At 41.2% G+C, this 120071-nt stretch overlaps 1 protein-coding gene across 2 annotated transcripts; it reads right to left on the reverse strand.

Annotated features, from left to right (window-relative positions):
- Nucleotides 1-39047: 39047 nt before the first annotated feature.
- kctd16b (potassium channel tetramerization domain containing 16b) lies at nt 39048-118687 on the reverse strand. 2 transcript variants are annotated; one of them, XM_073479972.1, is made up of 5 exons: nt 117850-118675; nt 113481-113506; nt 109422-109443; nt 42569-42583; nt 39048-39454 (listed from the first exon to the last, which is right to left on the reverse strand). In XM_073479972.1, the coding sequence occupies exons 1-5, from the start codon at nt 118673-118675 to the stop codon at nt 39048-39050; spliced, it is 1296 nt and encodes a 431-aa protein (XP_073336073.1). The 2 variants fall into 2 exon arrangements, with proteins under 2 accessions (XP_073336073.1, XP_073336072.1); XM_073479971.1 differs by lacking the exons at nt 42569-42583; nt 109422-109443; nt 113481-113506 and having other exon boundaries at nt 39048-39511; nt 117850-118687.
- Nucleotides 118688-120071: the final 1384 nt, after the last annotated feature.

Consider the following 120071-nt stretch of genomic DNA (forward strand, 5'->3'; position numbering starts at 1 on the left):
CACCTGTGGAACATCAGTCAAGCTTTATCTTGTCTTGCACAACAACTCTTGTGAAAAGTTAAAGAAAGTGTGAATATCAAACTGAAACTTTTATTTATTTTTTTTAAACTTTGGCTTGTTTTGTTACTGATAACAGTTTACATGGATTACTTTTGATGCCAAAGGTTTAAGGAGCTGTGATGCTGCTTGTGTCTTTGCACAATCATTCTTGATGGAAATTACTGGCAGAAGAAAATAATCCAAGAGACTTCCCGACCTCCACATCGTCTTATTTAGATAATGAGAAGTATGTGAGAATGTAAGAATATCTGTAACCTCATCACATGGAGATACTATCTTTATCCCACTCGAATGCTCACTCAATCTCTTTCACAGTTTCTTTCACTTCGAGCCAGAAAGGGGTAATACTGCATGAACTGTTCTGCTGTGGCGTTTACAGTAAAAGGCTGTGAAAGTGTTGTCAGTGACCTTGTCATCTCCAGTCTAGCTCTCCCACTGAAGACTGCTGAAACCTCCCTCCATCTGTTTCCCAGGTCTGAATATAGGCTTGTTGCTTCAGCTGACTGACATTTGGACTTTCTCTCTCCGTCTCAGTTTTCTTCTCGCTGCATTGCCGTTTTATAGGATTCTCCATCATCCCACACAATCAGAAAGATAATCTAGATAAGATTCCTATGAGGACATAAAAAAAAAATCCCATCCCATTTCTCTAACCTTGGCTGTTATGATAAAGAAATCACAAAATTCACTCTGGACTGGCACCGATGGGTCATCTGACAGACCTGTGACTTTAGAAAAAAAGTGGATTAAATTGTAGAATATAATCATCACGGTGGTTTGGGACTTGCTTACCTTTGGACCAAACTGCTGAAATTTTGCTTGAAGGAAAGTTCCCTGTCTAAATGTCACAGAATATATGGGACCTACATTTAGCATATGTGGGAATTTACTGAGAGAAATGACTTTTACATGTCAGTTTCACAGACAGGAGGCTGTGTGCAGACTGTTGTTTTTGACAAGTATTCACGTGTATTTGACGTAACAATGATAGATTAAGCTGCAATATGAAACACAGGGGGCATTTGTCTTAGTGACACTGTCAAGAGTACCATTTCATTCTACTGTAAACACGGCATAGAATAACATATATTGTATGGGACAAAGACAATATAAGCTTGTTGTATACAGTGCAATATCATGGGCAATATATGCATCAAACTATGCTGTCCAAGAAATATAAAACAATCTGAATTTGCAAATCAGAAAAAGAATGTAAAAAAAAAAAAGGAAAAGAAAGGTAACCTTGACCAAAATGAAATAAAACATCCAATAATAATTGATGATGCTTCATCCAGCAGACCATTGTTCATGTCCAGTGTGAAAGCAAAAGTCAACGGCGACTTATTTTAACTTACTAAAGTAGTGAGGTTACATCACGTACGCAACGTAATTTAACTTAGGTACATAACATCGGTTTGTAACGGAATATACATAAGAAACGTAGATATTTAAATCCAAACCACAATGTTTTCCTAAACCTAACCAACTATAATGAAAGTGTATCCAGTCTGTCGTTGGTACGCTACCATGGCCATGTTTTAGGATAGAGACATATGTCGTTTAGAGTCACTGTCAATGGCCTATTCATCCATTTAGGTATGATGACGTGGAGATTTACCATCCTTTGAAAGAAATGTTCTGTCCAATCAACCATGGTCACCAGATACATCAGATAGATACCAGATACATACGTCAAACACCAGAGAATAACATGAGCGTGTGTAGTAAGCATATTCTATTTAAGTCAGGTGATCCAAAATCATCGAAAACCACCACCCAGTCGTCAGGATATAATGTTAGCAGTTAATGTTTTTCAAACCACAGGTACATCCGACGTTAACATTTGTACCAAACATGGCATATCATGTTCACATTATTTGCTTATTAGCCGCCTTTCACATCAGGTGGTGGAGGGGATGATGGTGGCTGCCCAGTGGCCAACCGCAGTTCAACTTACACCACTGGATGTTTTTAAGGACACCTGGGGTTACTTCCAGCCGTTTTTGAGGCGACCAAAACAGGTATTTTAATCCAAACCAGGGTTTTTCCTTAAGGCTAACCAAGCCTGTTTTCTTAAAAAAATCTCAGCTTTAGAGACCTAAACACAGAGGAAAAAGGTTAGTTTTGTAAAATATCCATATACATGTAGACAAGGCCTAGATCTGAATAAAAACCTTTTGTCCACTACACACACATCCACACACAGTCTAAATTTGTATAGCAATCATAAAAGCACAGCACAGTCATATTGACCCAGATGAGATTTTACGGATGTAGTTTGCTCTTTATTATAGGTTATGGATCAATGACCAATCTAGCTAGAAAATTACAGGTCTCTCCTTCTTGCAGCTGAGCTCTGAGCCCAGCATTGTGTTGTTCTCATCTGAATCCTGGAGAGATTAAATGACGGCCGATATCTTTTTCCTTCTCGCACACATGTTGTTCTGCCTATTTTTTGCCACCAAGACATTTTCTGCATTACGCTCTCCTTAATTGCACCACCGAATGTGTAATTACTTCTACATACATGCACATATTGTACACATCTGAGAAAGTGCATGATCATTTTCCTTCCTCTTATAAATTCACTGTCACAGAGAAAGTAAGGTGAAATCTTACAACCATTTCATCATATCAAGAGTAGCTGTAACTAAAATTCTGTCTTACATAAAAACACATCAGGTCAGAGGTCAAGGCCATTAACTTCACACCGGATTTAAGATTTTTTAAGGTGGCAGACATTTCATGTGAAAGAAGAGAACTGGGAAAGAAGGAAATAGTGGTGGGAAGGAGGAAGAAGAGAGGGTGACGTGACTGCGTGAATGAATGGAGGACGGAGAGAGAATGAGGAGACCAGGGAAGAGGCAGATGGCAGGACTTGGAAAAAAAAGAGTAAAAAACAGAAAGAGCGGGGGCTAAGAAGGAGGGATGGAGGCACAGAACAGAAGCGACAGAAAGAGACGAGGGATGATGGATTGAAGGAGTGAGATAGAGAAGGAGGGAGGTGTCCAATTGAATGTTAGTATGGATTTCTCTGTGTTAACAGAATACCTTGTCATGTCTTGCCTGTCTGAAGGCTAAAATCTATCAGGGATCTATAATCCATCATCAGCTGCAGAAATGGCGATCAATACCAACTCAGCTGTTGGCTCAGGACTAATTAAAACAGGTTGTGGGGTAAATCAAGTGATTCTGAGCGAAATTCACATTGAGTCTGAAAAACAATGCCAAAAAAATGTGAACGAGTCTCTTTTTGCGCCTCAAGGTTGAATTTTTACAACCACAACTGTTTTTTTTACCAAATGACATCAAAATGCAAAGCTGTTTTTCTAGTGTTCAACAGCGCGGAGTGAGTCACCATATTAAGTCAGTCAGTTGAGAGCGGTATTTCACTGTAAATTAAGCAAAACAGAGCTCCCGTGTTTCCATTGTTAGAGTTTCCCCTTTATTTTCACCTTTTATAGGTAGTGTATTTGTTACAACACCATTATCATTATTGAAACAACTGTAAATCTCTATGTACCTCTTTAGTCTGGAACATATTTCAGCTAACTTAGATGCACCTGACCAACCTAACATACCTCCAAGTACAACAGCCTATCGCCAATTTACGGCTTCCAATACAGCTCGCCCGCAGTTAATCCTCTGTATTATGCTTAAAGGTGCAATAAGTGATTCTGGAGGAAGATAGTTTGTTTTTACGGCCCGTTACTTGTGAAAGCAGCTTATTACAAAGACGATTGATTGTTGTAAGGTAGCGACCGTTTAAACTATTACGGCAGCAAAGGAGGAAGTCGGGTCAAGTAATTTAAAGAGCAAACAAGTCTGAGGAGGAGGTCGGGGTGGATGGTTGGGTAAACAATATATATGTGTGTGTGTGTGTGTGTGTGTGTGTGTGTGTGTGTGTGTGTGTGTGTGTGTGTGTATGTTTAAATCTCATGTATTTAACTTTTAACGGTATCTTTTTGGTGTGACAAGTTACAGGAGGAAAAAGACTTGCAGATAGAGTGTTCTTCATGCAGGTGTGTCAGAGAGGATTCTGGCACACTATTGTTGTATTCAGTATTATTGAATCAGTACATATGTCCCTGTAGACCTCCATCCACTGACAAACTTACAAAAATAACCGGAAAGTTGAATCATTAGTCAGCAAAAAACTGAACAATATATCCTTTTTAGGAGTTATTGCAGCCCAGTGTCCAGAGGAATTACGTTAATATTGCATGATTCTGCTGCTCATGATTTATGTCCAATGCCAACAGCAATGGAGGAAGTGCTGTGCCCTGTATATAGACGTGCAGATCAGGGTGGTGGATGGGTATGTATTCTGTCAGGCTGAGATGGCATCCACAAGACCAGAAGTCATTGTTGTTTTAGAAGCCACATCAACAATCTTTCCCTAACTTTTACCATTATTTATTTACAAAATGTCCCCTACCTTATCCTTCTTGCCATGCACATATATTATATAATACATTATGTTCAGTCAAGTCAATTTTATATTTATAGCCCAAAATCAAACCTTAGGCACTCGATTTGAGTAAGACACCCAGTCCCAAAACCATGTTAACATTGTTGTAGGGTTGTGTATTGGACTGGATTACACTGTATAGAAGTATACAACACCTTAAACTGGTAAGTCAGTGTTTTATGCTCGATTTATAAAAAAAACAAAACAGCAACGTCCTTTCCCATCACTGCACAGTATGAAGTTGAACACAGTCTTAGAAGTAGAGTTTCATTGACTTAAATAATAAATCATGCATTTACATTCATAATGAATGCCAATCACATCCATTAACATTCTGTTTGATCAGAGAAAGTCATCGGTTCCAAAATGGTTGATATTTCATATTCCGAACACCACCTGGGCTCCACTGTGAGCCAAGGTGTGAGATGCAGAGGTGTCTGTGTCCAGAGTGCTATAACCAGCCTGGCCAGCTTCTAAAAGCAGCTAATTAGTGCTAAGATGAATGCCCAGCGGGGCAGGAGCCAAGGTTAGGCCCCATCTGGTGCTGTTTCATACAGATAACAACTGCAGTGGGCTTTCAGTCTCAACTAAAGATAGCTGTGACCTATGCGTATGTGCCTAAGATGTGCCAAGTCTTTTTTTCCATCACACACAACAAAATTGCTTTGTATGGTGATGTATTGATTACATGAGGGAATGCTGTGAAGTGGCCTTTGTAACAAGGTCACTTAAGGTCAGCGTGGCTCCTAGGGTAATTGGTTTGGCTCCCATAGCTACGCACAAAGGAACGCAGCAACATGCATTAAAGCAGTTTCAAGAATGAGTTCATGGCTTTGAGAGAAAGGTTGAATGTATTTGGGTTTTTTTGCATGTTCTATATTTAAGATCTGATCGAGACACGTAGAGTAAGCTAACCCAATGCGGAGAGGAATGTTTAAAATAATCCTCGAGAGACATTTACACAGTGTACCACTTTGCTCCTGAATGTAAATTCTCTGCTCCTCATGTTTTACACGGACCCTCCACTTTGAGCATTACAAGGATTCAAAAGAAGTCTCCTTTTATCAGAAAATTACAGCGATGCTCTACAAATTCTTGTCAGGCCATGGAGGGGTAAAACAAGCCAGGCTGGCCATTTGACAGGCAGCTGGAATAAAGGAGCGCACAAACCACTGAGACAGCATCCAAGTGACCATGACAAATACGCAATCTGTAAAACAAGAACAGCGGAGGTTTATACGGTGGGTGTCTGAACAGGGAGGGTGAAACACATTTGTGTTTCTGCCAGCAGAGACTTGAGTTCTCACACAGCCAGATGGCTGGTGCTGGTGCTGTCTTGATTCGTCTATCCGGGGCAGCTAAAATAGATAATTACACACCTTGGTGCCAGAAACTGGCTGGTACACATCAGTTGAAGTGGGTGAGTGTGATCCCCTCACATCAGTACAAAACTAAATGAGATTTCTAGCTGAATGTTGTCAGGAACACTTAGCAAATTGTTTTCAAGTAAACACTTGAACAATACGTGTGTTGCCAATTCCCAAATATCCATGACTATAATGGGGTTTGTTATAATCAATGATACATATACTTGATAAGTCAGTGTTTTCAAAGTATTTCACAAATATCAAAGGACATCAAAATACAGAAAAACGGCACGGTCGCCAGGACAAAATGTTGGTAAGTAACAAACCACTGACATGTTCATATTTGAACATGTCATAGCCTACGTACCATGTTGACATTTCTACAGAATGTGTCATATCATGTCCAAATTATGTTATTATATCATGACCCGACTTTCATATCAGTAGGAGTAGGCGATGGTGGTGGGATTACAGGCGAGAAAGCTGCCAAGCCAGTGACCACTGTTCAAGACTGCATGTCAACATTTGTAAGCATGAAACCAATGGATATTTTTATGAAAACCTTGGAAAAGCTGTGACGGGAGTTGGGATGTCTCTAGCCTTTTTCATGGCAACCAAAGCTAGTATTTTAAGCCAAAACATGATCTTTTCCGTCCCCTAACCAAGTGTTTTTCATGCCCAAACCCAACCAGAGCATAAACATGGTGTTGCCAGAAGATAAAATTGAGAACAGAACCTAAAGAAATGTAAAGTATAAACATACCATTGGCATTGAACATGTTTACCACTCGCCATATGAAGTACTGTATGTGCAATAATCATTCTCGCCACCAACTGATGTGACAAATATTTCAAGGTTAAAATCCACAATATCTCAACAACCAAACACACAAACTCTGTTATTTCTCAATATGCACACCTACAACACCTTCAATAGGGGGGAAAACATTTACATTGCATCGCCTCAGGCTGAAGAAAAAAGGATTGAGCTGTCAAACAGCACATTACCGCACTGCAGGAATAATCTTCAAATGAAAAACATGTCTATTAGAGGAAAACACTGGTCCCACCTGTTTTTTTTCTCCCTCCAACGAGAGGCTTAAGTTTTTTTTTCTTTTCATATTAAGCACATTCACTTGAGCTCCATTTTTTTTCTGCAGCATTGTTTATGCCTAGGCACTGCAGAAATCAGGCTGCAGGTCAGAGAGGTGTTTCTCCAAGTCTCCCTAGGTAGGAAACAATGGAGCCTAATAAATGGCTGTCCAGCTATGCGCACCATCTTTGTTATGACTCTGTGCATCGCAGGGTCTTTTAAAGACGGGAGCACATCGAGCCAAAATGAGCCGCAGGTCAGAAGGTGCCCGGCATCCTCTCCCAGCGGGTGACAATTCAGAGCTTAATAAATGACTTGTTAACCAGCGGAGGCATCTTATGAAACGGAACAGAGCGAGGAAAAACCCGGGGAGTTCACAACACTGGCGTGCAAAGGTCAGAAGGTCTGTGGCTAATTTTCCTACTGTGGATATCTAATAAATAAGCAACTACTGAGAAAATAAGCAGAAATAGCTGAGAGGACAAAATCTAACATAGGCCTGCTGTATTTATGTGTTTTGCAATGAGGTAGTGTACCAGGTGCTGAACAGTAGAGTAGGAAAATGGAAAGAAGCTAATGTTAATTAAGATTTAAGATTTATCAAGGATGAAAAAAGTGTTGCTTTTACATCTCGTCCCAACTTAACATCAGTACCACGAGGGAGCGCTACACCAGGATAAGACAAAAAAGAGAACACATCAGCCTTCACCTCAACAGCACGACATGTTAAAGTTTAATTCCCGATCTGCTGCTCCGTCTCCGTTATGAGTGCATCTCAGAGGTGGAGTCACCAGAAGGGGACAAAAGCCTTCCAGGTAGTCCTAACCCAGACATCTGTCTTGCCAGGTGTGGCTCATAATGCCTCTTAATTCGTGCCTCAGAGGAAAAAACAGAGCTACTTGATAAGGCCTTCGAGTTGAAATGCTTCTTACATCTCAGTGGGTTTTGATCTATGAGTACAGATGTGTTTTTATCCATTTCAGAAAACACTGTGATCATGCAATTAATTAATGCCTGAGTAAATGTATCTAAGTATAATATATTACTGCAGATGTCTGACCACAGGCTGTGCAGTAAGAGGCTGTAATTTGGTTAAATATATTCCAAAGACACAAACGGACGATATTATTATTTGTATAGAGAATCTGAATTGGAGTTTCAGATAAGTTAACACTTAACGTTTCTTTATGTTTCAACTTCCGTTTGTTCAGTTTTCTATTTCTCACTTGTCACAATACTGTGATTATGCTCTGTTTAGGTCTAGGCACAAAACACTGCTCAGTTCGGGTTAGGAAAATATAAAAGTTTGGCCTTCAACAAAAACAGCTGGATCGCCCACTTGGCAGCCTTGAAGCTTATAACAACAAACAATAAAAACTAATTTTCAGCTCTCCTGCTACTTTCTTTTATCACTATTGTCTGACATTTCATAGACTAAACGATTCTACTCAAAAATAACAAATAATGAAAATAATCATTGGCTGAGGCCCTAAATAATACATACATTTCTTGCTCTCTACAATTGTAATATTTTGACATCCGTTTTTTTTTCATTCTTTGATTCTTATTTAGTCTTTTTTTAAATAATAAAAACTGATACATATTTTATTTTGTATATACCAGCTCTTGATAGATGGTTATCATGTTGTTCTCATTACAGCTGACAGGAGTCCACAGCCTGCTGTTATTTGATTTTATCTCCCTCAAGGTAAAATTTGTTTTGTGCTGGAATGAAGTGAGAACCATGCTGTGGACCTGCTCCCCTTCTCCCAAACTTATTGGTGACATTTCTAATTCATGTACCTCGCTGCACTCTCCCCCAGGACATCTCACTTTCTCTCTTTTATTGATATTTATGGTGTGATGCTGTCTGGGTGCGGGGACTGTGACAGCTCACTCTCCAAAGCAGCACTTGGATTGTTTGCTGCTGTGCGCAAAGCAATAATGTATTTGTCACCCACTGCCAAACGCCATACACTCCACCGTTCATCTTTTTGTGTTCCATTTTCTGTACAACAAAGCAAAAATATGTCCTACTTTCCCCGGCAGGTGCGGGAAAATATGAGGATCTGAAATCAGAAATCTTTGGTAAAAGTGTGAGCCATTATTACAGAAACAACTGACTCGAGGTTTTCATTCATGAATAACCAGGCAGTGTATTTAAAATGGTCTGCAATGATGTTGCAAAAGTAGACATACCAAACAAATGTCACATCACAGGCAAGACAGATATTATAGTTTTAATATTACATGAGATAGATTGAAAAATGGGACAATGTACAGTACATGCCCACAAGTGCTCAAGGACACTGCTGTTGTTGATGTTGTAATTTAACCATGAAGATTCTCATTTAAAGGATAAATCTGGTTAATACAACTTCTTATTTTCATAGTTTTGGCTGTCATTCCCATTGGTACTGTAATAATAATAATAATACTAATATAAAATAATAATGTTATTAATTAGTCAGATCTTTGAACAGGGCGAAAAACACATTCAGTTAGACAATCAGACTGTTTTTAATCCCAACCCGATGTTACGTGAGAAGAAAATGATTGCAAACAGTGAAAATGAGGTATAAAGTGAACTGGAAACTGTGTTAAGATATGGCACAAATTGGCTAAAAGGGCATTTATACAGTACATACCGATGCTGTCCTTGCTGTATATATCTTACCTCTTACCTCTGTAGATACCTCACTGTCTATTCTATACATATACTGTATGTAAATTACCCAGCGCAAGAAGATGCAGCGGCCGGTTGCTCCTTCAAATTATGGTACATTTTTGTTTTGTAACTATGATTTCTTCGGTTTTGTTGCTGAAACACGTACTGCTTATGGCAGAAATACTGTCATCATCATTGGAAAAGTAAGCATTTTGGATTAAGAGCAGCGGAGTTAGAGACCATCACAGCCCTCGAAAGTCTTTCGACCATTTATCACTTTTGGTTTTTACTTCTTCAAATATAGTGATTTGACCTTTCGCTTGTCTTGCTTTCATGGACTTTGTTGATGCCACTTTATAACCAGATGATTACATGTTATCATAACAGAACAAAATGATGGCCGAAGAAAATGAGATCTAGTGAAATAATTTGATTTGACTTAATATTCAGGCAGGTTTAGGCTAGTTATAACTGGTGAGAGGACTCCATCATGCATGCACATGGCCGCTTTAAGTGCATGTGTGCACTGTCTTTCACAGCCTTTCTGTAATTCAGATGGTTGGAAGCTCTATCTGAAATAAATCTATGAAATCTTGGATAGATTAAGTAGAAGGCTATTTATAGAAAGCTGTGTAAGAGGGGGGCTATTCTGTGTGGCATGGTGCATTAGTCTCTAACAATAGTTGAAAGGAGTAGATGTGCCGGAGCAGAAAGATTGGAACTTCCTCCGTGATGGCTCGAAATGGACTCAGAGCCGTGACAATGATGTCACCCCTATGACCCGAGCGTTCAGATGGACATCATAGGGTTTGGCCTTGTTAGAATATTTCTCCTGTAAAAATGAAGCGCTGTCAACAGAAATGCCCATCCCATCCATTTCTGTCTCTTTAGGGTACAGACCTAATCAGTGAATACATTAAATGTGATTGGCTGGATTTTGCACAGATGCATCTAACCTCCAGTACATCTCATTCCTGTAATGACTGAGCCAATTTAATTGGATGGATGAAAGCGAGAGCTCTGCCACAGTATCCTGATAGTTAGAGTTATTATGTCTGATTTGTCACCCAGTGGCAGCGAGAAAGCATCACACATTCGAGGCGCTTGAAGGTTGCTTTGCGAAAATAAAAAGCGTCCTTCCGTTTTCACCCTGCCAGCTTCCTCTGTGTAATTACCGAATGGAAAAAATGTAATTGGTGAATCTGGGAACTGAATTGCGGAAGTCCATCCTCATCTATTTTCAACTATATCTCCTCCAAATTATGTTTGTATATTACTGAATTGTTTTCATAATTACATTGTGGTGGCAACATAATCGTTGCCTGGATTGTGTTCAGAGACATAAATATAATGTACTGCGCTGGAGTCACATGGAGGTAGTCAGGGTGGATGTTGGGCCAGGGTCCAGGGATTGTGTACAGCCTCTAGTCTGTGGTTAAGTTTATGCAACAAAAGCATGCGCTCATTAACCTTAAATGAGTGCCTAAACATGACCATAATTAAAGCTGCACGCTGCTTTTTGCAGGCCCTCACACCCCCACGCCCGTCATGGCGTGCGACAGACGTGGCCTCGTTACTGGACAGGGATCGTCGACACGTGTACACACAGCGCAAAGCACTTCAGTGCCACTTCATGTGTCATTTCAAGTGGAAACCACACCATTAAAATGTCATGTCAATGTAATGATAATTGTCACATAAGGCTGACTTCATGTTAAATGCCAAATAGTGCATTGCCACAGAAAATCTCAAAGTCTTCGCCATATACCATCATACAGGTCTTAAAGCATTTATGAGCAAATTTAAGGTAAATTTGGTCAATCAGCTGGATGGAGTACATCCAAATATAGAGACTGTCATTTCCTGTGGCCAGTTGCTGGCACTATGTCTATGGCTTAACAAAATGTTTTCAGGCTGAGACTCTACTTTTATGGGGTCACTGGCAGATTCAACCGTGTACTTTCAGGTTACACCAACATCCTGGTTAGTGGCAGAACATTGAAATGTTCCCACGGCCTCACCTTTTAATTGAAAACTACATTTTTTAACAACTTTATTTTTGAAAGGTCTTTAGATTGTCCTCACAAAATGTGTAGTAAATTGGGTTAAATCTTTAGGAGGTACAACAGCTGTAAATGGGAAAGACTGGGCACTAAATTCAAAATGGCCGACTTCCTGTTGGGTTTAAGTGATGGCACCGGGAGGCTTTTCTTGTGGACCGAGGTATGATACACACGTGCCAAATTTCATACACCTATATGATTGCCTATTGTGGCAGAAAACAAATGAAATACTGTATATCATCAGTGAACATTTCACTATTACATTCAGTAGACCAACTAGCTATGTTAATTGATTTCATTCTCTGTAATAGAAAACCTATTTTGGTATACATCACACCTCCGTCAAAACTTACATGCTCAAACAAATTGGTTGTTTTTTAACATATTTTCTATGAGGCAGCGCCGCTGTTTTAAAAGCAAAACACACGGCTATTTCATGTCAGAAGAACTGAAGTTTATTCTGAAATCACCAAAAGACAAAGCACTTTGTTTTTTTTTCCATTCCTGCCAAACAGTGTGAAACTTAAACAACAAAAACAATCTCAATTTTCAAACATAAACTCTCAAAGCACCAAATCAAACTTTTTTCCATTTTCAGTTACAGGCAGATTGAGTCTGGATGGTCCTGCAATTTCATGGGGCATTTTATAGTCAGATTACTGCATGGAAATGCCTTTTTGCTGTTCCGCTATTTCTTTGTCACCCTGCCTGGTAATACCATCCTGGTGCTAAAAGGATTTGACTGCCATCTCCAAGTAATCCTTCCGCAGCACTCTGTCCTTGATCTGCTGTCCATATCAGAAAACACATCAGGGTCAACCTTTGGAAATATTCCAGACTGTTTGTTTTAAGAGGGCCGCAGCTTTATGCATTCTGCAGATACCAGTAGCATACGTCCTCCAGCTGCAGTTCATACAAGCTCATTTTTATTCATATAATTACATGTTTTTCATTATTTATTTTTTAATTTCTCTATTTATCTGTACCCATTTCTGTCCCTGCTATGGCAACACCTGTATTTTCCCTTTGGGATCAATAAAGGCTTATCTTATCTTATTATGAAGGCCTGGAGCACTGAAAGACTTTCCATTCCATTCAACTGGGTTAATATTGACTTTCAATGAAATAAAAATCAGCACCGAATCAAAAGCAGTTCCCATTTCACATCTGTTATTGCTTCTGAGCAGATGCAAATTTTTGAGACGCACTGCAGACATACTGGCAGGATTCAGTGATGTCTGGATGCATGAATGGATGGCAAGGCTCCGGCTGCCTTTGAGGATTTGGGTTGGGTTTACAGGACACCAATAGTGCAGTTGCAGTGGTCAAACATTTCATTTCATTACAAAATTACAGGTTATTTTCAGGATTCAGGACATTTTATGAAAATCATACTTCCATTTGTTACATATTCGTAGACAGGAGAGCAAAACAAAAAAATAAACTTCATTCTCAATATAATTTAGCCACAGAATAAAGTCTTCATACTGGAGTCAGCCATGGCCGGAGGTGTTATGTTTTCAGTTAGTCCATCCATTTCATACTTGAAAGCAATTTCTTACTCCAATTTTTGTCAACATTGGCAAAAAGCATTTGGCCTCAAGGATGAAATGATTAGAATTTGGTGGTCAAAAGTCAGGGTCAATATTTGGCCACGGCGAGTCAAACCGAGCAGAGCCAGATGTAATGGGAAAAACGCCATATGACCTTACGGACACATTTCTGGCCATAACTCAAGTATTCATGCAGTGGTTGGATGCTGAATTGGTTACACTAATCTTGTGTGCCGACCTTCAAACTGTGGCGATTGTACAGTATATTCTGTGCTGCCAGGCTGTGAAGCGTCCACCTTTTAGAATTTGTAGCTATTTACATAATATCAAAAAAATGTAATATGATTATTTATATCAGCTTTTACTTTCAAATTCCATTATCTCTTTTTCACGACTTGTTTCCTTCCAAAAAACAACACATGTATTGTCTAAATCAGAAAACAACTCTGCAAAGTCCTTCCTTCCTACTCATGTAATACAACTCCTATAACAGAGTTAGATTCATCATTTTCTAGTTTTACCTCCATATATTTCCCTAAATCATTCAGGGAGCCAGTCGATTCATTTAATTCCAAAACTTTTGCAGATAACAGTATGAGTTCGTAAGTTATCAATATGCAACAAAAGACATATATTAAGATTGTGCTCTACAGTGTTTAACCTCTAGTATTCCTTTTCTTCAGTCCTTCCCTCAGGTTTTGTTCTTACATCTTAGAATTTCTTACTCTGGTGATCCCAGTAGGGTTTGTAAGCGTTTCTAAAACCTTTATGGTTATTAAATTTCCTCTTAAAACATTTAGTCAGGTCTGTATTGACATAGCCTCGCAATCTATCATACAAATCAGCCGAATCCCTTTGGCTATTTTTAAAATACCCTGATCGCCCAATAAAGTTGAGAAATATGGTGTTATAATGGCTAGAGGTCGTTTGCAGTGTGATTTTTCTAATATACGGTAAATGGGAATCCTCTTCAACAAGATAAGGTCTTCTCAGTAGAGAATGGTCAGGTAATCTACATCTATCACCCAGTAAAGAGAGGCCCTCTCCCCCCTAGTTTCTCAATTAACTCATTTGTGGTGAAAACACAGAACCTATCACAATTATTTAAGGCTTCACTTGGAACAATAAAATATTCTACTCCTGCTTTTCATTTAAACCGAACTGAAGTTATCCTTGCCTAAAGGTATTCTACCATTAAGCACACTACATTTTGCATCTCTCAAAAACTCACATAATATTTCCCCATTGTTTACACTGCTGTCTAAATTAATGCCATTATATATTATACTATATTATCCACAGTCGTCAAGACAATAAATACAACTATTGAAGTCCCCACATAAATAAACAGCATCTACATCAGACCGACTAAAAATCTGAGCCGTTAAAAGCCCAGATAAAGGAATGAGAACAAGTTGATCTTGTTAATAGAAAGAACAGTTCAACCAAGCATAGTTATTATTTAATGTGGGGGGCAAGATACTTACCTGAGGTACCAAAGGAGTACGAGGTGGATCTATTTGTTTTGGAGTCGAGGGATTTCAGTCATAATCCCTTGGATGATTAGCTCAGAATATTACACCACTTGGCATTTTTGTACTTCACGCAACAACAGAAGAAATGGAGAATTAGGTTTTGAGGGAGAAGGTGTTTGAGGGACTGACATACCAACACGTGTACAAGACAGTCCAAGAAGATGTAATGAAAACACAGGAAAAAGCCATAAAGGCAGGCTGGGAAAAGAAAGGGAGGGCAACTTTGAAGTGGACATGTTGTCCTAAAAAAACATAAAAGAACAGCAATGAAAAGGAGGGAACTAGAGAGTGGTTTGCTGGGTCTACTCCAAATCATAGTTATTAAGGGGAAAATTGTTAGTCTGGCTAATAATAAGATAGAAACCAGTAGCCATTATTGGCCTAATTACACCATTTACTGAGCCAGAGGGGAGGATTCTAGCCAAGCTAAGAAAAGTTAGCAACCCCCTGGCACATATAACCATTCTTCACACTCCTCGAACTCAAAAACACTGCCAGCCTTCCTCCTGCCTTCGACTCCTCTGGCCCTCCACCAGCCACCTCACCCGGAATGAGTCAACCCTTCCATAGTAATGGTACATCCCATTAAGTTGTGTGACATCAAGAATTACAATGCGGCACAGTCTTTTTAAATGACTTAAAAGTTCTGAATTTCCAGTTAATTTCTCATTGTTACATGGAAAAAGGGGAGATTCTTTGGTCAAAATTGGGGCTGTATAAACCGTTAACAGTGCACTTTAACCAATGCAATTTATGCAACTGTATTTGCGACTCTGAGAATCTTTTGCAATAAAAGTCATGTATCCAAATGAAGGACGGGGTCTGTTTGTAGACCTATTTGGAGCCACTTTGAATCAACTGAAACACTGTAGGGATTCAAATAGGAAAGCATATCCAGGATTTATTCTCATGTGTCTCATTAGGTAAGTATGTTAAAGGGTTTCCAATGCACAAGTAACAAACATATGTTTGCTAATTAATCAGTGCTAGTTAAGTAAACGTATGTGTGTCACTTGCATGTATATTTTAATGGTTTAAGGCTTTGATGCAGGAAAAGGAGGCAGATGTTGCTGTATGGAAGGCATCAATTCCATACAAACAGAAATGTCCAATGATTCAGGTAAGCTTCCATTAATTGTCTTTCAACCTCTCCGAAACTCAACTCACTGTAAAATTAGAATATCTTTCAAAAGACTACAGAACTGTGCCACATCTGTTGGGAAAGGGACACTTCAGAGGGACCTGTGGATCATTGGGTAGGAAGCCTTTAAAGTTCTTTGCATAGAGAGTGCACCCTTTGTTTAAAAAAAAACATCTAATTTCTTTTTCATGGATGAGGGTTGTCTGTTTCCCGCCTGCTCATCCCCAGATTAACTGGTCATCCTCTTTGTTTTTGTCTCCACCTGACACTGTGGAGTCCTCCTGCTCTCTGGGTACCATCATCACCCAAGACCTCAAGTAGGATCAGTAGCCTCACCAAAAGATGAACTTCCTGTTGCGGCTGAAGAAGTTTAACCTGCCAAAGTCGATGATGATCCATTTCTAGGCCACCATCATTGAGTCCATCCTCACCTCCTTCATCACCATCTGGTATGCTGCTGAGACTGCCAGGGACAAGAGCAGACTGCAGCATCTCATCCGCCGTGTGGAGAAGGTGAGCGCCTGCAACCTGCTGTCATATTCCAACTATGATTCATATTCCAAAAGAACTGGGCAGGTTCTGTTGATATTTGTGCATGGATCATGTGTTGCCTGCAATTTTGTAAATAGTATGCTTTTTTCCCCTTGAGGGTGTTATATATTGTACAGATTGTGCCGCTATCTGGCCTGTCCTGAATAACATTATCGTCACTGATTGATGTCTCTGTGTTCTTGGCTTGGTTGTACAGTAAACAGTGGATGGACATCCATTCTGTGCATTTTTGGTCAGAATTTAGCTTTTTTTTTTGTGCATCTGATTGGAGATTCGTTTCCAAAACAACATGAATGCAACGTACCAGCAAAAGGCAACCTTCGTCGTATGCTTGCAGTTTGGTTGGGTTTAGGCAAGAACATTACTTGGTTAAGTTTAGGGCCCTTGTGCTCTGAGAGAAAAAAACGCTGCATGCTCATTTTGATTGGCAGCTGCTAACGCTAGGGTAACAGAGGACTACAAAAGCTTATAGAGCGTAGGGTGATAAAAGCACAACACTCCCCGGTAACATTCAGGGTACAATCTGCTCCCACAAATGGACTTTTCTGTCTCTTATGAGAGATTCTGGCTGATAACGCAACCTGGATTACTGGCAACAGGAGATAAGACCTGAGCAATCAGATATTACTGTATGATTGGCTGCCTGAAAAAAGCATCGGACATGGGCCCTTAGGCTGTAAAACTACCTGGTTAGGTTTAGGAAAACACAGTTAACTTTTGGTTTCACACTGAACAGCAGTCTCCTGGGCGAAAGTTGTGTGCTTGTCTGGCCCAGACCTCCTACATATGCAGACTTTCTTCTCTTTATACTGCTTCACCTCCCTTCCTCCTTTGCTGCTGTAATAATTACTACAACCACCAGAGGTACCCAACTAACAGAAAAAAAACATTACTATGTGTCCTAATAACCTGCTGTCACATTCAGCAGTGGGTTTTCTAATCAGTACGGGCTGTATCATCAATTACAATCACTTGCTTGTCGTCATTACAATGTGGTTGTGTGCAATACACATTGTGTTACAGTTAAACATGGAAAAATGTGGCATCTGTTTCTGGAAAAAAATAAAGACGTTTCTATCAGCTTTTGGGAGTCTTTCCTTTTCTCCTCTCCAGCGAAGGCCACAACAGAACTGAAGGCCAAGGTTCACAAGGTTCACCGGGGGAGTGCAAGAACTTCTGGATTCCCAAGTAGGAAACTTGGCCAGCAAAGATTTCATGTACTTCCGAGCAGCATTGTCGTGGCCTTTGACTTCTCTTGGCACGACTATTTGGACAGTATCTTGCCCATTATTCTGTAGCTCAGAGGCAGTTGTAGCTCAGGAGCGGGTAGAGCGGGTCATCCAGTAACGGGAGGGTCGCTGGTTTGAATCCCCAGCTCCCCCGACTGCATGTCGAAGTATGCTTGAGCAAGATACTGAACCCCAAATTGCTCCAAATGAGCAGGTTGGCTGGCATGGCAGCCTCTGCCATCAGTGTATGAATGTGAATGTGACAAGTGTTGTAAAGCGCTTTGAGCGGTCAGTAGACTGAAAAAAGCACCATAGAAATGCAAGCCCATTTAACATGGTCTGACTTAGCTTTGTTATTGTCAGTGCTTCAGTTCTGCTCTTAGATAATCTGATTCATAAATGGTGCAAGAACAAATTACTCATTTTAAGTGACCTGATTTTATGTACCCTATTGTAAAGTGTAAAGTGGTGGCTTGTTGAAATGTCATAATACATGCATGACTGACAAGTGCAATAAAGAGCTGACAGCTAAATGACAGGCTGACATGCAACAAGCTGCTGTTCACAGATGGAAAGACTATTTTGTACTTTTACATGATTGAAGTGGCAGCTATATTATGTGTGCTGAATAGTACAAAAGTGCCAAAGTGTAGCTCTTGAACGCTAGATAGTAAAAAAAAAAAAAAAAAAGGTTATTTCATGTTTATTCACCATGAAAGAACAATAACTATTTCAAGATCAATTTAATGGGTCTGCCTTGTTCCTAAAAGTCTTAATGCTTAGATTTAAATCACTATGTAGTAAAGCATGCACTCATGCTGTCAAAACAATTTGTAAGAATATGTACTGACATTAATGTTGGATGTCACACCGCTGTATTACAAGTCAGGGAACCAATTTGACTAATGAGCTCTACGCTTGAAGAAGTAACTCATTTCTCTGCTTGCACCTGTCTGCCCTGAGCTGCTGACCCTGGTTTGATGCTTGGGGAGTCGAACGTCTCTTAATCTCAACAGCACTCACCTTGCCAGCCTAACAAAGGCCCCACATGCTCTCCACAGAGCCGCAGTCGGATTTCAGGTTTCATACACGATAATATCTGGACTGCCGTGTTGGCAGGCTCCAGTATGTTCCACCATTAAAATCGCTGGTGGCCTCCCTGGCAGCTGTTAACAGGTGTCCACATAAAGAACAGGCTGTTTCCAGATCTCTCTACTCAGACTCTGTCTACTGCGTCTTTGTTGCTGTAACATGTTGGCTTTCAGGCTTCCCACTTTGTAATCATTGGCCTGACTTGAATTTAATGTTGCTGTCACTCTGCCCAGGAAGGGGGCTATTTTAGAGTTTTGAGGCTTTTTTGTGTTTTATACAACTGGAAGCTGTACAATGTGACTGTGCAAGCCCACTAAAGGATTTGGCAATGCAAATAATGAATCAGGTAATTGCTATTGGCAATTACTATGGGAATTTTTAAACACTGGGACCTACTCCAGTCGATAGGTCTAGTGGATTTTTGGGGCTGATGCCGATGACTATATCGGGGATTGAAACAAATCTGATATTGATACATTGGCCAATATTTATATATTCACAGAATATATACATAAAACAAACATTACAATCCCTCAAATGTGGTTATCAAACACCAAAAGAAATGTTGGAGGCAGGATATTTTACAGTTTAATAATAAATCTTATTGTTCAAATTGACACTGGAGCAATGAAACACTGCGAATTTAGTAATTATAAATTACCCCAAGCATCTTTTTCAGCATTATGGTCTGAAAAAAAAAAAAGATTTTCATATTGGCCGTTATTAGCTGATAATATCTGGCAACTGATATGTATTAGTTGAGCTCTAGAAATGCATATCTGCTCTGCTAGCAACGTGGCCTACCTAAATTAAGATCGGCTGCAGTATATTACGGTTGTTTGGTCAGTCTGCTGGTCTATCCAACTCTCTGATGTAGAATCAGTTGTCTTGACAACTACTGACTAGGGTGAGATAGGATTTAGCTCACAATTATTTATCTTATGCTTCCATGAAAATGATTTCTCATGACTTGGTGATCATCTGACCGTCAAACATTAAAGTCAAAGTACTGCTACATGGTCAGACTTTTGCAAGGAATATGAAAATTTAATGTGCAGTTTGTTTTGAAAAATATACAGCACCTCCATGTTCCCATGCTTTAGTTGAGGGTCTAAAAATAGAAGAAATGCCAGTTTTTCATTTCATGCAACACTTTCATGTTTTGGAATTAATGAGCCTCTAGTAGCAGCTTTTGTTGGCATGTTTTTATCTTTACATTTGCTACTGTTCATATGATGTGTCTAAAATATCCTGTTTTCTTCTCCGTTTTCTTCTCTGTTTTATCTGAAATATGTTGTTGTTCAGAAGTGCTTTGCAGCGCTTTGCTGTAACTGAAAATAGTATTCTAGCGCAACCAGATCCTTCTCTCTATTCAGTGTTAATGTATGTCATCTTGTTGTTTTGTGTTTTTTTTCCCTGGAGCCCCTCCATGAATTTAATGTAGTTCCTTTGGTGAAACCTCAAGTAAATAACATAAGAAATCATATCACATTTTTGAAAAGTAGAACCTGAAAATCTTCCAGCAGTTGGGAAATTGAACTTGACTATAAAGATTACGTAGTTTCAATCTCATTGACAGAAAAGGAGTCAGTATTTTCATTTTGAAAACTAAAATGGCACTCAGTAGAGCACATGCTGTACCTCCGCTAAGGCCATTTTCATTTAGATCCCTGCATTATTTTCTGATTACCAAAACTGTTGAAAAACGCTGTATCTCGCAATGTTAAAGAAAGTGGATCCATCTCCATGTCCGAATCCTCACCAAGACTTAGTAGGGTCTATTCTGGGCCGAGATCCATCCTCCATCCAAGTTTCGTGAAAATCTGTTCAGTAGTTTTTGTGTAATCCTGCTGACAAACCAACATACCAGACTTTCACAATGTGCTAATGATGTCTTCAGATGACAAAATTCGGGAGGATATGATAAAAGCTGCCATATGGTTTAAAACAGGGATGCCCAAACTTTTTCCAAAGCCCCAAACTGAAACATAATGGTGGGCCAAAAGCAAGTATCTGTTGTAATGTATTATATTCTAAAAAATACTATGACTTTAATAGTACTACCTGGACCAACTTCCTGCACAAAGAGTCACTTTGCACGCAATGTTCAAATTATGAAAAATAATTAGCAATTAGGTATCCAACATATTTAAAGAGCATTTTCACCTCACAAAAATAAAACAGCATTAACATTATTATGATTCATGTAACTTTTGGCAGCACTGGTTTAGAATAACCAAGCTTTCCCCCAAATCCTACAAAATATAAATTCATGTTGTTTCCCAAAAACTTAGAAAACTCCGCTCAGCCATGGGCTCAATAATTCTGAGCTGGTAACATACTGTATTTCTAGGTGTGATGATGACTAAGGTCATCAGAATGTGCACCTGGTTTGGGTATCATGTAAAATAAACATGACATTTCTCAAAACTGTGTAAAATATGCCTTTTTCCTCCTATTTCTCTTCTTTGGAACAACCTGACTCCATGGACTGCTGCTGATTTAACAGACAAGACTGAACAGGATCATGTAAACCATGTACGCTATTAGGCCGTTAACTAAAGCAAAACAGCTGATTCTGACACTCTTGTGTTGTGCGACTAATTAAAGTAACTATATTGATTGTTGTGTTTAAGTCTTTTCATCACATTTTTCATTATTTTTTTTTGTTGGGCTCCACCACCAGCCCTCGACGGTCACTCAAGGGCATCAGCTAAGCCTGGTTTAAGTTTTGGATTTAATTATGTTTTTTTGTTGTGTGTGCTGTAACTGATACAAAGATGACTCCCTTAAGAGCAGTAGTGAGAAGAAGTGAAATTAAAGGAAACATGCAACACAGACTGAAGGTAACACTCATTACAGGTAGACCTTCAAATGTACAGATCTAACATGATTTATTATGCGGGACAAGACTAAACCTATCTGTGTGATTCCGTATTTGTTTTCTAGCTATGCCATGCATAGCACAATTAATTACAGTGCTTGTATTAATGAGCATCCTCTATTAATCCGACAGAGCGTTACATAAATAGTCACAGCCTTGTAGCGTAGCTAACAGGGCCTGATCACAATGTGTATAGCGAGTACTAAATTTATCATACAACAATGCACAGACACAGTAATGGTTACACGCACGCAGACACAAGTTTGCACAGACCTTGCTGACTTATGAGATTTAAAGGTGATTTTGCACCAAGTCGATGAAGCATGTTAGATTGTATTCTCACAGGGCACTTTAATTAACACGTTAAATATTACAAAGTGGTGCAATATTAATGCTTCACACATACTGTCACACCCCCACCCCCACCCTTTATCTCGTATGTGTAAATGCATGTACATAAAATATGTTTGCCTTTTTTTTTTATTGTTTGAGCAATGGTCCTGGAAAACGTGTCCAAAGTTCCAAAAGCACTGCAGGAATGGTGGCTGTTTTTTGTTTTTTTGTTTTTGTTTTGGCTCCTGTAAAACTTGACGCTCTGTCTTGGGACGGAAAAAGTCGATGCTTTGGAGAACATTCTGTGGAATAACAGTGCGGTTCCAGCATCCAAGGCCTTCAAACAGAACCAACGACGCGTTTCCCTGATTGAGCTACCATGAGCTGATTGGCTTTGCTGATCTGGCATCAGCAGCAAAGATACACAAGCTGTTGACAGCAGACACAGCCAAATATTATGAGTCAACATATCTAAAAATAATACCAGGTCAACAATGAGATAAGAATAGATTGTAGTTTTGAGCAGGACTGGAGAATTGACAGTATACTTTCCCACAGTGGCTTATTTTTCTCAGCTTCACCCTCAGGTTAAGGTAATAAACTCCCATTTTAAACCATGAATTTTAACTTCCTGGTTTATAACCTCAACATTCAAGAGAGCATTCAAAAAATAAAATAAAACCTGAATGCCAATATTATACAGCTGATGAAATTCCTTCACCAGCAACACAGGCGTAGCGTATCTTTCAGTATGTGTGGAGTTTACCATAAGCTCGGAGCAGTGGCGGACTCAGGATGTTTGAGGGGCAGGGGCGAAACAAATAAAAAAAGGCAGCAGCTGTATACATGGGGCATCAGCACACAGGAAGTCGTGATAGAATTACACCTTAGAGGGCACTTCACCACATTTTGTCCACTGGAAGGGCACCCTAGAGGAGAATTTGTCATGTTTTATCTAACATAGGGGCTTCCAGGAGGGCACTTTTGCTAACCCGAGGCCACCAGTGGCTCAGAGATTTGTTCATTTGAACACTGACACCAAAATAATTTCACAAAAGTGCCTTCGTCTTCGAATCACCAAAGAATCAAACTCACCAGGGTATCCAGGAGTCCCCCCCTCTTGACTGGTTGATTGATTTCCAAAACAAATCTAATTTTAGTCAAATTGAGTTTGATTGATTCAGTCAAACTCAATTCAAAGTCAAGACAGTGAGGAGAGGAAGATGAAGAGAGCACCCTTAGAAAACCTCCATCTTTTTCTCATCACACAAAAGACAAAAATTAATCTTTCACTCGCACAACACCACCACTGCAGATGCATTTAACACATCTCACCCTTTAATTTGCACATCAGTCATAACAACGGCAGGCTAATGGACTGGGGTTGTGACTCCTCTAGCAGGAAATGGCACCACCTTCATTTGCAACAGCACTGTACGAGCAGACACTGAAGTGATAAATGATCCTAATGGCTTGAAAATCCATTGTGAGGAACATTAGAAGTATTGGAAATTCACAGGTAAATCATTTAAATCGATGCAAATGATCAACAGAATGATGCCAGTGTTGATCTAATCGCTAAATTAACACATAAATTAAGGATTTTTTAAATATATTTTTTAAAAAGTTGCTCATCTTTCTACATCTGATTGATACATTATGCAGGATGAAGTGGGCCACTGGAATAACTAGACGTTTTCAGTGTTTAGTTATAATGAATAATAAACTGACTGATCAAATTTGCATTTTAAAGATGCGTTAAAAAAATCAAAGAAAGAAAACATCCTTCTGCGAAATGATTTCATTCTGCTTTTCAATTATTATTAACATATTATAACTAAACAAAGTAACTAAAGTGGAATACCAAAATCAATTTGAAAAGGCTTTAAATGTTTTTCATGCATTTCTTGGCTGTGCATCCTGCATTTATGTGTCTGTTCTTGATGCTTTTAAATGTCCTTTAAAGTTTTACTGTTCTTTTGATTTTCAGTTTAATGCTTTTCGCCCTTTTTTCTTCATTTTATTAATATGTTAATGCATTATGTAAAGTACTTTGAATTTGCCTTTGTGGACAAAACGTGCTGTACAATTAAACTCTCCTTACTACTTACAGTTTCCATTTCTGCTGCTTTAATGTATAGTCAGCTCTCTGTAATTTAAGATGTGTGAGCAGTGTGTCAAAAAAAAAAAGAAATCTCCAACCTCCAGAGCAGAAATGGAGGCTCTATTTGGCAAACTGTCCCGTGTTGCTGTTATCTGTCCATTCTGTTCACTTCTGTTTCCTCTTTGTGTTCCCATGTGTTCCTCTGAGATACTGGATGTCCTTATTCAAGTGGTAAAGGAGGAGAGGAAACTAGCAGATAAAAACCAACCAAAAAAAAAAATGCTCTCTGAAATTATCACTGGTTTTAGCTATAAATGTAGGACTACATTTTAAAGCCTGTTGTGAATCACAACCACACATATGACTCATGAATATTTACAAAATAAATTGTTCTCCGGTTGTTTTTGTTTATCATATGTCTCAAATCATTAACAATGTCAACAATGTTAGGGCAATATGGAATACCAGTGATAATGAGACATAGCCTTAATTAAGTTATATGCAGCAGGAGACATAAAAGGCCGATTAAAGGTTCCCTGTGGAGTTTTCTGGTAGTAAACACTACACAGACTGTCTAACCAAACTGCATCACGTGATCATAAAGGCCTAGCAATGATATTGAACACATTTCCTTCCTCATTAAACATTTGCAAGGATGATTTAGAAACCTGGTTTGTTTAGATCCATAATGTTCTTCCCTGCCTTTTGCTGGTGCAGTGCTACTGCCATCAACTAGGAACAGTGTGAAACCAATGGACGTCATATGTACTACGCATTTGCATTTGCATTTGCACAGCAGGACTGTGCCATCGCCAGCCTGCTTGTGTGGGTATATAAGTGCCATTTTGCGCATGCAAAGCAAGAGATACAAATAAAACATGGACTCTCTAATCTAAACATTGCTATCACAATTAGTCATCCCTTTTTGCAGAAAAACATAAAGTCAGGGTGATTGAAAATAAAAAAAATGTTATTATTAAAAGAAAGAAAATTGGTCTTTCTTCCTTTGTTCCCATAGCCTCTGAGGGAGTGTTGTTATTTGTGTGTTACTGACAGCAGAGCTGGCAGGCTGAGCATCGGCAGGGGCATGGAAAGCAAACTTGTGCTTACAAGTCATGGGAAGAGGGTTTTTTGTTCAACCCAATCACCAGAATAAATGTTGGCAATGTACGTTTTGTTTGTGCAAACCACGGACATCTTTATGTAGCAACTTTAAATTTCTTCTGGTTAAATTTTCAGTTGTATGTTGTGGAAACACTGTGCTAGTGCTCTGGTTGGGTTTAGGCACTAAAACCACTTGGGTTAGGAAAAGATCACGCTTTGGTCACCACAAACACTGTTGGAGATGTCGTGAGGTCTCCTTAAAAACACTTGGTTTTGAAAAAGCCAAACACACGGCTGCAGATTTCCCAAATGCTCATCAAATTTGATTCTGTCTTGATTGCCACAAACAAGGCTGGAAATGACCCTGAGGTTTCCTTAAAAATAACCTGTGGTTCCACACTTACAAATGTTGAAACACAATCTCAAACTGCGGTCAGTTTGCAGTCACCTAACACCACCACCATCCCCTCCACCTCCTGATCTGAAAGTCAGGTCATAAACCTGTACAGTAGATATGACACATATTGTAAAGGTAAATATGGTACACTGGCGTATGAAACGTACAACTGTGAATGTATCGGTGCTTTGCAGAAATGCTAACTGCCAACATTTCATTCTGTCGACTGGGCTGGCTTTGTTAGAATTGGTACTGTCGGGTCCTGACTGCACTAGCAATTCAATAAAACCAAAATTAATAGTTGTAATGTGTATCAGCTGATTAGCTAGAAAGTTAGTCTGTAAGCCGACATTAGCGCTTTTCTCTGAAAGGTGTGACTCAGAAACTCAAGGAACAGCACAAGACATATGTCTATGTATCTGGGACAGGGAGACGCATTAGCTGGTAAGTTAACTTGGGGTGTTACTGTTTAAATCTCTGTGGCACTTCAACCGGACTGCCCGAATACATTTTGGCAGTGTAGGTTTCTGCAGATATGATGAGTCTTAACATATCTTTATGTTGCAACTTTAGGTTCAAGTTTATCTTGTGACAGTCATGTGCTTGGTTAGGTATAGGGGTTATGTCTTGGCTTAAAACATCCGTTCAAAAGCAGTGTCACGCTTACAAATGTTGAAACACCATGATCTCTCAGAACTATTCAGTAGTTTCACCCTAACAAATATTGAAACAATGGTTTCAACTGCAGTCACTAGTTTCCCAGCCGTGTCGCATGCAGATGTGATATACAGGGCAGATAGGCCTATGTGTGTTGTTGCAGAAAAATGACATGCAGTTTAAATTTCGTTGGACCATAACCTTATGAAGAGACACTTAAAAGATACAGACTAAATAAGTGAACAGCATGTCATGTCTGCCATTCTGTATATTTACAAGCCTGCTGTATCCATTGTGTGACTCTCATTGCACAGGACCTCAAGCAGTGTTTGTCTTGCTTCGGTTCACAGAGAGAAAGAGATAACGCATTAAATGTCCTTTTACTAATCTTGTCAATGCGATTGTGGCTCCAGGACACAGCTGAAGCTGGATCAGCCAATTGTGCACAAAGGCTTGCACCATTGTTTGCTCCACAATGCCTGGCAGTGTGCATCATTCAGCTGTGTGTCTGCGAAAATCATCCCAGCTAGTGGCAACAATGGCGATACACCCGGCTGATCTGATTGCCGTGCAGGAGCGCTCCCTTTCATCTGTAATGCTGGAAAACAGATCATGTAGCTTGAGCTCTTATCTTGGAGATGGATGTTGACAGCCAACACAGGCTCCTTGCACTTCTTCCTGTTTTTTTTCCCTCTCCCAGCTCTTAATCATTTATTTCCTCTGCTGCACCTCACTCACATCGCCGTTGTTACTTTCCGCCTGTCTCTATACCTCTTTCTGCTTTATGCTCCTTCTCTGCCTATAAATTGCCTTGTATTATCCATGATTTCTGTTCCTTATCTTTTATTTCTTCCATTTACCTCTCCTGCCTTATCACCGTTCCCTCCATCTACCTGGATCACCTCCCATCTATCTTTTCTACCCTTTAACCTCTCCCTCCCCATCCCTCCCTCTCTGTCCATTCCTTCTGCCTCTTTTTCCTCCCTTTTCACACCTTCTATCCTAATTTAATACCTCTCCCTCTTTCAACACTCTTCATCACCTCTCCCTCACACTTCCATCCACACCTCTCATCCACCCATTTCTTGTTTTATCAGTCTCTTCATCGCTTGCTCTGGCCAGCTCTGAGAGCCACATGAAGCCCCCATCGCCTGATCTTGAGAAGATAGCTGATCCCACTGATGCTATTTTAAGCCTGCCATGCATACTCTCCCTCCTCTTCTCTTCCATGAAAGAGCTGGCAGCCACTGAGAGGGACATGAAACATGCATTCTTCCCTCACAACCAGACTTTCTCTTCCTGATTGTGACTTTGAAATCAGTATAATTAACTGTATTGTCAGGGGACGAGCCGGTCTGACAGAAATAGCAGATTCCTCTCCATATGCCGTTGCTAAATAGATGATTTAATTGTGTTGGGTTTTGTCAGAGGACTTGGAGAAGGTAGAAGACAAGTATTTTGAGCCGAATGTGGATTTTTTGTTTTGTTTTTAACAGCGTGTGTCTGCATCGCTAGGAAGAAAAATGTGTGAATCATGATTCCTGCTCCATTTCCATCTCCCATATCTGATTAGGCTCTGGCTCTGTCCCAGTGAGCACCCTGAGAACTGAACCTAGACTTTAATAGACATCATCTGCATGATCAGTCAAAGCGCCTGAAGTGGAAAAGGTTCATTTATGAAGACTGGGACAGCAGAGTTTGAAATAATTATCCGGGGCAGAGGCCTTTCTGTGGCTAGGAGAGTGCATGAGTCATATGTCATAGTGCTGGGACTGTCTCTCAATTTAAATATATAATAAGTCACATTGCATCATTAAAATGTCTAAAGTTTACTAAACCCTTGTTATATATTTTGCTGTGTTGTGTACTTTAACTTGCATTGCATTGTCTGACGTTTCTGTCAATGTTAACTGTGCATTTCATTTGGGTGCCTGTCGCTATAACTTCCAAGGAAATATAAGACGATATTGCAGAGAGTGGGAAGGAAGTTGGAGAACATGACCAAATGTAACATGAATAAAACTTAAATACATTATCTTGTACAGTACAGTTACTACTAGAATAGGTTTACAGGCTTTAATGCTCAAAAAACACATCAGTTTTCTCATACTGTTGCGTGGTGCAGCACCGTATTCCCCCTCTGTCTAAAACACTGTTTTAGCTACTGTCTCTTTAAGGCCTCCCTCCCAAAACTCCCAGTCTGCTCTGATTGGTTAGCTCACACAAGCATGAGCCAGCACCACTAATCATTTCTCCAGTCACGTCTGTCTGTACATTTCAGATTTTTGAGCTTTATACCTCTGACTGCAACTGCAGTCATACAGGCCGGCATTTTGACCATGTAAGGTAACTTATTCATTTCTCGGGGTTGGTTTCTTGTGCCTGGAACTTTTTTTCATTGTCTTCTTTCAATAATACATTTTTTTATATATGAGGGGCCTATCTGGAGAGAGACAAAAAGAGATAGAGAGAGAGAGAGAGAGAGAGAGAAGTCAGAACTTTACACCAGAGATGATAAAAACTTGAAAAAAACAACAATCGGAAGATGGAAAGCGGAAGAACAAGAAAAAGATCCACTGTTGAAGAGACTTTGGCAGCACTCCAGGAACTGAGTGACGGAGAGTCTAATGGCAGAGAAGTTTCTTTCCACTGATGTGGATTGGAGTGAGGAGGAGAGTTGAATAACACTCCCAAATCATCCGCTGATCATCCTCTGATCATCCTCTGATCCTGGAAAGATTGATGGTTTCTTCCTTCTTCCTCCTTATAAATTGAGAAACACAAATACATGTCAACTATAAATTGGCATTTATTGGCAATTGGCTACCTATTCTGCTCTACACTCTGTGACATTTTGTTTGTTTCACATAATTTTGAGTAACTTTATCATACAAATACATTTTTGATGTGCTTGAGAACATGAATAATGAAATCGCATATGACAGTCTGACAGACCATGCAGTCGCCTTAAGTGGGTACTAGGATGCTAGTAGTCCTAGTAATAATGTATCCTCTTCTTGCCAGCTCTTTCAATATGTATTTTTTATGATTTCTGACCAATTGTAAGAAGGCTGTGAATTTTTGCAGCGCTGCAGACTTATACAACAAAAAGGGCTCTAAACGTCCTAAAGCACTTTTGATGTCAGAGTGGGAAAACACTGTCTGGGCCCCTATTTCTCTTTTCCATGCTACATATGTTTTTAATATTAATAATATTCACCGTGTTCTGAGTACATAGAGTGTTCATGTTGGAAAATGTATAATAATAAATCTAAGATGTCCATCATTGATTCTGCCTTTAAATTTGAGTGTCTGATAAAAGCACGAGTCAAATACGGTTTCTTTAAGCTTCCTATCTCCATTGCCAAAACGAAACCATTCCCTTTGTTCAGCGAGTTAGAAAAAGTTATTCATGTCTTCATCTCTTCCCAGCTTAATTACTGCAACTCCCTTTACACTGGTATCAGCCAGTCATCTCCGTCCCGCCTGTAATTGGTCCAAAATGCAGCTGCCAGGCTCCTGACTAGTTCCAGGAAAAAGGGACCATATTACTCCAATGCTTGCCACCCTCCATTGGCTTCCTGTATGATCCATTTCAAGGTTGTACCATTTATTTATAGAGCCCTAAATGGACCAGCCCCATCCTATATCACAGACCTCTTAAGGCCTTACATTACATCCAGACTCTTTAGATCGTCCGACTTGGGCCTTTTTTTTACCATCCTGCGCTCTAACCTTAAACTCAGAGGTGATAAATAAAGGAACCACTCACAGCTGAAAACAATTAAACCTGAGTGTGGACAGAGGTATTTAGCCATTCGGTACCATCTGTTTGCTCTCTCATCTTATGTTCCCAGTTTATACACCGGCAGTCCTGTATCAGTGTTGCAGTTTGATTGAATTTTCTGGTGGTTAGAAAGAAACAGCTTGTGTTTTTTGTGTACTCTACTCACTTGTCATTTCCAACCTTGCACTCGTTCACCTGCCCAGCAGACAGCATTGTCAAGCTTTCTCCTTCCTGCAGATCGTCTGATTCAATCACTTGCCTGCACAGCTGCTTCTCATTTCCTCATTAGCCTCTCAGTAACTATAGTGGGAAGTTTACCCTTGCTGTTGTCAGATTGTCCCACTTGCTTTAGCACTTTGGCTGTTAGTTTCTGTCTGATTACCTGTTCTTCCCTTACCTTCTGTCTTTTATGTTTTGCTTGCCAGCCTTTTGTTTGTTTGGTCCTTCTTACTGTCTGGCTGCTTGTTGTTTGCTTGACCTTTTAGCGAAGGCTTTTATTTGTGCCCGCTTCATCTCGTCTGTCTGATGTTGCAAGTTCTGTCACAACCTGTGACAAAAGAAAAACACCAAGCTTAATCAATGATAGACACTTTATGTATGAAGAACACATTATACTGGGCTATATGTGGGATCTCCATTTACAGCTGAGTCTGAAATCACTTCTTGTTTACTTATTCAGTACTCTTTAGCAGTTTTGAATCATTGTCATTTTGCGTCATCACTTCGTTGTGTAGAGTCATGTTTAAAATGGGGAGCACCGCATTATAAGATAGTGAACATTAAGTATAGCACATGCCGTGGACAGTACTTTTTTGTGGTGCATATTTTACACTCAAAATTTGATAATTCAAATAAAATGTATTGAGAGTAAATATAGTGATATAGTAACGTATTTAAATAAAGTACTATAGTACCAGACTGTATGTGGACAAATCTAAATAGGATGTGGTTGGGTCATGGCCCAAAACACACCCCTCCATCTTGCACCTGTATAATAAGAAAATTTCAATTTGCCCATAAATTCAACAATTACCATGTTATTATAAATGTCAATACTGATGCTACTTAATTTACATTAAAAGGAACACCCTAAAGTGAATGTAAACCATCCCAAAATCAAAATGTTGTCTTTACTTTGTTGTTATGATCTACAAACTAGTTGTTAGTTGAAAGTATCAGCATTTAAGTAATTTTACCTCCAAACTGCACTAAGCTGAAGTACTTAATTCATTTACTGTAAACTTGTTGTGTTGAGGAACATGAAGATTAAACCGCAGTTCACAGTTTATATGTTCATGTTCCTCTGATCACAATCTCTCAGTCCTGATTTGTTGAGCTCAATTAGCCATTAGCCTGCTGATATCTAACAGCTAAGTTACTCTGCTCCTGCCGATTTCAACACGGATTGGTTGTTCGCAATTTACACTAGCAATAGGGCCTACCAAGTAAAAAATAGTCGATAGTAAGCTTACTGCGTCCATTTGGATTCTAACGTTCTGGCTACATTGAACATATAACGTATGAGGACCATTCGTGGAGCTGATGTGCAGTGGATTATATTCTTTTCACTAGCTACACCTGGAGCACAGGTATGGCGTAGGGTTGTGTGGAGCACAACAAAATAGTGAGCTTCAGTTTTTGGGATTACGTCTTCAGTCGTCGACCCAGTACAGTGCTGTGAAACAACAACTAAACCAGTTTAAGTTACGAAGCAACCACCAGCTGTTAAATACCGATGGGGTGATCAAGACCCCAAAGTGGAAGCCAAACAGTATTTCCTGTTTACGGGTAGTTTAACGAAGTATTTGACACTGTATGACCCATTTCTGTACACAAAGCCTGTAACGCATCATATTTTTCTTAGTTAAATATAATGCCAGCGGTAAAACTATAGTAACAGTGCTGTGTTGAAGTCAGCGGTTAGTTAAGATTGTGTATTTTACTAAAGCCCTTTCGTCCAGGGACAACAGGATGCCTTCAGTGTCGAGCCCTGAATACAGTAAACAATAGTTTGCCATGAGCTCGATGCCATTTTGAAGCTGAGGAAGAGCTGATCAATCATCCGCTCATCTGTGAAGTATTAATCTCCAATGAATAATGAATTTAATAATGTCACTGTGTTTCTTGATAATGTATGAGCTGATGAGAACTGGCAATAAATACAAGTCTCAGTCGCTGTACAGAATGTCTTGTTTATTGGTTGTTGTCATACATTTTCAAAATTACTATATGCTTCGTATCTAAAGACTCTCAGATGAATTGTACTGTCTCTAAAGACAGACCGAGTAACACCTGGAATACAGGGCAGCTCCCACCAAGGATGTTTGGCTGTTGACAAATAACATTCAGTGTAATTTCTGGAGGCAAATGTTCATTTAGTTTCGAGGATCAGAAAAACTTTGATTGACTGGTTTAAATGTGTTTTCATGATTACCAAAAGAGTATTTAATTGCTATTTTCAGAAATGCAAGTACTCCCATGAACTATGATAATATGCCCCTGGTGAGAATCACTCTGTTTTACAAGTGCACACTGCAGATTGACTTTTTATTTGATAATGTTATACACCTGTGGAGGAACAGCAGACACTATCAACACATTTGTGCTTATCTTTTTTTTTTCTTTTTTTGCGAGTTTTCTTTTTTCTGTTAAATATCAGTTTTTGACATATTCTTTTTCACAAGAACAGACTAAGTTAAATCTGTTATAAGTTTTGTATACCAACATGCTCACAATGTTTCTGAACCATTTTTTCTTTTTTCTTTTTAGTGTCAGAACAACAATAATCAAAACAGACGCCCTTTTGTCTTGAACAGTGCCAGATCTACCATGGCCATGGTATCAGAATAATGGGATTTTCTTTGTGGTTTGCAGGTTCATCAAAGGCAGGAGGAAAAGAAGAGGGCCTGCAGTCATGAACGCAGGCTTCACTAGCAGGGCATGACTATAATTTCAGAGAAGGGCACTCCAAAACAACATAACCTGACAAACTTGACATCAGTTCACAGTCTCACATCCTTTTTCATACATCACATTTCACTTGAAACAAAACCTCAAGTCATTTATCAATAAGATTTACATTATCGGTTGTTCTTTTCTGGCCAAAAGAACTTCAATATCTTGTGCTCTGAAGGTGAAAACTGGTCGGCATGATCTACAATCTTTCTCTCTCATGACAGACACATGATTTGTGGCTGTGTTGTGCATGTAAGGTGATTTTTTTTTTTTCTCTTTCAAATACTCTTGTTTTTTTTTTTCCTTTTTGTTAACTTTATACATTGTGCAAAAACAGCTGTAGTCTACTCTAGAAGGCCACCAGGTGTCTTGGTATTCATTTTCACTCTGTGTCTGTTCAACAGCACTTCTAATTGTGTCTTGTGACAAATCTGTGTTTCAGAATGCTCTCTGATATATTTCTGTGACGGATCGATATCGTTGTTGAATTATCTTAAAGTAAACGAACCCAACACAAAAAAATGCAGGCAAAGTCGTACAGACGTGATCCCGAATATTAACGTGCTCTCTCGCTTAAACTGGACTGAATATGAACAACACAGGACCAACTACTGCAGATGTCAAAAATAAGTTTACAAAAAGCTATGCAATTGTTCTCTCTTGATAATCAGACTTTCACTTTTCACATCAGTCATGTTTTCACCTGTTTCTTCAAACGATTGACTGTATATAATGATGGACGACATGAAAATGAAGCCAAAACATCTAATTGCCCACATTATAGGTCATAAACTCTGCCCCCTCCATATTAGCAGATGGTACATGGGCCAAACTAAGAAGTCAAAGTACGCATCAAACTTTTCTCATTAATTGCTTCTGTTATTTTAGGTAGTTTTTAATTCAATGACGCATGTTAAGGTGTTAATTGCTCAGATAAGTTTGGCTTTTGACACTTGAGGCCATAAAAAGGGAATGCGGTGTTATGATTGATAGCTGAACACCGATTTGGGGGGGGGGCCAAGTCCCGAAAACACTTTTTCCCATAAGCTTACATTGTGAAAGAGGCGGATGTAAAACGCTGGATACATTTTTTTGAGCATCACAACCCCTGCGAAATGACTCATTTCACTATCAGAATTTGAGCTGTTCAGTCTGTTTTTCTACATTTTGAAAGTATAGAAGAGCTGCACCATTACTTTGTTTTAATCCCAACTCCCTAAACCGCAAGTTAGCCGCTCGGTAGCTGGAAGTCTCTAGTGCATACATTATGAGGAAGGTCAGAGTATCTTAAAACCCTGAAAGTCGAACATTATAAGCTTCATGTGCCAATGGGCAACTTTTGCAGGAATGAATGGGGCTCCACCTCTGATGATGTATCCAGATTTTCCCTTATTTGATCCATGGTAGGGGCGGGACCTCAACATCACGGCTCCACTATCCTGGATATTTTGGCTTCATTTTTGCAGTATAGTGGAGATATGTCTTCCATCTTTATACAGTTCAGTTGATTCAGACTGCTTATTGTATGTGGATCACTTTGGCCAGATAATAATTGTACCAGCACCTGAAAACACATGTTTCATGGTAAAAGGAGGAAAATATTCTCAGCATGCTGTTCTCAGAAAGCTTATAGAGGCAAAAATGCAACCAGAAGCGATCTACTGTCTGGTGTAATGCTCAAATTGAGCTATTTCTTCCTGTATTTATAAGCTGTAGGAAGACCAGCATACATTTGTTTTTCATCACAAGTCCACGTTTGAATCGTACACCTGCTGTACTGTATGTCATCTTACAACAAAATCACGTGAAAACTGTTTCCTTTAGACCTAATCCAGAAAATTAACAGGGGAAACAACACCTGTACAAAGATTTACATAAAATGTGGTCATTTTTTTGTGTATATTGGCTCTTTACTCCACACATGAGATTTGAAATGAAACAGACTGTGGTGTTAAAGTCCTGATTCTCAGCTTTAGCTCGAAGGTGTTTACATCCACACAAGATAACAGGTTGGAAAATGCAGAAACGTCTCCTCCAAATGAAGTTGTCTTCTTCAATATTTGGTTGCAAATCCAGTCAATGCTCTCCAGCTGCCATACTGCTGCAGCTGTCACTTCTTACAGGCTTTGGGAGCACTTTGCATTCAGTCTGGTTCTTAGTAGTGAAACACAAGATCAGTCTGACTGAGGTGAAGTGACCGACTTGATCGGTCAACAACACTTCGTTGTCTTGTCTGTACGTTTGGAATCATCACCTATGACTGGCAGGAAAATTCACCCAGAGCTGAAAGTTAGCACTTTCACTTCATAATCATTTGTTTCATTTCAAAGCCAATGTTCTTGAGTACAGCACCAACACAACAAAACACATCACTGTTCTAACACTTTCTGACTGCACTGTACGGTAAAACAGTCACAGTTGAACGGTTTGTACCATTGTACCTTGAGTTTTAAGCAATTTTTTTGTTTTTTTCATTCTCTTCAGGCCTGAACATACATTTTCAGATCTATTAATCTCAACTCAGCATGTCAGACTCATGTGCTGACAGTCTGTTTATGACACTGTTGTCTTGAAAAGCGAGTAGCTTTTCATTTGTTATCATGGTAAATATATATGTTATACGTGTGTATTATATTTTCCCTTATCCCTGATGGCACAACACTCTAAATAATAAAACGAGAATGGCTGTATTACATTAGCGTCAGTCTACTGCATAACTAAGAACAGCGGAGCGGCCACACCTCATGGATTTGCATGTTATATACAGAGAGTATAATACATTATTCTGGTTAGGTATGATTTATGATGTTTATTTACATATGATATGTAGTCCGGATTAACATATAACAACTCCAACTTAAGATAAATGACTTTAAAATGAAAATGTAATATTCTAGCAATGTAGAAAAATAAGTAATATTCATCGTATTGACATGAGGAAAATGGTTTTGTATCTAGCACCTATTGCAACTGTATTATTTTATACAATAATAAACCATAGCAGATATATGGGCATCGCTGAATACAACTAGAAATTTCTGATTACCCTTAACCATCTCACATACAGGAAATACAGTTTATGGGCAACAAGAGGGAATTTGATAACCTATTAATTTAAAGGCCTTTAGATAGAAAAATAAGTATAATAATTTATTTTTTTTATATATTAACATATCGGGGACACTTTTAAATAAACTCATCTTTGAATAACATTATACTATGTATATTTTGTTCTTATTTGTATGTGCTTTTAATTCAACTTTATACTTTGTGCTTTGTAAAAGCTATGATTGGTTATGAAGCCCACTCCCCTGCACTTTCATAAGCTGCAGTGACAAATCATGAGTAGTTTTAATCAAGTTCCTCTGTGGAAATTGCTTTCCACTGTCCCCTCTGTTTTTATCGTCCTCCTACAACACAGAAGGTCATTCTGAACTTTCATCTATACAAGTCGATTCATCAATATTCATAACTTCTTGACCAAAGCTGCATCTTTCATCATAGCTGTCTATCACACTATTCATAAATACCTTGAGTTTTACCTGAAGCTGTGGTTCTAAGCAGTCGTTCACTAATCTTATCAGCTACTTCCTCTTCTGGAAACTAGCTCTAAATCTGATCAATGTGTCTAATACGTTGACCAATACGCCAGTATGAAATGTTGGCTTTCTACATTTCTGCAAACCACAGATATGTTCAGATTTGTAATCAGGAAATCACTGCCTATTATCAATAAGACACGGGGGCATGGTCCAGCCTTTTTTTTTTATTTGGCAACAGAACCATGTAAGCCATTATTTTAAGGACTTGTTGGGACAATTTCCAGTTTGTGGGGACCAAAAATATTTTGTTGGAAAGTTGGGACGTCTCCAGCCGTTTTGTCAGCTACAACATCGGGTGTTTTTATAGAGACATCATGACATGTCCAGCCTTGTTTGTGGTGACCAAAGCAGGTATTTTAAGTCAAAACATAATCTATTCCTAACCCTAACCAAGTGCCTAAACCTAACCAGACCATATCATAACAAAAGTTTCAACATGTCTGTGGTTTGTAAAACGTACATTGCCTACATTTACTCTGGTGGTTGGCTTGGGTACATTGGACATAATGAGGTTTTAGAAGCTTCCTTCTATGGTACTTTGAAGATCATGCTTTTTATTAGCCCCTCAAAGTCGGATTAATTTACAAAAGTTAGGTGTTGCATATTACTGCTGCATGTATTTGTTCTATTATTTTGACAATCTGCTGTACAATATGTTCAATCCTTTTTATATATGTTCTCTCTTTCAACGTCTCTCCTAAAACAGAGATTTCCATGTCAATAACACTACCTTTGTAAATAAACAATTAACTAATCTGACAATGAATGAGTTGAATGCCATTTATCATTTTTAAAAGTCTACCATCATAACTTAACATAACAAAAATGTTTCGTGTTTACAACATCAATGAATATCTTTGTACTTTTTTTCACTTACTGTGGTCTATAATTTACTTTGCAGCCTGAAATAATAAATCATTCTGTCAGCAACATTTCATCCAGTGAGAGTCTTAAATAAATAACAATCAACCTACTGGGGAAATTAAATTCTTGAATTGTGCTCTTTTTTCATATATATATATATACTGTATATATAATAGCTGTCTGCCATCTTTGTTTCTGTAACCACATCACAACACATCCCATTGACTCTGACAGATCCAGGAGTACATAAATGAACACATGAATAATGGCTAATTTTCACTAAATGCACAAACAGCTTGTCTTTGTCAGTAACCCAGGAGCGTCATTAATAACTGTAAACAAGAACCACATCTATCAGCTCTATCAGCGGACCCTATCATCAATAATTATTGATCACTGTGTCGACAGTCAGGGTGGAAAGCATCTGTCTATGTGTTCATGGTGTTAGCTTGTGTAGCAATCCTGTCCCATTCTGTTTGTATTTACTGGTGTCTTACTTAGCATGGTTTAAATGACCTCATGATTGATCGCTCTGTGTGTTTGTATGTGGGAATGTATCCGTTTATTTTGGTATTATAATGAGCAAAAAACCCTATTACAAGTGTGTTTGTGGAGTGTTAAACCGGGAGTTTTCTTCATTGAACCTTTGTATTTCCCCATGGGTTGGCGATCAAATCAAATCCTTCACTCTTTCCCTTATCCTTCACACAGTAACCTGTATTGCTCCACATCCTGCCAACACCACAAAAATCAATGCAATGCAGGGCAGTTAGATTCACTTGGGGTACGTTTGCAATATAACTGATATTACAAGAACAAAATTAATTGCGCTGCTGATGAAATCGTACCTCCTCCTGCCTCAGAAGTCCCCTAATGTTGCCTAAAAGTTAAGTAATCGACCTAGCCTTTTACGCCACCCTGGCAGCTGAGAGCTCTGCGTGTATTTATACTGAGAGCACTGTCGAGACAGCATGAATTATTAATGGGTCCTGATGCAGATTTATCGGTGACCTCTAGGCCACCTGGGTGCGAACACACACACATAAACACACACATTCACATACTAAATCAGTGTTTGTCTTTGTGTTTTTTCAGTGAGATGATGACAGATGACACTGCGTGCAGTCCAGTAACCCTCAGTAACCCCCAGTGTAGCCATTAGCCGGCCTTCGGTTAGTTGATGGGTTCATAGAGGATGTCTTTCGCCCACCTGGACTGGTCCACTGGGATAAATTATTCAAAGCTCTGAAGCATTCAGCAAGGTACAGCACATACTTACAGTACATACAGTTGGCCTAAACTACATACACACACATACGTACTACATATGTCAATAAGAGAACAGTCTAGTTCTGATGCTTCTTGCTAGCGTCTGTGTAGACTTTCATCCTACTGTCATAAAGGTGAAGTTTCCCCCAGAAACTGGATGCAAATGAGTTCAGTGTGATCTCCCTTTTGTTGCAAAAGTCGTGATCAAAAAACATGTAAACTGATCCTTGGACTCATGTGTCTGCCCCCTCTGTCCTGCTGCCTGGCTCAGAGGCGGTACTTTCGCAGCAGGTCGGCCTGCCACATGTACTTCTTCTCGGGGAACCTCTCCGGGATCTTGATCTTGCGGAAATCTTGAATGCACTTTTCCAGCTCCTCCTCCACCGTCATCTTCTCTTTCGCCGGCCTCTTCTTGCAGCTGCTGGTGTCGCGGGAGCTCGCCGTAAGCGTGCGCAGCAAGTCACTCTTCCGCCTCTGGTCTGACTGCTGGATCATGGTGATGGGGCCCTTTTTCAGCGGCCTGTCCAGGGTTTGGACATTGGCATGGGGATGAGACTGGCGGCTGACGGGGCCGCAGATCACCGTCCCTTGGGGAGAGCTGGCTTCTGACTGGCTCTCAGAGCTGGAGGTGGAGAGCTCGTTGAAGGAGGTGCCGCTCTCACCCTCGCCGTCACCTTTGTGGTTCTTGCAGCAGCAGTCACATGGAGGGGAGGACCAACGTGATGGACCACCTGCAAAGAGACAGAGCCAGAGAGGGAGCTAATATTAGTCCAGGCAGAGCTATTTTTTCCAGCTTTTCTTTCTTTCAGGGCCAATCATCAGGAAGAGGAAAAGGAGACAATGACACAAAGAGACCCACAAATTAGTCAGAAGGGAGAAGAAAGGCAAAGTAAGAAGCACTGAACAGAGACAAAGAAGAGGAGTCAGCAAACGCCAAATGGCTATCACCTAGAACAAAGTGACATGGCATCAGGGACAACTGGCTTGCTTCCAGTCCAATCATGGAAGTGAGCTGGCTGACTGTGTGACAAGCCAGTATTGTTCAGAGAACTACCGCCGTAGATCCATGCTGTCACATCAAACAAGTGGAAGAGCTCTGAAAGCACACCGTGAAGGTCCAGATTTAAATGCTCTAAATATATTTACAGTAAGACTGAAGGCTGAAGGCAGCGACATTTGAACTGCAAAGACATTTAAGTGCACAAGGAATAACTGTACAGAAAATATTGCATGTGCAGCCGATTTCTCTGAAGACTGCTGTCCTTTTCACCAGCCAACCTTTTAATCTCTAACTGCCATTCTTAGCAAAGGCTATAAAACCCAGGAACAATACACATTCATGGTCTGATCAAACACAGAAAGCCACGTTCAAATCAAAACGACTGATCCTTACACCGATAATCAGTGTTGTGATTCAACTGAAACTTATATTGTGTCCTTACTGCATGCAAGCGTCCAGTGCGATGCAATGTCGGACACTCACTGTCCACACTGAATCCAGTAAATATGCATTACACCGTGTTAACGAACCACATACTTGCGCTGGAGATTAGATTGGAGACTTAACCACTCGTGTTAAAAGATGCGTGAGTTTGCTAAGAAACCAGAAACTTTGAGCTCCCTGGTTTTTGTAGTAAAAGGGGTGGTATTGTATAGATAACTCGTCTGCGGCCAGTGAGGATACTCCAATAGGAGACATGGAAATCAAGCTGATTTTGTCACTGATGTTTGTTCGCGTTGCTTGCAGTTAGGGCGTAATGTCAAACTTGCGGTGCAGAACTTTGTCTTCCCCTTCCAGCAGTGAGAGTCAACATACTTATGACACCTTAGGCTCCACCATACTTCTATTTGCTCCGATGCTACAGTTGCTCCCCCCTCAACATCTGACAAACCAGTCTTTGCTGGTTGACATAAAATGTACTGCTGCCGATGCACCAGCACAGGAAGGTTTGCTCAGACTGTAGATGTAAAAACTCTGGTACATGGTGAAATTTATCTGGCAGTAAACTCATTTGCAAGGTCTTGAATTTAACAGACGTTCATTTATATGTAAAAGTCCTGCACTGTAGGTTAAAACTTAAATTACAAGCATTTATAGTTATATAAGCCAGATCAAGAGATGTCAAGGTTTAATATTGTTACAGCAGCATTTAAGACGTTTTGTGTATTGCAGGTCCCACTACATTTCATCATTTAAATGCTGTTGAAGTAATAGTTTTAAGTAACCTTGACTTCTACGAGCAGTTTGACCTTTAGAAATCTCTTGACTCGTAAATCACCAAATCAGTAATTACCAAAACAATGTTTTGAAATCCTGCACAATACTTGAAATTGAAGTGGTACAAGTCAGAGCAGCGTGTCAGTTGAACTGCTTTTCTCCCAGCGCACAATCAAATCGATTTTAGTACCACAACTGTGTTTTCATATGACCTGCTGGAGCTTACACTGAGCAGGAGTCAAAACAGAAGCAGGGTAACTCAGTGTTGATGAGGTTGAGGCAGCTGCCCAGTAGTTGTGGTCTCGGCCGATAACGAGATGAAAGCGGCGATCTGCAATCATCGCTGAAAGGAATCAATTGCCCGGCCTAACCTCTGCGTGAGCATACAGTACAGGCTGAAAGGCTCGGAGGAACCAGAGCAGCACCACACCTCTCACTGCAGGAAGCAGCCATTTATTTTTCATGCTAACCTCCTGAATAATTAAAGAGGTATCTGTTGCTGATGGACTCCTCTCTGTTTAGTGAGGAGAGAGATCAAAACCCTTGAGGCAAACACACACATGCAACCCCCCTCCCACCACCAGCACCACCTTTTGATTTCGAGCCCGGCCGCTCAGCATCGAAACTACCGCACACACACACGCGCGCTCTCAGGCTTTCGCATCAAGTTCAATGGTACCATCGTTCCTTTTCATGTGCTTCTGAGCATTTTGCTTCAAACAAGGTAGTACAAGGCTATAAATAACGCTGCTTAAAATAAATGCCCCCTATGCTTTTTACTTCCTTTCGTCCTCCCTGGCGTGCAGAACGGCAATCAATCACAACCGAGATTTGTTACCTCAAGTACCGCTCATAAACAGCATCGTAACTACATTTATGTGGGTATAAATGAGAGAAATATTGCTTTGACACTATCACACTGTTCGTCCAAACTGCAGGTGGACTAACATTCTGTACAGCACGAACACACATCAACGCCTGCCTGCCTGCTGTATGTGAAATAAACATCACCATCAAAGGCTGTGACAGAAATGGAACACTTTACCATCTATAACAGCTCTGAATCTCTATAATTACTGCTGGCATTTTCAGCTTCCAACACATTTCTATGCTCAAACACACTTGCTTCAGACAAAAGACAGAGAATACACTACTGAGATGTAATTTGCAGGTATACGTGGATGGTGTCCTCTACACGCTGGCAGGATAGAGAACGTTACGCCATGCGAGACACAATTACGTCTCCCCAACCTCTGTTTAGGGACACACGAGTTAATTTATGTCACTGAGTGAATAGGTAGCTCCCTGATCGATGAGATGCAGACTCGTAATTGGTGTTTTGAAAAATGGCCCCGGACTGTGGTGAATTGTGAAGTCTGCCAGTAGCCATGCTGCCTGTCCAAATAAAACTAACACGATGAGACGGGTAGAGCTGCTGTAACAAATGTCTCAAAGTGCCTTGGTGTGTATTCGCGTGTGTGTGTGCAAAGATTTTTATCCCTGCATCCGAATATTTGATATACGACATTCTGTTTAAATTTTGGCGTTAAGTAATTATATCCACCTCTACACAGCTTTTCATGCTCTACATCTCGACAGTGACGTGCTGCTGTAATTTGCAGGTATTGTGGACGGCTATTGGCCTGGCTAGCACTAAAGACTACCAGGGAGGGATCTGATTTATCATTTTGACCAGTTGGATTTCCCGACAAACCTTTAGCTTCGTGACAAATTGGCCGGCAAATAATTCAATCGAGGACACCATTTAGAGGGACTGAGATTTGTAAAATAAGTCATTGAGTGGTGTCTCCACCCTCATCTACACGGTCGAACTGTAATTATGTTCCCAAAAGGATGTCGTGCAGGGTTGATGCTTTGCAGCACATCGAGGCATGTTAGCAGTAAAACCAATTTCCTCTGCTAATTGAAGTGAAAAAAAAAAATGAAAAAAATGTGTAAATGTGTGGACCTGCGTTTTCTCATTGGTATTTACACTGTATGATTATCGTGTCTTGCTAATTGAGGTGAAAATGAAAACACTGTTTATGTTGTGTTCATTCAGGTTTTTTTCTTTCTGTTTGAACATGTTTTTTCTTTCTTCATTGCTCCTGTTGCTCCACTTTTATGCATTCAGTGTGACTCCCCTCCATTATATGAAACCGTGATAGAAACTATTCAGTAAATTGATTTCAGACTAATGTAAGGGCCCTTAAAGCAACAATTATGTCACTTTTTACCTCAAAATAACAGCTTCAAAATCATTTGTCTTATAATAGACACTGCACCTCCTCCCACCATCACTTGTTTCTGCACTGTGTAACTTCAGTGAGAGGGTGGGATCACAGCGTTATATACATGTCACTTCAAGATACAAGTTTCAAGACGTAATGAGTTTTGTTTGTGATTAGCATCTACATTAAGTCTGCAGACCTGGGATTTCTATTTACGACAGTGGTGTTGCACTCAGAAACTGTGGGGGGATCCAAATCTCCCAAAATCTCTACACAGCTACTGTCGCTAGGAGGAGGAGGAGGTGGAGGATTTGAATACCCTGGTAGCTGTCGGTGGCTATCCTCATGAAACGGTGTATAAACTGGATTAACCGGTAACAGAGGCAGCAAAGAAGACACATACAGAGAGTGATAGAAACTGAGGTATAACAAGAGTGAGATCAGGTTTGTTTCTTGCTTTGGACAGTAGCCAGGCTGCTAGCCCCATCGCTAAGTCATATTGCTAGCAATCGTCTATATTTGTTTGTGGCTGCTGTTAGCAATGTGGTTGTCTTTGCTTTTGTTTTTCAGTTGTTTCCTTTTTTATTTTGAAGAATCTAACCTCCCGTGTCTTCTGTGTCTGTCCACTTCCTGTCTTTGTCTTTTTCTGCCCTTTTCCGTGTACACCTGTGTTTCATTTGTTCATTCGCATTTGTGTCTTTAAACCTGTGTTTTTCCCTCTCTCTTTGTCAGTTTGTCTGTTTTGTTCTCTGCCCTTGTGTTTTTTGCAGTCCTGCCTTTGTTCCCAGAACTTCATCCTCTATTTAGTTTTGTATTTGTTTTGTATCGCAGCCTGTTTTTGTCAGCGCTGTTACTTGCCCTTTTCACTGCCTGCATTTGGATTTTTGGACCTCAGCTTACGTTATTAAAGCTCGCTTTTGTTTCTTAACCTGCCTGCCCTTGTGTCTGCATATGGGTCCTCACATTTTTGCAAACTATAATAGTGGCACCAACAACAATACCACTTGGAAACACTGGGGAGACTTGATACCAGAGACAATCCCAGTCTAATTTTGCCAAACCTTTGATGAATGGTGCATTTTGGCAGTGTGCTTGGGAACTTCCAAATTTAAACTAATGAAGGTACCATAATTAAAGGTCAAGGTTTTAGAGTCTACAGGCTATAGCTGCCACACAAACTGTTTGATTCTAATTATACTGAGGGGAATGATGCGTCTTGTTCTGAGTAGCCGAAAGCAGGCCTGCATCCATCACTCTAGGTCAACACTTTCAATTGAAAGTTTGCTCATTCTTCCGCACCTGAGGGCATCTAAACTGTGATAAATTTATTTACTAATGGAGCAATATCTTGTCCATGAACCCTGGTTTGGCATGCTAAATTTCCTCTTGTGGAAAAAGTATACAGGATTATTAAAATAGCACCAATTTCTTGTCTTGTCATTGTCATAGATGAGCTACTTCAGCAGTCTAAATGGCAGGAATTTGACAGTTTCTCCTGGAGACAGGTAGGCGATTCTCCTGAATGAGCCACTCAATCAAAAAGTAACCTGAGGTTCATTGTTCATACTAGTCAGGAGATGTCTCGGGGAGAGGGCGTCCCCACTTCCTGTCAATCACGCCCACGTTTGTGTCAGCATTTTTGAAAAGATGTAGAATAAATCACTGAGGCGTAGAGGTGCAGTTAGCAAGAATGTGTCTGAATTTTAACTGAATACTGATGTTGTTTTTGTAAATCATGGCACTTTTTGGCATTTGAATAACACAATCCTGTCACCTAGTCACTGCTTGTTCAATTAACAGGAGGCTAAAACTGGCAAAAAAAAAAAAATAGAGATGTTTGATTGTCTCGAATGTATGTCTTACCACATTACAGTTTAATTTTATTTTCATCATCTATTTAAAAAAGTGCCATTCACAAAAAGGATTTGTAAGGGGGGAAAAAACTAATCATCATGACTGACAGGACAAGAAAATGCAAACAAGATCAGCCGATATCTTTACCACTTATTAATAACTGTCAAACAAGTCTTCACATGTGCCTCTTGCTCACTCTCACTCTTGTTTGCATTATTTCAGTGATACCACTGCTTTTTTTTTGGACAACCCAGTGGAGGCAGGGATGATTCCTGGCCAGCTGTACAGTCCTTAGGCAGAGTTTTTATGTCTCTCCCGGTAATGACTTTCATTATCGACCAGTAAATGGCCCAGCTGCCCTTTGCAGACATAAATGGATTAAGACACAAACAAGCTAAGTAACAGTATGTGCTGGCTTACAGTAACAAGTCAAACATGTCAAACAACTTCACAAACTAGTAACTAAGAGTATTATATTTGAACTAGACTGATTCAGCAAACAAGTCCAATTGATCTCCTGCACCGTTTGATGCAAAAACAGGAGCCGAAAGGCAAAGTAGTGGGTTTAAGGCTGGAAGACGACTGGTTCAACTGGAAAAGGTTGTACTGTGTGAGCTTTTGGAAATGTTTGTTCTTGTTCTTATTCATTTATACTGTTTTTTTTATATATCTTTCTACTTTTGTTGCTTTTAAATCTTACTTTCTCTTGTCCTTTACTTTCATTTTATCTCCCATGTCTGGTTTTATTATCCCTCTTAAAGCACTTTGTAACTCTGTGAAGAAAAGTGCTATATAAATAAAGTTTATTATTATATTATTATTACTGAGCTGCTCCTGGGTAAGATTGTGTTTAGCTGTGTAAATTACAGGCAGGGAGAAATAGTATGTTTGCTCGCAAAACCTACAGTATTCAGTACTGTTCAGTATAAGATCCAGTCTTACCAAGGGTTTTAGTCTCAAATACAGTGATAAAATACTTTTCTTTAAAACATACACTCAATAAGGTGCACCATGTAGTTTTTGGAGATTTGTTTTATTCCTAAACAAACTAAATAAACAAACTCTTTTTGTTTACACGACTGAATAAACTAACTGACATTAAAAGACAACACAATTTAACACTGTTTTACTTTGTTTATATGTGGCGGACCCTGCCACCTTTCTAGCTTCAAACAGTCTTCTGGGGACCTTATTCTCCTCTGAGAACAGCTTGTTTATATAGTTATGGAGTTTGTATTATAACCTCATTGATATTGTAAATATTTAAATTCTGAGTTTGAAATTCTTCTCCAAAACTACATATAGCCCCTTTACAGTAAGTAACAAAAGTAGTATACAAAAACTTCAGACATGAAAACCTTTGTGTGTATGTGTGCTTCTGCACATACATCACCGTGTGTGTGAATGTAAATGCTATTGTAGGACTAGTATACGTGGCATCAAGTGCTCTAATGTGAGAATAAGGTCACTATTTCCTTCAGGGCTGAGTGTACATATGTGTGGGTGACTGTGTGTGTCGAAGCACATGCATGTAACGTGTGACTTGAAGCACCACGCGTCTGATGTAGGTCAGTTTGTGTGCTTCGCTGCAGCCTCCACATACATCATGTATGATTTAGTTTGGCCTGTGTGTGGATGTGTGTGTGTGTGTGTGTGATACATGCGCCATCAGCGAGTGTGTGCCCGCCTGCGGTCATCCCTCAGTGTGTAAGTGACATTGGCCTTGGAACTATTATCTGTATGCCGTTGGGCAGAGAAAGGGAGGCGGATGTCAGGTGGGGTTCCCATTCATGTCATCAGAGGTGTCAGACTGTCGGCCGTGCCTCTGGCCAGCATCAGTCAGCGCACACACCTTTGCTCTTGTGTGTGTGTGTGTGTTGTGTGATACTATATGTGCAGCAGTTGATTCATGTGATCTCATGTTGTTTCTCTTCGAGGGAGGTCTGACTGAAGTCTAATGACTGTCACACGCCATTACGCGCACGCACACAAACACACGCACACACAATGCTTCCTGACAGGTGCTCGAGGCTCTGATGTATTGATCTCAGCAGGGACCTCGGCAACTTGTGTTAGCTCTGGCCGGTAAACAGACCTGGCAGACTCACACTCACAATGAAATAGAATAAACACACACGTGGAGTCCAAACCTAATTTTCTATTCATATCTACCATCCATCTATCAACATCATTTCAGCTATTATTCAAAGGTTAATTCATTTTTCTTGAAGGAGCAGCGATAAAACGAACATGTCATTGAATATCTTCATATCTTCAACAATAATACTGACTTATGTATTCCATAAGACCACTAACACAATATCCCTCATATGTAATATATTCCATGTTATTTTGTTGAATGTTTCCATGTCGCCTGACATTGCTATCTGTATAACTTGTGCTTTATCACCCTGATTTTTGACCCCCAGGCGGAGTAACAATTTTGCATCCATTTGCTAGGATCTTCAGAACATGCTGACCCAACTCTGGCCATTATCTGTTAAACAGACCACAACCTTTTCTCTTTTTAAGCTCGTTGATGTCAGATACGGCACACTCCGATTTGCTAATGTTCTCAGTCAGTGCTTACCCCACAAATACTGCATCCTCGATTCTATTATCTTCCTCCATCCCCATTTTGAGATGAAGCAGCACTGAAGTTTGCAAAATCAAAAAGCGTACAGAGCCAAAAAGCACATTGAATTACTTGTCTTTAAACAACTCGTGCGGCACGATTCAACTCTTTTGTTCCCAAAATATTGTAGTCCAAACAGACTCGGATATTTACCTCATTATGTTGGGTTGCTCTGAGAGAAAAGAAATTATGTTTCCGTCCTGAGTAGAGATTCAAAATGGGGAAAGCTAAAACTATTCAAATATTTGGTGGCCACACAAACATGAAGAGACACTTAAAGGTGCATTATGTAGTTTTGGGGAAGACATTTTAATCAGAAGAGAAAGATCTTCATTGATGGGGGGTTTTTTTTGTGCCTAAACAAACTAAATTAACACTCTCTTATATGTGGCGGACCCTGCCACCTTTCTAGCTTCAAACAGTGTTCTGGGGACCTTATTTTCCTCTGAGAACAACATGTTAATCCAGTTATGGAAAAAAAAAAAAATTGTAATTATTAAAATTCTTCACAAAAACTACATAGTGCCCCTTTAAATGTGTAGAAAAACACACAGCACAGAATTAATTTTGTTCCCTTCTTTCTTCTCTTCTTCTCCTCTTTTCCATCTTCTCCTTTCTTTTCTTTTTTCTCTGCATGTTTCACCTTTCGCTCTTCCACTCCACATGCATCGCTCCCTTACCATTCCCCCCTCTAATGCCTGTATCGATGGGCTGGCGCATCAGTGGAAGAGTATGGACGATTGCCCTCTGATTGATTTCTGTCATACAGCCTCTCAGCGCTGGGAGGCTGTTCACCGGAGATAAATGATGTTGGCTCAACAAAAGCAAATAAACCTCTTCTATCTATCACTCCCTCTCTGTCACTTTTTCCCCCCCGAGTCCCACCTCAACTCTGCCGTCTGCAGCTCTCTGCCGCGGCGTCTCGCTCCCCGGCCCGCCTTCCCGTCTCCTCCTCAGTCTCTCGCTTTTTCAGCTGTCTCTCTCTCTCCATTAGTCACTTTCCAATTTATTTGTTTCCTTCGGATTTATTCTCTGTTACTTCCTTATCTTATTTGCTTAATTTTGGCAAGTCAACAGCCCTGAAAACTCAGACTCCTGCACTGCTCCTCACCCTTTGTAATTCAGCAGTTCAATCCAGTGTTACAGTTGATTTGCACTAAGCAGACAACAAATCAGATCATTAGTGATTTCTGGAAAAAATGCAAATTAGCTTGAAATCTAACAATGTGGCCGGAAAAAAAACAGAGAACAGCTCTAAATGAAGGAGAAAACATGAACATAAGCTAACTGATCGGGTATAAAAGAAATCAAGTCATTTGGGCTTTTGTTTTGACAGTGATTATCATCTAATTTAAGCAAAGTGATAGAACTTGTATCCACGTCCTCTCAACCTGCCTCTTCTTATCTACTCCTACTCAATTACTGATTTTGCATTCTGCATCGCTCAGAGACTGAGTCTGAACTTGTTGCATGAAAAGTCAATTTAGCTCGAGAAAAAGTGAGTCAAACTCAATCAGTCATCCGGCTGCTTACATTACTCTTTCGTGATGGATGTTTCGCTGTGAGACAGTGCAAAATGGAAGAAGCAAAGAATGACAAAGGCACCTGCGAGTCTAAAGGAGTGACTCCTTAACCGGTTTGAAATAATTGTAAACTTCGCAACCAATTTTTCCACTGCAACTGCAAAAAAATATGACTTCAATAGCAGCATGAAGGTGACAGCAGCTGATTAAGCCTTTAACTGCAGTCATGTCGATGTCACCACACAGACAAAGAAAGTTAAAGATGCTGTAGTTTAAAGACGGGCACTTTCAGCCATTTTTAAAAAAAAAAAAAACAGATGTTCTTTCTTGGTGTGTGTTTTGGAGGTTGCATAGTCAAAACCATCTATTAGCAAAAATACAATTTGATAAAACAAATTGAACATCATCATCATCATCACTCACACTGTCCTCCAGTGGTTTCATTCAGTCAAAAAGAATTTCGACATCACCAAATGTTAGCCTCTGGGGATTTTGTAAATAAATGTATCGAGAATGTTAGCTGTAAAGTCTGTGCCTACCTGTCAGCCAGCCCAAAGGCCTGTGATTGTGCTTAAATATTAATCTTCTGTCCAAAAGGTTTAAAGGTCCCATATAATGCTCATTTTAGGTTCATGTCTTATAAGGTACAAGAATCACCCTCCATCTGAATGCTCCGTTTTAGCGCCTGTCTCTTTAAGGCCCCCTTCTGAAAAACCCAGTCTGCTCTGATTGGTCAGCTCTCACAGGCCTGAGTAGGCACTGCCCACTGTGTTTCCTCACTTTCATCTCACTTTCTACGATATGGTACCTTTAAGACTGCAGTTGTGATAATGACTGGGCTGGTTTGGATACTTCATCTTAGTAATGCTGGGAAAATGTTCATGTCTTTTCTCCATTCAGAGACACTGTTCCCTTAATGGATAGAATGGATCAGACTAAAGTGCATAAGGTCCTTGTAAAAGGGTGCCATAGCAACATAATACCAAAAGGATGAAATACAAGCCACAAGCTTTTCTGTTTAAGCTTCAGTGACAACTCAACAAGCCTGAAATCATACGTACGGCTTCTACTGTACTTCACAATCACAAGACAAGTGGCTTTGATCGATTACAATATAAAACTGAATTACTAACGTATGCTATGCTATATAATCCAGAGGAAAAGTGAGATTACATTACCGAGTGCTCAGTCTACCCTGACAAAAACAAAGCGAGAGACAGAAAGAAAGAGTTTGTTCCTCCCATGAGTATCAGACCGATGTGTAGCACCATAGAGAATCAATCAGAAAAGAGGGAAAATGAGACGCTGGCTGTACCCTGTGTGATTTTCTGGGCATATGAGTCTATTTTCTGGTGCAGGGCTGATACCACTTCAATAAAATGGATTTTATTTTAGTTCTAAGGCTCAGACAAATGCTCTCTGGGTCCATAAAGTCTGTCTTTTTTTTATTCGTTAACAGAGCCGCTCCTAGCGCTGAGGCACAACCTCATGTCACCACAGGTTAAATGTAATAAAAATAAAACAATGTGTTTATGAGGAGATTATCTTTTTTTTTTTTTTAAAAATTCCTTCCTTCCATTTAGAGGTCAGCAGAATGGCAAACAAAGTTGGCAGTGATTCAGCATCTTGCCCGAGAACACTTCAGCATGACAAATGCTGGACAAGTCAGAAGTCTCAACCTGCAGCAGTCTGCATTGCTTCTCAGCTGTCTGGTTTATAGCTGGGGGAAGAGGCTCGGTTGGTCAGATATTGATTAAACCGTCCCTGGCTCTTGGAATGAGTTCTGGACAAAGATGTCAGCTGTCAAATGAAAAATTCAGCATATTCAGAATGCAAGAGGCGTGCATTCCTCAGCAGGTTGTTTTGGTTGGCGCTATATCTGCAAGGTTGGCATAATAGATTACAAAAATGAAGCATTTCCTATCCCTCCCCTCTTCCCACTCTCTTCTTCTTCTTCTACTTCTTCTTCTTCTCCCTGTCTTTCCCTTGATGCGGCCTAATTAGTCCCTCAAAAGGCGGTGTGAAACGATGTGTGTGACTGTTCAGCTTCTTAAACCAGCCACTTCTTTTACGCCAGCATTTTCTCACCCCTTGCATTTAAGAAGCATATGCCTCGGTGAGTGCCTTTCTGCACTCCCGCTTGTTTTGTTTCATGTGTTTGCCGAGGGAAAATGCCTCTCATGCCTTCAAGCAGGTGTTACATTTCGCTTCAGAGAGTGACACTATGCGGTGACAGGAGTTTCCATTTGGAGCGGCGCGTTTCATTCCCTCTTGCCGTCTCTCCATCTCTCATTCTTTCCGTCTATCGATTGCCTCCACTCTTCCTCTCCTGGAGCCTGCGGATCTGAGTGTGTCTCGCCACGGTGATCTAAAACAGCGTGTCTAAAAATGTATATCGCACGCGCCAGTGCATGTAAAATTCACCATATGTTAGAGAAGCACACTGGCAGGCTTTGTCATGAGATTACGAGAGCCACTTTGGCAAATTGGCGAGAACGGCCGAGAACAAATGTGATGCCACTGGCACCCACTGCTTTTATTCTCATTTCAAGTTGAACGAGTAGAGGAAACGATCAGTACTATTATGTTGGTGGGGAGTGGAGTTAAAAAAGAATTAGGAAGAAAGTTGATAACGTTCTAAAGTACGGTTGGAAGTTCAAGATCACTTGAACATGAAGAAAAATGACCAATTAATGTCTGACATATCAGCAGGGTCCTGTCCCTGCATGTACTGAAGCTAATTGTAACAACGGGGACTTGCTTAGTTCGAAACACATCAGAGTATCTGTGTTAATGCAGGCGCAGTGAAACTCTCCCCTTAAAGACCAGTCGTACTGATTACTAATCAAGCTTCCTCCTCTGAATGTTCAAAAACTTTCCATTTTAGAGCTTTTTGGCAGGCTCCAGCCTCTTTCCGCATTCATTAATAATACTTGTGCAAATTATCCCTCTCAAACCACCATATCAGCCCTCTTAAACATTCATCATAATGCAAATTAATGATCCTCCAACTCCGGCCTGTCTCACATCGAACACCAGACCATCAGTGCTGACGCTGTCGCTGTTTATATTTCAGATGTTCTTTTAATTAGGCTGCTTATATCAATAAATGTTAGGGAGGAAAATTCAAAGTATAAACTTTTTCTTAATAAGAAACTTCATGCGTTTACATTTTTTGGTCATTCAGAAAGCAAAAAGGGCACAAAGAGTGATGCTACAGCCAATACAACTTTGACGTATATCTTATTATTGGTCTAGTCGCCAGGATAAAATGTTGCCGTGGTGGCGGGAGATGGAGGGAATGTTGCCAAGACAGTGACTCAAGACTGAGTTTCAACATTTATAAAAGGAAACCATTTGATATTCTTGACAAGGGACCATAGCGTTTTAACATTTGTAAGCATCACACCACCGAATACTTTAAGGGGACCTTGGGACAATTTCCAGCTGTGTCTGTGCAATCCAATCACCAGAATAAATGTACGTTTCTGTAAAACCACAGATAAGTTACAGTTTTATATTTCTTCATGTTGTTTAGGTAAAATTTTCTCTTCAACGGTATGCTTATACTCTGGTTAGGTTTAGGCACAAAAACAACTTGGTTATGGTTAGGAAAACATCATAGTTTGGCCTAAAATACCTGTGTTGGTAACCACAAACACGGCTGAAGATGGGCTTCCCGTGAAAAACATCCAGTTTTGCTTGCAACTAACACAGCTGGAAATTGTCCCGAGTTCTCCTTACAAATATCCAGTGTTGTCACGTTTGCAAATGTTGAAACGCAGACTCAAACTGTGGTCACCTGTTTGGCAGCCTTGTCGCCTGTAACTACCATCCCCTCCACCTCCAGATGTGAAAGTCAGGTCATAAACATGTAATGGCAATGCAGTATGGCACATTTTCTACAGATGTCAATATGGTACACGTATCTGTGGTTTGCAGAGACGTTAACTGCAAACAGATCCTAGCCGGTTTGTGGTGACCAAAGCTGATATTTTAAGCCAAAACATGATCTTTTCCCAACCCTAACCAAGTGTTTCTTGTGCCTAAACCTAACCAGAGCATAAGCACAGGTGGTGGTTGTTGTTGGTTATTACTACATGAACCAGCTTTAAGTAAATATCGTATTGTTTGTATCGATTGTCAACAGTTTTACTCCCATGTTGGTAATTAGGTTTTTGGCCATTAAGGGGTCTGTTATTTTATCCCCAGGTCTATTCACAACCATCCATCAATCCACATATCTGTCAATCAATTCTACATCTACTATTCCTCCATTACTAAGCTTCTTCGCCTTTGACCCTTCTATTGATTAATCATCCATCTTACGTCCATCCTACAGTGCTTCGCATGTTTGGAAACCGGGACAGCAAACACCACTGTTACTTAAAAAAATAGCAAATGTCAACCAAAGTTGACACTAACCCTAATTTTAACAAATTCCTTTCCACATTTTGGTCCAGGCACTTCCTTTGCATTTAAAATATTCATGTGTGAATGTGACTTTGTCCCCTGTGGGCTAACACGGGTGATTAATAGAAGCCTATGACCGGGGGATTCTTTACAGTGAGAAAACTAGAGTGGGTTTTAATCTTAAAGCAACCAAGCGGGCAGCCTGAAGCAGCAGAGACTGTTGGCACCACTCAGCCAGCATCAGAGGGAAGTGGAGACCACATAGCAGCAGAGTCCTGCATTAAAGGGTTACTCTACCAGTTTTAAACATTATAGTGTGTTTACGTGTCTTTGGCAGCACTACTGCATACAATGTGAAAAAAAGTAGCAGAAAGCCTTTTGTTGCTCCAGAGGAAGCTGCATGGAATCTGATAAACTGCCTCAGTGATGTCACTCAGTGGCTAAGATGCATTGTGGGTAATGTAGGCACCACATTTTTAAAAGGAAGAAAAGTGGAATAAAGAAAGTGATATTTCTGGGTTTGCTGTATTGATTTTGATCATTTGATTTGAAGCTGGCCATGATGAGTCCAACAGTGTAACAGGAGTGCAATGCTAGACCAGTGGACTACTTTTCATAAAATCTGCCTGTATTATCCACAATGCAACCCAGAAGCTGAGTGACATCACTGGAGGCAGTTTATCAGATTACATGCAGCTTCTTCTGGAGCCACAAAAGGCTTCATTCTACTACAGTTTACATAAGTTGTAGCACTCCCTAAGACCTGCAAACACACTTTAATGTGTAAAATTGGTGGAGTTACCCTTTAACAGTGAATAAAACAACTAAACTCTACAGTCGAGGGATGGGTTAGGTGTACAGGCTTTGACAGAGAGATAAAAGTGTCAACAACATGAAAGGCCTTTTAAGCCAAATTCATATTGTATTATTTATAGTAGAACAAAACATTATTTCAAAAATCAAATCAAAGCAGCTGACAAAAAAGCTTCTCTCTGTGGTCGGGTGTTGTCTTAAAACTCAAAAGACAAAATGGTGAAGTTTAAGCTAACATTCGTACAGTGTGTGAAGACATGCGTACACACAGTTATATAGACAGTATGTTTATGTTTGTGGTAATAAAAGTGCACAGTGCACATTGCTCCTGACAAACAGAAGCACTCTGGCGCAGTGTCCACTGTTGAATTATCTACGATGTCAGTCATCACCAACAAACAGGCTGTAATCGGCAAACAATTGCACGAGCATTATCACTGCCCAGCAGAGCGCTCACCAGCCACTATCTCTGTCCCTCCGTCACACACGTTCACTCATTATCCATCTGTTACATACACACACACACATACACAAGGTTGGGAAGGTTACTTTCAAAATGTAATTGCTTACAGATTACTGAATGTTTCCTCATCACTGTAGTAATCCTGACACAATGCTGAGTGTCTCTGTGGTTACTGTACAGATATATCAGGATGACTCTGGAATCGGAGGTTAAATGGCGTTTCGTTTCATTTTAATTCCACCATTATCGTCATTTTGCAAGAACGATCATCCATTTTTCATCTTCTAAAAGATGGCTTTATTAATTTTTTTTCTCATCATTAGCAACGTTGAGCCTTACGGTCTCTCATTTCCGCTTCTTTTCCTTCTCCCCCTCTGGTCACAATCAGTCTCGTTTTTGCTCAGTTTCCACCCACTTGTTTCATCCCTTCTCAATCACTCCACTCTATTGTCTCCTCAATCTGTCATCTGACCCCTCTTATCTTTTTCTGCCAACATAATGGAGTGCCTTTACACTCTCGTCTCTGTCTCTTTTTCCTTCTCTTGTCTCAGTCTCACTTTTAAGTACTTGTTCGCAACATCTTACATCTTCCCCAGTTTCTTCGACCACTCTTACTGTCCTTTCTAGCTCTATCCTCGATGGGTACCGATGATGTCACTTCAATCGCCATTTTTGCTGCGACGCTGGAGCAGTGGGATGTGACAGCCTTTTCGGGGTGTCCTTAATGATGAGTGTCTGCCCTTTAGACCCATGAATCAGTTGGCCTTTCCGATATATAGTCTGTGCATGTGATGCAAGACTTCAGCTAAATGCAGCACTAACCCACCTCAACTTATAAAACATTCATGCCTCCTCCTGTGCTCTGTGGCCCCTGTATCAGTTACACCTATTAGTAGCAGATAGGACCCTCTTTTCCCAGCAGGCACTCTGGCATCTTTTTGAATAGTGCAGGAAATGTCACCACTTCCACCGCTCACATGTCTCATTTTTCAGATGTTTTCATCCACGAGACTGCGACTGACTGCTGATGTTTTTGTTTACTGTCGTTCTCAGGAGGCTGACGACACTGTTGTGCAGGAGCAAATCCCAGGAGAGGCTGGCTGTTCCTGAGCGGTAATGGTAGTACCATGTTCAGTTAATTAAGTCGCACAACTTGTCTGTTGTAACTGAAACTCTGAATGCTGCATGGGGGACTGCATGACGGAGCTGTTTGTAATCACGAGGAGGTGGAATAAAGCATAACAAGCCCGTGGCTAGCATCTGGTCAAGGTGAGAAAATGTGGAAAACAAGAAAACATACCTGAAATGTGTGTATTACGTCTTTTAATGACGATTACCGATAAAGTATAATGGTTTAGTGATGCTTCATTTTATTCAAGCAATCTAACGAAACTGCAAAACATGTTTTTACAGACATTTACCATAAAAAAATCCTGTTTCATATTAAGACAATATACCTAGAAAATCACTTTTCTGAAAAAAACAGTCATACAAGTTCGTAAATTTAAAATTGTAAGAATCCACCATTTTTATGACACCATCATACAGTTTCTCTATTAATGGTTTTGAGTGTAAATGTTGTAGTTATCACTGTAAAATCACTGTATTCGCTGTGAAATGAGGTTATTAGTGTAAAAACACAGACCACAGATACTGTAGCCCAATACGGTCCACTTCAATATGTGGGTAGTTTGTTCAGTTTATGTTCGAAATTGTAAATGCTACTTTTTGTTAGCGTTTTTAATATTTCTGTTCAATTAATTGTTTGTTTTTTTTGTGCTGTTTATAGTTTTTACCATCAGTGAGCTGGGTGTGATATTTCTTGAGACCAGCTGTAAATTGGCACCATGACACTGGGCTCCTCCTCTGTGTTGAATGCCATGAAAGGTTTCACCTTTTGGAGCAATTCTGCCAAAATGGTTATACTAGAATACAGTGCTGTAACTGTAAATTCTTGAGGATATGAACTGTACTGTAGTAATTTGTGGGTAGATTGACAGATTTCCAATTGTTATCCACTCAAAAGAAATTACAGTGAGTGTTTAGTTTATAAAAAACATCTGTATTTTACTTGCATGTTGTAGATTGATATAATATTTTTGTAAAATAACACAATTATGCTTTTATATAAAATTTAGCAACCTTCAAATTGTAGACTTTAAGTATAAAATTACAAAGAATGTATACAGGGAAAGCTGTAATGTCCCAGTAATTCATTGTTGAATAATGTATAATATTTTACTGTAATTTCTGCCATGGCTCTATAGGTTCTTTCCCTTTTTTATTTTTACAGTGTAGTCAAACCTGTTTCTCTGCGCTGCTAATGGCATCTTTGTCACATTCATACACGTCAGGGTGGTGCATGTTGTGTGTGAATATGACAAATGTAGTACTGCTGCGCTGCCTTTCGGTGGAGGACTTCATGAACAGTCAACCGCAGCCCCATGTGACCATTTGAATTTAACAATTCGTGGGACTGGCACTGATTTCCCATGAGGAGTCAGCAGCCAGACATCTCAAGTGCTTGGGCAGCGAATGTGTTGTCCATTCTGCAGCCTGGATGCCTGCCTGTGCACGACTGAGGTGACTGCGAGGAGTGGTGGACTGTCAGGAACAATCATGGCTGACATCTGAAATATTACAGATACAGAAAATAATCAGTTCATGGAAGAGCCCTCTGTGGCATTGTGTTGGGAAAAAATGTGTAAAAATAGTTGACCTGCACGCATCTCTGAGGGACTGCTCAATAATTCAAGGCTTCTAGAAGAAATAAGTATATAAATAAATATAAAAATTACATAAAAGCTCCAAAGAAAAAAAAAAAATCAGCTTACAAAACAAACCCCAGAGACTTTTGTGCCACACCTCTTAGTCCCAAAATTCAAAGACCACATGAGAGTTTAAAGCGAACATGAGCAACTCTGGATTCAGACAGAATCAATGCGGATGTCCAGGATGGATGGTTGCACTGATGAAAGGATTGACTGAAAAGTAGGGGAATCAAAAGATTAAGAAAGGCTGTTGTTGGCTCTGAAAGGTATACAGACTGAAAGGCGTCTGATCAATACAACCTTATCGTGGTGTTAAATCCTCTCACATCCTGGCAGGACTCTCTGTACTTGGCCTCTTTATCTCTGATTCCATCGCTTTCTGTATTTTACTCGCTCTGTTTTACTCTTTTCAAGCGGGCGCCCACATGGTCCTGAATTGTTTTTCTTTATTGAGAGGAGAAGCTGCGAGGGGAAACAGATGCGATGAGCTCTGGAGTGATTTGGTCCGAGGCCAGCAAGGATAATTTTCAATTTAGGCGTTTAGGCGGGGTTTTGCCACTACACCATCTTCTGGTAATGTGAATCTCTCTGTTTTATGCCTCCTCTCGGCGCAGGTGGCTGCGTGAGTGCATGCTTATGAGAGTTTAACATCTCATCCCTATGAACCCTGCGAAAACAAAACACTACATGAACTTGAGAACTGCTTTTTCCCTCTTTACACTCCACTCCAAGCATCTACTCTATGCTAAGAGCCTCAGTCTGGAGCATCATCTGTAAATGGCTCATCACAGTTGTCCCATTTTACCTGGCGTATTCCCAGCAGGCAGGATTTAAAGAAAACAGCACAGGACAGGATGTGGAAGAAAAAGCATGTTCGGTGAACCGAAAGGAAAAGGCTACTTCCCTAAGGCGATGTGGCATTCTTTAACATAACCTACTGTAAATCCCGACATGTCACTGCTCTCTCGCTCTCCGTCTCCGTGGCCTACAGGAAGCACGTTCTGCAGCCTCCCTCTCCTTCGCCTCCTCATTCATTTTGCAGCTCTTTTTCTTTTTCTGCTTCCCTGCCAGTCATCCATTGTGTTGCCCATTTGCAAGCATTTTGTTAAATCGAGAGACATGATTTGTCTCTCCGTGTGGTCGCTCTGTTTTAAGGCACCGCTGCCTCTCCTCTAGCGCCGCTCATGATGAAAAACGGGAGAGAGAAATGAGGGAAAAATGAAAAAGAAACAGCTTGGGCAAACAAAATCTACATCTTGCAAGTAGCTGTAAGTAGTTTAAGTGGGAGTGTTAGTCTGCCTTGTCTGGGCAGTTTCTCAGTCAGTGCAAATTGTGAACAAATGAGCATACATTATTTCAAACATCCTCAGGGTACGTAGGCCAAATTATGGTGTTAATGTCAGAGAGGACAATGACAAAGCTGGACAGACGGTTACAAACCGTGGCAGTTCAAAGGATGTGCAGCCACGAAGACAAGAGCTTTGAAATAGAGTTGGAACAGGGGCGGTTTTGGAGAACCGCAAGCTCTGGACAGCCTCCCAGGGGCCTCATTAGGGACTATCCGTGATGAGTAGATGGGGGAAGTGGGGCACAGCTACCAAACAGATACACACATATGCATGGGAACAGACACACTTGCTGTCTCTCTCTCTCTCTTGCCCACACACTTTCACATGCAGACCCATAGCAGGGGGCGAGACGGAGCCTTAGAGCATGACAGAGTGCAAAAGTAATTGGCAGTAAAGCGATGTGTCAGGACTGCTGTGTACACCAAGCGCCATGCAAATGCCAGAAACAAGTTTAGACAGATGACAAGAAAAATAATTTGATAGTGTCACTTGAAATTTACTCAGAAGAAGCAAATCGAAAATCTCAGTGTTTCTTTGATGCAATGTTGTTATTATCAGTTTAGTTAATTAATTTCATGTGTTTCTCTGTGTGTTCATGGGTGTGCATGTGTATAAATACACATGTGCGCGCGTGTGCATGTGTGCGTGCGTGTGTTGGGTCATTAGCTACAACAGCTTTGGCTTTTTAGAGCGTCTCCAGCATTGATCTCACACAAAGTGTCATTAAGCCACTCGTCTTTTCACGCAGCTGGCGAGCATCGGTGTGTACGTCTCATTGTGCATGTGTGCGCGTGTGTGCGTGCGTGTGCACTCGGAGCAGGCTGTGTTCCGACACCCTACATTTAGCTCTTCTGCAGCTCACTGACGGAGCTCCATATGGCGTCTCTCAGTTTCTACCTCGTACACCCATCACAATGTGTGATTTATGCTTTTTTAATAGGCAGGCACCCATGCAAACACACACAGACAGACAGGATGCAGTAAAAAGAAAAAAAATTCCCCTTTAAAAGTAGCCACTTTCCCTCTGAGGTGTTAGCGTTGGTGGCTCAAAAGAGACACGTGTATTATTATATCTATACATGAGCGTCAGAGCAGGTAAGGAAGTCAGCAAATGTGCAAATGCCTGTTTTCCTTTATACTGTGAGAAAAAGTTATATTTCTAATACATGACATGAAGTTCTTCTGGCTCATGAAGCCGCAGCATGAGTGTACAGTTCCATTTGCTCACTATGTCAAAGATTAAATCCAACCCACATAATCATCTGCGCTCCCTCACACATACTCCATGTAACTCATCACTTTAAGATGTACCATCTAAAAGACTGTGGAAATGTCATATGTGAGCAGAACTGCACATTTCTCATTGTGTTCTGTTAAATTCATCTTCCTGTCAGCCTGGTCGCCAGAATAAATGTTGGCAATGTAAGTTTCTGTTAAGATAAGTTAAAACTTTTGTTCAATTGTTTTAATTATTCTAGTGTCACAATGCTGTGCTTATTCTCTAGTTAGGTGTAGGCATAAAAGCCACTTGGTAAGGGTTAGGAAAACATCATGGCTTGGCTCAAATTGCCTGCTTTGGTCACCACAAACAGCTGGAAATGCTCCGATTTCTCATCAAAAGTACCTGCTTTTGTTGTCACAGACACGGCTGAATATTTTCCCGAGATCCAGTGGATTCAGCCTTCAGCTCAGCCTTGTCGCCAGTAACTTTATGGTACATATGACACATAGGTATGGACGTATCTGTGGTTCGCAGAAACATTAACTGCCAACATCTTATCGTGGCGACTGGGCTTGAAATGTTGGACGAAAGTGTGCTATACTGCCTGTGAAAGAGATGAATCACTCATCATACAACGCAGGCTACTGTCAAAATACTTATGTTAATCACCAATGCATCTCTAATCTGTTATGAATATCATTTATTTTATTTTATAATCAGCAGTTATCAAAAAATAAAAAGAAATGCAGTTTTAAGTTGAAAGCGATAGATTATAAAAACTCCTGTGTAATAATGTGATGCATACTGTTGCTCTTGTGTTAGCCCATGGTGGTAGAAGGTTAGCTTTGCAGTGTTTATCCTCAGTCTATCAATTGATCCATCCATGCTCTATGTGCAGAGTATGCTGAAAATCTTCTAAGGATCTGTTACTAAATATAGAGCAGCACAGATCTTCTTTTTTTTTACTTCAAAGCTACGTGAGTAGCATCCAGTCATGTGGCATTCAATCAGTGCAAAATAGTATAAAAAGACAAAGACGTACAGTACTGTGCTGTATATGCAAATGCATGCTAATACATACATATACAGCCAGCTATTTCGAGCATAAAAATATACTCCACACACAGTTTGTCAGTTTCCCTCAGGTAAACTCCTACTGTTCAATAACATACAGATACTGTCCTGTAATGAGACCAGATGGCACAGCAGGAGGGTCTGTATTCCTCTCCTCCCCACCAGGAGAAAATCCATTCGCAGTATATCATACCACCCCAGGCAGCAACAACATACTCTTAGGGAGGCAGACAAGCAAAACAGCTTTTTCTGTGCAGTTATAAAAGAGGACATTTAGATGCATCTTTGTTCAATGATTTTCACAGACGACATTTTGGCATGTCACACTGAGAAAAACAGGTGTAAATAATGACATCAGTGAGGGCTGGATCCCATTTAGCTGCCTCAGTTTCAGGGTCCTGCACTGTGCATGCTGACGCACTAGAGTGCATTTTCATCCACCTGTTTTCATGTGCATTTTCAATGAGCGTAAAGTCAAAGTCTAGCAAAAAGTGTTCTCTTGCTTCGCTCTGATGGGAAAGGAAGCTGTCAATAGAAGCGAAATGCAACAAAGTGCAATAAAAACAGACTGCTTCTCTTGTTATTAATTCACTTCGTTGTGCTCTCTTCTCCTGCAGTAGTTCAATCTCAATGCACCCAGCTCCGGATATTTGCCAACTGAAAGTCAATGCGTATTAATTAGCAGTTTCTTCTGCAGATTTTCATTAAGTTGAATCTGTGATACATTTGGATGCAGACTTGACTACGTCAAACAGAACACTTACATCGTTAATGCTATCAGTAACACCTGTGATTTTACTCACTGTGACTATTATGCAATTATATCAACACTAGAACTTTACTATACTGACAGTAAAATACAGAATTTAAAGGGTTCCTCCAGAATTTTATGCATTCCAGTGTGTTTACGGATCTCAGGGAGTACTACTTTTTATGTGAAAAAAGTAATATAAAGCCTTTTGTTACTCCAGAGGAAGCTGCATAAAATCTGCCGAAAATGTCTCCAGTGGTGTAAGTTGCATTGTGGGTAAGGTTTGCGCCAACTTTTGAAAAGCAAGAAGAATGTGTGGAGTAAAAACGGTGATATCTCTGGTTCTGCCATATCGATTTTGATCATTTGTTTTTAAACTGTTCATAATGAGTCCAACAGCGTTAGTCCCGACATTACCCACAATGCAAACTAGCCACTGTGTGACATCACTGGGGACAATTTATCAAATTGCATGCAGCTTCCTCTGGAGCAACAAAAGGCTTCATATTACTGTTTTCACATATGCAAGAGTGCTCCCCAAGACCTGTTAACACACTTAACGTGTAAAACTGGTGGAGTTACACTTTATTTTAGTCAGAGTCAGTGATGACCTGACTTTAAATCTGTGTGAAGTGGTATTGTTGATTAAAAGCTAACCTTTCAGCAAATTTTTATGAGTCTATCAGTTTTTGATATGGGCTATGGAGAAAGTTAAGGTCATCTGCAGCATGATCGTTGATCACAGGTGGCAGGTGCTGGTGGCTGTGTCTGTGTGTGCACTTTAATGTGCAAGATGTCAGCTCCCTTCAGTGATACTTGTGACTCAGCAGGACAACACAGGGAACCGAAATCTCTCTGAATCGCTCCCGTCTTTCTCATTCACTGCTACGCTCTGTTGACCATATGTTGCTCTTCGTGTTGGATTGGATTTCGAGGACTCTTACTGGATTCCAAACTCCACTCTCCCTCTGCCCCTCCACTCTCCAGCCGTCCAGCTGTCCGTGTGAGATATACCACGTCCCTAATCTTCTAATTGCTTGGTAGTCTCGACCATTACCTGAGCGATGACAGGGTGGAATCGATAAGAGGCACAATGCTAAACGATGTGTCCCGCTGTTTCTCTCTCTTCCTCTATTCACTCTGCCTATTTCTCAGTCTCTGCCCATTTTGCTCTCTCTATCACCCGCTCTGTTTAAATTCACCGTATCCAAGGCAACAGCCATTCAATCTCAACACGACGATGAAATGAGCACTCCTTTAATTTGTCTTTATTACTGCCCCATTGTTCTATTCTTCATCTTCCTTCCATATTTCACACACACTCCCGATGAAGTAGCGAGCAAAGGTTTGCAGAATGTCTCCCCATCAGCTTAGAGGTAATCAATGGAAACCAGGTTCTCAATCAATGCCACTAATTTCACCCCAACCAGCCCCCACCACCCTCAAATTATGCATTATTCACTGTGGGCCGCTGCATGACATAATGCGGCCTGTTTGATGAACAGTCCTTTAATGAACTTTGATGACAGATGTAAATGAAGGGAACATCACGGAGAGGAAAGAGAAAGAGAGGGGTCAGATAGCTCATGCCTATTAAGTAAAATTAGAATGGTTCCATTATCTTTTTTTTAGCCACTAGAGACGGAGAGGGACAAACTGACAAAAAGAGAGACAAAGAAAGAAAGGTGTTTCAGAGTTTCTCATCATTTTTTACCTTCTGCATATCCTCCTTTTCACTGCGTAATAAGCAAAAGAGTATCATCATCGTCAACATCATCATCAGGCAGTTTAGCAGCATTTGTTTTAGAGGGAAATGAAAACTCTCTCCGAGCACCGTGTTGCTGGCATCCACCACTTCCCTCTGGGTAAACATTTGTCCGTCTGTCTTTCTTTGCATTGCAGCACGTTACACACACCATTTGAATAAAGGCACCTTCATTCCGAGCCGTGTGTGAATAGGCCTCGCTACTTGGGCCGTCGTCACGTCTGAGCTTCTCGAATATGTGCGCGCATACAGAGCAGAAAATGAATAAATTCCCCGGAGAGAATTATGTAGGGTTGAAAATCTTATTTGGAGCCTGCGGTGAGCGGTCCCACCAGATTATTCTCTTAAGCGGAGCCAGAAAATGGTGACAATCAGTGATTTCTAGCGCGGGGCAGAGCTTCATAAAAGCTCTGTCATGGTCGAGCAAACACCAGTAAACAAAAAATAAATAAAAAAAATAAAAAGTGATGATGGATGAGAGTGGGGGAGAAATTCATAAAGTTTGTGAGGATCCTTTTATCCTCAGGTGGATTCGACATCTTGTGACAACAGTTTGTGGTCTATAACTGGAGACCTGAGAGAAAACATAACATATAATATTATACACACTCTTGTGTTTGCTTAAATTAAATCCTGAATAACATGAAAATAAAGGACAAACTGGAGGCACTGTGCCATGCAACAAGGAACACAATCAAGTGTTTTACTCTGCATTTACTATACATGCAATTTTGTCAATCCGTCTCCTGGCATGAAACAGATTACAGATTGTACTCCATATGCTGAAAAAACAAACAGCCATAGGTGAAAAAATGTACATCGCTCCCTGCTTTCAAAACAGCAAGATAAACAAATAGGCAGATCGTGTTAGAGCACGACAAGGAGGGTAAAATAAGCAGATGTATCGAGTGTTATAGATGCTGCCTTTTTCTTACATTTGAACCTTGTGTAATATCTCCGCAAGCTAAGAATAGCATTTGGAACAGGCTGCAAAAAACTCCTACTTGCATGTTGTCTTTTAATTAGGACATTTTCTGAATTTCAGCCTAGTAATCTGTGAATATTCCTGAAAAGCTCTTACTGTTCTCCAGACCAATTAAAATACAGCGTATAAAACGGCCTCAAAGGGCCCCTTAGGTAGTCTCGCCTTGTGCTCGACAGGCTCTCTGTCAAAACTTGTCTGGCAGAGTAAAGCATATTTACATATTGAGCACGGAAACAGCTATCATTAAACTGATACTGAGCCGGTACTTCTGTATTAAGGAGGGAGGATGGGGGGTTAATCACAGCAAGCTGGATCAGCCAGACTCACTCTGTAGCACTTGTAACCTACAAAAGCCCTTACTCCATTTTCAAAGCAATGTCACTTTTGGACAGCGGTACACAGGGGATTTTTGAGGCAGAGGCACTTCAGATTTTTTATTAGCATCCGTGTTAAGAACATGCTGACAAATGTGATGTTCAGTCATTAAAGCTTGTGTTAATTGAGCTCTAATCGCCTTGTCAAAACCTAACAGGGGATACATGTTAAGCTAAGTGATGGCTTGACATGTACACAGCACATTTTGCTCTAAGTTTTTTGTTATACATTCAAGATTTGAATGTTAATTATTTGGATATTAATTCTAATTTTTAGGATTACCACAAAAATGACAAGATGGATCTTAAGGTCTGTCTTGCAAAAGAAGAATACAAAGTACATTTTGCTCTTTATTTTCAGCATTAAAGAGTCTTCACTTTACTTTAAAGGAATACTTCAATGTTTTGGCCGACATGCATATTTGCTGGTTAAGGCATTGAAACTACTTGGATAGGTTTAGGCACTAAAACTGCTTCCCTGGGTTTAGGCACCACAACTACTTGGTTAGGTTTCAGAAATGATCATGGTTTGGGTTAAACCGCTAATTTACTTCTGTAACTTCCATTACAAACTTACCCAAGTCGCCTAAGTAACTTACATCAATAGGTCAAAAGAACTCACCCATGTTTTCTGGTTTCACACTGGACACAAACAGCAGTCTCCTGAATGAAAGTCCTGTGCTTGTATAATCTTTGTTTAATGTCTAATTTTGGCATACGGAGGTAATTTCAACATTTTATCAGTAATAACATCAGTAGCATGATTCCAGAAAACCCCATATCTAGAGCGGGAATTATAGAATGGGATTTGAGTGTCATGGTGTAGAAAGGTAAACAGGCGGGAACTGCCGTCTGCACACAGCCAGGCCTTCCAGGCTGATGGATGAAATGGCTTACAGAGGACACAAGCGCTGTGACATTGATGGACAGTCTGATATTGCCTCCCTAATCTTGCCTCCACTCAGTCTCACACACTCTCGCACACACATTTCTCTGTGCTCCTCTCACTCCTCCATCGCCCTCTTTCTTTCTTGTTTTCTCAGCTCTGCTCTGACTCATGAATTTCGTCTCTGCTCCCTCACTCATTTTTTCTTCTTCGTCCTTTATTATCTCTCACTTGCTCATCTCTCGTCATGTCCTCACGGGGTCTTGTGCTGTCTCATTTCTCTGTTCTCTGACTGTTGGGCGCCTCGACCGCGCTCTCTTGCTCTGCCTCTCCCTTCATCTCTTCTTCTGCTCTCCCTGTCCTTGTTTGCACACACCAACAAGCACGCAGATCCCTATAATCATTTCGCAAGATCAAACAACCACCACTTTGTGTGAAGGACACGGGGGAAAGACGTCGGCGAAGTCAAAATCAACACAACACAACACAATCAACACGAACAATCATACCAACTTCAGTTTACGCAGAGATGCTGTGAGATACATGTATAGAAGTTTCACACAGTAAAATTAGAAGTTCTGCAAGACATTAAATCTGCCCTCATCAACATTTTATGGTAATCGGCTATTAATAATTAGCTATTTGGGTCAAATGGCTTCATGTGTTGCTCCTACTGACAACCCACAGAGAATTCTCACCTAATTTGGAGCTTTTCGGCCTCCTTTCGCTCATTTCTTTCATTCTGGTTGTCGTTGCCCTCATCAACCTTGTTTGCTCCTGCTGTTTTCAAGATAAAAAAGTTCTCATTAACCTACTGTACGCTACCTTCCCTGCACCAAAGGACAGGCAGACTATGTTAGACAATGGCTAAGAGTTGGATATTTCTCTCAGAGCTAAAGAGACGTGACTATTGGACTTATTCATCAGATGCTCAGAAACATGATTCCCAAATGAATGTTACTGTTTCTCCATGTCTTGTTGGACATGTTGCTAACAAGTTTGCTATAACAGCTTTAGAAGATGGTACGTCTGATGTTGTGTTTTCAGCTTGTTTGTAGCCCTTGGGCAAAAAACATAAACACATACAGCCTTTAAAATTCAATTATTTCAGTACAAACTTCTTCAATCGTCATCAGGATCATAGACAAATAAAATTATGAAAGTCAATGTTTTGTTGTTTTGTGTGGCACCATATGATTATAATAATAAAATAAAATGCCTGTACACGTAATTCTTTTGTCACTCTGCAGTAGATCATGCCATGTCATCGCTGCTTCCCATCTGTTACATTCATTAATTACTGCACTTTGTTTCCTCTATCTGTGTATAACATGGAGTTGCCATCTGCTGCTATTTTTTTCTTTAGGCTCCTTTTACTGATGCACCGACTTTCCCACCCAGCCAAGAGTAACTTGTTTTATAGGATTTACATTGAATTTTAAGGACAAATTGAAAAAGTGTACAAAACAGGTGGCTGGAAAACTCACACACACCATCAGGTGAAAAGAGAACAAAAACTGTAGTGTGAAGTTTTGACTCATGTCTTGTTTACTTCGTATTAGATATGTGTTGCATCACATATCGGACGCAGTCTTCCAAAGGCTTAAAGGAAAAGTTCACCCAAAAAAAATATAAAAAATGTAAAAGTCTGTCATCATCACTCCCATGCTGATGGAAAGTCGGGTGAAGTTTCACAGTCCACGAAACATTTCTTGAGCTTCACAGCAAAACAGCATTGCAGAAAATTCTCCTTAACAACTGAAGAAGGTGGGGACTTGTTTTAAAATGTAAAAAAAAAAAAAACAACAGAGAAAAGAACATAAAATCCATACAGCTCGCCTCATGTAATCCTCGTTTCCAGAAGCCCCAAGATGTCAGACAGAGTGTGCGCTAATGCTTTTAGCTAAGCAGCTACAGTGAAGATTTCAGTTTAAAATGGGGTACAAACAACATCCTTTGAAATCAATTTGGGATCTCCAGGCTTCCTGAGACTTAGATTACACCGGAACGGCCATATGGAGCCATTTTATGTTCTTTTTCAGTTGTTATTTTTTAGTCCCCCTCTTCTTCAGCTGTTTAGGAGAATGCTGCAACGCTTTTTTTTGCTGTGAAGCTCCAGAAATGTGAGCGTGTAGATATGAGTACATTTTCATTTTTGGTTGACCTTTCCCTTTAAACCTTGAGCTTAAGTCAAATGTGAGCCTGAAGGTCTGCAGTCTGAATGTAGAGTTTTACTGTCGGTGCTGTGAAGCACCTTGTCTGCTCTGACTTCCTATCTGTCGCCTGCCTGCAAGCTTGTCTCTCCGCCAGCAGATTAACCTGCGCACACTTACTGTCACTTATTTCTCCTCTTGCCAGGGAGGAATACGTTGTCTCTTTCAAACACGAAAAAAACACTGCATTTTGCATGCACAAATAAATAAACATAATCATTTTCACAGTCTGCCTTTGCTTGCTTTTCTCTGCCAATATATAAACTCAGTTTAAACATATCTGCCCTTCTCTTTTACAGCAGGGAATGGTGTTTTGTCCAAAGTGAGGCTTTAGTGTTTGCCTTTTGTTTCCCCTTTTACCTGTGACCTCATTCACTCTGCGACCTGGTTGCGCAGATAATGGGAGTATTCCACCCAGCATGGGTCGGAGAAGTGGAAAATAGCACGGCACTCTCGGACGACCTGGCTACAGCCCGCTGTTTGATTACAGCAATCAATCGGGTGAGATAGATAGAGACGGGGAGAGAGAAAGAGGAGGGAGATTGCGTGTGTCCACGTGTACTCATGGGGGATTGTGGGTCAGACAAAGCAGAACAGACAATCACAGAGGGCTCTCAAACACACTCCACTCCACTCTTGTGCTCATCTGAAGAACATGTGGGACGAATATCAAAGAGAACACCGGATCGCTCTGAAGGGGAGATAAAAAAGAACAACAAGAACATCCCTGCTGGACCACAGTTTGTTTGCCCGACTTTCTGTTCTGCACTGCTGAGGGTCGGTCAGTGTGGGTGGTTTCGGCTTGACGTTAGCACGCTCCAGTGCTCTCTGTCGACATATCATTGGTTCCCAGTGATGCATTACTGCCCCACTCCAATACGGCTCGAATGTGGGACACGGGTCGGGCAAACCATTCGGGGATTGAAATCACATCCAGCATTGGTCGGCGATGGTTTTGAGCTGTTGTAGAGGACTGTGTATGTTGTTTTTTTTTAGGAGCATACATGAATAAATGAATGACTGATGTACACTTCAGAATGCTTTCTGAATAAAAATTTCACAAGTCACATCCTCCTCTCACATCTCTGCGGCAACCGTTGCCAAAAGTCCAGTTAACTGGGCTGCATATTAATTTGGAGATTACACAACACATTCTTCAAAGGCCGTCCTTAGATATCAGCACGACCAGACTCATTTGAAATGCACTGGTCCGACCGAATGACTTTGCGAATCGTAATGATGCAACCGAAGTTTCAGAGGTGAGATGAGTTACACACGTCTGTTAGCAATAGTCTGTCTGGAAGCAGCACCAGAATCAGAATGACTAGATAATGATCTCGGGGACAGAGAGATTGATCCGGTCGTCCATCACTGCAGTAATGAGAGACTATAAGACACCCAAAACACTCTGATTGGGCTCCCTGATGATCTGGCAGCAAATGTTGGACAATTTCTCCTTCTGCTTATAACAGAGATTCTTAAGGTCCCAGCAGAGATGGAAAACCGAGGGCCCGCCACATTAAAACGACAAGCCCTTACATAATTTCTGCACATTCTATCGGAATGGTGCTGATGAGGCGAGGGAGAGGGCTCACACATCAAACAGCTGGATCTGGATCTGCAGGCGCACAGATCCAGATCCAGCCTCTAACCACAAATGTTATCCCGTGGCAACATTATAAAGATATAGATGTGCTGGATTGCTGATAATTAGGGAAATTAGGCAGAATCATATTAATTGCCAAATGACAGGAGCTGTCATTTGGCAATAAAATTGTCTTCTGCACAATGAATTAAAATGTAAATGTCCTTGTGTTTATGCAGCTTGACAAGCAAATGGTGGATAAAACAAGCTAGGGATGATTTATGCACCCTTCTTGGTGTATTTTCAACCACTGTTTTGTATATTACCCTAAATATCCTGCATTCAATAGCTTGCAGCCCAGTCGCCAGGAAAATGTTGGCAGTCACAATTTATGCGGACCATGAATATGTCCAAATGTGTGTGTCATAGGCTACGCACCATATTGACATTTGTACAAAACGTGTCATGCTGTGTTCACATTACATTTTTATGACCTGACTTTCATATGGAGAGGTGGAGGGGGCGGTGGTGGAGAAGGCTGCCAAGCCAGTGACCACAGTTTGAGACTGTTAATCCAATACCAAAGTGTAAACTTTCTCTTTTTCTGATACCTTACTGGTTACCTATCTTTTTATTTTTTATTTTATCGCCCTCTTAAAAGTTCACCATGATCTTACTTTAAGCATAAAATACCATTTTGCATAATTACTTGCCTTCCCACACATATCCAGCTGGCCTTGATGAAAAAATAAACACTTTTCATCCTCTTCTCCTTGCTTCTACTGAGTAATTAGAAGAGCATTGTGTATCTGTTTTCCTTGATCAATCACACACAAGTCTGCAGCTCCTTGAGTTATCCTGATATCTATGTAAGTGTAATAAGCAACTCCTTCTACACATAATAAGTGAAGCAATTGATTCACTTTCAAACTAGGCAATGCATAACTAATATATTGCATTACATGAGGAACTGCTTCAACGATAAATGTTTGGAATTTTTGGGCAATTTCTGAGATATGGATCATTTCTCTATTTTACTTAACTGAAAGAAACATGATCAAATTCTTTAAAATAGTTCAAACACTCACATTTAATGAGGATTAGCACCAAAATTGCACATTAACTGTGGAGCAAACTGCCTTGTTTCGAATTATATGTTGCATGCGTCCTATGTAGCATTACGTCAGGTTTATTTGCGTTGCAAATGACAAAGTTCAAGGGCTCAATTTGACATCAAAGATGTGTCCAAAGTGTTCACTCCAGAGAAGGATGAGGGTGCATTTGGCAGCTTTCCATCCATTTTCCCCTCTCATAATCACTACCTTTTCATCAGATACTTAGCATCAACAAAAGTGGCTTTCATCTCCCTCACTCTTACCATCCTCCATTCACAACTGTAGCATCTACTCCCATCACCTTCACCTCAGCTACCTTTGAACTGGCCAGATGCTCACACGAGTCTCGTTTGCATAAATGCTTTGCAAACACCTTGCAAGATGCACAATTGATGCACAAAGCTCGAACAACTGCAGCTTCCCAACAATAGTAGGGTACATGCAAACACCAGAAATACTCCCAGTATATTTATTGTGGAACTAAAAATATGTTATGTGTCTTTTGGGTTGATTGCTCATCCTTCAGTTGTGTGTAACTTTCAGCTTCAACTGAATTTGATCCAGACAATGCGAATACCATAACATTTTCTATAAATAGATATCTCTCAAGTTGGCACCTGATCTAACCGTATTGATCCCATTCATTCCTTACTTTCAGACCTGTCTGCTCTCCCATTCCCCACATAATATTTCCCATTGCTTCTTATCGCACAGTCATGGTTACTATCATAACCTTGTCCATTCGAGCAGCAGCTTTTTTTCCTCTCACCTTCACATTTCATGCGCTCAGGGTTCAGTCATGAAGGACATGCAGAAACTGTTGGAGATTATGCAAAATTCCCAGGGGCTCAGAATTCCTGATCCCTTTTGGAAATATCTATGTTTAAAGAATTTTATAACTGTTTGAAAAGTTTTCAAAAGCTGCTGCAGTGAAAACAAGGACTGTACATCTTCCTTTCTTGAACCGTTCAATTTTCCCTGTTATCTTGTGTCAGTGCTGTGCTTATGATCTAGTACAGTTTAACCACTTAGGTTAAAAATTAAATGGCCCATTTTTCGCTGCCACACACAAGGCTGCAGATGTCTCGATTTCCTGCCAAAATTATTTGTTTTTAGTCGCCACAAACACGGCTGGAAATTGTCCCAAGGTCTCCTTGAAGATATCCAGTGTTTTCACACTTACATGTTGAAACACAGTCTTGAACTGTGGTCACCGGCTCGGCAGCCTTCCCGCCTGTAACTCCACCATCATCCCCTCCACTTTCTATATGAAAGTCAGGTCATAAACATGTACGTGAGCTTAAACGTTTGGTAGAAATATTAGTACATGTAATGTGAATGTATCAGTGGTTTGCAGAAACATCAACCGACAGCATTTTATCCTGGCGATGGGCTGATAATTTCATTATTTTGTGTGGTGAAGAACAACCTAATGCTGAAGTTAAAACAATTCCCAGCCGCTAAGCAAACATTTTCAATACAAGCTTGATGAGTAACCTTGAAAACTAAAGCTAACAGCTACTAAAGCAGCTACACTTCAGTTATAAATAAAGTGATGGTTTAAATTTAATATTTTATGGGTTGTGTCGAAGAACCAATCCTAAAGCGACTGAAAGCAATCCAATTACTTGTAAGATTGTTTGGCTGATTCATTAGAATTTAATGCATAAGTAAAAGGGCTGACAAATTGAACAAACAACCTCATTGAGCCTCCATCTTCTCTCCTCACCTTAACCTTTATCTCTCCTGCTCTGTCTCTCCATCCCATCCTCTACACTGTCCCATTACCACACCTCTCCATCACTCGAGTAAGCCTATGCATCACCTATTACCGACTCCCCAGTACTGCCATGGATTATTTATTCAGTGAGAACTCTATAAATCATGTCAACCTGACCAGTGTGTGATGCTTAGTGAAGCAGAGAAGGAGAAATATGAACACGTGTGTGTGTGTGTGTGTGTGTGTGTGTGTGTGTGTGTGCGTGCAGATATAATTTGCTCCACCTAGAACATTGTGACACCCGGGCAGTTAGCTTCAGCGTTAAGCTAACGTCTTCCTCTGGAGAAAAACCTGAATGTTGAAGAGCGTAACAGGGCCAAACATGAAAGTTTCATAGCTTGCACTGCATACTAAAAAATGTAAAAGTAGGCTGATGTACAGTACATGCAGTACTGTAATAAGTAATAAGTGCAAGGGAATTGGAATGTACAGTGTAAAATATTCAAAGTACATAATGCATCATTTCTATAATGAAAAGGGAGATGGAAAAGGAAGGAAAGGTCCTATGAGGCTGCCAAACCAGTGACTGCAGTTTGAGACCGTTTCAACATCTGTAAGTGTGAAACCACTGGATATTGTTTCCAGCCTTGTTTGTGGCAGTGAAAACAGGTATTTTAAGGCAAAACATGATATTTTCCTAAACAAGTGGTTTTAATGAGATGGTTTTGATAAAATATAAAACATTAACTGTAAATGAAAGGTACTAAGAGGAACTTTAAACTGGTTATGCAACACAAACTCAATTTAATACATATCCTTCTCTATGTCAGTGAGTTTCGACTTATTCGAGATGGATATGTCAGAGTGCTGAAGATGAACTGAGGACTCTCACGACCTGAGGAAAAGCTGGTCTTTAGTCAAAGTTTACTTCACTTCACCTTCGTCATCTTCTGTCCACAGGGGCCGCCAGAATCAACAAAAAAATGAAAGCTCCTCGTGGTAGCTTTAAAGTAAAATAAAACCAGACACATTAAGAAGTGTAAAGTTGAAACATAAAGACACAAAGCTTCACTGTATCCAAGGTTTTCCAGAAATGTACAATGACATGCAATTAATTCTGCCAGTTGCAACATGTCTATGTGTTTCTACACAAACACTGACAAGTGTGGTTTTTAAAGGCCATTATGAAGCTTTTCTCGAACTGGCTCTGGCAGTTTGAAAATGTTTATGTCCCTGGAGAGTGCTTTTTTAAACTTTGTCAAAGCGCACTAAAGATGTCAAAGAGTTGGGTGACAGTTGGTGACAGTGCAGCGCCGTCTGATTGGTGTCGCGCACTGTGGGATTTTTGTCTTGCTTCAGCAGTGTCACTGTGGCTATAGATAGTTAGGAGAACTCAAATGACGTCCCTCCTCACCTGTCTGCACAGACACAGATGGTAAAACCGACTAAGAGGGAGATAGATAGATGTAGAGAGAGTGAGAAATGGAAAGAGCGGGGAAGCAGATCTGGTGGCTGTCGTTCAAAGTGAGCTAAAAGGAGATAGGCAGGGGAGAGAGATGGGAAAGGGAGTGACTTTGCGAGCCAAATGAGAACATGGCCATATATATAATTGCCGCCATTACCATCATTAGTCTTGTTCTCAGATTCACTTGGCTCACACTGTGCCCACACTCTTGCCAGCCTGCACAATGCCCTAAAATAGCCCTGCATTTTAAATTATGCATGCTGATAGAAATAGACAAATTGTAGCAGGACAATTCCCTTCTCTCTCATTGGAACATTGCAGCTTTACAAAGTTGAAAAACAATGAACAGGAAGTCTTTTTTGTCAGGAACAATAATTTCATCAAAACAATACAAAAAAATAAAAAAATTCACATAGTCGGCCAAAATAAGACCCTCATTAGAATGCATAAAATGTGTGAGCGGATATCTGCAGTATTTGCTCTTGATTTATTACAGGTAAAGGAGGTCAAGGCTTCCTTCCTGGTTGGATGGGCTCTGGGAAATGAAGTGAAAAATGAATTTGTGCAGGAGAGTGATAAAATTTGTCCAAATGATAGGATGTAGGACTGTTTGATAGGCCCCACCCGACAAGTATTATTTACATGTTTGATGATTGTCTGTGCAACAAAACAGTCTCTCAGCAGTGTCACAATCACAGAAGATTATACCTCTGCATCCTTTTGCTGTCATTTGCTTTCCAAATAACACCAAACTGTGGCTGAAATTCTAGCTGTATTAACACAGGCAACTTATACAGGAGATGGCAGAACTCAGTTAATAATAAAGCCAAAAACACAATGTGTTGTGAAATGAATTTCCGTGTAGTTCCACTGAATTCACACGTTCAGAAAGTCCTCAGCACAGAGTAAATAAGAAAAGCTGCGCCATCAGAACAATATTGGATTTTGAAAAACCATTTCCTGCCACGACTCAAATGTGCATTAACAGATTTGCTGGCCACTAGAAAACAACTGTGAACCCAACACTGACAACTATACTACCATCTCAGAAAGTTGATATGGCGCTAAGGTGGTATGACGCTGTAGTTACCCCTCTAGCGTCACTTCTTGTAGACACACTGGACTGGACATTTTCTGCCAGGACATCAGGGTTTACATTGTGTATGACCTAGAGTCAAGATTGAAATGTTTTCAAGTAAGTAAGTTAACGTGCATAAATAATATAACGTAAGTTCCAAAAGTGACTTGACTGTAGGTATTGAATGTAGTTATTGTAACCCAAAATAAGATCTTTTCCTAAACCTAACAAGTAGTTTGGGTGCCTAAACTGCAAAACTCCAAACCACATTAATGGCAGTCCAAATGTCATAAAATGTCTTATTATGTGAAATGTTCGTCAGCCAGCATTATTTTGAAAGTCGAATTAGATGCTACATAATATGTAATACTGCTAAAGTGACCGTGGAGCTTTTAATTTGAAGGTCTAACTGGATGTTGCATTTCATATTACTGCTAACACGACCTGGAGCCCTTTAAGTGCAAAACTGCCATGTTTTGATACAGCAAATAGTTCATTTACACATCCAGCAGATACAGAGCGACATTAGGATTCATTCTGAGTGGTGTTTCTGGTCACCCAGAAGATGCAAGTCCACTGTTCGATCTCCTTTTAGCTTTAGTTTCACCAGTTGTTAGACAGTTGTCTGCCTATCATTTGGTGTTTGGTTTCTACAATTTCTTCACAACAGCTGCTTGCTACGTGTGGAAACAACGCTGATGAGGGCGTCGAACCTAAACCATAAAGCTTTGTGCCGTAAAAACAAAACAATGCGGTGAGTGTATAATCATGTATTATACAGTATAAATTATGATGTCATTCTCTGTGTTTTTCTAAAATTTACAAAGATAACATTTATTTAACTCATACTGCTTGCTACCAAAACTATGTCTCAAGGCCTTTACAGAGAGCCTTTAAAGGTCAAACTGACCAATAATGATTCACATTGTCAGGTAGTTACGTAACAGTAAAATGTGTTGGAATATGGTGCTAAGCAAGCAGGTTTTCTGACGTCTGGAGTAGGTGCAAACATCAGTTGGATCGCCTTATAATTGGATTTTGGAGTTAAGCCTGCCTTTTTAAGTGCTACAGTATTCCCATTATATGAAATAATTCAAACAAAATGTACAACATCCACAAAATCATTCCAGCTGGAGTTTACCGGAGAAATATACAGGAACTTCATGAAGGAGACAGGGATTAACATTCACCATGTCTGGAATAATCCTGTAAAATAAGCTTAGTAGGGAGCTGGCATTACGAAACTGAAATCTTAGAATGTTGTTTACCACTCGGTATGGTGTATGTTGTCTACTGTTGCGTATGACTCACACTGTTTTCTTTGCTCCACTTGAAAACTGAGTTCCCCCCAGGACAATATGAACATTGTGCATCTCGCATCTTCCTTGTATCATTCTTCAGGCCTCTGTGGCTCTGTTTGTCACACAGCATTTTGATGTAAATGAGGAGTTTGGAGGCTGTAATTCAGGCAAGTCGGGTAACACGAAGGAGCGAGATTATGCAGTTACTTAAAAAATGATTGAAACTATTAACTGGAAAAAGAGCATCTTGGTGCTGCCCCTCCCCCCAGTGACTCATTACAGAGGGCTTCCCTAAGACGAGCCGCCGATGTATGTTTTTGTTTATTTATTTTTTTGTTGCACCAGCCTGCGCTTCTACAGCAGAGTGCCTTTCAAAGAGCGCTCATTAAGAATGCAAATAATGTTAGGTTCACTTCAGCAGCTCCACAGCGGCCTGAAAGCGAGAGGGAGGGAGAGGAAGAGACGTTTTCATATCCAGTCAAAACTGAATGTGTGAGGCAGAGAGAGCCGGAGAGGGGGGGAGTGCACAGGAGAAAATGGAGAAACAGAGGTAGAAGAAAAGGAGCCATGAACGAGAGGGAAAAAAATGAAAAGAGGGAAATGGGAAAAAAAAAAAAAAAAAAGAGTCTCGGAGGCAGAGCAGATATTACGTTTGTGGAGACACAGTGGCACTAGTTTAAATTGCTCAAGGTTTTTTTTTTTTTCTTTTTTTTTTCATCTAGATGCACTGTGTATTCATGGGCTTCGCCCAGTTGTCAGTTCTCTGATTCGAGCCACAGTTCGCTCTGCTCCGTGGTGCAGTGTTTTCAGGAGAGGGGCCGATGCAGCACAGGAACGCTGTCTTGTGGTCATGCGCACGCACACTTTAATGATGATTACAGTGTTTATTAGTGCTGCTGCAAGTGCCATTTCCATCCTCAGATAGTGACGTCCACACATCTTCTTCACCCGGAGGAAGCATTAGCTGGTGTCAGTGGACATCCCATCTTTCACTGGCATGTTTGTCAGGGCGTATGTTTACAGTAATCTATCTTACCTTTTAGTGTCGCTGCATTTCTGCATACTGTATAATTAAGGTCCCTCCACAGAAAAATTTCAAATACATCCTTGCTATATAATGCATGTACATTTTAGTCAGACAACTCACGTTCGAAATGTTTATTATAAGCAGCAAAACGTGGTTTGGTTGGAGTTTGGCGTCTAGGCTCCGACCTCATCACTCCCCACAGATATGCTTACATAGAAGTATTGGGGAGTGATGAGCAAAACAACTTGAAACCCCCAGTCCCTACAGGTGGATGCTGGTGGGTGGTGGTGGGGCTGAAAGAACGTGCAGCAATGCTGACGCAGGGCAGTGGTGGCAGTGACAGGCAGAGGAGTTGTGAGGTTTTTGTAGTTTAAATAGACCCACCAGATTGACAGGGTGTGTTTGGAAGATGATGTGGAGGGTGGGACATGTCATGTGTATAGCAGTGCAGCTCGAGTTGTCTGCCTGAACCTGTTTGCGGGCGTAGCTCCATTTGTGATTTCTAAGAAGACTGTCAAGTATTTCATCATTTTAAATCGCCCTCAGTCTCTTATGAAATGGCCACTTTTCTATCTAACTATACATTTCTATCCGTCTATCTATTTTCTATACTCACTTATCCACTTCAGGGTTGCATGTAGCCAGAGTCGAGGAGGTTAGACCACAAGGAGGTCCCCAATTTACAGCATTTATAAGTGACTGAAAGCCTTGATTTTCAGACGGAGACAATGATTGCCTGCCACTACTGAGTGCCACTCAAAAGTTACATATATATATATATATATATATATATATATATATATATATATATGTATATATATATATATATATATATATATACATATATATATATATATATATATATATATATATATATATATACACACATACATATATATATACATATAAGTCAGCTTTTTCAGAAGTTGAGAAGGAAAACAGGTGAATATGTAAACATAAAAAATTGCATTATGTAGGGTTGGGTGATGTCTACTGAACTGGCTTATGATGTTGTGCACAGTGAAACACTGAGATGGACGATGACAGCGTTCTTAGGGGAGGTTGGCGTGGTGGTGGGGAGGTTTACAAAGTGTTACTGAATTTGAGCCAGTGTGTCCCCTCAGAGTTGCTTCACCACCGTAGTCACCCCTGTTTCCAACTATTTTCTGGGTCCACCAAACTGGTTTATTAAGAAAACAATAAACGGGAAATGGAGACGTAACGAAACACTGAGCAGCAACAAACTTCTTTTGCGAAGGCATTACAAAACTAAAGGTCAAACCTGTGGGAGTCAGGATTCCAACTGTAGGTGGCTTTTTAGCAAACTGAGTGATCTCATCAACATGAGGACTTTTGAACATAATGACAACATACTCTATGTATCCATGAGAGTTAAAAGTACTGTAAAAGATAAGTAAGCAGACCTAGAATTAGGATTTTAGGATTAGGATTTTTGTCAGTAAACACAAAGCTGTATTTGATGGATCAGTATTTATTTTAGCAGCTATTATATGTCAAAGCACATTAAAAGCTATTCTTCAACTTAGCTGTTTATTGCTGCCTTGTCAGACATCTGAATTTTCTAGATTGTATTATCTAGATATATTCCTCCACAAGTGAGGTCATGGTTGGTCCTTAAATTCTAAAAAGAAATGGTTCAATCAGCACTAATTGCAGGAATTAAGCGTCTAAAGTTCAAGCAGGAAGGGAATTACCATTCTAATTAGCTCATCACACTGCTCTCTACCTCTCAAATACTATCTAACTAACACTAACTAATCCTGTTAATGAGTATTTAAACTACTTTACGTCTCTCTGCAGTCACTGCAGCATAGCAGAACTTTGCTACAGCATTCTCGACTGGACTGCAGGTGCTACCACATACCAGCAGTTTGCTCTGTGTAGCGTTTTAGCATCATTCAATCATTTTGACAGTCGACTAATTATACAGAGATCACCAGTCTGTGTCAGCCTCCACGGTGCAGGGCCCTTCGGTGCACATAACATTTCAGAGTTTCTCACAAAGAGTAAGAAGAAAGTGTAAAAGGCTAATGTTTGTATTCGATAGCAGAACAGAAAGGTTTCGAGCAAAACACATATTTGAATTTCGAAATACTAACTCAGTGCAGTAACTGTTTAAAAGATCGTGTCCACACAAGGCCGACAGAAAAATTCTTCAATGTGTGTCTGGCATGTTTTTGCAGATAAAAGTATTATTACCACATTGGTGTCCTTTGCCCCCTACTTCTTCTCCTTCTTTAAAAAAATCCAGAATATATGAATACAAATACACAAATAGGTTAACTGCAGGACACAAGATGTCTCCTACTTCACTGTAAAGTCCATTCTTAGTGTACGTATCCTTGAGGCTTCAGGTTTCCACATCACACTTGTATTTGCTGTGCACTGGGCCAGAAGTGGCTTACGAACTGTTTATGATGTCACGAATCATGCTTGAAGGCCCGCCTCTTAAAATCAGATTTTTTGCAAATAGGACCTCCCTCTTTAGTGTGTGTGTGTGTGTGTGTGTGTGTGTGTGTGTGTGTGTGCGTGTGTCCACGCAGGCTTAGGCCATTTATCAGAAAGTAGTCAAGATCCAGATCAATGATGAGAACACTTAAGAAATGAAATGAGCTATTTCTTCACCCGGCTTCAACGTGAAAATTGATTCCTGTGAGGCAACTACTACTGCTGGTTATAATGATGTTTTCACTGCAGTAAAGAAGTACAGGGTGTGTGTGTCTGGATAGATGGACGAGCACATCGACTGGCTGCATAAGACTGAGTAAACCTGCCACTGTGATCCTGTCTCCCCTGAGTCATCTTCTCGCTTACCTCTCCGCAGCCCTGCCGTGATCCGGGCCCTGAGCTCATCTCTCACCTGGGGTACGGCCACAGACACAGCCTCCGCTGCTGGTACAACAGCCTCCTTGACCCCAATATGCTGCCCTCAAGAAGCTATCAGCGGACCTGGGGAAGCGAGGTTGCAGTGATAATGGTAAGTATTCAGATGTCGCACCTGGAGGTTTGCCGGGGGCGACTCGGTGAACCATGCAGGTCTCTTTCTTTCCATTTGTGTCTCCCTCTGTCTTTTATAGCTCACTGCCTATTTGTCTTTTCCTTTACAGCTCATTTTTCCTCATATTTCTTTCTTTCACCATCCTCTTGATCATTCCCTCTCTTCTGGCCATGACGCTTATTGCTCCTTACCATTGAGAGAGGCACGATGTTAGGGGTTATTTTGGGAGGCACCTGACCTTCTTAATTTCCTGTTTTCTGGGGATGCAATTAGCGAGGAGAGGAATGAAACAACGGCTAAGCATAACAAGAACACCATTCAACCAGCTGCCTCCGCAGAGCTGGATATCAGTGTTTATGTAATTAGAACAGTGCTCCTTTGTAATTGGCTTGCCTTTCTCAGAATATTACAGGGAAATGGGAAAACTGACTAAAGTACAAAGAGAAAGTAATAGGACTGTTCACAGTCATTATCTTTGTACGTAATGCACAGCGGTACACAAAGAGATGCGTTTTAGATGTTTCTGCATGTATGTGCACACACATAATAAGCTCAGCAGACCTTTATTTGGGTGCTGCTAACATAGACACCGAATTACAAGCGCTTGAAAGGCTTAGATTTTACTTGCAGTGTACCAGCAGACATGAATTGGTCTAAGAGTGGTTGAAATGTGGGTATAAATAAACAACACCTGAAGTTCTCGCCCTGTGTTGTAAGCAGACGCCTCAGCTCACCCCCTGTGCTTCATCCCGGCTCTCCATAGATGAAAGGAGCTGCTGACTCCTTTGGCATGCATTAGCATTCAGACACCCACCTTCCACCTTATCTGCTGTCAAAACAGCCACCTCTAACTTCCACAGAGAAACACTTTGACCACACATCAATGACAGCAGCCTCCTTATCAATGGCCTAAACAAGCTTGGTGCATGTCAAAACCATGGACAGCGGGAGACCGGGAGGAGCTGGTAAAAAAAAATAAAAAAAGGGAGAGGGCAGTGTGCATCTGCAGAGAGAGCCAAGCACAGAGAAGAGAGAGAGAGCAGAGAGTGTGTCTGACATTTCCAGCGCTGGTATTTTGCGCTATGAGGAGACCTAGAGGGAATAGGATAGAAGAAGCCTCCTTTCCTCCACCCGCCCACACATCCCTCTTTAACATTTGTTTGGGGCATCTTCGCAGCGGCTTGCCCGGACCAATAAAGCTTGCGGGGGGGTGAAGACATGTCATAGAGTGGCTCGGAAACACAGAGCAAGTAAGCGAGACAGAGAAACAGAGCGAGACAGTGTGGTGAGAAAGTGAGAGAGAGAGATGGAATGAGACAAAAAGACAGCTCAAGTGATGGAAGAACAATTGCAAGGGTCTGAGGCCTTGTCATGATGAAGCACACATCTTGTGTCGCTGCGGGGGGCGAGGACCGGGGCTGTAAACATTTACATGCCTGCTACTGGGGGACACGACATGGTGCCGGGGAAATACTTATGCCGCTACAAAGATGTCCAAGAGTGGAACACAATGCTTTTATGTAAGAGCAAGTGTCTGTGTGACATTTTGGCAGGCATCCCCTGGTCTCTCATTCTCACGATTTTGAAAGCCTGTTTAGATGCTGCACGAGAGTACCTATCAAATATTACTGCAGCAGGTAGTTTTGCACCTCCGTGAACTCGAGGGAGCCCTGAGAGGCAGATCGAAAGAGGTTGGTTGATACTGCAGAAGCTGAGATATCCTGATGGCCCAATCCCAATGCACCCCCTTGCCCCTACTACTTAGCCCTGCTCCTCCGTTTGCTTTTGTTGGGATAGAAGGGTAGGGCCAAGTGTTGAGGTTACATGGCACACTTCAAACCAAGGGGTTATGAGAGCTATGAGAATGATTGCGCTTTTCCTTAGATCAACCGTCAAACAATTGCTAATAGGTTGCTGATGTCTTATTAACTAACCAGCAAGCTAGCTAACATTACGTTCTCATCACTGAACAATTTAAACCATGGCCCCAAGTTTACATTATTGTATGTGCATCATGGTTTGGTGTTTTGGTTAGCTGTTACCAGTTATATTTTGTAGATGATATCCTTGTGTGTCATGTTTTACTTACTACTTCCTGTCTTTGTCTTTTTCCCGCTCTTTTTCTGCGCGTGTCCACTGTGGCTTCTGGTTTATCTTCAGTTTTGTATTCCTCTTCAGTTTTTTCCTTTGTCTGACTTTTGTTGTTGTTGTTTTTCACTTTTATTACCTCTTCCTGCCTGTCTCTGTTTCTGCATTACAGTCCTCACCATTTTGCAAACATTATAATCCGCACACGGTCAGCTGATGAGAGAGGAGATGCTCAGACAACAACTTGTTGGCCTCCCCAAGACCATTCATCACAGCTGGGAGGACACCAGGACTGTTGTGCATATGACCACAGTCCTCAAAGGTTTCAGATTACAGTCGCAATTGAATAAATGTATAATTGCCTTGGAAGCCAGGCTCATGAAGAGCGCCCTTTGGATACATCAGCTGACAAAAAACTAAATATAAAGCCAATTATAAAGATCTCATGAATGCAGAATTTATGCTGATGCCCGTTTGACTTGTTTTTATTTCAGTTGATGCTTAGCTGTCTTATTCTATCTCCACAGTCAGCAAACTGCTGACAGTGATCAATGGTTACGCCATGAACTTGCCCTGGCTTATAAACCCTTGCCTCTAAAGTTACCACCCTCCGTTCTCTTCACTCCTACCCTACAGTCCCTCTCTGCCTGTATGTGTTGTATCAGCAGAGCAAATATGCCGGCGGTGATTGAGAGTTTAAAGGTCAGCTACAGTCCTTCCAAAGTCAGGGTGGGGGTGGGGGGGCAGAGGACTAAATGTCATTCACAGTCTGGGCAGTGTAACCAGTGCGTGGCCAGAGGGGAGGTCAGAAGGTCTGATGAAAACAAATCCATCACTTTTCTGCCCGGGTAACAGGCCAGAGAGCTGAGGGGCTACAGAGGTGTAGAAGAGCTTTAGGTTACGGAGGCAGAGGGAGGGATGGACACAGATGAAAGGAAGTTGTGTGTGTCTGTGTGAGCGTGTGTCTTTTTTGTTCGTGTTGTCGAAGGGATGATGCTAAGCAAGGCTCAGCTGGCTGGAGAAGGCAGCGGGTTGAGGATGTTTAAAGTCAAGGATGAAGAGGGGATGGAGATTATCACAGCCAGGCCTCCCTCTTGTCTGCAATCAAAATTTCCTATGACCTAATTCCTATGATCCACAATCTGGGATGAGAAGAAAAAACACAACCAAAAACACTCTGCTTCCCTATTCAAACACAAATCAAGCCATTAGCATGTAGAAAAATGCCTTCGATGTCAGAGATCAAGGATTATGGCACACATTTACACATTAAGACTCGATGTCTCAGCCCGGGGTTGTAGCTAGAGTCTGTTTCATGAACCAAAACCTAACATTTAAATGCTGTTGCCATAAAAAAAAAACAATGGCTCAAGCCAGGGCAAAGTGATTCATCTGGATGAAAACAAATATCAAATCACACATGTGGACCAACATTGCACTACAGGCTGCATCTCTACAACTTGTCTGGTGCAGAATTTCCTTGAGCTCTGACCTTGCTGGAGGGTCGACTGGCAAAAAGAAATTTTCAGTAGTGATCATCAAGGTATCACATAATCGTTGTTAAAGAAAATGACTCATTCAATTTGCATCTCTTTGGCCATTCTACCACCTCTCTTGTTACTCTCGGCATACTGCAGGACGAAGCAGAAATACAGACAAATCATATGCGCGTATAGGGACAACTGGAGGATAGAATTGCTGTGCAGCCTTTACAGGAGGCACATGAAGGAAGATGATACCAACATCAGGCGTATGATGCTGTCGGACAGGCGGATAATATGCCTCTAACCTCACCTTTGCACCTTTGTGGCTGCACTCAGTACTTCTGAGAACTGTATATTTTAACATTTTATCAAGATTTAGATAATATTTAATTCATGTACACTGTTTATTTCTGCATGAAAAGATGCAGTCAGTATTGCTTGGCTTTATGTGCTGAAATGGTGTTTGTTGTTGCTGTATTGCTGCTCTATATGACTTGGGTTCTGTCGTGAGACCTCGAAAGACCTGTCTTGTTTTGTTGCTGTCTTTTATAATGTCTTGCTGTCTTTGTTTTTTAAATTTTATCACTTTATACACTGTAAAAAAATAATCTGACAGGAATTTAGTGGAATCAGCTAATCTTTTCCCATCAGAGTTGTGAAATGTAAGAATTTTGGTTTATCTGGTGATTTGCTGCCCTCTATTTGTTTGGAGTGACCTTGCTTCGACAGGTGACCAGTTGCTACATATTGCACCTCTGGTTTTCTGGACAACTTATCAACAGAAGGTCTTCTAACTCAACGTCTTTTGACTTTAGATAATGAGCTGGATGAATGTACTGTACAGTCAATCAACTCATTACAGTATGTTTCAAAAGAAACAGAATCAGCATATTAGACTTCCCAGCATGCATTGTTTGAGAGTTTAAAAACTTCTGAGACCCCTCTCTGTTGTAGTTTGAGGAAAACATATATGATGGACACTTGCTTCGTGTCTTTAACGCATTTTTAGATAAGTCACCCTTGTTTGTTTTCACAATAATGAAAGTATAATTGAAGTAAGTATCAAATTCAATCTCTTCCCCCATAAACTTTTACACTTCTAAGAGCTTTACTGGGAGCAGTTTCACATATTGTCTTTTTTTCAGATGCCTGAACAAAGTAGCTCCAATAGGAGCAGCTGCTGCTGTTTTCTTGTTAGACTCTCTGAACTGAGAAAATGTAAAAGAAAATCAATATTATTTAAAATCTTAAGGTTACTGAGCATGTTTTCTCAAGCTCAGTGAACATAACAATTGATTTAACAATTAAAGAAGACTCAAATAAGACTTTGAATCAGTTATTCAACCTTAGTTAACTCAAAAATTTAAGCCGCCGGTTGAACTTACATTTTTAGGATGAAACAACCCAGAATTATTCACAGTGTAGGTTTCAAAACATCTCTGCAAATGACTGCAGTTGAAAATTAGCCAGCTGGCTAATATTTACAGAAATGTTAATTAACGCGTGTTGTGTTGTTAAATAAATAGATGAAATGAAATTAGATTCACTGTGGCGAGGCCAAGTTCTACACGTCCTCAGAAAAAACTGCCGCCTTTTATCCCGTTTTAAATGAAATACAACCTGCATTCAATCTTGGATGTCGTCCCACACTTTCACTTTGAAACGCAGTAACGCCCACCACCAAATGCTTAGTCACTCTGGGGGGAAAACAGCTTCATTCTGATATCTGATTGGACACGAGTGCTGACTCCATCAAGTCCCAAGAAGTTTAGCCAGACAGTGTAATTGCTAATCGTTCAAGCTTGAGACACACCTAACAAGGCGTGCCAGGCCCCTCGCCTTGAATACACGCCATTCTCTATGGCTCTCTGACTCTAGTGAAAGTGATAGGCTGTCCCCTGACACCAGTATAATGTACATCTTGCTGCAGCTTCTAATGGGCTAATGGGGTGAGTGCGAAAAAAAAGAATGGAGAGCCGGACTTTTCGCAAGAAAAACCCAGAGAAACAGAGTCGGTGGTCGTGATGAGAAAACAGATGAAAGTGGAGAAACTGGAGACAAAAAAAAGAAATGAAGTGATGGAAGAAGACAATGTGAGTGAGATGAAGTGACAAGAAATTGAAAGATACAGAGGGGTAAAGGAAGTGAGATGCGCAGCAGTATTAGAGACAGTATAGTAGAGGGATAAGGAAAGAAAAGGAGAGAGATAGAAAAGCGAACAGTAATTATAAAGATAGAAGGCGGCTGAGGGAAAAAGAGAGACGGTGAAAGGGACTGAGATAGGGTGTTGGGGGAGAGAGAAACTGTGAAAGCGCTAAGAGGTTGAGCGGAAAAGCCATTTAGAGCTCTAATCAGATTGCTATTGAATGTGCAGGAATTAGGCTTTGGCCCCCGAAGCCGTCTTGGCTACAGTACGACCAGACACACTCAGCATCCAACACCCGAGTACAGTTGGATCTGTGTCAGCCAGACATCACGGTGGCTAAAAACACCCCACGAACCAGTCTTGAGTGTAGATTCGGGGGGGGGGGGGGATGTATGTGGGAGAGTCAGGTGAATCTATGCCATCTGTGTGTGTGTGTGTGTGTGTGTGTGTGTGTGTGTGTGTGTGTGTGTGTGTGTGTGTGTGTGTGTGTGTGCGAGCCCCTGCGTTTTTGCATTTGTGTGTCCGTGTGTGTTGTGAGATGAGAGGGCTGCCGGCGAGATTAGCGGATTATATAAATTAGTTTAGCGTATTGGTAATGCGTGTGTTGAAAAAGAGATAAGATGCCAGTTGTGGAGCTCATTGTTCTTAAATGTGCAGGAAAGAGCTGCAATAACACGGAATTCAATTTATTCATCGCTCAGCGTTATTAATTATTACAAAAGGGAGTTCTGTGCAGTACGTATTCTCATAAAAGACTCAATGGAAGTAACACAGAATCTAAATCCGTTTTAATGAATTAAACTACAACCTCAGAAATATTTATTTTTTCCAGAACTGAGTAAACAAGCTGCTCTCAGAGGAAAATAAGGTCCACAGAACACTGTTTGAAGCTAGAAAGGTGGCAGGGTCCGCCGAATGTAAACAAAATAAAACAGTGTGAAATTGTGTTGACCTTTAAGGTGAGTTTGTTTTTTCAGTTTATTCAGCCGTGAAAAGGAAGAGATTGTGTTTATTGTTTGTTTAGGCATAAAAAAATCAATCAATGAAGATCTGTCTCTTCTGATTAAAATGTCTTTACCAAAACTAAAGAGTGCACATTTAATAAGCAGATATGTTGCTTTGAAGATTGCTATACACAGTTGATAAATAAAGTAAGCAGATTTTTTTGTTTTCATAGTAGTTACATAGTATTTAATGTATTTTTACTTATTTTTCTACTGTATCTGAGGCCGCTGGTGTAATTATTTAGCGTCTTCCTGCAATGGCTCTGTTTTCCACAGCAGCACAGTTTCCAAGCTGACGGCTCTTCCCATCATGTCCTATCTGTCTGAACCCAGTCCAACACGGGCCGTTCAGCAACGGGAATTATTTTCGACACAATTCACTGTCAGGGCAAATTGGTGCAGCGGGCTGAACTTGAGCATCATGGGTGATGGAGGAAGAGAAAGGATAATGAGGAGACAGACGCAGTGGGAAAGACGGGGCGAAGAAAGATAGACAGGGAGGATGATGGGGTGATGCAGAGCTGGGAAAGGGGGTGGCGGGACAGAAAACAAACAGACATGAAGAGAAAAACGGAGCGAAGGATGGGAGTGGCGGTGTAGAAGCAAAGAAAGAAAAGTAACCAGAAGTAGCAAATGACAGGATCAACTTATTCCTAAATCGCTGAGGACAGTCGGACATGTTTTCACTCAGATATACTGTGTCGCTAGTATGCCCCTATCATTCATCTGGTACTGCATGCATGTTTGCATGTGTGAGTCTGTGTGCTCATGTATTTAACATCGGAGGAGTGGACTGGGTGGAATGAAGAGGCGGCGTGTCGCTCCTCAGTGTGCGAGCGAACGTGGAAACAGAAATATATCCAACTGATGAGATCTGCAGTGCGTTTCTCTCTCTTCCTCTCCCTTTCTTCTTCTATCTGTGTGTAACCTGACTACTTTGATGTGCATGAGACTCCGAGGAAGAAAAAAAAAACTTCCAACTCCTTCCAAAGGCCCCAAACAGGGGAAGGAACGTTTGAAGAGAGAAGGCAAACTTGCCTAATGGTGTGTGGGTGAGTGGGAAGCACAGATCCTGGCTTTAAAAGTGAAATGATTCCGTAATATGAATGCGATTAAATCCATGATATAGCTGTATTGTGCCTCTGAGAGGTGTTTTAATTTTACCTTCCGAATGCTCAAATTTAGCAGTACATGCCTCATTACACGTACAGTACTCCTCCACAAACACACATTCTGACATGCCAAGACACGGGAAGAAAGACCAGGTTTGAATGTTTAGACGCTACGGAGAGAGACGGCATTTGAATGTTTGAGCACCGCAGAGAGAGATCTGAATATTTCAGCAGCATGGAGCCAGAGCAAGAGAGTTAAAGGAGCTGCGCCCCAATTCTAAACTATGAAGTCATTTCAAATGGGGTTTTGTATGTGCACAAATGTTGCTCTTTCACACTAAAAGATAAACGTGTCAACAATAACATAACCCACGGGCCTGCAGACTCCAAACGGTCGGGTAATGTCTGAAAATGTCTGGAAGAAGGGTGACAAGATTGTAGGATTTTAAAAAATATGTAGGTTTTAGCATTCCTTGCAATCCTCTCCTTACATGCATTACTCTGTTTTCCAAGATTTTGGAAATGTGGAAACTAAAAAAACAAATGGAAAAAGTAATTATGCACAACAATAATATCAAGAACACTAATGAGTTAATTGCCATTGTGGAATACAAAGCCAACACAACAATAATAAGAATCATATGATATGAAATTAACCCAAACAACGTAATCTTTCAGGAAACGTCATCGACTGAAAAACAGCATTACAACCGTCTGTTCTCCCAGAAATGTGTTATTATTAGTACTATTAACAATACCATCTGCATGTTATTCATTCTTCTTCTGAAGCTATGAAGCATTATGGTCTTTATGGGAGCTTGCGCCTCATCATTTTCCGCTATGACTCAGAAATAAATAAACAAGGAAGATGCTAAGGATCACTCTGTCTGGACGCATTCCTCTCCACTTGGCTGGTTGCTAAATCTTTTCTTTCCGGTGAATTAATGCGGTCTTCAGATCCGTCTCTCTGAGGCACACATGAGTCAGTGGTATCCTTAAGTTTCACGTTTTGCCAGGTTGCATATGTCGAAGTTCATTATGTCTTCATGCTGCACAGGAAACAAGTTAAGATGCTTGTCCCTCTGGGGAGTGAGTGCACTCTCCTCCTGTTTGGGTCAGCTTAGTGTTTGTATGTCATCGTCCTGTCCCTTTTCTTGATATCTGCTCGGCGGCAGCATCCCAGAGATCACTGAACTGTCGCTGAGGAATGCTCTGCATAATCTGCATCGCTGTCAATCAAAATGTGAGTCTGGGCCCGAGCAACCCTCCCTCATAACTCACCTTGGCAAGTCGCCACGCCAACTTACCCCACAAACTCACCGTGGCCTAAATTAAATCCGTCTGCATCACAGTAACCCGAGAGCCATACACATTACATAATGCAAATTACAGACAATTCCAAAGAGGCTTTCTCTAAGGGGTTTTTGTTTTATACTGTAAATCCTTCTCATCATTACTCTTTCATACATTTATGCAAATACGTATATAAGCAGAACATACACAAAAAGGATAAGTGCGAAGCAAAATAAACAAAAAACAAACAATAAGGACAAACGACAGGTGGGGATCATTTGTATCAGTCTTGAATAAAGACAAGTTGTTTACAGCACAACAAAAAACACATTCATTGAAATCTTTAAGATCACAATTGTATGGAAATTGATTTAAAGTAAAGGTGGATTTCTCCATTATGTGTTTCTGCTGCATGTTTCAAAACTCATCAAATATGCTGTTTGTAGATCTTAAAGCATGGATCAAACTATAACGTACGGTATGTATGGATTAAAAAGGGATTTTGCTGATTTTCCACTAGTATTGTATCACTACAATGTGCAAAAATCAAATGACACATCCTAAGACATCTGCAGATTGTACAGTACTTCCACATCCCCGGATGCAAAGACTGTAGTCAGATCAAGAGAGACGCCCAATCCAGGAGAAGCGTCTCCCGATCAAACTATCAGAACTACTGCTTTATACTGCATAGACATCCTAGTTTTATGCAGCAGTGAAACACTTCTTTAAATGTCTAATGGAAAATGTAAACAATTTTCAACAGCAGCAGTAGAAATCCAGAGGACACTCTGGGAGCCTGACCTTGCCTTCATCTATTTGCCAACATAAAGTCTGCACTGTAACTAAATACACTCGTCTTCACAAGAAATATTGGAATCCACTTTTCTGGCAATTCATTTATTTGAATATGTTCTGTTTTATTTTAATGCTACCTAGGTGTTTAAGTCATTAGCACTTCTAATGACCACTGTGCTACTGTACTTCCTCCATCACTTAAAACGGATACTGTTGATCGATACAGGAATATAGTGCCAGTCTAGTTGTGTTTTAGATGTGGTTTTTCTGGCCTCCTGTTGTTTGAGTCGACATACCACGGGTCTCCTGCAAAGCTGCAACTGCGAGGAAAGGCCGCAAAGGCTCCCTCATCTACATTCTAATGTATGAAACATTGAATTTCAGAGGTTCCCGCTGTGTGTTAAGAGCGAAGCAAACACATTCCAAGACATGCAATATATCAAATTAAGCCTCAAAGCTTCAAACTGTCTTTCAAGTTCAAGTCTTTGAAGTTTCATAATTCCGAGTTTTATTTTTTATTACAAAATAAAAAAAGGCGTTGAAACAAAAAGTGCGTCAAAGTGGAGGTAACAAGTCTTGGACTTCCAAGGATCAATGAAAACTGTAAAGACCACAGTGACGAAGCCTTTCCCTTCAATATCACAACACCCGTTCAGTTCTGTTTGTTGTTGTTGTTCCGTTTATTTTACCTGGAGGTGTAGCCTAAAGTGCCCTTGGGCAAGGCACATGGCCTCTGACTGCTCCAGTGAAGCTGTTCTTGTTCTTGAAAACTCCCAGAGGCGGCGATATGAATACAAAGCGCGTTGCCGTAAAGAGCGTGCTTGGGGAGGAAAATTAAGATTAATTTCCTGGATAAATGAAGGTTGCTGGTTATAAAGGGACTCCGCTCGCTCTTTACTGTTATAGGGAGAGAGGATTCACCCTCCAGTCACAAAGGCTATCAGTGGCATTTTGCTTAAAATAAATCTCTCTGTGTGTCTCTCCTCCTCGAGAGCAGTCTGTAATTAATTAATAGCGTGCAATGGTAAAATTGCTTCCACCCAGAGTTCTCTATTGTGTGTATTGCCAAGTCTCTGCAGCAATTATATTTTCTGTGGTATTGACAGAGAAATGATTGAGAATAGGCTACATAGTTATTACATTTACTACGTTCTTTTCTGTATTCTTATTCATCTACAGAGCGTACATAGTGTCTTGTTTGCTTGTTTGTGCACGTGTTTGCATTTGCAAGCGTGAAGGTGTCCAGTGACGATCCAATTAAACCTTCGATAATTGATTTTTGGTCACGAAGGGTCAGTGCAACAAGCAACACAACATTGATCACTACCTTACGAAGTTGATTTGGTGCACATGTTGTCAGGAGACATTAGAGCTCACTGGAGTCGTGACTTTCTCCAACTCAAGGAAATATCCAGCTCCCTTGCCGCTATATGTTCCAATATATTCACCAGCCAGTCGCTAACGTTGTTTCTCCACTGTTTGGTGCTGAGCACGTACCTTACAGCGCTGTTAATCAGAGCTTTTTTGGATGAAAACAGCTGACAGCTGCTGACAAAAGCACTGATGAGAGCCATGAGGGTGAATCAAAACACTAAAGTTGTGCTCCAATGAGCTGGAGGACAGTTTAAAGCTGTATAGCTGAGAGGAAGTGCAGAGTCAGATGATTGTTCTTTGTTCTTTGTAATGAGTGACAGCTTCAAATGACACAAAGTAATTTGATATTTTCCATATAAAAATGAAAAACTCAACACTGTTTAAAAAGCATTTTGCTGGAACATCACAGCCGGGTCCTCACTTTGAAATCTTTGTGGCACAATATCATGTCTAATTAGTTGTGTATATATTAATTCCGTAACTTTGTGATGTCACACTACGTCACCATGTCACACATTTGCGTAAATTATGTCTAGCTGCTAGTTAGGCACTTAAGAATTGCTTTAGCACAGCTGCTCTGTTGTTGTTAGTGGTGCTGGCTCAGGCATGTGTGAGCTGACCAATCAGAGTATACTGGATATTCAGGAGGGAGGCCTTAAAGAGACAGGAGCTGAAACAGAGCGTTTTAGACAGAGGGGGACAATATCAAGAAACTGCTGTGTTGTTGAGCACTAAAGCATGTAAACCTATTCTAGTAGTAACCAAAAATAAAATGAAGAACTTGAAAATGACCATGTCTCCTTTCAGTAAATCTCTCTCTTGTGTTACCTGTCTATTTCTGTCCCTGCCCTCAGAGCAGTGCACCGGAGCTCCTTCACTAAGTGATATGCCAATTTTTGGGAGATTTATATTGGCCTTTGTCCAGGCAAAATTAGCTCCTTAATAGCTATTAAAAATTCTGTGAAGAGGTGGCAGTAGTCGTATTCCTGTCGAGTGCCCCAACGTCACATAGATATTTATATGATCATTGATTTATTTAACACGCCTGACAGCCTCAAGGGGCCACTGTCTGTGATCTAATTCAATCTGACAGGGCATGACAATCTGGGAAAGGAAAGGAAAGGAAAGGAAAGGAAAGGAAAGGAAAGGAAAGGAAAGGAAAGGAAAGGAAAGGAAAGGTTTAAGGTATTTATTATTGAGCTGCAATAAACATTAAGCAACAGCAGACATTTTCACTCTTTTCCTTACATCACAGACAGGATGACAGCATGGTCGGACTGCCCTCTCAGAGACGACCTCATGTTCTGTCTGACTACCCTTCATCAAGTGTTGCTATAAGTTAGACTCTAAAGAGGGCACTCTGTGCAACACGGTCAGGTAATTGCACAGAATGTCTCAGTCATGTGTTTTCTTGGCACTGCAGACTTAGACTGTGTGGCTAACATTCATTAAATGTGATAATCCAGTCACTCATGGATGTCAAGCAGACAGTCAGTGCTTATCCAATCATCCACTTAAATGCAAATGGGTTTGTCCATTGGTGCCAATGGCTTGTGTAATTGTGTGCTCTTATGCAAATCAAGTTCACACGAAGTTGAGGCAAACTCTTACTTCAGCAGACGTCGCGCAATCACCAAATACAGAGGTGAGGACACATACAGTCATTACGGCTGCATTTTTCTTGATGGCGTAGAATGACAGAGGCAATTGGCTAACAGCATACTGTACATTAGGTTCACTGTGGGGCCAACAGCTTAATTCACGAGACAAGCAGTGAATTTAATGGCCAACTTAATCAGTTGCAAACTACACATGAAGAAATATGTCCAAAGATGGAAATATATGAAGGCAGTCAGAGGGCATAGTAACGTTTCATTTTAGCGTTACAGTTTACCGAGTACAGCTGCTTTAGGATGAAGTATTGCACTACTTCTCCAGGACTATCCAATCTAATATCCACTCTCAATCCAACATCTATCTCCATCCCCAAATCTCTCTTTCCTTACAAAGCACCTTGTAATCGATTATACAAAACCGCGGGTCAGAACGGTTCACTGAATTAATGAGCGCAGAACAGGCTTTCCCATTCAGATAAATAATGAAGGACGTCGCGCTGTGAGGAGCACAGTTATAGAATGTTTGCTGATGCGTAAGTGTTTTCATTGCAACAGAAATTCACAACAAAACAACATTATGTACATTTTTACTTTGAAATAACAACTTCAAAATCATTTTGATGGTGCAGTGTCTTGTGATAGGATGAATGGTGTCTCAGCCACTCACTCGTTTCTGCACTGCAACTTCAGTGAGATGGTAGGATCACAGCGTCACATACATGTTTACTTCAAGATACAAGTGTTCAACACATAACATTGCTATGATGTAATGAGTTTTGTTTGTAGTTAGCACCTATACATTACGTCTGACAAGTTGTCACAGACCTGGGATTTATATTTACAACAGTGGTATTCCTATCTATATTCTGAAGCTTTACATATATTATCCACAGCCTGATTTATATAAAATTTCAAACGCTTCATTCCTAAAGACATGGTAAAAGTAGATTTTTTTTTACACCTGTTGACAATATTTTCTGATTTACGGACTGATAACAAAGAGAAATTCAAGATTCCCTCTTTAAAAACATGTAATAAAAGAAATGCTGTCTTAATGTAAGTAATCAACTGGGGAAGTTGTATGTTGATATCTATTAGTTAAAACATTTACCCTATTCACCTGTAGTCTCTCCCCTTAAGTCTAGAAGGTGTGAATTAGAGTTGAGGGCTGAAATGACAGCAAAGATGTCAACATAAGGACTGCTACTGAGGTACTTTACTGGCAGTCTGGGTGTTTCAAAGGCATCTGCAGCCATCCTAACACTTGATTTATCAACTATTATCCTGAATCCCTGCTGTTAACCTCCTGCAGCAGATGTTCACATTGGGTTGAGGAATTTGTTGAAAGCATCACACATGCATGTGTGACTGGGTCTTTTAATTTCCTGCACCCTTTGTTTTTGGAGTGCTTTTCTGACATTATCAGACGTTGTCTATTTTAATTCGGGCTTTAAAATGCTCAAGCGAAATATTATGAGGCACTGCTGGAATCAAAGAGGGGGGCAATGTTAAGCTGTAATTTTGTCATGAAAGAATGAGCACAAAGCTGATGAAAAAAGAGGTATTTAATTACGGTGCATTCACGTAGAAATGATCACAATGAAGATTCAGGGGATTGAAAATATGTAAAAGCTGAAATTCTCCTTCAAACGCCTCTCTCTAACGGTGTGCTTACTTACACACCGGGCCATCTCCTTTCGATTCTGGGCCCCAAGCTGGGTGCTGCAAAATCAGGATGAAACATCCGTACTATATCTGTTTCACTATATGCTATGGAGCTAGAGGTCCCCAGAGCACGCTGAGACACACATAAATTGAATTCAATAGAGAATTCCATTTGGGACTAGACATTTCCTGAAGCCATCAGCGCTGGTATCATATTGTACAAAAGACACACGGGTACGCTCCAGCCAGAACAATCACGACTTCAAAGGCCCCCACCCTGAAAGAGCGTGTGAAAAATCATTTTGAGACGAACCTCAAGGTCATCTCTCCCTGAGAGGTTCTGTGGGATGCTTTCAGACTGCCTCTACATGAACACTGCTTAAAACAAGAATCACAATTTGCTCTTTTCATTTTCTCCTTTCCCAAAGTCCTACCTGATCCCTGATCGTGTGGTGTAACCTCTAGCAGTAAGAGGTGGCGTAACATCACCTCTCCAAGTGGCCTTTGAGCGGTACTTGGATGGAGGTATAATTTTCAAACTTGGTGACTGTCTTGACTGTTAATCTAGGTGATTTTGATGAGATGTCACAGGTGTAAAGGTCAGGTCTCTCTCATTTCCTGACAGTTGCCATATGCCAGCTGGGTTATATACAATTCCTTTCTGGCCTCCAGCGTCTTCATATCTCTATGTGAAATGCCTTGTATAAAAAGCGTTTTCTAGATAATAACACTAACTTTACGAGGTGACATATTATTATAACCGCTAGCTGCACGGCTAACTGAGCTAACTAGCGAGCGGAAGCTACAGCTAACGGCAGCAGCCTGGACTGGGAGCATGGAATGGTATGACGAGACAAGACGGGCCGGGGCTAGCTGATTAGCATGCTAGCTTAGAGCCTAATTCAGACCAAAGATCACGACGCAAGAAACCGTTTTAGAGCGTTGCAGGGGAAAGTTGCAGCAGCGTGATCTTGACTCAGGCCTGCTGACGGTGTTGCATGTGACTCAGCTTGTCAAGTGGCCGATGGCTGGTTTTAGACCGTAATGCATGTAATCAGTCTAATCAGCGCCTACTGCTTAATTGACAACGTCGCTGCTTTTCTTCTGCACTGCTCACTCTCTCCCACTCAACCACACCTCTCTCCACCGCACTTATTCTTCCTCTCCCACACACTTGTACACTTGCACACTTCTTTTTTTAGCCATTTCATTATTACTACAAATGCAACACCATCACTGCAAAACTGTGCTCATATTTTGAGGCGCTACAAATTGAACTCAGCTATAAAGAATAAAGGCTATATAGAGATGGTACACCGTCTCCTCTAGTAGCATTGGTGTGAACTGGCAGGTTGCAGACAGTAGTTGCAAGTTAGAACTCGTCTCGTCGCAGATCTTTGGTCTGAGCCGACCTTTAGTAGACATCTCTGCAGCACAATACATAGACATCTTTGACATAATGTCTTATTTCTTAACATTCTGTTGACAATTTAGTTATTTCTTGATTTTTTTTAAACTGAATATCTTTCATATTGCCCCTTTTAAAGGTATGGCTCAGTAACTAAAAGATAGATAGCTAGATTTTTTGCACATCCTGATAAATATGATAAATCATACTGCACTTTTATTTGCCTCTCATTCACCAATTAACACACACACACACACACACACACACACACACACACACACACACACACACACACATTTGCACACTGAAACTAACTACCGTGGTAGGAGCAGCCATCAGAAGTAATTTGGACCCCTGTGTCTTGCTCAAGGACATGCCGGGGATCGATCCACAAACCATGTGATTAATGTGCGACTCGCTCTACCTCCTGACCCACAGCCGCCCCTCTTATATGTCTGTTATACTGTACAGATAACTTTAAAAGATAAAGAAAAGAAAGTGTTGTGCAGTGATTATTACATGCTATTATGTGTTTTGTGTTTTCATCTCATCATCTCTGCCTGTCTTTCTGCATTGTATGTAAATTCTTATATATTTGTGTGTGTGTGTGTGTGTGTGTGTGTGTCTGCGTGCGCTCCTTCAGTATGTGTGCTATTTCTGCTGCCAGCGTGAGCTGTAGAGTGCTGAGGTCTCCAGAGGCACAGCCAGCCAATAGCTTCCCTGTCAGAGTGCTGCCTTATCTGATGATCCATGAGCGCGTGAAGCAGCAATGAAAGCCAGTCCAAAGGGTGGAAATATCACTTGATAATACAAGATCAGATCCCCTCTTTCATAACACATGACCTTGCAATTTATGATTGGTATAATCCCGGCCATGCATCCGGGGGAAACTTCAGATGAGACAGAGATTATTTAGGTTAGCTAAGACAGATGTTTGTGTGAAGTGGAGGGAAAAAAAACAAGGGGTGGAAGTGAATTAGTAATTCTCCTTTACTCTGCTGCTCCTTTGAGAGATGCTTGTGAGTTATAACTGCCCCAGTGGAGCGTCTTAGATGCAAATGGCAGAAGACTGTTTGCCCCCAGCGGCTAATAAAACAAAGCAATCCGGAAAAATGTTATTTTACATCTCACTTTTTTTTGGGAAAAAGTGCTAAAAACAAAACACACAGAACATCATGTTCTTAAGACTTCTCATGTTCTTAAGAGTCACAACACTGCTTTGGTGTTAAATATTAATAAGCAAGAGCTGAGAGAACTTTGCATACTGTCCTCTCAAATGCAGTAAACTTTATTGGAGACAAACACGTTTCAGTCCTCACACTTCCATCTGGTACAGGTCATGAATATTTCCTCCCATGCACCTGTCTACAAGATACTGAAAGTTTGCATGAGCTTTCGCAGGTGTAAAATATGTACTGTATTCCTAATGTTGAATTGAAACTGTGTTCTTTCTGGTAGAATTTGGCAACATTCAAAAAATCCCAGCTAAAAAGCAACTTCCCATCATGCATTTTGAGCAGGTGATAGTGCTCAAAACTTGGCCAAGAGGATAGTCCAGTGGTCTCTTTCACAGTATGACAGCAGGCCAAATGGGCTACTCAACTAAGCACTCACAACCACTTCCACAATATAAAAAATCCATTTTGAAAATCTAACATTACCTGCCGTTTAATTCGGACAATTATTTTGACCTAAAACTACCAACTGCCTTCTCATGAAGATAATCTTTTTGTGAACCAAATTCTAGTTAGCTCAAATGAGTGATTTTTGACCAACAGCCCAGCTATGCTAGCACCAGTGAGTTGAAATAGCTCCCAGGACCTCCATCTACTGATCTGCTTACCTGTGAGTGGCATTTTGTTCACACCATTTCATTCAATAAAAAAGCTAATGAAGAGAGAAAATAAAGCTCTCTAAGCTAACAAGCTCGCTAATGGTAAGTTATCAAACTCGTTAGCTCGTTAGATTAGCCTGGTGATTTAACAGGACACTATTTCAGGAATCGTTTGTACCATCAGCTTTGCCTCTCTGCCTCTCTGTCACTTCACAGGCGTACCATCAAGAGAGTGTGCTGTTGGTCAACGGCACATATTTGCATGTAAAGATACAACAAAATTGTACTATATACAGAACAGGTTAGTTTCATCTTCTCAAGCAGATCCTCCAAATGGGAGTTAATTAAGTTTGCTGTGAAAGTTCGCCGGTTTTAAGCTGAGGTGTCCCAACCTTAACTTAACAGTGGCTGAGTTTGGGAGTGAAAGGCACTGAAAAGCCCTCTGTATAATTGAATCCCTTGTTGAACTAACTTCACTGACTTAAAACTTAAAATAATGTGCCATGCAAAAAAAAAATGATAGACATAAATGCACAAAATACCCCAGTCTAGCCAATCAGAACAAAGCCTTTTCCTTTACCAAGGTACTTATTGAATTTTTTTTTAGATAAAGTCCCTTAGTGTGTATCCATGCAAATGAAATAAAATGAGAGCGTTCATCCAGTCTGACAGTTTCAAAGTTGATCTCAACTAAATTCAGGAACAAAGTCATCATATCCTGCCGCAGAGGTTTTTCAGCCCCTCGCCTCCCCAAAATGAAGTCGAACTGACTCGCATTCATCACACCGTAACCGAGTTGATCACAGGAAGTCCTCCGCTCAGCGTGAATGCACAAAGTCATCACTTCAGCTGGCTGGTAGCTGCATGCAGTATATGAGAAGCATCCATTCACATTAGCACCCCACCCACTCATACCACATCACTCACACTCTCTCTGGGCTACTCCATATTGGTAATGGATTCCTGTCTTACCGTAAGCATTAGGGTGCATGTGTGTGTGTGTGTGTGCTCAATAAAGCAATCAGTTCCTAAAATGTTCTGCCTCATTTCCTGGATGTTTGGATGGCAGTGTCAAGTGTTTTGATTTCAATATCTGGATGTCACTATGACTCCTCCTGTGGTCATTCATTGCTGAATCACATGATCGCACACACAAATGCATGCAGGCACAGATGCAAACCGAAACATAAACTAGAGATGTAGTAAACACAAACAGACAGGCCCGAAAACATGACTGACACAATCTCCGGTCAGTTATTCAGTGTATGCTTCAGACGGACGCACGCAAATACACAGGCTGACAATTCCATCCTGAGAATGAGGGTTACAGTAGGAGGCATTTCTATCTGTGTTTGCTGGAAGACAGGAATAAATCACTGCCACAGGATGAAAGAAACAGCTACACCAAGTGAAACAAGCCCAAACCCAAGAGAAAATCCATAAAAAGCTAAACGAAATGTTCATCAGGAAAGAGACAAAAATGAAAGGATAATTAAAGTCAACATCGTGCCAGGCCCATCGCTCTGAACCATGTCTTTAATAAAATCAAAGCTGAGATTTGTCTGCATCCTCCACCGACTTGTAAAGCAGTCGGAATGAAGCGAAGATCTGGATTAAACAATCAATTTACATTCCAATGATCACAGGCTTTGGATAGTCACCAAAAGATGAGATGAAAATCGAACATCCAAAATCAAATTTTGCCACATCATTCAAGTCCACTGCTTTCACTCTGCACTCCTTTTAACATTGTCGGACTTGTAATGGACAGTTTAAAAAAAGATAAATGATGAAAATCAATGCAGCAGAACAAGAGACGCTGCCTTTTTTTTAAATCCTTTTTTATATTTTTTTTTTTGTTCGTCAAAACCTGCGACGTACATCACCACAATGTCACTCGACCAACCCACAGTCAAGGCTATTTTTCGGGCGTGTTATACCAGTGGCGGCTGACGTAGCCCCGGGCCACTAGCCTCAGGCAGAGATGAGCAGTGGTCTACAGAGAGCCAGTAAGTTCACTTCTGTGATACCGCCATACCTTCGAGATTTTATTCATTTTCAAGCTTGTAGTCGTCTGCCCCAATCAATTTTGCCTTGCATTGAGAATAGGTTGAGGAGCTCGGATATCCAAAACAAGCCCTTTGCAAAAAAACAGGCCAGATAAAGTGGTTAGCCATCTGATTGGGATGCCAGTAGGGAACCTCCCTGTGGATATACAGTATTCTGGGCACGTCCAGTTGATAGGAGACCCCAGGGCAGACGTAGAACACGCTGGAGGGTTTACACGCCCTGTCTGGCCTGGAAACACCTCATGATCGCCCAGCAAGGGCCAGAGGATGTAGGTGGGGAAAAGGGCATCCGGTTAGCATCTATGTAGAATTTGCTTTAGCTGCACTGGATGGATGGAAGGATCTACTGAGAAGCATGCTGGGCCTTCTCATCCTGTATTAGTCCTGCGAGGTGTGTGTGTCCGTCTGAGACAGAGTATGTGCATATATGATGCATGTGGAAGCTCTTTCTTACCTAAAACACTGAAGCCACCTGGGAATCAGCATGCCTTCGTCAAAGGTCGAGGGTCAAAGCCAGTCAGCGGTAATTTCCTCCAGCCGGTAAAAAATTGCTTTCTGTATCAGGAATTCTGTTGCTTTTCCTCCTGTGTTTTCATTTAAGCAGGCTGTGCACCAGCTATTGGATGAAGGAGGCTCAGCTATCACAAAGGTCAATTGATTACAAAGTCAGATTTCTTTCTACCAAAACAACAGATGAATGTTTTCTTTCTCCTCCTTGTGCTCACATGATGGCCAAGGTGTCAAAGACTCAATGACTCTCAAGGCGTTAACGACCCCACAAAGGTTACATTTCCAGCGATGTCCCAACAGTGTGTTTGAACTCAACAAGAACTGATCAAGGGTTAGAGGTTCTTGTTCACTTCTAACAGACGGCAGTCGCTGGCAATTTAACCTCTGCGACGTCATTAACACCTTGAGAGTCCCTGAGATCTCACCAGTCTCTCATCATGTGAGCACAAGGAGGTCCGAGGAGGTCGTTCAGCATTTAGATGCACCAGGACCTGGATGACTAACAACTTCTTACAACAGATTAACGTAGAAGAAACCAAAGCTGATAAGGTCATGTTGCCGTGGAAAATGCCTTAGGGTTCAAACGAGTTGAAAAACAACAAGATAAACTTTAGCAGTCACCAGAGGGACCTGAGAAATTGTACAAAATGTGACCTTTTCCCCCTCAACTTTTCTCTTTTCACACTTGGGCAGCGGTGCCTCCTAATTGAGCACAGAATGCACCTAACAAGGCACTTGCCTCACTTACAAATGACTCCCAATCCCTCTCATCCTTCTTGTGCTGACCTTTCGAGGTTTATTTTACGGTCTCGTGAACGACCGAAAATGTACGGTCGGTCAGGACGAGTATTTATGTCATATAGCTTTAATGTAAAGGGACGAGGCCTTAGCACAAGAGATGCACTTCTTGCTTGCTTTCTCCTTGGTAGTCATAACCGATGGAGAGGATATGCAGATCCAGTAAAGAAATAAATGGAGACGATAGTGTAGAGTGAGAGATGAGCAGAAAATAAAATGCAACAGAATGAAAAGCACCAGAAGCGCTGTTGTTTTGGCTTCTGTTGATTCTACTCCTGAGGCGTTTGGAGAGAAAAAGAGATTGAGACACCAACCAAATAAAGAGAAGCAGGCAGATAAAGACAGAGCACTGAAAGCACTGAAAGCCTTACAGAAAATGAGAGCTAAATCACAGCCAACCCCAGCTCCTGCAGAAACAAAGCGGCAGAGAAGCGGCAGATACTGAAAGAGGGACAGACAGAAAGAGACAAAGGCCTGGAGCAGTGCAAGCCACACTGACCAAATACTCAACTCCAGCTGTCAGAGTGGGACATACAGGGAAAGAAAGAAAGGGATGGAGGAGGGTTAATAGGACAAAGGGCTGTAAGAGTGAAACAGAACATTAGAGCAGTGAGAGCAGTGAAAGCAAGAGCAATCAAAAACATCTAGCAGCAGCTTCGACACTGGCAGCGTAAACCACTCTGTGCACTCCAGCAGCGATGTTTGAATTCAGCCAAACACTAGCCCAGAGATTGTTTACGGAAGACAGAAGGCTGAGCTCTGGGCGCAACACCTTGATGCTTTAAATGCTCCAGAGAAAAGCGAAACACATCTGATCTGCACAACTGGCACAGAATCAAACGCTCAAGGCAGCATCAGATGCGGAACAGGAAGGTGAGACCCGAGAAGAAAAAACATAAAATCTGAAAAAACATGCTCGTGGCATACATACTAGACACCCACTTGTAGATTTCAATCCAAAACATATTTCTGTGTTGCCAGTGAGCCAAATCTGAGCATCTATTTGTATTTTTGCAAACCTGCATGATGGCTTTGCTCACGCTCAGCTGTCTCCACTGCCCATAGCTTATGAAATGGTAAGAACGGATATCTTTGCAACGCCAACAGGCACAGAGATACACTGATAGGATCGCTAGAGATTAAGCCGTGCCACATACTAGATATCCTGTGTGTGTGTGTGTGTGTGTGTGTGTGTGTGTGTGTGTGCGTGAGATGTTCTTTTCTCCTCTGCTCTCCTTTGCACCCACCCTCCCTTCTTCCTTCCACCACCATTTCCTGCTCTCCTCTCTGCTCATTTAAATGTTTTTTTCTCTCTCAAAGCACATAATGTGCCATTTGGTGTAAATTAATATATTTCATGCTGTATGTCGGACACTTTCATTAACGAATACCCAGAAGGCCCATGTGGTGTATCTAACAGCACAGGATTGTGACGCTCTAAGTGTTAGTGCGAGAACACAAACCACCTGATCAGTAAAACCAGCTGGGAAATCAAAAAAAAAAAAAAAGCAAACAATTCCAAAGCCCTCCGGTGCCCTTGAGGAGGTAAGGTATTAGCAGATGAACCAGAGAAACTTTGAAAAGACTTCCAAAAACAAACTCTCTGTGACAAACACACTCTGAATATTTATTCCGAATCTTCAGCTCCGGCTCATTGGTTGACTAACTCAATATGCATATTATTTTTCTTTGACTTTGTCTGCTTTTGAACCTATTTTTGGTTTGTTTGCCTGCACAATCTGACACGTCTCTTCAACCGTACAATCTTTTTGCTCTGAAACGGAAAGACAATACAAAACACAGCTAATGGCGTATTCATGGGGGGGGGGGATTTAAACGGAGGAAGAGAAAGAGAAGTGCTCCTCCGAAGGTTGAGTGATGTCTGTGGGTGGAGGGCAAAGTGACATTTGTTATTGGGTGTTGCATGAAAACAGGCGAGTGTGATCTGAAAAGGCCAGTGTCCTCTATTCCACCTCGCCGAGACTCAAGAGCATACGCATGCCACACACACAAAGTCACGCAAAGCGCTAATCAAGATGAATGAGGTTTGCTCTGCGACGGGGCCATGTCGTTATATTATGAGACAACTACATTATTGCTCTGATCCCGCCGTTTTACCAGCGTGAAGTGTGGTGTGAGCGTGTGTGCATGAAAGGGCGAACCTTAATGATTAAGGGGGATCGTTGTGCCTAAATGTCAGCCTGTAACAGCTTTAATTGGCTAAATGAGTTTCTGAGGTGATGGATGTTGATAATTGTCGCGCTCCATTTGCTTGTTTCTCAGCCCAACACGTGTGCGTTCATGTACAAATGAGACCCGCCGCGCTCCAGAGATCAGACACGGACTTTCAGTGCAGACACACATGTTTCTAAGGATTGGGAAACTGTTGTGTTTGTGATGGTGCATCAGTTGCGTTGCCGTAAAGAGACACGCACCGCTTGCTAATCCCTCTAAAGCTTCGGCCAGGTTAATCTCGCAGTAAACATTGTGTCTCTCAGCTGTCCGATCTTATCTGCATAATGTGCGTGTAGGTGTGAGTGTCTGTGTACATGCGCTTACGTCCTGGTGCGTTCGATGCTGTCCTGCGCAACCAATTTACCAGCAGACCTCCTGTCTTAAGACCATAATAACACGGATTCACAACCGGCAAATCATTATCTACGCACGGCTTATACAGGCGTGTGTGGTTAGGGGGCCATTACACAGGTAGCATGTGTACATACAGTAGGACCCCAGGTAGCAACCCATTACTTTTGCAAACAAACAGCCGGGCCTCATGTGTGTCTGCCACAGACTGTGCAATCCTCTCTGAACAGCACTCAATAATTCATTGCACCATGAATAGTAAACAGGAGTGCGGCAGTGGGATGATAGCGGACACTCAGGTTTTCTATAAATCATCATCGCTGTGAGACAGAAAACACACAGTCATTAACCGCAAACTCCTCAAATCCGCTGGATTTGCTTTGTGTTTGATGAGACGCAGCCAAGCGACCCCAAACAATCTGATGCTGATGTTTGCCGTCTATATTCGTTACAGTCCAATCTTCTCTTGCAGCCAAGGAGTCATTCTGATTTCGCTGTAATTCATGGCGTGTAAGGCTGTTGTGAAGAATGACATTGATTCATTTCCAAAAAGTTCAAGCATTAGTCAAGTTCTTCATGTCCGCTTGATGTGAAATTCAAACTTCTGCTCAAATGTGAGGAAAAAATGTTCCATCTGTAATTATCTGATTTAATTCAAACTGTGTAAGCACAACCGGCCTTGTGCTCCAGTGGAGGAAGTGGTCAAAAATCTGCTGTTCATCTGAGTCAGAGCACGCCCTGCTGCCTGCTGGTGAACAAGAAAACTGGTGAGCAATGCTGAATGAAAAAACCATGTCGCCAAACTATCTGAGATGTGCGGATGGAAAAGAATCTTGGATAAATGTGAGGCTGATTCTTGACTTTGAAATGCGACTGTCGTAAGTGAGGTGAAGCTGAAGTGGGACAGCAAGGGCACCGTGAATGAATGGAACAATGTCGGCTCTACAGCATAGTTGAGGACTCTCTTCATTCCTTGCTTTGAGTATACACATGGCAGACTATTGTGGCTTTCAGCGTTTTCAACAATGCCCAGTCAAAGATGAAGTGCCCCTGTGAAGGCTGCGTCCCGCTTTGTACATTCAGACATCTGCTGTATTTTACTGTTTCATATTTGTTGCTCTTGGCTGATTCTCAAGTCCTGTTAAGTCACTGCCAACACCCAACATTTTCAACTAAATAACGGCAGACTTCTACTGTGAAGAATTTATAGGTGATGAAATCATTTCAGCATTTGTGGTTTGTGTTCAAATTGATCCTATTAAATTTCATGTTGGTTCTCATGTGTTCTGACTTTTGAAAGCCCTAGCAGGTAAACCGCCATGTTGCTTTTTCTAAGGAGCAGGCTAGCTATGACCGACGTAGTGACGTGTCTCTTAGGTGCCACGTTATAAAGTACAACAGTGTCTGCGCTTTTCTAGGGAATGGGGAAGGCTGATCTCACAGGTGAGAACTGGATATATAGTAAAGCTTGAGATGCAGCTCAGTAATATCATATTCCTAATATTTTGTACGCTTGGTGTGTCTCACTTTGCCACGACTCCAGAAGAATTCAACGACATATATCAGATTCATTAACTGAAAATGGGTTATAAGCTCTCACTCTCCCTCCTCCTCCTGCTTTACCTCAATAGTTAAAGGGGAATCAACACAGCAGTGAGAGATGTTGCGGATATCTATGGACACATTAAGTGTGTTTAAGTGAGCGGCCTCATCTATAATCCTCCCTTTAATGAGAGTCATTTTTCATCAGTTGGCTGTTTGTTTAAGTTCACCTCCGAGGATGTGTGCGAGAGGGGCGGGGGTGCACGTGTGTGCTGCATGGCACGCCTACAGTATGTATTTGTGTGCGCGTGTGTGTGCGCGCGTGTGTGTGTGTCTGTGTGTGTTTTAATGGACAGGGAGCGTCACAGCCACTTAGGAATGAAATGGTGATGACAGTATGCTCTGCCAAGCAGCTGAGTATTCTGAAATGACACCGAGGGATTACTAATGAGACACAGCATTGGAGTTTGGAATAATCCTCTGCAGTGGCATAAGTTCAGGTAGTGTCTGATATCATACTTAAGACTTGTTTTAGCACATTATAAAGACGTTTGTGTGCCTGGACACTGTAATATGGAGGTAAGCCTGCAATGACTGATAATCAGTCTCAACCCTCAGTTGGTGAAGATGCAATGTAACTGCAACAGCCTGAAATCATTTTCAACACTTTGCCCTAATGATGGAATGTAACAAAGTACATTTACTCAAGTACTGTACTTAGCACAATATTGAGGTACTTGTACTTTACTTGAGTATTTCCATTTTGTGCAACTTTACTAAACCTTTACTTCACTACATTTAAATTACTTCACTTCTCATACTTTACTACTCATACTTAAGAGCATTTACTATCAGATACTTTAAGACTTTTACTCAAGTACTATTCCTATGGGTGACTTTCACTTTTATAAAAGTAATATTTTAACGTGGTATCTTTACTTCTACTCAAGTATAATTTTTAGATACTTTTTACAACACAGATTGCTGCTGTTTGGCAGATTACTGTGTGGATTACTAAACAGTCACGAAAGAAGTATAATTAAATTACACTATCACAAGTAATAGTCAAGGGTTTTACCTGTGTAACAGAAAGAAAATACCTGCAAGAAAATATGCTTAATAGAGTTTTATTACAAGTTAGGATGGCTTACAGTGATGGAATGTAACTAAATACATTTACTTAAGTACTGTACTTAAGTACGATACTGAGGTAATTGTACTTTACTTGAGTATTTCCATTTTCTGCTACTTTATAGCTCCACTCCACTCCACTCCACTTTTGTAGGCAAATATTGTACTTTTTACTCCATTACATTTATTTGATAACTTTAGTTACTAGTTACTTTCCTGATTACATGTTGCATCAGAGCCAGAGTTGCAGAGTTGTAAACATTTTTTAAGTGCAACTAAGTTTTAGGTAGAATTTACTTGTACTTTTGATACTTTGAAGACTTTTACTCAAGTACTATTTGTAGGATTGACTTTCACTTTGACCAAAGTAATATTTGGATCTTTATCTTTACTCAAGTATGACTTTTGTGTACTTTGTACATCACTGCTCTTGTGTTTCCATTCTTTTTCGTCTGTGTCTGTAAAATACTGGCACAAAGGTTAAAAATGAAGTAAAACATCAAATTTGGATCAATCAAATCAAATTCTCATCCGGTGCCAGTCCTGAAAACAAATACATTTTAAGCAAACTGCCCTCTCCCCTGAGTAGAAAGAGCCATGATATTATATTTTTATGTAGGGATTATGCCTCTATCAGAAGTTACCATTGGTGGTTTCAGTAATTTCCTCTGGAGTTAATTTCCTCTGGAGTTGCTACATTAGTGCCCCTGGCTTTCTTAATGGACATAAAGACTTCATTGCCACTTACAAATGAAATGCCACTGACACTCTGCCCTGGGAAGCTATAAAGCACCGTGGAATGAAATTACAGCGGTATGACCGTCTGCTCGATCAAGCTGTGGACCACTGCTGCGTGAGTGACAATGTGCGGTTCTAATGAGGCGCAGGGGAATAAGGAACGATCCACAACACGATCAAACTGTGAAGTTTCATCACAAAGTTTAAGCGCTAATAGTCCGAATATTGACTGACTATTTCATCAGTCACACTATCTTCAGACTGAAGGAGATGAATGGAGGGCCAGGTGGAGTTAAGTGAGGAGCTGAGCTCTGGAGCGAACAAGTGAGAAAACACACACCAGTGGAGCAGAGACCGGCCCAAAGCACCCACATGAAAAAAAAACACTTGTGTGGATGTCTATTTTGTGTCTTTGTTAGACTGTCGTGATGGTTTCGACCATGTTGACTGCGACACATGTTGACACAGTGATGGAAGCAGTCTTCAGCTATATTACTTAAACTGGAAATAGACAATTTTTTTGCTTCTACTTATCATTCTGAAGTAAATACTGATGCTGTAGAAAAAGGACTTGGTTCCCTACAAACCTCACTTTCAATATAATATTCAGCCTGCACACCAGGATGAAAGTTTCCCGGAGAAATGAAGGGAGCATTACGGCACAAAGGAAAAGCATCGGCCATTATGCAACCAAAACAGGAAGAGGCATTGTTTTCCCTGGTCGCTATCCCCTGGTAACGGTGGAACAACTGGAATAACTGTGGAAACTCTACACTGCAAAAGAAAACGAACCCCGCTGATGGAGGAGGCAAAGAAGGTGAAGGTGAACGGATAGCCATTTACTCGACTCGAAATTCTGAGACACGAAAGGGTATGAAAAACTGTAATCTGCAAAGTAATTATTGACTAAAGCTGTCAGACAAGACAGAATCAATAGTAAAATTAAAGTACAAATTACTCGGATTTGCATTCAAGAGCAGTAACCGTGAAAATGCACTTTATGAAGTAAGGCCCCCAACAAAATTTGGGCTGTAGGTATGTTTGAATCATTCCTCAGACAGCACACAGTATTTCTCACAGAAATTAGCTACAGGAACCCAGAATTTCTCCAACCGGATGTACAGTAGCTCCTCTCTGGCATCAGAGAATCTTCAAACAATGGCAGCAGCAGCCATTAATCTGCACTGTGACACGCGCTCCCATGGCGGAGTATGGTTTGGTATGATTAGGCGACGCCATAACCGACGTGATAGGCATTCTGCGCATCCTTTACAATGTGTATCCAGCCAATCTGGACTTGCGTATAGCGGGTCTATTAAAGCGTTGATGCATTGCAGCAGCCAGCCGGTGGGTTGAGCGAGTGAAGAGGCTCTCCAGCTGCAGTTCCTGTCATTATGGCAGGCGCTCCACACCTCGTCGCACCGCAGAGCACTTATTCCAACACAACAGGGGAAGAGCATCAGCATTATATCAACTGTGCCTACCACCGCAGAGAGAATAGAGTGTCAAGAGTCACAGAGGAGGAGAAAATGGGCTGATAGACGGCGAGGAGAGGAGGGAGTCGCAGAGGGCTTAGGGGAGCTTGTTGTTGATGCTCCGGTGTTCACTCTCTCTTTTCTTTCTCCCTCTCTCTCCACTACAGCTCTGTAGTTCCCCACATCCTCCAGAGGCCGGGGATTATGGGAATCTACGCTACGTAGCTACACTAAGCTTCCAGGGGAGAAGGTCAAGGGGAGGCTAGACAAACAAGAAAGTCTATCTTCTTTCCATACGACCCTCTTGCCCTTTATTCATCATTTCGTCCATACTGTCCTCATCTTACTTTCAAGGAACTCTACCTGCACCTCCTTCTTTAAAAAGAAATCAATCAGTAACCAGCAGTGTAAATGCAAACAAGTATATTGTTTTAGGATCGAGTTTCCTTGTTCATTTGACGTCTAACTGCTTCAACATAGCGCGTACTGGAACTTATTTTCTCTCGTCTTGAAAAGGTGAGTAAACTCTATTTCAAAAGTGAAAATTGAGTTCATTTTCTGTTTACCCTCAACTACATGCAGGGTTTAACTTTCCATCACTCACTCCTTCAAATGCTCTCACCCGCAGACTAAATCTTATTCCCCTCTCCGCCTTTCCGCTCTCCGTTGCTGCTTTAAATTAGGTGTCCTTTTATGACAAACAGAATTTTTACAGTTACATTATGAGATTTTGCAGCTGAGGTGTGGAGCAGTTTTCTCATTGTTTCGTCGAGGAAGGGAAAGGGGTCATCTTTGCTTTTATTTCTGAACAACTCTCTGTATTTTTGACTCGGTCGAAAGTCTCTTCTTTGCCTACAGCTTGTACGAAATGCAGCAGCTCCAATTCCTGTTGGGGGAAAAAAGGCAAGCTTACACCGGTTTTATTTCACTGAAACAATTTCTCTATAAAAGGCAGCAACAAGAAGCAAAACTGTATGTACTGTGTATATACATTTGTAAATACAGAATACTGTTTTTAGCATCTGGAAGCTTTGCGACTTGAATAGCAAACCATCAGGTTGCTTGCAGGATCAGCACACCAGCAAAGTCGGCAAAACATTTTTTTCTGCAAAACACGGATATGCTAGAACTTTGCATTTCTTTATGTTACAACTTTTTACATTTCTTTTGGTTTCTTTTGTTTTCTATTTCATGTTGTGACTTTGCTGCGTTTAGGATCTGGTTAAGTTTACGCACAAAAAACACTGATTTTGACTTTGATTTAATGAAAAGAGGCGTTTTCAGATGTACCTTCATGCATGACTTGTGTCACTCTTGTAATTTTGCATTGTTTGTGACTGTGCTCGAGAAGAAAATCAGTAACTTAGGGTGGGGGTGCTACATGCTCCCCCCATTTCTATGTTTTCTCTCCTCCTCTTCTCTACTTTCTCCTCTCTCAGGTGCTCCTGATGAAGAAATTAGGCCCTGTCCCATATTTAATGGAGGCTGGAGGAGAAGGAGCTCCCTTCTAGACCAAAGCAGTCCAGACTGAGAGAGAGTTTTCTGTGTCATATGCTTTGGTTGGTGTTTTTTTCTTCCTTTGAGGATGGAGGTGTGCAGCTGGCCCAGACTTCATTCATCATGTTGTTCATTTTGGCCAGGCCTCTAGACTCCCATAGTTTTGGTTGATTTTGGTACTATTTGTAAATAAATAAAAATGTCTTTTAGCAAACTTGTACTCGGGTGTGTTAAGGAATGAATGTGGCGTCCTCTTTATATGTTGCTGGTCCCAAGGGAGAGTCCGAGTGTGTTTGTTGTGGGTATAACAGTTAGGGTTAGGAAAAATACATATTCAGTGGTATCAAGCTGACAAATTTTGAAACGCCTTGGTCCCTCGTCAAGATTATCCAGTAGTTTCACACTTGAAAATATTGAAACGCAGTCTTGAACTGCGGTCACTGGCTTGGCAGCGTTCCAGGATATGAAAGACATATCATAAACATGTAATGTGAACATGTTACATGTTTGGTAGAAATGTCAGTATGGTATGTAGGCCCATGAACGTATCAGTGCTTTGCAAAAACATTAACTGCCAACATTTTCTCCTGGCGTATTGGTGCTGAGCTGAGCACAAAATTAGACACAAAGTCTAAATATATGTCATCTTTTCAAACTGTCTATTTTTATAAACCCTCCCGACGATGTACATATAAAAATGAATTATCGATTGTGTCGCTTTTTATGGTCGTGGCCTTGCTTTTATACTCTTAACCTTGTTTTTATTGTGTTTGCTGTTGATTTTATGTGGCTTTGTTTTTTCGTTCTCTTTTACGAAGTGCTTAGAAAGAACAGCTAGAAGTACAAACAGAAGTATCAAATGAAATCAATTTTATTTATAATGCCCAAAATCACAGTCACATTGCCTCAGTGGGCTTTACAATCTGTACTGTGAACGACATCCTCTGTCCTTAAACCCTCGATTCAAGTGAGGAAAAACTTGCCATATTGAGAAAAAAAATCTTTTAAGGGGGGGTGGAAAAAACCTCAGGAAGCGCCACAGAGGAGGGATGCCTCTCCCAGGACGGACAGACATGCAATAGATGTCGCATGTACAGAATACAACAACAAAATCACAATTTTCAAATTGCATTGACAGAATATCTGTAGTATAAGTAGTAATATTAATGATGTAGCAGTACTTGTAGCCATCGAGTGGTTGTAGTAGTACTAAATATAGCAGTACTTTGGTTTCCAGAAGCAAAGCAATGATAGGAACAGTCCTGGTAATAAAAAAAGTAGTGGCAGTAAAAAGCAGTCGCATCACCAGTAGCAGTGTTTTTCTCTCCTTTCATATATCAAACCTTGTTCTCCACCTGCTTCCTCTCTCCTTCCTTTATGTCTCAGTCTGAATAATGCAGAGTTGAGGTGTGTGGTGGTGGACTCCCCTGTGGAGCTGAGGCCAGGGTAGCAGCTGTCCCTATCAAGACTCTCCTCAGAGCTGTCACGGCCTGTCTGCTCCTCGGCTAATCACTTCCTACAGCCCTGCAGCATGGGACCGCCGCTGCTAATGTCGTCAACGTTTGGGCTGGGAGACGCGCGCAGGATGAGCTTGATGTAGTTTCATATGGTGATGAGGATGTATATGTGTGTGAGGGGTTGTTGGAGACCAGGTGTGTTTAGCCAGCGGCTCAACGGGTGTGCAAATGCCTCAGGTAGCGCAACATGGGTCACGCATTAGCGCACACGCACACACAAACATCATAACCATTACCATAACCCTTTTCTTCCCACCTGCCAAAACACATTTGCTGCACAGGGAGTTACTCATCTGTGTGCAACAAGCTAATGGCACAGTGTGTCACACATCAGCACACATGGTCATAGGAAAATGGGCATTTGTAATGACAAGCACTTCACTCTGGCATGTTCAGCTGAGGTTAAAATAAAGCCTGGGGACATAAATCGTGAGCCAAAAAATATGATTTTCTCATCCTCTGAGGAGATGTTAGAAATGTTTCCTGTCTCGCCACATGGATGTCGCGTTGCTCGATGGTTCTGCTGCGGTCGGCTCTGTCGGGCCCTGTGGTGAATACCACAGAATCAACTGTCAACAGTGATGATTAATTATCAGTCGCTCCAGCCATGCAACAAATTGGTAAATACATTTGCCTTCTAGGGTTGCAGAGGCCACCCAGAATTTGAATTTAGCCAAAAACAGAGAAGAGATTGATAGGTACAATCAGAGGAGTGTAGAATCCAGGGCGATAGATAACAAGCAAAACCAGGACTGAAAGAGATAAAGGAGGATCAGACTTCTGGAGAGAAAAAGCATGGAGCTTATAACTGATAGTTCGCAAAGTTATGTGAGTCAAACTGGAAGTGAAAGTGAACTATGTGCCCTTAAGTAAAGTCATTTAACCAAAACACAAATGGTCCCACATGAAGAAACAGACCTTTCTCTGGCAGCTCTCAGTATCCAAGCTGTCTTGTTGCAGCCAACCACCAACCCACTGTCCTCCATAGATTTTAGATGTGTTAGGTATGTGTTTGCTATCAATAGGAATTTGAGAAAGTGAGTATTTGAACACTACTCCAATGGCAAAAGCTGTTTTTGAATCCCTTTTATGATTCTCTGAGGTCAAATAGAATAAGCTTCAATAACAGCCTTGGAGTGTGTACAGATGGAGCCACAATGATGACAGGTAGCCATATCTCCTGTGGAGGCCCTGGACCGGAATATTTCCTTAGAACCAGTTCTCTTTTCCACAGAGATGAGAGCCACCGTAGAGTCAAATCATTCAGTCACTCGTCCACGTCTCCAATTTCCCTGCATTTCTAGGAACAACTATGGTGGACTGCATCGAACTCCTTACAAGTGTTGCTCATGGCTTTGCATGCCTACATTGGCATCTTTGGCTGTCGAAATGCAAAGAACTGGTTCCAGAGTAGGCACTGGCTCTGAATCAGCAGCTGAACTGCCGTCATTTGTACAGCAGCAGTTCTGTATAGCATCTCAACCCCCCCAATGACCTGCTGGGGAAACGCTGAAGAACCATACTGGGCCTATAAAAGCCTGAAAAAAAAGCTGAAGAACCACTATTTTTGTGAGTATGCGCTAATAACGAGATAGCCTATCTGCAAAAAGATTGTTGTGGGCAGTAGGCAGATTTAATATGTGACATTATGAAGATAATCAGGTCAGTTTGTTCCCAAATTTAAGTTTCTGTGTAAAAGTGACATCCCTGTTCTCTATAAAGTTTAGCCTTAGCTGGCTAACTGTCCTGCAGGCGACTTTAGCAAAGCAACCAATGTCAATAGCAAATGATAGCAGCATTAACAATTAATGCTAATGGTTTCAAATGTGTCATATAGGCAGATGCACTATGTGTGATGATGAGTATGTGGACGATAAGGCCTGGCTTGTAGTCGACGTCCCAATTGGTCCAAAAGAGGATCAATGAGGTCAAGGTCAGGACTTTGCACAGGCAAGAAAACCTCTTCCCAAAAAAGACCCATCCCTGAGGAGCAGTGAACAGCCAGTTTGGTGTCCAGTAAACTCCACACAGATAAGTCCTGCCTTAGTCTACATGGACCTCTTGTTGTGCAAAAGCTGTAAGTACACAAAAGAATGTGGACACACTTATGGAAATATACTGCATTTGGTTTGTCAAAAGGCTGACAACATTCAAACACAATGTGAGAGCCGCAATCAGTCGCTACTGACCTTAAGACCTCCAATATGGCCGATAGAGGGCCAGCGAAGATGAAAGACAGACTCACTGGCATGTGTATAATAAGGAGAGGCAACTGAAGATGAAGGCAAATAAACAATCATGGAGATGGACGGGCAGACAGACATAGATATGAATAAGAAGCGAGACAGGAGGCGTGACGGTGCAGCGAGGCATGTAAAGGCAACTGGTGCCGCCACGCTGCTCCTTGCCCCTGTGGCGCGCAGAGCAAAAATGAGGCAGGGAAGAGGCAGGCAGGAGCCGAGACGAGAGAGAAGAGCCGGGTGTGATTGACTAGAGCAAAACGAGAAGACATGAAAGGAGAAGAGGGAGAGGAAAGACGAGGAAGAGGGAGGACGGGGAGGGGGGGGGTGAGCGTGCCAAAAATGTGACAGGCAGATAAACAAGAGGCTGTCAGCGACTACATTTAATCCACTGGGTGACTGCAGCATTTAACAAACTCACTGCATGAAGCTGCGAGCCTCTGCTTACCTGTGTGTGTGTGTGTGTGCTTGAGTGTGTGATTATGCCCGGTTACCATGAGTGTGTGTTTACACGCGCGGCTGCATGTAGGCTTTCCGTGTAACCCTGTGTGTGTTGACATATAGGCCGAACGCATCTGCCACCATTCGTGCCCTCCCCTGTGCGTTTGCGCCCTCTAACAAGCCGAACATTTGTCAACAAAGCCAGGAAGCAGTTGTTGTTTGTCAGTAAGCAAGAAGAGACCTGCAGAGGCAGCCCACAGACAGACTGCCAGATATTGCATAAACAAGGTGTATGTGTGTGTGTGCAGTGTGTGTGTGTGTGTGTGTCAGCAGCCCCCACCACCACTTGATTTGGCTTGTTAGCGCTACTTCTGGGGGTTACCGGAGCCAAGAGCCATCCAGTCATTGTAGCTGCTTCATGCAGGCCATTAATGCAGAGCTCATTTAGCTTGGAACCAGCCCAGCGAATCGCTCTCATGTGTTTTTTTCTTTTTTGTTTATTTGCTTGTTTTCGCTCCTGTTTGCTCTGTGACCATGTGATTATTTGACTTATGTGATTTATGGGGCTGGCAGTGGGTTTCCCTGAGGTGGTGGTGGATGCACAGCTCAGTGGTTTCTAACCGGCAGCCCTGGCCACCGTCCCAGCCACTGCATGGAAATCTTGGAACAAGATGAATAAAATATTATAGATAGAATTGATATTTTTTGGGAATGTCATAAAATACAACTTCAGCCTTTTGTGCTCCACACCACAAACAAAAAAAATGTAGTCTTTTAAGGATGTTTGCACAATGGCCCGTAACTGTTTTTACTCGCCAAACATCTGGACGATTGGGCTCCGAAATGAGACGCCAACGCCAGCATTAGAAAGAACTGGGTTAGATGCTCTCTCTCTTGTACAGCAATTGTTTCCTATGAATATGAAACAGCGTCCACCGCTTCATTACAATTGCATACAAAGTACCGAAATTGTCTGCTCTGTGATCACAAATTACTTGGAAATGAGGATGGTTTGATAAGAGGGTTTGGGACTGCAAGGGATGTTCAAATATCAATGAAAACCTCACACCCACCCGGTGATGAACACTTGACAAAAACTGGTCCCAGAGAGATAAGTCACAGTACTCTTTACTGGATTATAATCTTTTCAAAAGGCCAATAAAACATAACTTCCTCTGTGCCTGTGAGAGCAGAAACTTTTACTGTGTTATTACTGAATATCAATATAGCTGCCTTGACACATTGATTTCAGTATTGTTGGCAGCTTCTCCGGTTTCATTTGCAGTCAGCCCCATTATGTATTGCTGTACTGTATCGCGCTCATGTAGCAAGACTGGAGTTAAACCTTTGAGGTATTAACATAACACATTTTCACATATGTGTTAAAATGGTGCCACTACAGTAACTATACTATATCTATGAGCAAAATAGGGTCAACTTGCAAATATCCACAAAGCCGTGTCGTGCTAGCTGTTAAAAAATACATTTAATAAGGCTTGTGTGGCCAAACGAACATATTTAAAGGGGCATTTAACAGTGCCCCTTTAAAGCTCCACAGAGCCCTTTTCAAGAAAAGAAAAACAAAGGGATGCAACTATCTTTGGGTGAGCAAAACTAGGTGTGGTCGATTGCATTACATGTGCACAGTTTTGTCAGATAAAGCAAAAAAAAGCAAAGTTCATTCTGCTTTTTGTGATTCAAAATCCATAATAATATGTCTGGCTCTTACTCATTGTCGTTGCAGAATGTGTTCAGACTCTATAAACCTGTGTAAGTCTGAGTTACAACAATCAACTTCCCAAAATGGCCCTTTTAAAGTTTATTCTTTCCTCTCGTAAATGGCCGCTGCTACTAATTCTTCAGAGGTCATTCCAGTTAAATCTTTGTCTTACAGCATCCGAGTAGAATAAGCGGTTACTGAGGACGCACTTACACTCCGGCGTCTCTTTTATGGCAGCTACCAAAGAGTTTGTGATAAATTATGCACCGTCAGACCAGAGAGTACGATGATTATTTTGTTGCCTCATAAAATCTCGCTAAAAAAGCTAGTATAAAAGCCACGATGATCTCTTCCTCGCCACCGCTCTCACGCCAGATTCGTACCAGCCAGTGAGCAGCGAAATGGAGAAATGGGCGGAAAAAAGAGCAATAAGGAAGCCAGGAGGAAATACAAGAAGTTGAAAGGAATCGGATAGATGAAAGTCAAAAAAAGGGAGGTGGAGTAGAAAATTGCACCGAGATGGGAAATGGCCAGCATTGACAAGTCATTGCACTGACAACTGCTCAGATGGGAGTGAAATTATATTAAAAAATCTGGTTAAATCTTGTGAAATACAAACCGAATGCTGCAACATGCTGTAATAGTCACTGAGGTTAACACATGAACTCGCCTGTCAGATGTGTGCTTGCTGTGAAGGTTTCATCTCTGCCAGGGCAGCTTAACCCCAATTACCAGGAGTGATCTCTAATTGGTTTTGTTCCACAGGGCTCAGACAAAACTTCACACACCGATGGAGCTTGTAAGCTCGACTCTGTGTTTTTGCATTTTTTACCAAGGTGATGTGGGCTAACCACAGGTCGTGAACAGGTGTATCTGACGCCTTTTTTTACTCTTTCCAAGTAGAAAACAGCGACACAATCTCAGGGAACTAGGTCATAGAAACAGGTGGAAGGCAGCTGTGATCATCACAATATACACCCACATCATTCAGGAGAGGGGTGGTCCTCTGCAGGAAAGGCCCATCCCAGTAGCCAGATGGGCGTTTAAAGCAAGTGCGCCTTCTAGTGGAGACTCCAACTTCGTGTAGGTAATGTAAAGAGAGAGACAGAGAGAAAAAGAAAGGTGTCACTTACGGTAGAAGACATATTCTGTGTAGCTGGACCAGATCTTGTCCTCTGTGTGCTGGTTGACAAACGAGGCTGTCACAGACGAGTTGCAGGCGACCATCTGGAAGCCGCACTCGGACAGCATGTCGAAAGCCCTCTCCAGGTGCTTGAACTTGAGGTAAAACCGGGACGTGTACCGATCCGGGGTCCTGTCCGGGTCCCGGCTCTCGTTCAGGGTCTCCCCGAAAACTTCTTTGGCGAGGGCCACCCTCCCGCAGATCAGTATCCGAGGTACCCTCCTGAACTTGGCGTCGGTCTGACTCTCCCGGCCCATGGTGCACGACCCCCGGTACCCCACCGTGATGAAGCCGCTCTTCCTGTCCGCGGGGACGAGGGAGGGCGGCGGGCACTGCCGGTGGTCGCTCCCCTGCGAGCCGTCTTCATGGTCGCTGTGGAAGTAGTCGTCCGGGCTCTGCTTGAGATCATCGGGGGTCAGGAGCTTCACCAAGTCGGGCAGCTGGAAGTACTCCGCCTCTTTCCTGAGCCTCCCTTTCTCGGGGAAGTGGTCCGGGAGGACGACCTGCTTGTCTCGGAGGTAGTCCAACACGTACCGGAATAAAAAGCCATCTCTGTCGATGAAGTACCTGCCCTTGGGGTCTCTCGCCAGGTCATTGAACGCGTCTTTTTTGGAGGAGAATAACCTGCCAAGTAACGAACTCGGGGTGCTCACCAAAGTTGAGTGACGCGTGTAATAAACCTGCCCGCCGACGTTTAGTTCAACCACATCTGGGAAACTGTTCTGAACTGATGCCTGCTCTTTGGGGTTAGTCCTACAGTTCCCACTCAGCGCCATCGTTTCCGTCATGAAACAGCTACACACGGGCTACACACACCTGGTCTCAGAGAAGGAAAGGGAAATAAAGAAAAGAAAGGGACGATGGATCAGCGTTAAAAGTTGCTAAGCTGAGTCCTGGGTTATTCTGTGCGGACGCGGGGCCTCCAACTTCATCTCAGAGCTGTCTGACTGAGCATTTTCCATCCACCCATGGCTGTTACCACCCAGCAGTCTTTAAGCAGGAAGATGGCAGTCCCTCTGTGAATGATCAATCTGAGGAAGAGACTGAGGAGGAATCAGTGCATCAGTGGGAGGAAGAGGACGCCAGTGACACACAGGGATGAAAAAGAAACTTGTCCTTTTTTTTGCCTTTCTTTGAATACGATCCAACAGATAGAAATCCAGAAAATTACGCAGCAGAAACCAAAAAAAAAAAAAAAAAAAAAAAGTCCAATAACTTCTTTGAAGGTTTCGTCCGAACAGACGAAAGGAGCTGATGTCACTTTTGCTTCCTCCTCAACTTCCCCCTCGAGCAGCGGCAGATTTTCCGGGCGGTGCTGGCTCGGCGGGAGGCGCAGGCTCGGTGCGTTTCAGGGGCGAGAAACTTGAGCAGGGATCGCTCACGCAAAAAAAAAACCTCGGGAGTCCTGTGATGGTTCTGTCTGGAGCCTGTCACTACAAATGTGTCGCTCTGGACTGAGGACTTCCAGAGGTGTGAGTAGAAATAATAATGATAATAATAATAAAAATAAATCACAGTTTGGATTTTTCTCGCTTGTTTTCTTTTTCTTTCCCAGAGCAGCGGAGAGGACCGACCCGCTCACTGCTGGCTGCTTTTACCGGGAGCTGTCCGCGGTGCTGAAGCGAGCATCTCACCCCCCCTTCCTCTCCTCTCCTCCCCTCTCCTCTCTTCGCCTCTCCTCCTCCTCCTCACCCTCCCTTCCAGAGCTGGGTGGTGTCTTCATGGCTACTCCCCCCCCCGTCTTGCGCGCACACACACACACGTAGTTTATGGGCCAATTCCAGGCTGCTCGGTGAAGAACAGAAAAAAAAGAAAAGAAAAGTTTGAAGAAATATTCGACATAAATCAGTCAAGACGAATCAAATTAACGTTAATCAACATGAAAAAGCTGCCAAGGGTTAAACAGCTCTGTGTCCCTGTTTTAAAAGATTAAGTTTGAAGCTTTTACAGCAATTTTAGTCCATAGTCCCTGCATCCATCTTTGTGCCATCATTATAATAATATTAACGCTGCAGGTTGACCCCCAGCTCGCATCAATTTGCATGACATTTATTTTGAATTCATACATAAATAAATAAATAAATAAATACAGGACTTGTTGTGGTATGTATGGTACAAATTCTGTTCTGATCCCAGTTTCATACATTTTTTCACTGCAGGATGTTTGCAGAA

Source organism: Pagrus major, chromosome 13, assembly GCF_040436345.1.
Source record: "Pagrus major chromosome 13, Pma_NU_1.0".
Lineage (NCBI taxonomy): Eukaryota > Metazoa > Chordata > Actinopteri > Spariformes > Sparidae > Pagrus > Pagrus major.

Coding starts and splice junctions, on each gene's coding strand:
- kctd16b (XM_073479971.1), bottom strand. CDS start 118,687: ATGACGGAAACGATGGCGCTGAGTGGGAACTGTAGGACTAACCCCAAA. Junction 39,512..117,849: donor CACAGAATATGTCTTCTACC/GTAAGTGACACC, acceptor GTCTCTTTGCAG/GTGGTCCATCACGTTGGTCC.